This window comes from Pteronotus mesoamericanus, unplaced genomic scaffold, assembly GCF_021234165.1.
Source record: "Pteronotus mesoamericanus isolate MK-2021 breed Mesoamerican mustached bat unplaced genomic scaffold, CSHL_Meso_final contig_20, whole genome shotgun sequence".
NCBI lineage: Eukaryota > Metazoa > Chordata > Mammalia > Chiroptera > Mormoopidae > Pteronotus > Pteronotus mesoamericanus.
Window position 1 is genome coordinate 40,294,634 of NW_026555085.1, and position 116,245 is coordinate 40,410,878.

At 37.8% G+C, this 116,245-nt stretch overlaps 2 protein-coding genes, 1 non-coding gene and 2 pseudogenes across 3 annotated transcripts; 3 read left to right on the forward strand and 2 right to left on the reverse strand.

Annotated features, from left to right (window-relative positions):
* Positions 1-8,120: 8,120 nt before the first annotated feature.
* LOC129066880 (mitochondrial import inner membrane translocase subunit Tim17-A-like) lies at positions 8,121-8,636 on the forward strand (annotated as a pseudogene).
* Positions 8,637-26,246: 17,610 nt separating this feature from the next.
* ELOVL4 (ELOVL fatty acid elongase 4) lies at positions 26,247-58,805 on the reverse strand. Its single transcript, XM_054568845.1, has 6 exons — positions 58,557-58,805; positions 35,385-35,572; positions 33,945-34,025; positions 30,934-31,105; positions 29,698-29,825; positions 26,247-27,278 (listed from the first exon to the last, which is right to left on the reverse strand). The coding sequence occupies exons 1-6, from the start codon at positions 58,654-58,656 to the stop codon at positions 27,006-27,008; spliced, it is 942 nt and encodes a 313-aa protein (XP_054424820.1). The 5' UTR covers positions 58,657-58,805; the 3' UTR covers positions 26,247-27,005.
* Positions 58,806-79,927: 21,122 nt separating this feature from the next.
* On the forward strand, positions 79,928-82,256 carry LOC129066881 (deoxyribonuclease-2-alpha-like; annotated as a pseudogene).
* A 3,754-nt stretch (positions 82,257-86,010) lies between these two features.
* LOC129066882 (S-formylglutathione hydrolase-like) lies at positions 86,011-86,601 on the reverse strand. The gene has a single exon (XM_054568632.1). It carries the CDS (start codon positions 86,599-86,601, stop codon positions 86,014-86,016), a length of 588 nt encoding a protein of 195 aa, XP_054424607.1. The 3' UTR covers positions 86,011-86,013.
* An 11,556-nt stretch (positions 86,602-98,157) lies between these two features.
* On the forward strand, positions 98,158-98,319 carry LOC129068073 (U1 spliceosomal RNA). Its single transcript, XR_008528885.1, has one exon. It is a non-coding gene; the product is annotated as a U1 spliceosomal RNA (small nuclear RNA).
* The last annotated feature ends 17,926 nt before the right edge of the window (positions 98,320-116,245 follow it).

The window sequence follows — 116,245 nt, forward strand, 5'->3', positions numbered from 1 at the left end:
TGAAAATATTCAAACCCAGAAGCTATAAAGTAAATATTGACAATATGACTATATTAAACATTTAAGACAATATAGTAATATACACATAAAAAAAGTTAAAGGACAAGGAATAGAATAGGAAAGTATTTGTAACACATCTAAAGCATGGTTAATAGATTTCTTTTCTTTTTCTTTTTAGGGAAAAAAGTTCTACAAACCTTTAATCAATACATGGATAAAGAATACCAAAAAGTCATTTACAGCTTTTTAAAAATAATAGAAATAGGCAAGAAATGTACAAAAACAGGTTTCATTTCAACAAATAGTAAAGGAACAATTAAAATAACATCATTGTCACAATGAGATTAATGAGTATTAAAAATATCTGTAATATCAAGTACTGGCAACTCTGAAAGGAACTGGGTATTCATAGACCCTTTTTATTTATCTTAAATCATTCTGCTGGTGTGGTGGAGGTGTATTCTTTTAGTTTTCTTTTCTCTGGCAAAGTCCTAATTACACCTTCCATTTTAATTGAGAACCTTGCTGAGTAGAGCAGTCTTGGCTGCAGACATTTGCTTTTCATTACTTGGAATATTTCTTGCCATTCCCTTCTGGCTTGCAGTGTTTCTGTTGAGAAGTCAGCTGCCAGCCATACTGGGGTTCCCTTATATGTTACTACCTCTTTCTCCCTTGCTTCCTTTAGGATTCTCTGTCTTTGATATTTGCCATTTTAATGATGATGTGTCTTGGAGTGGGCCTCATTGGGTTCCTCTTGAATGGGACCACCTGTGCTTCCTGGACTTGTGTGACTTTTCTTGTCCTCCAATTAGGGAAGTTTTCCATCATTACTTTTTTAAACAGGTTTTCTATCCCTTCCTTATCCTCTTCTCCTTCTGGTATCCTTATTATACAGGTATTATTACGTTTCAGGTTGTCCTGCATTTCCCTAAATGCTTCTTCATTCTTTTTTAATCTTTTTTCATTTTCTTGCTCTTTCTGGGGGCTTTTTTCTACCTTGTCCTCCAGCTCGCGGATTCAGTCCTCAGTTTCATCTAGCCTGTTTTTGATTCTTTCTACTGTGTTCTTCAATTCAGAAATTGTATCCTTCATTTCCTCTTGTCTCTTATTGATAGTTTCTATGTCCTTTTTCACGCTGATATAGTTTGCAGTAAGTTCCTCCTAGTTTCCCTGTAGTTTTTGGTAATTCCCTCTGAGCTCTCTGAGATTCATTGAGCTTCTTTAGAACCCTTGTATTGAACTCAATATCTGATAGTTTACTTGCTTCTATTTGATTTAGTTCTCTTTCTCGGGATTTCTCCTTTCCCTTCGAGTTGGGTGAATTTCTTTGTCTTCCCATTATTTCTGAGACTCTTCTCTTTTGCTTCTGTTTCTTAAATTGATGTGTCTTGATTTCCTGCATTTGTGGTGTGAACTTCTATGGTTGGAGATCACTGTTTTTACTTTTTGGATCTGCCTCTGATGATGACAGATGTTGACCCTGTCTTACCTTAGGCAGTCTGTTCAAGACTTCCAGGAATCTACTGTTGTGGCTCTCTCTTTCTGCTGTTAACCTAGTCACTCTGCACTCAGCAGGCCACCTTAGACAGCTCAGGGCAGGGCGGAGTCCCTCCTGGGGGAGAGGATTTTGGGTTCTCTCACGCTGCTCTCATATGGAGGAGGAGTCCACATTGGAATCCCGCTGGCTACTCTCGCAGTTCTCTCCCCAAAGCTTCCATGCCCAGTCTCTCTTCAAGTGTCCAGACCTCTCTGCACCCTCTTTAGCCAGGGATCTACGTTCTGTGGCTGCTACTCTGCACTCAGCAGGTTGCTTAGACAGCACAGGGTGGAGTGGAATCCCACCTGAGGGCAGGGCTATTAGGTCCTCTGTTGCTGGTGCCGCTCAGGGGAAGTGGTCTCTGCCGAGCAAGATGGCTGCTGCCACATGGGGGATGAGTCAGTACTGAGTACTGAGACCAGCTAGTCTCTCAGTTCTCTCCCCCAAAGACTCCTTCCCCAGTCTCTCCTCAGGTGTCTCTAGCCCACTCTGCCTCCGCCTTTGCCAGAGACCAGGGTAAGTGGTTGCAAATAAAAATTTATGCATTGGCCCTTTAAACAGTTCTTTGCGTCTCCAGCCACCTGTCTCTGGCAGAGAGCAGCCCTGCCACTTTTCGCAGCTGGCTGTTTTCTGTGTACTTTTTGGGCTCTGGTGCTATGGGCTATAGATCCCTGCTTTTGGTTTAGACCCTGCTCTTCTCAGGAGAATCCAACTGGTCAGTTCAATATCCTTCCGGTGCGTGGGCGCCCCGCCTGCCTTCTGGAGTCTGTACCACACTCCTTACCAGTTAGGTTGTGCTAAAGCCGATTCTTCTGTCTCCGAGGTTACAAGGTTCCTCTCTTGCTATTGTTCAGTTATTTGTTCCAGGTGATTTGTCCACAATTTAGTTGTAATTCCAGGTTGATCCTTGGGGGAGATCAGTATGACTTTCACTCCTCCTCCACCTTAATTTTCCTCTGTACCACATTTTCTTTATCCAAACCTCGTTTGAAGGGCACTTTCGTAGTTTCCATGTCTTGGCCACTGTGAATAGTGCTGTAATGAATGAACATAAGGGTGCATATATCTTTGCAAATAAATATTTTCAAGTTTATCAGGTAGATACCCAGAAAAGGTATTGCTGGATCATATGGTAACTTTTTCCTTAATTTTTTGAGGATTACTCCATACTGTTTTCCATAATGGCTGTGCCAGTTTAATTTCCCACTAACAGTGAATGAGAGGTCCTTTTTCTCCCCAACCTCTCAAACACTTGTGATTACTTGTCTTGATGATATTAGCTATTCTAACAGGTGTGAGGTAGTATCTCATTATAGTTTTGATTTGCATTTCCTCAATACATAGTGAAATTGAGCATCTTTTCATATATCTGTTGGCCATTTGTTTGTCTTCTTAGGAGAAGTGTCTGTCCAGGTCCTCTGCCCACTTTATAATTGAATTGTTTGATCTGTATTCAGTTGTATGACTCCTTTCTACGTATTGGATATTAACCCCTTGTCAGAGCTATCATGTGCAAATATCATCTCTCATTCAGTTGGTTGCCTTTTTGTTTTGTTGGCAATTTCTTTTGCTGTGCACAAGCTTTTTAGCTTGATCTAGTCCCATTCATTTATTTTTGCCTTTACTCCCCTTGCCTTTGGGGCCAGATTCAGAAAATTTTCTCTAAGACCAAAGTCCATGATTTAGTCCTTATGTTTTCTTCTATGTAATTTATTGTTTCAGCAATTTTAACCTTTATAACAACCTTAAAACCTTTATAAGTTGTTACAAGTTTAATCATCACTGAAGATATTTAAAATTAAGTCCTTTCAGGTGGTAGTGCAATTCTATAGCCACATCTAGGTATCTTAAGAACCACTTACACTGTAATTTTATATAGAACTGCCCCTCGAATAAAGTGGGGGTTAAGGGCACTGAGCCCCTTCCCAGTCAAAAATCTGTACATAACTTTTCACTTCCCCAAAACTTAACTACTAATAGTTTACTGTTGACAAGAAGTCTTACCAGTAACATAAACAGTTGATTAATATATATTTTTATGTTATATGTATTATACAATATATACTGTATTCTTACAATAGAGTAAGCTAGAGAAAATAAAATGTTAAGATAATCATAAGTAAGAGAAAATACATTTACAGTATTTATTGAAAAAACTCCTCTTATAAGTGAACCCACACAGTCCACACTCATGTTGCTCAAGGGTCAACTGTATATAAATAAATTAAACTTTCAGATCAAGATTTAATTTACACTTAAATATAACTTCCAGAACAAAATCAAACTAATATATTAAGGTATACTAAATATTTACTAAGTCTATGAGAAAAATATTAAATGGCCTGCATCCCTGCCTTAGTATTTCACCTTTCCGCATGTCGCTCCTGTCCCTTTCCCGCACTAGATTGTCGCCATTGCGCGCCGCAGCCGTAGAAGTCCTATTAGGTCCCATTAATTCCATGAATAGGAAACACACACCTTTCTCCGAGTTGCATATGATACCATTATTAATGGTCCCTGAGGCTACTCCCTAAAATAAGCTCCCAGTCCAGTGACTAATTAAGGCAAATCTCTGTCCTGAACCGAGGTGGCCATGTGACACTGCAAATTCCATAACAGGTGAGCATTGCTCCCAAGATTGTTGACCACTCAATTAGGAGAGAGGAGTGGGAAAACTAACATGAATTTTAAAGGCAGAAATAAAATATGGATGAAATAAGCGACCTCAGTTTCTCCCTGAAAAAAAAATTCCTCCTTCACCTTTTCCTGTTCGGTCTACAGCACACTAATGGTATTAAACAGTGATAATTCATTCAACAGCATCTAAATGAAACGAATTGTATATGTTAGAAATGTAAGCAATTAACTTTAAATGCCTGTGACTGATTATTCTGAGAAGCAAATGGTATTGTCTTAATAGTCTATGACTATTTCTTTCTTTCTTTCTTTAACCTCACCCAGTGGCATGCTTATTGATTTTAGAAAGAGGGAGAGGGAGGGAGAAAGAAAGGGAGAGAGACATCAGTGTGAGAGAGAAACATTGATTGGTTGCCTTTCATATGCGCCCTGACCAGGACTAAACCCGCAACCTAGGCACGTGCCCTGACCTGGCATGGAACCTGAGACCTTTCAGTTTGTGGGACGATGTCCAACCCACTGAGCCACGCTGGCCAGGGCTATAACAATATGTTTATAAAATCACAGTTTATCTCTACTTAGATTGCATACCCTAAAGTATAATAAATTACCTAATCCAAAAATATGATTTATCAAGACAGAAAACAAGACTCTATCAAGACTGAAAATATTAGCAAAAAACATATCTGCTATGCAAAATACACAAAATACTTAAAACTCAACAATAAAGAAATAAACACCCAATTTTAAAAATGGGAAAAAGAACTGAACAGATATTTCACCAAAGAAAATATACAGATGGCAGATAAGGATATGAAAAGATGTTTCACCTAACTGCAAATTAAAGCAAAAATAAAATACCACTACACCTGCTATAATGTCCCGAATTCTAAATCAACACCAAATGCTGGCAAGGATATGGAGCAAAGGAACACTCAGTCATTGCTCAGAGGAATAAGAAATGGTGGGGAGGAGTTTGGTGGTTTCATACAAAAGCATATTCCTACCACACAATCCAGCAATTTGCTCCTAGGTATTTACCCAAAAGAGTTGGAAATGTATGTCCACACAACAATCTGCACATGGATGTTTACACTTATGGAATTACATGGAATGTAATTACACTTACATTCAAACTGTAATATATTTATAGATGTATACAGAATTGTAATGGTATTAGTAATGTTCTTTAATCCAGGGATATATAGCAGGCTCCTCTGGATTTAAGGTCATTAATTTCTATTATTGTCACAGTGCCTGATCATGAGCCCCTAATCTGATTATCCCTCCTGCTATTCTAAGCAGAGAATTCTAACCCTGTCTTATAACAAGTGTGAAATATTCCAACATAATTCAATAACATAAATATTCTAACAGAAAACAATGAGCTAATATAGAAAGTTTTTAAAATTTATTGTGCTATTAAATAAACTTTGAAGTCCTTCAGTACCTGATTAAGAAATCATGCTATTTTCTTTGCCTGATATTATAGTAATATAATCTACAATCAACAATAGCAGGATAGCATAGGTACAATTACTATGCCAATAACACTTCAATTGGAAAGTTTCCCTCTGCACTGGAGATTTTATTATTTGCACCTCATTATAAATATTTTACAAGGGGCCCCTAAATTCAGAGCATCACTGCAATTGGTTTGTGATAAATCATAATATGCTAGCTTTGTTATATGAGTAACAATGCACTAGATCCTTTACTAAGCAATTAATATACACAGTGTATTTTGGTATTTTAATAACATTTAATGCAATCAGATCATAAGAAAAACTCTGCAATTTTCTAAATAAATTGAATAAAAAAACATTTTAGAAATAAGCTTTAAGCTGTGAATACAAAACAAGAAGAAAGCCATGAATTGTCTTAAATAAGTAATGAATAGTTTGTTACTTAAAGGGAGGATAACTTTTTTTGAAGATGAACATAAGAACTGATCGTCGATCACTTACAATTAAAAAAAAGCCAAAGGCATTAACACTGTTTTTATGACTGTTGAAAGAATAACAACCCTGCAAACTACCTGACCCTCCTTGTTACTACCACAAAATAAGAATAAAAATAAAACAATTTTACCAGACCTGAGGAATAATGAATTTTTAAGGATATGCCAAGGAAACATGCAAAGAATCCACATTAAGCCATATCTAGGAGGTAGGCATGGAAACAAATACTTTGTACAGGTATAACTCAGAGATATTGTGTTTTGGTTCTAGACTATCACACTAAAGAGAGTTGTGATCTTTCTGCCGGTGGAGGGTCTTGCATTCAAGTTGTGAAAAAACACATCTGTGAAGGACGATAAAGCAAAGCACTATAAAACAAGGTATGCCCATATACATTTTTCTACTTAATTCTCATATATTTACTATTTGAGTTAGACCATTTTACAGATAAAAAATAGACCCAGGAAGATTGAGTAACTTGTTCAAGATTCTATCAGTGACAGAGTGGAGAATGCTGTCACTGGGTCACATGCAGCGGTGACTTTGTGGAGGAGGGGGCCAGCTCTCCCTCTATAACCCCCAGAAAATCATACTGGTGAAAGCTGGACACAAGAAGTTGAGTTGAAAAAAATGGTTTTGGAAAGCCTGTCTATGAAACAGTAAAAAACCCCATCACCTTCTATGACACTCATGCGCAAGATTCATAGCATTACAAGACTACCATTCACCTCTTACTCCTTCACTGAAAAAAAAGGAAAGTTCTCTTGAAAAAAATATATGGTGCGAACTCAGGCAGATAGTATAGGGGTTCATGCCGCAAATTATAGTCCTTCTCATTCTCATTCTGGCATTGAGAGGATCCCAGCTACTTGCCTGCTCACAGTGAAGTACAGCTTAACAGACAACACTCTGCCATAAGCACACAGCTCCAGTCAACCTCTGTCTTGTGTCATGTTCAAATATGAATGGCGAGCATGAATTGCGCAGCTCTGAGAATGAAAGACCAAGATAGATACACTAAAAAGATTTGACCCTAAAGCAAACAAAGGTAATTCAAAGAACAAAAATAATTTTGAAAAATTCTCTAAGAAAGTTAGAATTATTTGAGAGTATGTTATACTCATAAAGCAAAACTAAGATGCTATGGGAAAAATAAACAATCAGAGAATATAACATTCTTAGAAATTTAAAATGTTGGCTGATTACAGAAGATAGAAGGGGAAAGAATTGTAGGAAAAATAGAATTTTCCTTCTCTGAAATAAAAGACATTTTTTAAAATAACAGAGATTTTCAGGTGTCTAGAAAACACATGAAAAAATAACTATACCTAGACAAGTCATTGTGAAATTTCAGAAACTTAAGAATAAAGAAATGCTTTTGGATAAGGGAAAATAGATCACTAACTCAGAAATAAAATTCAGTTTTATTTCAGTTGAAATTCAGTTTTTCTCAAACAACTATTAGTCACGTAAAGACAATGGATATTTTCTCCCAAAATCTCTAAGAAAAAAATATTGGTATTCAATCTAGAATTCTGCTCTCAGACAAATTATTAAGCATGTAGATAGACAACCTGAGTGAGGTGAGGACTCAGAAAATATATCAACAATGTAACTTGTCTTATGAAAGGATATAATCCAGAAAAATGAATGAACCAAGGAAGAGGAATATGTTGACCCAAGGAGCAGCAGTTTCAGTCCCTATGAGCAATGAAGGCAATTACTAGAATGATAGCTGTACAAAAGATCTAGAGAGTGACACAGTTTTGTACCCCAAAATGTGAGATATGTAAGGACAAAGGAGATCAATAGATTTCATAGTATACTTGAGATATTGAACAACAGACAGAAAATTAAAAACAAAACAAAACAAAAGGCAATCCAAAAGTATAAGAACAATAAAGAGCTTTCCAAAAAAATAAAAAGGAAATGTGATCAAGACACAATACTTGGAGCTTGCCAGGCCTCACTTGCCCTCTGCAGTCATGAGGGAAGGGCACCCATGCAAGCCCTGCCCCTGGCAGTTTGCAGATGACTGTGGTGGGGCCTATACGATGGACATTATAGGTGGTGGTATCTTTTAAATAATCCAAGGTTTTCACACTTCAGTGGGAGTAAACCACTGACTACGAGGGAGTTTGGCAGCTATGAAAACCACGGCTCTGCAGTTGGGAGGTAGCTTTGCAGCCTGGGCAGGTCTGATTTCCATGATCGGCCGCAGTGTGGTTCAAGTCAGAGGGAAGGAGGACCCCTGGAACTTCATCACTAGTAGAGCCATAACAGCAGCTGTCCTGGCTGCAAAAAACAGACCAGTGGCCAGGGTTGGGGTGGCCCCAATGGGTGACATTCTTCTAGCTTTAATTGAAGGCGCCGGCATCTTATTGACAAGATTTGCCTCTGTACGATTTCCCAGGGGTCCTCAGTTTGCTGAAAATCCCACCAAGCTGCCTTCACCCCAATTACCATTGTCACCTTTTGGAGACTATCAACAGTGTCAGTAGGACTTCAACAGAGAGAACTGGGATTCAAGAAAGGCTCTCAGGACATCAAGTCACAGACTGTCAATAAAACCATAGGTGGGACAATTATGACCAATTACACTACAGTCATTTAGCATGTTTTTCTATTTAAAGGAACAGGGGCGTGGGGTGTTAAAAGATAATCTATTTATTCACTGTGGATTGCATTTGTGATCTAAGTAAATGTCTAATATCTCTAAAATAAAACACATTAAGTGCTGAGAAGGTAAAGGAGTGCAGGACAAAGAGCAGTGAGACTTGGCCATCATCTCCTTGGGGACTTCTGTCAGTTTTGTGTTCTGTTAGTCAAAAATAAAAACTCCAGCAACTTGCCCTTCTTTAAAAAAGAGAAAAAAGAAAACAAAGTACTTGGTTGTGAAGATCACAGAATTTATATACTCTAAATAATGTAAATGTCTTTTATTGATTTTTCAACTTTCAGAATAATCCTCAAGACAAAACATTAGAAGACAATTCTGATAACATAATAAAATGTAAATATTATCACTACTGACAGCATAAAGTTAAAAATATAGACACAGAATACAAATTGAAAGGAGAAATGGAGAGAAAGGAAAATATAAGGGCATTTATATTTACATCATACAAAGGATGAGATCAAAAGACACTTTCTACAAGTCATGGAAAAAGAAGGAGAGGTGCAAGTATATCATTTAGACAAACAAGGTGGGTATGTAATTGAGCGGTATCCTCATCTATGACAGCAGAAACAATGCCTCCAGCTGGCAAAGCTAAAAACAATAGGAAACACATATCTGCTATTTAGAAATATAACTAAGAGACTACTATAAGATAGAAAATATTTAGAACCACACATGAAAGACTACCAGAAGAAATCAAACTGGAAACAGTTAAAATGGTTGCTTCTGGGGAACAGAAATGATGCCGGAGAGGAATGGAATGAGGGGCTGTTGATTTCCATTATAAGATGTTGTATACTTTTTAAATTTTTATATGTGTACATCTATATCCTAGAAATTTTTAAGCGTTCAGTCCTATCAGAACACCTCTCTGGATAAGCAATGAATTAGAGCAGCGATTTTCAACTGGTGTGCCGCAAGAATTTTTAAAACATGCAATACCCGATTATTTAGTCAGGAACACTGACCTCTTTTTCCTTAGACTGCCCAATAAAAAATGATAACAACCAACATAACAATAGCCACCCAGTGTGAATGAATCAAAATTACACACGTATTTCATGTATTTTTTTTGTCAGATTGGCAAAAAATATATTTTTTGGTGTGCTACAGAATTTTAGTAATTAGTTTAGGTGTGCCCTGAGATGAAAAAGGTTGAAAATCACTGAACTAGAGTTATAAAAATTCTCTAAGCAACCAGGTAATCATAACACCACCTGTATGATGCTTTTAAAAAATACTGTGGACTATACAGTGCATTTTGTGCCTAGAGAATATTTTAAACAGGTATACATACTAGAGATTATACTATTAACAGAGAGTGAGAATGCTGGTTTTTTTTAGAAAAAAAAAAAGGAAGGTTCTTAAGAGTCAAGTCACGTGGAGAAGGGTTTGCTGCCCAGAATCCCTTTCCCTGAGCTCAGCTCTCATTTCAGTGCTTTAATGCGCAGTTTCACAAAAACTGGCAGTGTCCCATTCCAAACTCATTTTTGCTGCTTCTCTTTGCCTTCTGTCTCCAAGCTGCTTAGCCTGGGAACAGGTACATCCCAGACGTCAGGGGGAAGGTGCAGATGCAATTAATATTCCCCAGGATAACTAACGAGAGAGAGAAATCTGGATGCTTCAGTCTCCTATCCTCCAGATAAAATTCTAAGATTTCCTTATGATTTGTCAGAGCATTCCCAACAAAATTGTACAGGGCAGGGGTGGGGGCTGGGGGGAGCAAAAAGTAGTTTTACAGTTGTGAGTATGCAAAACACAGAGTTTATTCTTGTGTTATTATTTGTTAATCATTGTATTATTTTCCATATCAACAACTGTAAACCTACTTTTGCCCCACCCTGTTTTCAGCTGCTCCCAGTGTTAACTAACCGACCTAAAAATTCCTTTTATTGGTTTTCTCTCTTTCCCTTTCTTACTCACCTCAGACTTTTATTCCACCTTCCTGGAATCAACTCTCAAACTATCTCCATCCAAGACCTTGTCTTTGGGTCCTAAAGAAACCCCCAAAATAAGGCACCAAAGGGTCTATAATCAGGGTTGTGTTGAGACATGGGGGTGCCCAAGTTGGGCCAATTATTTGGTACCCCTTCAAATATAGAAAGACATCTGTTATATTTCGTTAGAAAAATGATTCGGAACAGGAAGGGAAAAGGACATATCAAAGATAAGAATGACCATTTTAAAATGCTAGAGCCATATAAAATTTTATTGCTGTTGCATTCTTAGAATACCGTATTTTATATTATATTGTACTTAATTTAGGCACGTGTGAATTTTCTTAATATTCATCTGCACTATTTCATCTGCACTATTCAGGGTTCCATTCAAGAGACAGAAATTAGTGTTTTCAAAGAGAAAACGTTTTCTTAAAATTACACGATGTTGTAAACCTGGAGGAACAGAAGTCAAGGGGTCACCACTATATTTTGTCATCCAAGAAACCACGACTGTGGCTGGGATTCAGGGGTCAGAAACCGCTGCAGCCATTGCTACCACCATCAGTGCCATCGCAGCAGCTCCACACTAATGAAGCTGATGATAAGTGATAGAACATGGGACCCAGTGGCTATCAATGTTAAGTCCATCAGAGCTGTTTTGGCTGCCTTCTTCTCCAAAAAACTCAGTCACTCCACTATATTTCATTGGCACAGTGTAAACCAGATACAGGACTCTAGCCTCAAGGAGATATAGAAATGTGGCTTTTAGCCCTCTAAGCCATGCAATACCTGATATGGGAGAAGGGATAAAAAAGGGGTGGGAATGGATACCACATGCCAACAGGTAACATCAGGCACAATCTGCTGTGTACCCACCCAGCATCCATAATCTTCTGCCTATGTTTAACTTCCAAACAAAAACCAGAGCAAAAACAGCATGCTCTGAATATTGCATAATGCAACTTGTCCCTCATGTAAGTGAGGGACATGCTCACTCGCCCCTAAATGAGAAGATCCAAAGTCTGTTCACTGCCTCTAGTGATATTGTTCATTTATCTTCTAGTTCAGTTATAACTGCACCTTGATAGCCTTTAAATTAAAGAATAAATTATAAATTTCACCACCATTAATATGCTTTATATCAAGTAGGAATGGGAAGAGAGGGGGAAATTTTTTGCTGTTACACAAATATAAACATAAAGCAAGAAATATATGCAAAGCTATATCAGATCTTGTTCCTGCAACCAGTTATAAAACTATAAATAGTATGGTTAACTTTTTTTAATCCTCGCCCAGAGAGAGAAAGGAAGGGAAAAGGAGAGAGAGCAACACTGGTGTGAGAGAGAATAAGCTCTTATATCTTTGTGGCCACCATTCAGCCCACTACATTCCATCTTACTCATTTTGTTTATGAACCCATTGAGTAAACATGGAGTGGCTAGGGAAAGAGGCTAATTAACATCCATAAAATGGGTCACCTTGTCCCTCTGTTTATTTAGAGCCTCTTCCACAGTGGGTGTCTTTGTAAAGCATTTACATGGAACACAAATAATGTCACATCCAGAGATTCCCAGAACCTCTTGTCACCAGCTCTCAATTTTACTCCTTCCAAGTCCTTGAACTGGCCAATTATCAAGTCCCAAGAAAAGTGGGCAACTGGAACTACTGCCCAAAGTAGGAGGGTTTTCCTCCCATGGAGCTTTCAGGGCTACTGCTAAGGGAAGCTATGATGCTGCCACAGTCCATTTCTAGCTTGTGTTTGCATATTATGTGAAATAGTTTGTAAACCAGGCTCAATTATTTTCTCTCAGTTTCTCAATCAGAGTTCCAGCATAAATTAAAAATGTATCCCAGATTGTTTGAATGAAGAGCCTTTAATAAAGAGATTGCTTACAAAGGAACAGAGGATGGTGAGGAATCCAGAGAGCAGTAAGAGAGTGTGATGCTATTATTATCCCTAGAAGGGAAGATACAAGAGAAGAAAACAGTGTTCCTGGAGCTCAATAAGAATTAAAACTATGGATAAGAGGCTTCCCAGCTGGGGCTGTGGTTATGGAGGGAGGCAGCCAGGTTCAGAGATGAATCACCAAAGTAGGGAGAGAGCATGGAAGAGATGTCCCACCCACTGCATCCATTCACCTGCTGACCTGCTATTGATTAAATCCAACTGGAAGTCAGCTGGCAGGGAAGCCAAGGTGATGCAGTGCCCAAATGGGTCCATATCCTAGGACATGAAACATGGCAAAATTGACCAGAGCTGCACAGACATAACCAGTCAACAATTCATAGGAACTTTCAGGAGGTCAACCATGTGGGTTGAGGGAGAAGCGGCAATACAGCAGGAGCAAGGAAATGGTAATCTGAGGCACTGCTTGCGCCTCTGGCCTGTGCCTTCATAATCTCCCACTTGATGAAAGAGTGCTGCTAGGTACACCCTAGTTTATGACATGGAAGATCAGATAACACCCAGCCCATGACATGCAGCTCAGCTGCCAATCATGGGATACTCCATGGTCAGAACACAAATTTCTACCATGGTCCAGAGCAATCCAGAATCTTAAAAGAATAGTTATTTGGAGAATAGGCCGTGGATTTTCTCTAAAATCCTAGAGGACTGCTCTGTCATTCTAAATCAAGGCTTGCCAGAGGACCCTACAGAATTGCTTTCTGCCAGACACTTCAAGCGCCCTTTGATCTGTTGGATCTTAAGGCTCAAGTAACAGAGTAATTTGCACAGCAGCCCACAGTAGTAACAAAGCCTTCTCTTACTCTGGCCCCATTCAGACATGGCAGCCTTACGGGTTTACTTGATACGTCGGTCAGGGAAACACTCTCAAATGTATACGTTATTTCAAAAGTTCAATGAGACTTACCATTCACCTTTTTAACAGTGATAGGTGACGAAGTGTAGCAATTGTCTTTCAAAAAAGAGAAAAAAAATCTCAACCTGCTACAGACCACTGGGGCTGCCAAAAACTTTATTCATGTCACAGCTCTGAAACTTAAACCATTTTATCCCCTCCCACTCTTGGCACACATTATTCCTTACCAAGGGATCTATGGTCCTTGTCACGACCTCTACTCACCACATCCACTCAGTATTGTGGACCAAACCAATGTTTTATGGCATGAGGAGACAAGTAAGGTTCCTAGATTATTACAGAATGCTGGATAATTGGCACTGTTCCGAAGTAAGATGATGAAGGCATACAGGTACTTCCGCAATCTCTTTATTGTAAAGGAGGAAAAACGTTTAAAGGTTGATAGCTGAGTATCAGACACCAAAATTATGTTGACTTGCTTTAGTTAACTGACAACATTTGGAAGAGCTCTTAAACTTGGAGTTACATGATTAAGTAAATGATAATCCACTGTCATCTTCCAAGACTCTCCAATTTCTGCTCAGGTCAAACAGTAGTTAAATGGGTATACGATGAAAAATCATCACCCCTGAATCTTTCATGCCATTCATGCTGGCATGAGCCTCTGACATTCACCCAAAAATGAGACATTCCTTCTGGTTCACTATTTGAAGAAGGAGGGGATATTTTAGGAGCTTTGACTTGGACCTTCACACTGCACTAGCCCTCATTTCAGGAGATAAGGAATCCATGTGGAGGCTGAGTATGTCTAATTCAACTCTTCATTCAAAAATCAGAAAGGGTTTTTGGGCCTGCTGTGTGATGGACTCAGGCCAAAACTGCATTTACCATCTGGCCTTCATAAGCACCCATTCTGAAGGTGACCGCAAGAGAAATTTGGGTGCCTAATGGTCAGCATCCGATCAGCGGCCCACTAACCCCTCCTGAGGTTTGCTTATTTCCCTTCCCTTTTGGTAAAAACAGGAAGAGAATTCATAGTATATCCTTATGACATCACCACAGGGAATTTCCTCAAAGGAACCCAACAGTCCCTTATTTAAGAAGCTCTGGTCTATAAACTGATTCAGGTATAGAAATTGGTGAGGGATGGTGTCTCCCTACTGGGTGATTCAAACCAGGCCTGTGCTCATTTACTTTAGAGTCAGATATACAGATCAAGTAGGACTTTAATAGGTAGCACATCTATTTCAGTCCTAGAGACATCATAATAAACTAGGCACCACCAAGAATCCTTGTGGACTGAACTGTTCTAATAAGCACTCTGACTCATTACAGCAACCACGCCCACTTTGTCTCTGGCATTTAAGCACTGCCATTTGGCCTCTGGCAAGCTGTCATGCCATTGCTCCTACTGAAGTCAGGGAACCCATTTCAGAGACAGCACCCTTCCTCCGTCACCATTATGAAGGGCATCAGAATAGGGCACCCGGAAATATGCCACTTTGACATAGCAATTATTTTTAGTTGAAAGCAATTGAGAAAAAGGAGACACGGGAAGAGCCCTCTGCCCTCCCTCTACCTGCCTAAGAGCAGGGCCTAAGTTTCCATTGTGAAGCTCTTCCCCTCTCCTGTTTCAAGAAAAGGGGAATCACTGGAAATGGAGAGGGCACTGAAATGAGTCTGTGTGAACAAACCTTGTGAAAAAGCCCTTATCTAACACTAGTTTCTCCCATAGGCTTCACGGTTTATCAGCCTTAGAAGTCCGGATGTTTCCCTTTGTCTGCTTACTCCTCCATAATTTATTGCCTTTTGTTAAAATGGTGTATAAGCCCCTGAGTCTAACCACTTCTTTGGGTTTTTCATGTTATTTTCCATGAAGCCCCCATAGATGTTAAAGTTTAAATATTATCGCCGATAAGGGTTTAATCTTTTTTCCTGTTAACCTGTCTTTTGTCAGTTTAATGTACAGGTCTCAGTTAAAACCTAAAAGAGTAGAGAAAAAACAGTCAGGACTCTCCAGTCTACAGAAAATATCCCCTACAGAGTTTTTCGAGGAAAAATTACCAATATATTTCTCAAATGTAGGGGGAGGGTGGGGTGGGCAAGTGAGTTGCACATGATTAATCATCTCCAACATTGCTAATTTCCTAAGCCTTTGGATTCCCCCTTCCACATTATTGCAATGAATTTCTGTCATATATCTCAATTTAATATAGGTAGGTTATCAATGATTTCAGGTTTTACTTAAGCAACTGACAAATCATTAAATCTTCTCCTCACTGTTGAGATATGTTCTCAAATTAAGAATTTCTGTAAGTGCACCAATATTAATTTTAGTCCAATATAAAGATAGGTTTCTTTCTGCTTTGTTGAACACTGTTAGGCTCTATTCCTACACATTTCTATAGGTGAAAATTAGCCAAATTCTATAAATCTAAGTTATCTCCTCCCAGGGTAGATTTTGTCTTGTCCCTCCTGGGCATGCTGTGGTTGCTCTAATCCTCCTTGCAGATCTGATGACATTGTAAAGGTAGAAAGCAGGCATAAGGAAGGTCAACATTACTTTGGAAGGTAGTTTTCTTGATTGAAGTCATTTACAGGACCTCAAGCAGCAAAGAACTAATGTCATCTGACAAGGGAGGAGGGCTGCTTTTCCTGACCAGGGATATTCAATGGTATTTAGAGAGGCAGGTTCTCAGATTCATCCAAGCCTGACCAAATGTCCCCATTTCAATTCGTTGGGTCCCATCCTTTCCCAATGAATGCCACAGCTTTCACTTAGGAACTTATTGAGGCTGTGAACTTCATTGTAAGTTTCCAGCCCACTTTGGATCAAACTTTGGATCTTGTTTTAAAACATTTCAGATCTGTAGCTACGAGGTATAAAAGGGCCTCTGAGGGTAGCCAAGGATTTCAAGCATGAGCTAACTTTGTTTCTGTAAGCTCTGCAGGGCAATCAGTAGCGGCTATCTCACTCACGTCTTTACATTCCTTCATTTCCAAGGCATTACAATGCAGCGGCTACTTTTTCTGCCACAGGCTTTAGTTTCAATAGCTATAGTGGTCCCCTTATACACGCTTTCCCTTTCAGTGGCTTGTTACCCACTGTCAACCATGATCCAAAAATATTAAATAAAAATATCAGAAATAAACAGTTCATAAATTTTAAATTGTTCACCATTATGAGTAGAATGATAAAATCTTTCACTGTCTCACTCCTTCCCTCCCTGGACACGAATCATCCCTTTGTCCAGTGTCTCCACACTGTACACTCCCTGCCCTTTAATCTCTTAGTAGCACTTCCCCGTTATCAGATGGACTGCCGCCATATCTCAGTGCTTGTGTTCAAGTGACCTTTATTTTACTTAATAACGAAGGCGGCCTCTGGCTTCTGAAAAAGACAGGAAAACAGATTCAACCCCTAGAGTTTCCAGAAAAAAATGCAGCCCTAGGGTCCCACCCATTTTAGACTTTGGACATACAAAACTGTAAGATAATAAACTGTTGGTGCTGTTTTGTTTTGTTTTTAAATAATGACCCCAAAGTGCAAGAGTAGTGATGTTGGCAATTCAAATATGATACAGAGAAGCCATATAGTGCTTCCGTTAAGTAAAAGGGTGAAAGTTCTTGACTTAAAAAAAATCATGCTGAGGTTGCAAAAATTTACAGTAAGAATGAATCTTCTATTGGTGAAATTGTGAAGGAAAAAGAAATCTGTGCTAATTTTACTGTTGCACCTCAAACTGCAAAAGTTACAGCCATATAGTACATGGTGTTTAGTTAAGATGGAAAAAGCATGAACAGAAAATGTGTATTGATGACAAAATGATGAGCAAGAATGCATTGAGCCTAGAGAAAATTTCAGCAAGGAATCCCTTGAAACAAGTGATACCAAGCCATTTACTGCCAGATTGATAGTAAGGAATGTTTACAGAGATTCAGGAATAAGATTGGACTGCAAAATATAAAAATTACTGGGGGCCGGAGGAGAAACATTCACACAACTTAAATTTTACTACAGTACATTGTTATAATTGTTCTATTTTATTATTGTTAATATCTTATTGTGCCTAATTTATAAATTAAACTTTATCATAGGTCTGTCTGTATAGAAAAAACACAGTAATATATAAGGTTCAGTTCTATCCTCAGTTTCAGGCATTTACTGGGGATCTTGGACCATGTCTCCCACGAGTAAGAGGGGACTACTGTATCTCATTCTAGGTAAGGGTAGGTGAAAATTCAACTATTTGCTTCATTGAAAAGTTTCCTATTTCCCACTGGTCATGAAATTATCACTCAACTATGTCAGAGAGCCAATTCTATATTATTATCTTTGGAAGTCTATTTTCTCATCAAATTTTGGTGCTGAATACTTAATTACGCTAGGTTCACTGCACAAAATAGATGGCACTCAAGGTGTTTCAAGTAGAAAGAGCTTTGATGCAAAGAATTAGATGCTTATAAGATTATGGTAACTCAGAGAAATGAAAGTCAAAAGCCACCCCTCGTCTTTGACTTCAAATTCATATGACCACGACGGCCATGATTGCTATCACCATTACCACTGCCTGCATTCACAGAATTGGCACCAAGACAGTGGAACATGTAATTCAGCCGTGGCCAACACACATCTTGTAAGAATCCCATTTATATAATTACATTACTGTAAAAGAATGGCATCTACTTCCCTTCTGCCTTCCAGTAACTTCCTAAGTGCCTCACACCGACTGAACCTAAATTTGTGAAGGAATCCAAGAAATGAAATTTTTAGTCCTCTAGATGCTGTTATACCAGGAAAGGAAGGAGAGAGAATGTATCAAGGGGATAGGAATGGATTTGTAGAGCCAATAGTTATCTAGCACACTAACCTAGATGGTTTTCTGAAGTGGTTAATATGTACGGTAGACTTTAGGATGTGAACTCCAAATCTCAACTCTAATGAAAAGTTAGAAATTTGTTCCCCAAATTCATCTGGCCGCTCTTTTGCCTCACAAACTTTCATTCTCCTTTTCTTTCTAAAAAGAAGACCAGACACCACTATTAGAAGTATGTAATAATGACAGTAATAATTTGAGCATAATGAGAACACTTATATGTTGTTGAATAAATGCAGCTTTGTCGAGCAGTTATTTGTTCTCTTGTGACCATATAACATCTTTATTAAATTTTCACTATAACTGAACTCAAAAAATATTTGAAATCCAACTATATATGTACAGCTTATAAACATTAACATGCTTATTAAATGTAAACGTTGTGAGGCTTCTAGTCAAGATGGCAACATAGGTAAACATGGCTTGCCTCCTTGCACAACCACATCAAAATTACAACTAAACTAAGAATGACCATCATTCAGAACCATCAAAAATTGAGCTGAACAGATATATTACAAATACAGAATTAAAGAAGAAACCACATTGAGACTGGTAGGAGGGGCGGAGACACAGAATGGGCTGGTCATACACTCATGTGGGGCAGACGAAAATTAGGGAGGATATTGCAGGAGCGAGGAGTCCCAGCTCCACACCAAGCCCCCCCAGCCCAGGGTTCCAGTGTCTGGAAGATAAGTCTCCATAACGTCTGGCTATAAAAATTAGTGGGGATTGAGGCTGTGGAAGACAAACTGCTAGAGTCTCGGGCAGTTCCTCTTAGAGAGCACACACAGACACTCTTGGATTTGCTCCCTCTGAGCTCCACCACTGGGGCAGCAGATTGAAAGATATCAGAGACATACAGGAGGAACTGAATTGTCTGGCATCCAGGCGAGAACTGGGGTGGGGCAGGCAGCTTTCTTCCAGACAGAAGTGCTGGCAGAGGCCAGTGTTCCTTTCTGAGCCTTCCCCACTCAAGAGCCACAGAGCCAGCAGGCAGGCACCATATCTGAGACTCCATCAACCTGGCTTATACTGTTCAGCCCACCCTGGTGATTCCCTGAGGCCCTGCCCCACCCAACCCTCAGGGTCACCCAAGCTGTTTCCCGTGGCTTTTCCATATGAATGTCTTGTCTTGGCTTATGCTGCAGATTTTCCTAAATTCTCTCAAACAAGTAGCATCTGGCTTCAGTGAGCCCCATACTCTCATTAAGTTGCCCAGGCCTGGCACTAGCAGCAGCCAGTCTTGATTCACAGCTTGGCCTCTCAGGGGCACCTGCAAGGCCATCACAAGTAGTAGCCATCTACAGATCACTTTGTAGCTAGTGCTGTGTGACCTCAGACAGAACACAGGTGGTGGCTGACCTTGGACATGCCAACAGCAATCAAGGCTCAACTATAACTATGTGAGGGTGTCCACAGCTCACACAGTGGGTATACCTCGAATACCCAGCTTGGGTAATAGGGGAGGCTGTGTCACTGGACCCTACAAGACACCTACTACATTAAGCCACTCTATCAAGCCTAGATGATGTAGTAGCTCTACCTAGTACATAGAAATAAATACAGGAGGCTGCCAAAATGAGGAAACAAGGAAATATGGCCCAAATGAAAGAACAGAATAAAACACCAGAAAAAGAACTAAACAAAATGGAGAAAAACAATCTATCAGATGCAGAGTTCGAAACACTGATTATAAGGATACTCAAAGAACTTAGTGAGGACCTCAACAGCATAAAAAGATCCAGTCAGAAATGGATACACTAATTGAAAGAAAGTTTACAGGGAATCAACAGTAGAGTGGAAAAAGTTCAGAATCAAATCAGCAATTTAGAATATAAGGAAGCAAAAACCAACCATTCAAAACAGCAAGAAGAAAAAAAAAATTTTTTAAATGAGGATAGCAAAGGAGCCTCTGGGACAACTTCAGGTGTACCAACAACATTCACCTCATAGGGATGCCGGAAGAGAAGAGAAAGAGCAAGAAACGTATTTGAAAAACTAATGACAGAAAACATCCCTAACTTGGTGAAGGTAATGGACACACAAGTCCAGGAAACACAGAGTCCCAAACAAGATGGACCTAAAGAGGTCCACTCCAAGGCAAATCATAATTAAAATTCCAAAGATTAAAGACAAAGAGAGAACCTTAAACGCAGCAAGAGAAAAGCAGTTAGTTACCTACAAGGGAGCCCCCATAAGACTTTAAGCTGATTTCTCAAAAGAAACTTTGCAGGCTAGAAGGGAATGGCAAGAAATATTCAAAGTAGTGAAAAGCAAGGACCTATAACCAAGATTATTCTACCCAGCAAAGCTATCATTTACAATCAAAGGGCAGATAAAGAACTTCCCAGACAAGAAAAAGCTAAAGGAGTTCATCATCACCAAACCAATATTATAGGAAATGTTAAAGAATCTTCTAGAAGGAGGATGAGGAAGAGAAATATGAACAAGGGCAATAAATACATATCTATTAACAATTGAATCTAAAAAAAAAACTAAATGAACAAGCAGAGCACAGATAGACAGACTCATAGATAGAACTTTCTGACGATTGCCAGATGGGAGGAAGGTCAGGAGACTGGGTGAAAAAGGCAAAGGGATTAAGAAGTACAAATTGGTAGCTGCAGAATAGCCATGGGGATGTAAAGTGCAGCATAAGAAATATAGTAGCCAAAGAATATACATGCATGACCCATGGACATGGATGTCGGTGTGGGGATTGCCTGAGGGAGCGGGAGGGCAAGGCTGGTTGCAGGGGACCCAAAGGGGAAAAAATCTGGGACAACAGTAATGCCATAAACAATAAAATATAATTTAAAAAATAATATAATACAATTAAAAAATGTAAATTTTGTATGATTCCAGATTTATATTAGAACGCAAACCACATTCAAAGGTGAGGTGTGACTGTCACTAACATAATGCTACCTACCATGTAAGACTCATAAGCTACCCACCCTCTCATTACCAAATAGCTAGGTAATCACTATTCTTGAAAGACTGGTTCTTCACGTAGCTTCCTCACAGGGAAGAGAAACTCATTTTAAATACAATGCATCAGGGATGACAAAGATGAGATTTCAAATGGATGTTTTCCTTTTTCCCCATGCCAAATTCAAAGAAAAAATTTAAAAGTGAGAAAAAGAGCAACCTAACTGGCCTCTCTAATATTGCAAAAAAAAAGGATCCAGGGATACCTGGGGACTGTCAGAGGATACACGCTATGCATACGGCCTGACAAAATAGTCTTTTAATTCAGTCTTGTATTTAGATTGAGAAATACCCAGTAATTTCAAGACCTCATTTTTTTTTTATTGTCCAAATACATTTGTCTCCCTTTTCCTGACACCATTTTCCCCTGCTCCACCCACCCCCACCTCCCACCCTCAACCCTTTCCCACTTTGGCTTTGTCCATGGGTGCTTTATACATATTCCTTGATTTGACCCTTCCCCTTCTTTTCTCTGTCACCCGCCTCCCACCTTCCCTCTTGTTACTGTTGGGTTTCTTTTTTCTTTCAATGTAGCTGGTTATATTTTCCTTGCTTGTTTGTTTTGATTAGGTTCCACTTATAGGTGAAATCTATGGTATTTGTCTTTCACCCCCCAGTTTATTTCTCTTAGCATAATGTTCTCCAGTTCATCTTTTTAAAAATGGCTCTACGACTTAAACCTTTCCAGATTTTTAGTTTTAGAATGGCTTTTAATTTGGATATTCTCTGTATATATGTTCAATTACAATGTGACCTTCTGACAGCTACATGAGATTATGATAATTAGGTAGATAGATATCAAGTGATGTGTTTTAGCATGCATTTATTCTCAAAGGAGATACTTTAAGGACACATTCCCTGGGAAAACCTCACCTATAAGAATGAGAAAAATAAAATTCTAGTTAAATTTCTATTTAAGACCAGATGGATCACAAGCAATGATGGTATGAAGGAAAATGTTTTCACATGTGAGGATGTAAACATGACTTAATATAGTAAAATGAAAAAGACAAAGAAGATCTAAGATCTGGGCTTTTCTTAAAACCAGTAAAAAAAAAGTTTAATATCTCAAAGAACATAGCAACACATAGACCTGTAGGTCTAAAAGGGGTAGTTCAGATTATCCCTTGCCTACCACAGATTCCTACTAACCAATCATCTAATGATAGCTTTGACCGCCCTCTTCATAAGTCACAATGCTTTTAGTGATATATTCTAGAATCTGTCTTTATCTGGTTGTGGTTCTACAGGTCAATTATAATTTTTAGTTTAGATCTCTGAATCCCCTTCAGGAATGTAGAGTTATGTTCCGTCTTACCTTAAAAAAATAATAATTAAGTTAAAAGCTGAGCCTTTTAGTTCACAGCTGTGCCTTCCCTCCATACTTTATATTAGGAAAACCAATTTCTAATACTTTCATGACTTGTATAAGTTTTGAAACAAGGAATGTTTTTACTTCTCTTCCTTTTTACAACTATACTTCTGGTTCAGATGTTATCTACCTAAAATACCTAAGGTTAAACATGAATTACAAAATACACTATTAAGGACTTATTCTCCAAGGGTACTTTGTCAAAACTGCTTGCGTGCAGAGTGGCGTGTGACCAATTTCATTACACTGGTTTTATTGTTACTGCTCAGATGCCGGGCTCCTGTGTATGTAGCTCAGCATCATGGTGCTTCTCCACTCTGCAGACTTATTTACCATCCAGGAGGATCCTAAATCTAAGTGCCCCGTGTCTGTACTGAGAACCCACTTTACATTCCATACATCTGCATCTCAATAAGGACAGCCAAGAATCAGCTGGCTCGCATGAAGGCTATGAGGAGGAAAGAGCTGAGAGAGTATGAACAGCTCAGCTTGATGTCACATTTTAACGAAGGAGAGATTCAGAAGTTAAGCGACAACAGTCAATACTTAACGCCTAAATTATATTATCAAATGGATAAGACAGCAAAAACCACTTCCACTTCTAGATTCTTTCTTATTTATAAGGTAACTAAGTTGTAGATATAAAACAAACATGTAAATTAAAATATTCCAAATAAACTACAAAACATGACAAGATTCTAAAATTTGAATAATTCATATGAAAATATTTTTGAAAGCTTAGTGTATGGAAAGGGAGAAAAAGAGAATGACTAAATTAATTATGCTAACACTAAAATGAGTCATCAGCCAGTGGTCATCAGCAAAACAGAGTAAAAAGTAACACAGAAAAGAGCAAAATAAAGAGCTACAGTCATCCACACTACTGGAAAATGCACTGTTACATGCCTCAGGTATTTCTACTCATTGCAAATATTTAATCAAACCCCTGCTTTGTATGTAAGAAAGCATTTCTGTAGTTAGTGACAAAGTTTTACTAAAAAGCAGATGCAATCCTCCACTAATTTTTAGGAATGAGGCATGCAACTTAGAGTGACAGAGATATTCTGAAACCTACTAGAAAAAGTCACAGTTATCACATCCTAAAATTATCTATGATAAAGACCCTTAAGATATAGTCAGAACTGAATGACTTAAACATAAGAACACAATAGATCCCTCACTTTATTTTTGGCACAGAAAAAAAAAAGCACAGATTTAAAAAGCGTTAACGCCTACATTTAAAATGACAAATGTACAAACAATTTAGAAGAAAGTATGTTTTGTGTCTGGATCCAAAAAGCTCTTCCAAAGGCAACAAATTTTTAAGTTAAAACTATGCTAATGGGAAAAATTATTTGCTGATACATCTGAAAAGTGGTTAACATCCAAAATTTATAAAGTACTTACAAAACTCAACACCAAAAAAACAAACAACCCAATTAAGGGGCAAAGGACCTGAATAGACACTTCTCCAAAAAGGATATACAGATGGCAAATAGACATAGGAAAAGTTGCTCAACATCTCTAGCCATCAGAGGTGCAAATTAAAACCGCAATGAGATACCATCTCACACCTGTCAGAGTGGCTATCATCAATAAATCAAAAAACAACAAGTTCTGTTGAGGATGTGAAGAAAAGAGGACCCTTTTGCACTGTTGGTGGGAATGCAGACTGGTGCAGCCACTGTGGAAAGCAGTGTGGAATTTCCTCAAAAAGCTGAAAATGGAACTGCCTTTTGATCCAGCAATCCCACTTCTGGGAATATATCCAAAAGAACCCGAAACACTAATTCAAAAGAACATAAGCACCATGTTCATTGTCATGTTATTTGCAATCGTTAAGATATGGAAGCAGCCCAAGTGTCCATCAATAGACGAATGGATAAAACAACTATGGGGCATTTACAAAATGGCACTCTACTCAGCCATAAAAAAGAAAACAATTTTACCCTTTGCAATAGCATTGATGGACCTGGAGAACATTATGCTAAGCGAAATAAGCCAGTCAGAGAAAGACAAATACCATATGCTTTCACTCATATGTGGACTCTAACAAACAAACTGAACTAACAAGCAAAACAGAGGCATATACCTCATAGATGGAGAATAGATGACAGTAGTTGGGGGGGTGGAAGTTAGGGAGTGGAGGGATCAAGCCAAAAGGAAAAAGGTCTCATGGGCATGGACAACAGTGTGGTGATTGCTGGGGGGGCGGGTATAAGGGAACTAAATGGTAATGAAAAAAAATATAATGAAGATTATATATTTTAAAAAACCAAAAACTATGCTACCATAAAAAATGAATTTTATCAGAAATTACAAACACCCACGTTTTAGCTTCATTTATTTTCTGCGTTAGAAATGTGCAGTAGAATTAGAGTAATACTGAATCGAATAAATATGCATCTGGTAGATAATTTACATTATAATAAACTGATGGACAAAAATATCATTTTCCCCACAGTAGTAGTATATTTATTTTGCTGAAATCAGGTAGTAGGGAATGAATAGCTTTGGGGAACCAGTACAGAATGTTCACAAAGATTTACAAATCTCTAGTCATTACACACTGAGCAGCAAACACATAGGTGTTGAATCCTTTTAGGCCAAACTATTGTGTGTTGCAAATTTTCTGTAATTCTCATGACTGCATGCCTTTGGGGGAAAAGTGTGTAACTTTAATGTACAATAAATATTTTATAGTTTACAAATATTCTGAAATATTGGTCTGCAGAAACAGCATACATCCTGCACATGCAGTTTTGACATCTTGAGATATATAGAAATATTCATGCTTTTTTATTGGTCGTATTTTCTCTTCCCATAATGATGCCTGTGCCACACCCCTAACATTTTAACCTCTGTAATAAGACACTGTACAGTTGTTCACATATATTACATGAAATACTTCATTTGTAAATAGCAAATTTAACTTCCTGGTTCTGACTACTCTTACTGTTATAACAATCAAGCACTGAATTTAATGATCTTTAGCACCAAGGAGTCAAGAATATTGCACCAAAATGGGTTTATACTTCATCTATTTAATAAATAAGACCTTGCAACTCTGTCACAAAGGAAAGTATCACTCCAAAATTAAACATATTGAAAGAGAATAGTTTCACAGAAGAGTACGGTGTATGCCATTTGTAATAAAGAAAAAAAAACACTAGTGTATTCTAAAGTTAATAAAGTTAATATTAAAATCTTCATTAGAGGACTCCTTGATTTTTTAATTAAAATTTATTTAATTTTAAATGTTCTTTCCAACAGAAGAGGTAGGTATATTTCCACATATGAAAAATTGGTAACAGCCACAAATCAAAACATTAAAAGTCTGATAAAAATCAGCATACTGTTTTCTAACAGCATATTTATATAACTATTTTATGATGTTACTAATAAAGACATGAGTTGTTTCATGTTCCAATCAGACATTAATCTTAATTTGCATAATATATATTTCTGATAGTAACAAAAGTATTGAAAGGCTGCCTTTTCATCGCAAAAGCTCTTCCCCACAGTGATTTGTGCCACAAGGCATGGTGACCTTTGGGTCGCTACACAGGATTTTACTATAATTCATTTTTTTCACCAACACCATCATCATCAAGCCTCTAAAAAGTCTACAGAGATCATCAGATTTTTAAAATCAAATTACAACCAAAAGGGTATTTCAGACTAGTGGTGGAGAGAGTCGACCATTTCAGTCAGCAAATGAATTCAAATGTGCAAATTGTAAAGCATCTGCATTTCCAGCTTTGGACCAGAAAAATGTAAGGTAATTGATTTTAACTAGTAAATAATTGATAATTTAGCAAAAAAACTCATAAAGACTGTGTTTCTGTGATCATCAGACTGAAGAATGACAGCATATGATACATGAAAAATCTCATGCATTAGACAAACAGATGTGAACAGAGGGAGAGCCTCCAAAGTCACATTAATAATTGCTTTGGTCTGGACAACATCAAAGCTAATAAAAAAAATCTTTAAAATAAAAACTTCATAAATAAAACATTGGGGTATGGTCTTTAACACTTTGCTCAGTCTAAAGGTTACTAATACATAGCACATTTGCCTTTTTCTCCCCACCCCCAAACCCTCATTTGCTTCTGTTTTCCCTGAAATTTTATATGAAATGGGAAATTCCTTACTGTCAACTTAACAGTTAAGGCCCAGTTCAATTTACTCTCCTTTTGCTTTTCCATTTTTCTGCTTTTTCCCATTTTCCATCACCAGTTTTTCTGATTTGTTCACACCATTGGCTGAAACACCATTCACGGCTGTTTTTCCAGTTTTTGATTTCTTGGGCTCATTGTATGTCCGAATGTAGAAGTTGAGAAAGAGGAATATGAAGCTGATTGCGTAGGCGATCAGAGCCCAGTGCATCCACTTTGGGAAGGGGCAATCAGTGTAGAGAGACAGTGCCGTGTGCCCAATGGTCACAAAGAACTGAACCTGAAAAACAGAAACAATGCATGGTAATTAGTAAACAACTCCCAAATCTTCTCTATAGCTAACCTAGGCCCAAATGTTGCCACATTGTCCGAAGTTTAATAGTTCTCTGGCTCCCATGCCTGGCTCCCTCTCATTCAGGTAGGTGCTCAAATGCCATCTCCTCAAAAAGGCTTTTGATGACTAGAACTAAAGTGTCTCCACCCAACTGGCATTGCAATTCCACTAACCAAAGGGTTTTTGCTTTGTGTGGTGTGGTGTTTGTTTGTTTGTTTTTTAACTTCTAAGAATTATAGCTATCTGAAATTGTCTTTTCAATTTGGTGACTTCTGGACCACCTATCCCCTAATATGTGGATCCACTCATATGTGACTCCAAAAGCAGGACCCAGTGTTGCTCTGATGATTCCCGAGTCTCTGGCACTGTGTCTGCACTCAGTGAGTATCTGTTGGATAATTTGAGTATTATCTTCTAATGGGAGGAAATATCAGTGGCTCCCACATTTCAGACTGATTTTTTTTTAAGATTTTATTTATTAATTTTTAGAAAGAAGGGTAGGGAAGGAAAAAGAAAGGGAGAGAAAGATTGATGTGGGAGAGACAAACATCAATGTTGCCTCTCGCATGTGCCCCAGCTGGGACCAGCCCGCAACCCAGGCATGTGCCCTGACTGGAATACAACTGGTGACCTTTTGCTTTGCAAGACGATACTCAACCAACTGAGCCACGCCAGTCAGGGTGGGACAGATTTCTTTCCACGAAATTGTCAGCAAGCTGGTATACATAATTTTAAAAAGGAACTTCTTACAAAATAGCAGATAGGTAATAGGAATCTGAATGAACGCTATCCTTTAAAAACTAAGATCTTGGATAAAACTTAGTAGGTAGTTGAGAATAAGTGCAAAAAGACAGAATCACTTTCAACTTGAAGAGTGTCTAAAAGGAGAAAAGCCAAAATTAATATGCTTTTTATTAAGATGAAGGAAATTAGTTTAAATTCTAATTTATCAATGAGTGAAAGGTTCTCAAAATAAAAAGTTATAACTTTCATGGGAGTTAACGAGTGCTAAGTTCTCACAAGATTGACCTAAAGAAGCAAGAACTTCTGGCTTGGAAATATACTAGCCTTCATAAAATTAACATCCTATTTGGAACGGACAATTGTGGTTTCTCTTTTAAGGACAGTATTAACAGTATTATTATAGTAAATACTATTAAAGTAATTTATTTCAGGTAAGATTCAAATTTATTAAAAGTTTTTAAAATTTTCCATGGCAAAATCCAGATTTTAAGAAGTTTTGATTTCACAATCGTTCTTAGAATCTGCAGCACCGAAAAAGGGTGTGTGTACGTGGGTGTGACGGAGCAGGGCATCGCTCAAGGAGAGTCAGGTGCGGGTTCCTACAATACAACTCTCAACGGTTCATGCAATTTTTGTCATGTCTTTATTTTGGGGGGACCATTTACTAATTACTAATAGAAGTGAATTACACAAACTGTATACACAGCTTACACAAAAACTGAAGGAAACCTCCTGTAGCATTTTAGTTACAAATTAATCCTTCACACCCAGCATTTCCGAAAAGTTGTGCTTCCTGTTTGGTTAGTCAGCTGTTTAGCAACGTAAAGCAGAGATGAATAATATTTCCAAATGTGATTCCACTGATAAAACTGTGCACATACTATGATTAAAGCAAATTATAATAAATTCCAAGGCTATTGAAGAATAGCTACCAGGTTGGTTTTGGATTTCCAGTTTGATTACTGGGCTAGTGCCTAGCTCTGAAAGTTACACTGAAGCACCCAAATACTACATGCAGTCCCACTGGGGTATGTGCTGAAGGCTGCCTGTTCTAAAAACTAGCAATTTAAAATGCCCAGCTCTGCTCTCCAAGGACTTCATGTTGGAGAATTACGAGTTCTCTGGTCTTTGCTCCCTTCCTTTACCCCTACCCTTCCTTGACTCTATGCCTTTTCTGCAACTTCTATATTATAAATGTATGAGATGTGTTATTAAGGACTGAAAAATGGAAGAGCAAACAGAATAAATAGAGATAATAATAACATTGTAAGAAAATTTTTAAAAAAATCACCTGAGAAAGAAGTCATTATTTTTCTAGTCATATATGAGTCTATGTACTTTGTGGTGGGTTTAGATCTTCATCTGCCCACTTCACAGATACATTTAAAGAATAGTTCTCTTAGACAAGAGCTAGTCTAGTCTTTTAAAGGCATTTAAAAAGCAAGTGGCCATAACCAGTAGGTCTATGAACAGGCCAAGCAGCCTCAAACCCACAGATGGAGCATAGAGAGAGTTGAATTTGCAATAGAAAACTGACAAAAATGACTTAACACTTTATAATTAATAAACTCAAACATTCTCAGAGCTGCACTAGAAGAAACCTGAGAAGCATTTTACTCACCAGCTGCAACATGGTCAGGTATCGTTTCCACCAAAGGTATTTCTGAATCCACGGGCCAAATGCAGTCAACCCGTAGTATGAGTACATAATCACGTGGATGAAGGAATTCATTTGGGCTCCAAAGAATGCTTTAGAAAAACAGAGGTAATTACAAGACACAGGAAATTTTATTAGGCAATAAACCATTTGGCCATGAAATAAATGAGTCCACATTATTTTCTAATACTTAATCTTGAGTAAAGATTAGGAATAAAAGTTGTAACACTACTGGAAAAGCCTTCTCCTCAGATCATGCTAGATATTTTCAAAGTGTAGATTCAGGCTTTAAACATATATTTAAAAAAAGGATGTTCTTCAAATGCACAGGACTTTCAAAATAGTGACCTTTCAAATGGGGTACTCCAGTAGTTTAAGCAGTCCCTAATAGAGAACTACTGGCTATATTACTTCCCATTCTATTATTCTTGGGGGACACAGTCATGGTACATATAATGGTTTAAGTAAATTTGTAAATGTCTCATTATTGCCTTTACATATGCAAATACACATACCTACAAAAAGGACACTTACTTCTTAGGCTTCTAAATAATTTTAAATGAAAAGTAGCGAACTGAACTGTAGTATACTTAGTTGTATCATGGGTCCCTGTCAGAGGAATGATCTATTTCCAGCTCAATAATGCAAATCATCTTCAATCTACAGGTATCTAAAAAGCTGGAGGCAGACCTTAGCCTCCAGATCTGGAGGCTGGAGGCAGATCTGAACTATGAATTCAGATGATCTATATACATCAATACATCTATATACAATTTTCTTTGAGTAAGAACCAACAGGCTGATTTAAGGCCTATTTGAGAGCCGGAGTGGGCTCTGGGCTTGGACTGAAGATGAGGCCTTCGGAGTGAGCAGCTGTATCATGGTATCCTTTGGTGCAGAACCACAAGAATTGCTCCCCATCAAAATATTATTGCCTACATTTAGAATTATTTTATGCTCATCTCTGGGGCATTTAGAATTATTTTTATGCTCATCTCTGGGGCAAATCTTTAGGGGTTAAAGTAGTCACACATAAAAAGCTAATGTTTTACTTCAAATTTCTTTCAAATGAAATCAACACAGAAATAACCATAAAACAAGTTAAATTACAAACCAACTCAAATTCCTAGGTTCTCATTACCTTCCACCCAACATATTTACATAGGTTAATACCTACAGATATGTTCCTGAAAATGCTCACCTTGCCCCCCTGCAACCCATTTAATTCCAATCCACCACAATGTAAACATTGTACAGTGATGATACACATGAAGGAAAGAGACTTGGTTGTTTTTCTTCCTTAGGATAAAAAACACCGTGTCCAAATACTCAATTCCTTTAGATACAAAGTACCACCACAGAGCAGCAGCTATCTGTAAAAAGAAAGAGAAAGGATGTTACAAACACCAGAATGATACCATCACATGTTCTTCTATTAATTGCATTTAAGTCCTAAATAATTTTCACTACACAAAATGTATGAGGCATGAAATCATTTTTGCCTAAGTAGGTGTGAATCTAGTCATCTATCCTTGGGGGAAAATTGGGAAAGAGGAGAGTCCAAATATATATCCACTCTGTAGCAACAATAGAGAAAAAATTTCATGTTACAAAGCTGGTTCCCTGCAGCACCAAAGTGCTGAACAGAGAGCTGCAAAGACATTCACATTGCTATGTTTTCCAATTTGGTAGAGAAACTGAGGTATTTATTTTGTAAATGTACTTCAATTGTTCATGCTTAGCCTGTATTATACACCTCAGATATTCCTACAAGGATGTTTATGGGTAGCAACTGGTCCCTGTTAGTGTCTGTCTCTCTCACTTTAACACATTCAACAAAGCACTTAACCACAGTAGTTTGCTTTAGACAGAAAACCCTTTAAAATGATAGACTGAAATAAACAAGAAGAAACAACAAATATTTCCTAGGTTGTATATATAATCCTGCTTACATGAATAAGTCTTTTCTTTTCCTGGGCTCTAATTAAGACACCAGATGGCACAGAAAGATTACTATACATGCTGAGATTAAGGATCCAAAGATCCAGTGAGAGGTGACCTCTGTATATATGTTTTAAAATATTTTACAAGAATTCTACTAGAGCAACCTAAACTCAACTTTTTTTACGTCAAATATTTTCTATGATATGTGTCCTATGTGTACATAACAAAGAAGGCAGTAGGTAATCAATAACCCTTTGTGCATCAGGGGTTTGACAGACTTGGTCGCAAACAGGCCCTGATGTTTTAGAGTTCCTAGCTCCCTTTCTCATTTTATCCTTCTACCCGTTGGATAGCATAAGTTCTTATTTGTTTGTTTGTTTTCTTTTGAAAAACAAAATTATATAAAGTGTGGGCCAAAGAGAAAATAAAGCTGTGTGTTTACAGTTTGAGAATTTTTACTGAATATGCTTAAGTAATAATATTGTTGAAAATTCTAAAATTGGTTGAAAATAGGCTTGAAATAGTTAACTGCTCACAGCAACACAGTATTTAATAGTCATTATGATGTTAGTACTTTAAAATAAGGTAACCGTTTTGGCATAGTAAACTTTATCTAGAAGGTAAGAGATAAAGTCTTCATGCCCTCCCCAACCTGGGCTTCTAAGTTAGCCACAATTTATAAATAGCAATAAATAATTCCTATCTTTCATTTGTAAACTGCATTAGGTATCTCTGATGAGCTACATCAAAGGGAAAAGTGATATTTCCTGGTTACATAAGAAAAAATACAAAAACAAGTGTCTGAGTAAAGTATTTATTCTACAACATCTAATATTAAAGGGAGAGGGAGAAAAAATTCAAATGCAATCTGTTAGGAATCTCTGGTTCTTCCTCCTCCTGGATTTCAGTTCTCACAATACCTAATTTTCTTTTTCAAAGTACTGACTTTTATGCATACCAGGAGGGTAGGTTCACAATCACCAGAATGGTATTTTTAAAACTTTATCCTAAAAATGTTAATATGTTGTTTCACCCAAGGGGTTTTTCTAAGTGCACTCCTAAATGAAAACAAGTTAAACACTTTTTCCTTTTCCTCTCCCCCAAACCAGGCAAGACCACAGAAGTCAGATCTCTACTGAGGAGGTTCTCTAACAGTATGGTTATCTGAAAAAAACTGTTTTTTCCCCTAGCCCACAAAACTAAATAAAGCACTCCCCTCATGCTCTCTCAGTCCCAGCCCAGGCTGTATTTTCTTGTTAATCATCTGTTTACATCACTGTTTGCCTCTCCCACCCTTCACTAGAATGTCACCTCCACAAGCGCCCAGTTCTCTGTCCTCCCACCTGTGTCCCCGGTGTCTCTCACACTACCTGCATGTGACTGGTGTTCAGTACACATATGGGTGAATGACTAAAACAAACATGACAACCAAAGGGGTGATTTTTTTCATCAGCATGAAAAGTCTGATAGGAAAATGAAGACATAGACATATCATGGGAAGTACATTAAAGCAATCTGATCTTGGGTCTTGATGAATACTGCCCTTTATGTTATCCAACCCCAATGGCAAAAAGCTATTTTTCTCAAGGGAAGCTACTATATAGTATATTATTACTACATATATTACATGTAACATTAAATATAGCATGTTCATTTGTGTTATGTATACATAATTTTAATATAAACCGCAGTTCACAATAGTCATTCAATAAATACTTAATAAAATGAGATAACTTATTGTTTCTTCAACGAGTAAAATGTTAACTTTACTAATATAGGTGACTGGAAAGTAAATTATGATAACATTCTATTGCTATTGGTTTATTTTTTTTGCAAATATAATAAAAACTGAGTCCATACCTATACAAATTGTGCTACACTCAACTTACTATAAACATTACATAGTTTATAAAACATTTGTTTTTTTTCTTAGACTTTCTTAACAAAGAATTAGGGTCTCTTCAGGCACTTCTATTTTTAACCAAAAACAACCAAAATCTAAAATATCTTTACACTAAACATGGAACTTTTTTAAAAAAGTACTTCATTCTAGTAATCCAATACATATTCACTCTCACACCACCAAATGAAAGACACTGGATGTATGAAAACAGATTTTTAATTATGTACTTAAAAAAAAGCAGAGCTTTACTGACTCAAATCAATCCAGTATATTTTTACCACTATATAAAAGTATGTTTTTCACAGGCTGGGGACTATAAAATTAGACCCACTTTGACTGATTTAGAGTATTTTTAATGTACTTACTCTGACTTCATGAACATTATCAGAATAATCCACACTCTGGCAAATATAGCTATATCCTGCATTATATGATCCCAGGAATAACTGGAAAAAAAAGAATATTTGGAGTAAAGTTTTAATAGATATAGCATTTAAAAACACAAAATACAATATGCAATCTTTGAAATTATTTTAAAAAGGAGTCTTTAAAATTTGAATGCATTAAACATTTAATGTGTTGTAATTTTTAAAGTTTACTGTGTGGATTTATTCTAAAATTGAAATCTAAAATAAAAATTGCATATAAATTTTGAACTAAAACATCAATTCTATCCACTTCATAATATTAAGAGAAATTTTGATTGACCATAACTCAGATCTAAGAGTTGCACTGATTTCTAGTCTTGATCCAGAGTTATTTATATCTAACAAATTAGGTAAAAGTACCAAATAAATAAATATTTTTTTTTACCAAGTTGAGATTCTGTAACCTATGTTGTCAATTAAAAAACAAAAAATTTTTAATACTATTTATTTTCCTAGCATCACTCAGCCAGTTCTCTGCATTCATACAGAATTTTAATGAAAAGTCTTCTGGGAAACAAATTCCTTTCACTCTTACCTTAAAAAATAGCTGTATAAATCTAGCTTTTAGGATTTCCCATCATGGAGAATTTGCTGGTGCCCAGAAAAGTATACAACGATTAGTAGCAATCATTGTATAACAATTAACTCATTTTACCTCCTATCCAAAATACAATGACAATATGAAATAAGACTTAATTTTAAATTGGTATTTTACACCTGCATAATTTGACCATTTACAAACCTGAAAACTGCTGAGGAAGAATTATAAATAAATATATGCAACTATTTACTGAGTGTTTAATATGTGGTAAACACCACACAAAAATTATCTCACTTTCATTTCTGATACCCTAGAAGGTAGCTGTTTTCCCCATTTTATGGGGAAATGAGTCTCAGAAAAATTAAATAGCTTACAATGTCAGAACAGCTCATAAGAGTGATCTTAGAATCTAGTCTGCTTCAAAATCCCATTTTACACACCTGTCTTACACCTATGTATGTTTTATATTTTTGTCATCCCAAAATGAAAAATGTCAATAATAGAAGATTTATTTAGTTATTTATTTATTTATTTTAAAGATTTTATTTATTTTTAGAGAGGGGGGAGGGGGGAAGAGAAGGAGAGAAACCTCAATGTGTGGTTGCCTCTTGCATGACCCCCACCAGGGACCTGGCCAGCAACCCAGGCCTATGCCCTGACTGGGAATCGATTCCCAGGCTGGCCCTCGATCCTCTGAGCCACACCGGCCAGGGTAAAATTGACTTTTAGGGTAACAGTTACACTGGGATACAATGTCACAATAATGGTTTTTCATATTCTCATTTTTTAATTTCCAATAACCCTGGGGAATTATAAACTAAGTTTAGTAAACCTACCTCTCTGAAGATAAAAAGATTAAGCAAAACCATCCCAAAATTATAGATAATGAGCACTAAGCGCATCTGAAAAGGTTCTCGGGACTTCATCCATTTTGGACCCAGCCACACGAACAGGAGATAAAGAGTACTTATACAAAGCGTTGGCAATGGAGAATGCATGAGAGGCCAATTTTCCACACGTTTATCTACAGAGAACACAAAATAACATAAAATTCATTATACAATAAATGTCTTATAAAATGAACTTATTAGGAATTATGTTTCAAATTAATTTCCTAATTTGATCAAATACGTATATCACTGTCCTTTCAATCACAACAAAAACACATGGCATAAAACCCAAAGAAATTCGACCAATTCCTGTGAGCAGCTTTTGAAAATGAAGTTTCATTACATGTGGCACTCATTATGTTTTACAGAGAACCTACAGAACAAAGACAAGAATTAATGCTCACTAAAAATGTGGAACAAATTTGGGATAAGTAATGAAAGACTTCACAGACAGAAAAATAGTAAATAATTTAAGGAGAAACTTGTCTTCCATATTAAACATGTGAAATTCATCAGTGCACTTTGGAAGCTGCTCCCTCCTATGTCTAAGACAGGAAAGAATTAGCAAACTGAAGAAGTGTGGGGCAATGAGAGCCATTTCCTGGGATATTTCTGGATACAGAAGACAAGGGTACAGTTATATTTGGATGATTTCCTTCCGTAGATATCCTTACGGTTCTGTCATTTATTTAAATGGTAATCATAACATTCAAGTCATTTTTCTAACTTTTTCCTTGAGAACTCGTCTATTTTTTTTACCCATGAATGTAACTAATTTATGTGCTTCTCTCTAAAGCTATAAATCATTTACCTTATATATGTATAAATATATACATACAAAATGCAAAACTATTTCATTTAAAATGAATAAAATGTCCTTAATATTTAAATAAGCAACCAGGAATCAACTTTACAATATTTCTGCCACAAGTAAAACATTTCTAAGAGAAGCATGAAAATGAAATATGGGATTAACAAAAATTAATTTTCTAATACAATTATAAAAAGATATTGAAATTAAATTATATTTCTAAAAGCTAAACAGCCTTTAAAAGGTTGTGAAACTAATGTCTAGTTTATACTTAGTAAGGCAGAACATTTCTAGGTTCTATTATCAGGAATATTATATATATTTAAAATAGTAAAAAAAAAAAAATTTCTACCTTTCAGCCAGTTCCTAAACCTAACTGAAATAAATTTGATTTACTTCCTCATTACAATGTCCTCTATTTAAACTGTCCATTTTACTAAAACCATGTATGTAAAATAGCTCTAGATCGGACAATTACATCTCAAAACACTTTAAAATAATCTGTTCCTACATACTATCAAGAGAAAATAGACCCAAGACGTCAAACACAAGTAGAACAAGATCTAATCGCATGGTCTCCCAAGTCAGGAAGTGACATAGTAACTACGGTTTCTACGAAGTCAGAGTCGCTACGATGGTGGAGTAGCGATCTGAGAAAAAAAATACGTATGAGAACAAGAGACTGTTATTTTGTTTCATAGTTTATAGGAGACCAATTATCTGTATATTCACTGATGGTCCTACCCCTTAAATCAAAACATATTTCAGAGTTAAACTAAAATACATAAAAAGACAGGGGAGAGTAAATCTCTCACAAGAAGGAAGGGAGTGGCTTTTTGGTTGAAGGCATTGTGCCACTATGGTCCTATCATTGGTTGTTTACTTTTCTTCAATGTTGTCATGTTATCCTTCTATGACCATATCGTTCTATGCCAATGGCCCCCAGAGAACATGGGAGTCCTTATCTCTTTAGATCTTTTTCTACATCATAGAAAAAAAGTGTAATACAGACCCCCTAACCCTTAAAGCCCTGCTCTACTTCAGATCACTAAAGGAGTTGCTGTGGTGTGCTATTCCTGTCCATAAACTCAAACGCAGGTACTGTGTCTTCCATGAGATTGATACAAAGAGCAAAGGACTCCTTTAAGAGATAATCTATGTAACAAAGAAAGGAAGATAAATTCATCTGTAAAAAGATTCTAATTTCTACCATCATTGGTTATTTCTCACTCTTACCACACACAGAATTCCTACTGACTTCAAAGAGGTTCTAAGATGGAGGCATAGGCAGACATGCTTCGCCTCCTCGCACAACCACAAAAAGAATTACAACTGAATCTCAAAACAGATAACACCCAGAAGTGCCAGAAAACTCAACTGTATGTAAGTCCAACACCAAGGATTTAAAGAAGCCACACTCGTCCGGCTGGGTAGGAGGGGCAGAGACGTGGAGATGCACAGAGAGATGTGGAGAGTGATGTGGTGTGCAAGGAAAGGTGACAGCAGGGGCAGAAGGGGCACAGGTGGTCCCACATTCACATGAGGTAGATAAAATTCAGGAGGGACACCTTGGGAACCAGTGATCTCAGCCCCAAGCCAGACCACACAGCCCAGGGTCCCAGTGCCAGGAAGGTAAATCCCTATAACTTCTGGCCTGTAAAAAACCAGTGGGTGTTGGGGTGGTGGAAGAAACTGCCAGATTTTCAGATAATTCTGCTCAAGAGGCACTCACGATCTTAAAACGTTTGCAAACCCACCCACTCTGGATTTCAACACCAAGGCCAAGAGGTGGAGGGGTGCCGGTCGCATATGGGGAGTAGGCAAAGTGACTAGAAACTGAGAGAGTGATGGAAAAACCCCCAAAAGCTAGGCAGTGGCACAATTCTCTCTCAGAGCCCTCCGCCAACACAGAGCCACAAACCAGTGAAGCAGGTTGCCCCACCGTGGCAATTACCTAAGACTCCGCCCCACACAGTTCACAGGTGCCTTTTACAGGGAGTCAAAGCAGCTCTACCTAATATACCAAAACAAACACAGGGAGGCTGCAAAATTGAGGAGACAAATATATATGGCCCAAATGAACTAACAGAACACAACTGCAGAAAAAGAACTAAATGAAATGGAGATAACCAACCTATCACACGCAGAGTCCAAAACACTGTTGATCAAGATGCTCAAAGCACTCAATGAGTACAGCAACACCATAAAGGAAGAAATGAAGGCTACACTAAGTGAAATGCAGAAAAATCTACAGGGAACCAAGAAAGAAGAGAAGGAAGCCAGGATTCAAATCAATGATTTCAAACATAAGGAAGAAGTAAACATTCAACCAGAACAGAAAGAAGAAACAAGAATTTTTAAAAATGAGGGTAGTGTAGGAAGACTCTGGGACATCTCCAAAAATGCCAACATCCAAATTATAGGGGTGCCAGAAGGAGAAAAGGAAGAGCAAGAAATTGAAAATTTATTTGAAAAAATAATGAAAAATCATGGGTCCTTTATACAGGTTCCTTGACTTCTTCAGAAAAAAATAATAATGCAAGAAAACTTCCCTAATTTGGTGGAGGAAATAGACATACAAGTCCAGGAAGCACAGGGTCCCAAGCAAGGTAGACCCAAAGAGGACCACAATAAGACACATCATAATTAAAATGTCAAAGGTAAAAGATAAAGAATCTTAAAAGCATCAAAAGAAGATAGTTACCTACAAAGGAGTATCCATATGACTATCAGCTTATTTCTCAAAAGAAACTTTGCAGGCCAGAAGGGACCGGCAAAAGGTATTCAAAGTGATGAAAAGCAAGGACCTACAACCTAGATTACTCTGCTCTGTCCAGCAAAGCTATCATTCAGAATGAAACGACAGGTAAAGTGCTTCCCAGACAAGGTAAAACTGAAGGAGTTCATCACCACCAAGCCATTATTACATGAAATGTTAAAGGGACTTATTTAAGTAAAGGAAGATGATCAAAACTGTGACCATTAAAAAGGCAACAAATTCACGCCTATCAACTGAATCTAAAAGCAAAATAAAACAAAACTAAGCAAACAACCAGCACAGGAACAGAATCATAGATGTGGAGATACCTGGAGGGTTATCAGCTGAGAGGGAGAAGGGGGAGGATGGGGAACAAGGCGCAGGGATTAAAAAGCATAATTGGTAGGTACAAAATAGACAAGGGGATGTTAAGAACAGTAGAGGAAATGGAGAAGCCAAGCAACTTATATGCATGACCCATGGACATGAACCTCCTTAGGGGAGGGGCGTTGCTGGAGGGAAGGGGGGTACTGGATGGAGTGGGGGGAAAGGAGTAAAAATTGGGACAACTATAAAAACATAATCAATAGAATATATTTTAAAAAAAGAAAGTCCTGAGCAGCAAGTAAAAGAATTTAGAGAAATAGGTCCAAAATTCCCTGAAAACAAGGTTACACAATGGAATTCTACATAGGAGAAAGAAGGAAGGAACTCCTACCCTTTGTGACAGCATGGATGGAACTGAAAGTATTCTAAGTGAAATAAGCCAGGCGGTGAAAAACAAATACCATGTGATCTCACCTGTAAGTGGAACCTAATCAACAAAACAAGCAAGTGAGCAAAATAGAACCAGGGACATGGAAATAAAGAACGAACTGACAGTGACCAGAGGGGAGGGGAGGGGGATAAGGGGGGAAAAAAGGGGAAGAGGCGAGCCAAGGAACACAACAGTGGGCTCACGGGCACAGACAATGGGGGGGAGCGCGGGACAACTGTAACTGAACAATTTTTTTTTAAAAATAAATAAAAATCTGCTGTCTTTGATGTATTGTGGATAACCTCTACTATTCTCTCATTCAACAGAAAAAAAAAATTAAAGAGAAAGCTAAAAGAGAGAGAGAGTGAGAAGCCAAAAATATGACAATATGAAACACTAAGAGAGGCCAACAGAAGAGTAAAAAGGTGAAGCAGAGTAGATAGAACAGGTATCAGAGAAATCATGCAAGACTATCAGTAAACAGAGCTTTAATGTCAGCTCCGCATGAACACAATGTCTTCATCTCATCTATAAAACCTGATAGACAAGTGAACTAGGTTAGTGCTTCTCCAACTTTAATGGGAAGAATAATCACCTGGGGGTGGGGGGAAGAAAAGTGTTAAAATGCAGGTTCAGACTCGGGTCTGGGGTGCAGCCCATTTTTAGGAAGACCCTGCATTTTCTAGAAAGCACTAACTAATGCTATGCTAATTATTCCATGGACCACATTTTGAGTACCAAGAAACTAGGTGATCCCTTAAGCTTTTATTTAACTTCTGAAAATTGTTACTTTTTAAAATAATAGTTGGGAGAAAGAATGGAATTGAAGGGGAGGAAAACTGCATTAAGAAAACAGGCAATTTACACTTTAGGGGACCCATTTTGCAATGCCAGAGTATCTGCACAAGTTCGCCCCGTCCAGTGACTTTCCTTTAAAATGTAATCTCCCTGGAGGCAGGGGCTGGGTCTTTCATTCTTACATTGTAAGGCCTACCAAAATGCCTAACCATTTATTTGATGAATAAATGAGGAGTGGATTTTTTTTTCATATTGGTCCTTTATTCTCTATCCCTTTGGTAAATCCAAATACACATTTACTAGTATTCAAAGTTTCTTCAGTGCACAGCAATCCTTTCCTACAGCTCTCTCCAGATCCTCCTTTTTATTGGCATACAATGGTCACTTCAAATCAACAGCACTTCAACCCAGTATTTAGGGTGTACATGCGTGCTCTATAAGGCTCAATGTCTTTAATGCACGGCTTTCTCCAGAGAAAAAAGGTGCTCTTCCTTGCCCAACCATGTGTCACACATTCAGGCAGCAATCACTGAACAAACCCTGTTTTCAGCCTATAAAAGGCCACATTTCACACCAGATCCTTTTCAAATTAGCTGTTCCAGCTCTCAAAAATATCATCTCCAGTGATTATTATGGAACTTGTAGTGACTGTCAGCGACCAAAATATAGCATAACAATTCCTGTCCTGTGATATTTCCATGAAATTTCTCCATGTCTTTGCGGCTTTGTCTTTCTGAATTTACTTGCATTAATATTTCCTTTAGTAAGTCTGACAACATTACATTCAAATATCATATGTTTCTTTTATATGTTCCCTTTTCCACTAAAAAGAAGGACTGAGTGCATCACAATATCACAATGATGTGAAAATTTACCATTACTCTATAGGTACCTTCCTCAAGTTCTGAACCAAACAAACAAACAAACAAGGGATTAAAATAGTCAAGGAAAATCATGAGTACTAAAGCTTTATATAATTTATGTTACCTTAAGATAATGAATGATCCAGTTTTTCATTAACTTAAATTTTAAAGAACTTTTTTATGTTGCCGTTCTTCTAAGAAAGATGTGTGCATTTGCTTGCCTTTTTTTGCTTTTCCCTCCAAGTTTTATTGAGAAATAAATGACATATATCACTGTATAAGGAATACAGCATGATGGTTTGATTTACATATGTTGTGAAATGATTAATAATACAATACGTAGAGCTAACATCTAACTCCTCATACAGATTCAATAAAAATAAGAAAAGAAAAAAGGAAAAAAATTCCTTCTTGTGATGAGAACTCTTAGGATTTACTCTCTTAACTTTCCTACACATCATGCGACAGTGTTGGCCACAGTCATCATGTTGTACATTGGTTACATCCCTATAATTTATGTATCTTATAACTGGAAGTTTATACATTTTGACCACCTCCCTCCACTTCTCCCTTCTCTCACTCTCCAACTCTGGTAACCACAAATCTAATCTCTTTTTCTGAGGGTTTTATTTTTGGAGTAACATATTTTAAAGATAAATTATAAATTAAGTGCCCTATTCAGTTAAGTTACAATGAATCCAAATGTACAACAGATTATGCATATTAGAGTATAAGAAATATATTTCTAGTAGGTTGGCAGTATCCTAATCCTCCACAGTTAGAGGTGGGATTCAATACCATGAATTTATTAGGGGGAAAAAAGAGGAAAAAATTGTATTAAAAAACCTTGTTCTTCCTGCCACCACCAAATTCTGTTATCAAGGAGATTCAAATGGCTTTTACGTAACACTCTTAGGAATGTGCCATTTAAAAAGTTTTTTTAGAGGGGATCAATATGGCATAAATACAACTGACTCTAGTCGATTTGTTTGTCATATTGTTTGTCTGTTTTTTTTATTATCACCTGAGGACATGCTTATTGATTTGAGAGACAGGGGTGAAGGGAGGAAGAGAGAGAGGGAGAGGAACACTGATGTGAGAGAGAAACATCAATCAGTTGTCTCTCACACGTGCCCTGAATGGGGATGGAATCTGCAACCCAGGCATGTGCCCTGACTGGGAATCAAACCCATGACCTTTTGGTCCATGGAACAATGCTCCAACCCAACCAAGCCACACCATCCAGGGCTGTTTGTCTTATTTTTATATTTTATACTATAAATAGGTTTATTAATATGTTTATGCCTTCATGTCTTAGTGATTTTGCTCTAATACTGAACCATTTATTAATAATTTCAAGCCTTTCTTGTTGCACAAAAACCTTTATCTAAACTAGAGGTATAGAATTTTAGATTTAAAAAATGATCCCTTTATCTTACATATGATATTCAGAGAGGTCAAGAGACTTGCCCAAGAATTTAGAGCAAGAGCCTCATGTTTCCTGGCAGCTATTTCAGTATGACTCAGTCAACATGTCCATTAATTTTAAGAGAAAAAATTTCCCAATTTCTTCCTAATTATAGGTAAAAATGATATTTTAAGATAGAATTCAAAGGAAAGAAAGTGAGAGACCTATAAATGTTCCCTTAGCAGAAAAATAAAAAAATAAAATAAAAAAAAACGCACAAGAGATACTCAAACAAACCAAGTTTCACACTTTCTTAGGGGCTGCATCTGACAGATCTGGCCTAAGATCATGAAAGCTTTGGAAGCCATGACAGAGTGTGGGAAAGGATGAAGGAGGTCTAGTCCAGAAAAAAGAAAAAGACCTCAGCATATACTAAAGCACCTAAAGAAAGATTAGATTTACTCTCTATTTTCAGCGTGCAGAATTAGAACCAATGAGAAGTTTTAGGGAGCTAAGTTACACCTAAATTCAGAAAATTCTAACTACTGGGGCTTTTTTTTCTGTAAGTAGAAAGAACTGGGGGTTTTTTTTGTTTGTTTGTATGTTTGTTTTTGGTTTTTTGTGTGTTTTGTTTTGTTTTTTAGTAGTGAGTTCCCTATCATAGTTTTAAAGTAAATTTAAGCAGGCCTAAAGCTAAATATTAAATAAAGCAAATCATGTTCAGGAGCAAGAGACTTTAACAATAAGAATTACCAAGGAACATTACTTTAACCCTTCTACACCCTTTAGGGTTAACTTTTTCTTGGGAAATAGTTTCCATTTAGAACATTCTGTTTCATAAAGCTCATGATAAGTGGGACTGACTTGTCTAGAAACATTAGTATGATCAGCAATCATAGAATTTTATCTGTATTAAAGGCCATGTAATGTTTATACAACTGAATGTGTGTCAAAATTCACAAATAATTCACTAAAAATCAGAGTTAATTTTATTACATGTAAATTATATCTTATTAAATAAAAGTGGGAAGGAAAATCATCCATCTCAAGCGGGGCTTCCCTTGAACATCCTCCACCCATAGATTTTTCTTAATTGAAATTACTGAGATTACATTCAATAAAAGTATGTAGGTTTCAAGTGCACCATTTTACAACCCATCATCTGCACACTGCATTGTGCACTCACCATCCAAAGTCTAGTCTCCTTCCACCACCGTTTATCTCCCATTTACACTCTTCCACCTTCCCCCACCCGCCTCCCCTCTGGTACTCCCCATACTGTTGTCTATGTCCAGGATCCACCAACAGGCTTTTATTCCTAACCAGATTTGTTTCTTAAAATCCCATATCCTGTTAGATAGAATAGATTTTCAAGTCAGACTCTCTGCCTCTTCTGATCTAAGTAATTTGGGGGAGGTTTTTTGGTCCCTGACCTCACAAAACTCATTCTGTGTTAGAGGAGAAGACAGACATGAAAACTCAATTGCTTTGCAGGTTAATGAGCGCAATATCAGAGGCTAGTCTTAAAAATAATGTTAGGACACAAGAGAGGAGACAAGGTGAACTTTAAGGGCAAACATTTGAATTGTTTCTTGAAGAATATAACAGGAATTTGACAAGCAGACAGGGAGAAAGATCTTCTTACGGATAAAACCATGTGTATAAATAGCCCAAAAGCAAAAAATAAAACGCTTATTTTTAGCAACTAAGCAGGCCTGAAGTCGAGGATATAAACAAGGAAAGATATAAGGAAATTACTGAAGATTTATAGGTCAGATCAGACCTGGGAAAGTCTTATAAACTACGCTGAAGAGGCTGGAATTTATCCTATAGGGAATGGGGAGATATTTAACTGGTTAAAAATAGGGGATCACATTTGGCTTTTATAAGATCATGGTGGAGGCAGTGAGAGACAGACTAAAGGGGTTATGTCGAGAGGCAGAGAAACCAGTTAGATCAGTTGTTCTCAAACATCTGTCTGTTGCTGGACTGCCTACATAAGAATCATCGTCTTGTTAAAAAATAGATCCCTAGACCCCATCCCAGATCTACTGAATCAAAATCTCTATGGGTGGGACCCAACACTACGATCTCAAAGCGCCCCTGGTGATTCTGATGGGCAGCCAGACTTGGGGACCACTATATTGCAAGAAATGATGGAAACTGGATTCAGGGAGCTGCACTGGTGATGGACAATATGGGCAGATATGAAAGTTACAGGAATAAAATCTATAAACTTGGCGACTGATACGGATGTAAGAGTTGAGAGTGAAAGAAAAGTTCAGGATTACTCCCAGATTTCTGGCTTGGCTGCTGGCACAGGTGGTGAAGTCATGATCTGGGACAGAGCATAAAGGAAGAAGAGCAGATCTGGAAGATGATCAGGCGAGCTTTTAAACGTCTTGTGTTTAAAGTAATTGTGGGACACCTACATGGGGTACCCAGTAGGCTCTCAGCTGCAGAGAACTGCCAGGGCTGCAGGCACAGAGGAGTCTTTGGCAATGAAAATCATATCAGAGTTTGAAGTGACAAGAGGAAGAACACATAGAATGAGAAAATAAAATGAGCAAGAACTGAACCCTGCAGAACACTGACAGGAAGACTCGGGGGAAAAGAAATGGCAGCAAAGAAGATGAAGAGGAAGGAAAATATAAAATGACATCATGGAAACCAAGTGAGTAAGATTTTTCCAAAATGATGGGGTAGGCAACACACTCTACAGATGAAGAATCAACTGTTCTTTTCTTTTCAGTGAGGAACTAACTAATATGTCATAGAGTTCATGGGAGCTGATTAAATGTGAAAACTCCCAGTATATATGGATGCCACAAAGTCATTCCTTCTGCTGTACGCTATTTCCTCTCCACTCCAAATCTTCACACAAATGTATCTTATGTCAGGAAAAATCTGAGTCCTTCCCATTAAAAGTCAAGCCCTTTGATGTCTTCTAGGCCTTTTCTTCCTGATCTAGAGGAGTTCTCTAGGTTCTGAATATGGACTCTCGAGTCATACCACCAGCATTAGAATCCTGCCTTCCTCATTTACCAGCTGAATACACCTGAGCAAGTTACTTAGTCTCTCTGGCCTTATGGATGATAAACGGGGTTGTTTGGAGGAATAAAATATGTACAGTGTCTGACACAGAATAAGAGCTCATAAATGTTGATAATAATCATTATTATTGACAATAATCCAACCACTAAATCCTTTTCTCTTCCAAGCCAAAGAGTTAAACCCAATTTTAAAAAATTACCATCAATAATAAATCTTAGGGGAAGAGTTTAAATTGAGAAGATAGAACATTTTATATTTATTCAGGAGAGAAAATACATACCAAACCTAATTCTGAATTTTGAATTATTTAGAGAGGCTATTTTTTTAAACACCTCGTTTTAAAGAAAGTGAAAACCAGATGTAGTAAATAATAAAATACTTGTAATCCATCCAATAGTTTTGAAGTAACCCACATCCTTTAGAAACCTCTATCATATACAAATAACTATAACTAATTTTCACAAATTATCATTATGTATATTAAAGCAACCTCCTTAAATAGCTCTAATAGACTTCTTTCTTTAAGGCTGATATTTCTTAATGCTTTTTAGAACTCAAGATTTCTACCAGTCAGCATGAGCTTTCTTCCCAAATTAGTCTAAGCTGGTTGTCATCCCCTATCTAAAAAATATTAAAAAAAACATTTAATTTTTAGAACATCCAAATTCCTAGGCATAACAAGAAAGAGCACAAGATTATAGCAGGAAATACTCTTTATTGGGAAGGATTTGGGAAGTCACATTGGAGCAGAGGGAGTGTGGCGCAGGGAAGGGAGCCTGATATAAGAACACTGGGTTCCAGTTCGGTCCATCATTTTCTAGCCCAATGACTGTAAACCTGAAAGCCTCTGAGCCCCAACTGTCTCCTGCGTAAATTGGGGGCAATCATAAGATTACCCAAATCACAGAGTTGCCTTGAGGCTCAAACAGAAAACCCTCTGTAGGAAACTCCTCCCAACATTAACTCTTTTTGTATTTGAAAACATTAAATACGGATTTTTTCAAACTTCTAAAGCACACTGTGATTTATCTCTGTCATATCATGCAACTGACCTGTCACTGTCTGTCTGTGTCCCACACCAGACGGGGCAGGGGCTGTCTGTTACCTCCACAGCCACAAAGGCTTGCACAGCGGACACACCAAGCAAATGGCTAAGGCCTAGCAGGCTGAAAGAACGTCACAAGGTATCTAGAAAATAAATTATTACTATTTTGGCTACTGCTCCTGTGAGAACAGACATTCTGGACATTTCTAATCTGCCCCTTTGATTCAGCCAAAATGAACAACAGCTATTGATCAATATGGTTCTAAAAAATATATACTTCCTGTTGGGGTTAAAAAAACAAAAACAAAACCAACAACAAACAACTAAATGTTCTATAAAAATCCATGCCATTGTTTGGTTTTCTTAAGTATACTTTAAAATCAATAGCTGAAGAACATTTTTAAATTCTTCCTTTTCCATAATAGTACAGAATAGCAGATTATCAAAATCATTAGGAATACTCCATTCCCTTGCTATTCAGTGTGGTCCACGTACCAGCAGAAAAACATCTCCTGGAAGCTTACTAGCAGAAAATCACAGGCCTCACTCCAGACCTACTAGGCCAGAATCTGTATTTTAATATGATTCCTAAGGGATTTACACATTAAAGTCTAAGAAGAACTGTTCTAGTCTGCTCAGAAATGTGGGCCTACTTTATATAATATATAATCAAGTCATAAAAATTTGATTAATTTTGCCTAGAATCTACCTGAGTAAATCAGCTACTTCTTTCTCTTCTAACAGCTATGTCTATTTAACCTACCATAAACAAAAGCAAAGCACAAGTATGACAGCCAGTTAGAGACACTGAGTAGGTTTGGGAATACATTCAAGACATCAAGAAGTATATCAGACACATTATTCTCTAAAACTATTTATTCTTTAGCAAGTTAGAACCAACAGTGGCAAATCAACTCTACTTTTTCACACCTGGCTACTAATCACAAATATGCAAGTGATACTGTTAAAAATCTATTTGCCACCCTGGTCCTGGGTGGCTTAGTTGGTTGGAGCATCATCTCGTACACCAAAAGACTGTAGGTTCAATTCCTGATCAGGGCACATACCTGGGTTGTGAATTTGATCCCCAACTGATGGTGTGTTTCTTTTCTCTCTCTCTCTCTCTCTCTCTCTCTCTCCCCCCCCTCCCTCCCTCCCTCCTTCCCTCCCTCTCTCAAATCAATGAACATACCTTTGGGTGAAGATTTAAAAATAGTCCATTTGCCTTTACTAACTACATAAAAATAATGGTTACTTAATATCACATTGTGCACTAAAGTACCTGAAAGGCAAACTGCAGTCTTTTTCTTAAGAAGGTAGTCATGCCTTCCTCCCTTTATTTTAAGTATCATGAGGGCCCTTATCGAGATGTATCTCTGTAATGATGTCTACTCAAACCTTTGTCAAAGGAAATTGTTAATAAAAAATGTAGATAACTGTTGTCAAGAAGAGTCTGAGAAAGATCTTATCTCTATGACAGGAATAAACTAAATAGGACCATAAGGCCTCTTGTAGGTTCTAATCTAAAATATGCTTAATATATTCTGCAAGCCAAGAAAGAGTTTGGGTATCAGTGAGGTGAAAAGGGCAGAAAGAGAGGCAAAAGGGTATTCCATAAGTCAGCACAATGGGACAGGAGATGACCTGAGATATACTCTAGAAATAAGTACAGATTTGAAAATCAGTAAATGAATGAGAGTCAGACCAGTTTCCTATTTAGTCAGGGAGATGAGCATGGAAATTTCTGCTTTAACCTCTTGAGAACACAGGAAAGAGGATGATGGGTGAGCTTATAAGAGCACCTAGATGAATGTAAGGAAAGGGCAGCTCTGGCAGAATGCAGAGGTGGACCAGGCAGAAACTGAGTTACAAATGACAAAGACGTCCGAGTGCGATGGGCAGACAGGCCGGAATGGAGACCTTCACCAGCAAGGCAAGAGTAAGCTTGGTACCTGAAGGCAGGAGGCAACTAATGGCTGAGGGCAGTCTCCTGCAGGGTTGGAACCAGTTTTGTGGGACCCACTTGTAATAGTCACCAAAGAACCTAAAACAAGGAAGGGAGGAGTTACAAAGCAGAGGAAAAAAAGAATTTGGGTTCCAAGTTTCCCTGAACAGAGATTGTAATAATGGTGGAAAGTGAGAGAAATTATAATTCCCCTAAAAAGCAGGTAAATAATGATGGGTTCAGAGTCTGCAAAGGAAAAAAAACAAGATAGATGAGGTGAGTGAATTGATATGTGATTCAAGCTGAAGAATGATTACTCCAAAGTTTAATTTGGGTTAGTACTAGATGGATAATCCAGGGAAAATCAGTTTACTCCCTTGGAAAACGTGAATAATAGTAACTAGGTCAAAAGAAAGTAAGAATTAAATGTGATAATAAATATAAGCATCAGACACAGTGCCTGGAACTCAGTAAGCATCCAATAAATGTTCACTATTATCACTGAGCAATAAAACAGGATTTGTTGGATGAATAGGGAGGTTGCATTCCTGCGTGGGTCATTCACACAGGAAGGAGAAGATTCAATCCCAGCTCTGTTACTTTCCAGGTGTGCAGTTTTAAGTCTATTTCTTCATCACAGAATGGTTAAATACTACCTACCTTACAGGGATTCTATGAACATTAGATAAGATGTATAAAATGCATACTACAGCACTCTATAAACCACACGGTCCTATACTAGAAGCTCAATAAATAGCAGTGAGTTCTGCCATTTGCGGATGATATCTCTAAATTCATGGTTTAAAAAGAATGACAAGATGGTAAGGGAGGAGGAAGATGAAAATTAGACTTTTCGTGGTGAGCACAGAATGCAATCTACGGATGATGAATTACAAAGTGCACACTTGAAACTTACATGCTATTAACCAATGCTACCCCAACAGATTTAATTTTTTAATAACATATTCATAAAAGCAAGTTCATAGGGAAAGGGAAAGCAATGCCAAGGCGGAGGAAGATGTGGTACAAGAGGTCCTGGGGGAAATATATATATTTATATGGTACAGACTACATATGTGTATGTGTGGGAGGGGGGTACAGGAGAACGCTTCACAAAGAACACATATGCATGACCCATGGACCCAGACGATGGTGTGGGGATTGCCTGAGGGAGTGGAGGGCAGTAAAGGGGGGAAACTGGGACAATTTTTACAAATTAACAATAGTTTCTAGTTCTTGTATCATGGAATTTGGCAAACACTTTCATAATTCACTTTGATAAACTCTTTTTAAGGTAATAGTTACTCCATCACATGGAGGTCAACTTCATCTTCTCAGGCAAACACCACTTTTTATATTGTATATGGCAATTATACTATATATTCTATATGGCATAAATTTATTTAAATAAATATCACTTTTTAATATAATCTTGTATAACAGCCTTTACAGTCCCTTTGAGCATTTCAGATGTCTTTCTTTAGATTATCTGTAGTGGTACTATGACTTTGTTCAGGTTTAGTATTCTAAATAGTGATACTATATAGATGATATTGTAGGTAGGATCAGGTAAAATAAGAGATGATACATAGATTAGAGAGGACTGATTATTGCTTTCCTGTCTGGCTGGTATGATGGGGAGACAAAATGGCCTGTTGAGACCCATTTCCAATACAATGTTCATCTTCAAGTTATTGAGCCTCTGTGACACTCAGGGACTTCTCCACATATGGAAAGAACAATGCCTGCCAGACCTAACTCCCAGGGTTGTTGTGAAATTCTTGGTACAATTGGAAAGCAAAACATAAAGGCAAAGTTGTTTTCCTTCTTGTCTGCTACTTTTTAGCCCCTTCAGACTTATGTTAAGGCAAAAGGTATGCTTGCTCTGTATAAAGCCATTTTACTATAAGCCTAAAAAGAAAAGAATCAACTGATTTACCACTGAACACTGAAGAAAGATCATTTCTACAGGTGCTATCATATTAATTACATAACATATTAAATTCATTTTTATTGTAATAAAAAACACATACATGTACCACCTTAGCCATTTTAAGTGGATAGTTCAATAGTGTTAAGTTCATTCACATCGTTGTGCAACCAACCTCCAGAACTCTTTCTTCTTGTAAAACTGAAACTCTATACCCATTAATCAGCAACTCCCCATCTCCTCCTCCCCACCCCCAGCCCTTTGCAACCCCATCTACTTTCTGTTTCTATGATTTTTTTAACTACTTTAGAGACCTCATGTAAGTAAAATTAATCAGTATTTGTCTTTTTGTGACTGGCTTATGTCACTTAGCATAAGGTCCTCAAGGTTCATTTATGTTGTAGCATGTGTCAGAATTTCTTTTCTTTTAAGGCTGAATAATATTCCATTATATGAATGTACCATATCCTGTTTATTCATTCACTGGACATTTGGGTTGCTTTCACCTCCTGGCTATCATGAATAATGCTGCTATGAACATGAGTATATAAAAATATAGGAAATTCTTTAATACATATCTTGTGCCTAAGTTTTCATTTGATAAACAAATAAAAATGAAAGCAGAGAAGCTTACTCTTGATTATTCCAGTTCAAAATCACAAATGCATTTATGTGATTACATCTAAAAATGAGTAACTGATTTCCTTCGATGACTTAATGCATTTGCATTTCAAATTCCAATACTTATATTTTAATTAAAATGTAAAGTGTAAAACAAATTACATTTTGTGTAATAAAATGTAAAATGTAATTACAAATAAAATGCCACATTGAAGTATTTGTTTAAGAATGGCAATATTTTATGAAGAAAAATATAGGGCAAAAGATTTTTTTAAATTAACCTTTTAATTAAGGAACATACTCATGTTAAAGCCATTTAGTTTCTTCTGTTTTCTCCATATTCAAAGATCTATATATTTTTAGGAATTTTACAAAAATTTTAAACCACACTTCCAAATTTAAATTAAAAATGCCAAAGATAAAGTGCTTATAATTGAAAATCTTTTGTAATGATGTATGATAAAATTTTACATTTTTATAGAAAAAAAGGTTAAGTTTAAACTATAGAAGATATTGCTTCAGGAAATGTTATGAAGATTCAATAAAGTGGCCTTAAAAGATCATTTAGTTTCAACTCTCTCATGTACAGGTACAAATATGAGGTCCAAAGAATCATAAATGACTTGTCCATGACTATGTAACAAGCCATCCTCAGCAGTTGCATATTATATAATAAATGTAATGTACAACTGTATACATTGTATGTATAATGTACAATGAACTTATTCTTTAATGTTATTGTTACAGCTTTTGACAAAACAGTTAACTCTTGGTTATTCTAGAAGGCTATCTAGATAATTAAATAGAAACAGTATTTACAGCAGAATCGTGTGCTATAACAATGGTATGTCACAGCAGGAGCTTAAGTGTCTATATCCTTCTGTTTTTCTATTCCTTTACCTATTTCTTATAGAGCATATAAGAGAAAGTAAAAAAGTCTAAATATGAATCTGTTACTTTTACTATTCGGACAGCACTGATAATTGTTTTGTTGGAAAGATTGTAATTACTGCATAGAATGAGGTTTTTGAACTATTGCTCAATGTATGTTTATCTGAAATCGCCTTACATATTTAAGAATTTTAAGAAGTTACACCTATAACCAGAGTTTTAAAACTGGGTGAGACCTCAGAGATTACTTAATTCAACTCTCTCTATTTACAGATGAATAAAGTTGAGGTTGGAAAAGCAAATGGACTTGCCCAAACTCCCAAAGTTAATTAGCAGGAGATCCCGGACTAAAGTTTAGGTTATCGAAATCCCATCGAGTGTACCTTCCATCGTCTATTCCGTGCTGCCCTCCCCACTTCCGCACACTACACAACACTGCATAGGCAAGGAAGAGGAAAGGAGAATCATGTCTGATTATAACTGTTTTATGCTAATCAATGATTTAGCGGTTTGATTCCTTCATTAAATTTAGTCAGCATTAATTGAATTTATGACTAACTTATGATGAAAATCATTTTTAAATGTTTTCTGTGATTTAGTGTAATCCAAAACCTTATCAGTGTTTAGCAACCAGGGTATCTCACTATTTGAAATCATGATAGCTTAAGTAGGCCATCTTCTCAATCCATAGGAAATTAACATGTGTCCCTCCCTAGCACCAGGGAGAAAAATACAAAGTGAAAAGGTAAATAATAACGGTTCAAACAGTTCAAGACAATAAAGTCACAGAAAGAATGGTATGAGGAGGGACAGGAGTAATTGCTGAAGGCAATGGGATCACATGAAGCAATCAAGGTCCTAGGGTACCATGGCCAAGAAAGGCTTTATAAAGGAGGGGAACTGTGCTGGGTTCTGGTGAAAAGCCATCTGCAGAGGCAGACTTGGAAAGGGCAGCGGGACACGCACACAGTTCACTCAATGGGGAGCTATCCAAGTTGGCTAGAGCTGCAGGTCTGTGGGCAGGAAAATACTGACTAACCAGGTTAGAAAGAAAATTTGGAAACTGGTTTTGAAAGGCTATGTATTTCCTCCCTTCTTTTTTCTAAAAGTCCAATGTGATGTTTAAAATTTTTCCTCTTTTATTTAAGTCATTTTTATTGTTACTCTATTATGACAGTTGTCCCATTTTTTCCCCCTTTGCCCTCCTCCACCCATCCCACCCCCAGCTGGTGAGAGACAAATACCATGTGATCTCACCTATAAGAGGAACCTAGTGAACAAAATAAACTAATGAACAAAATAGAACCATATGATTTTTTTAAAATATATTCTAATACATTCTCCTTCCAAGGGAAAATAAAACAATAGCACCTTGATTTGTTAAGGAGAAATGCGCTGATAATGAAAAGGAAAATAAAAGAGCCATCCAAAATGAGAAAAGATGAATTGTTATGCAACTCTTCTCTGTTTGCTAATATATGTTTAATTTAAAATAAGTGACTCAAAATAGTAAATGATTCAAACCCAAAATAATATGTCAATAACATATCATTCACTAATGACAATCTCATATGACTTGAGAAAAAAGTAAAACAAATTGAAATTTAAGAGGATGACCAACTTCTTTGCGGCCCTTAAGATCACAAAAGCATTGTCTAATAATGATCTGTGTAAGTGTTAAAACCTCTTCTCTCTAAGCCAAACAAACTGTAAAACTGTGTCCTGAGACCAGTTTTCGAATCAGCATTGTTTTTACCCTCTTACAATTCTACCTGTGATAAGATTTCTACTATATGCTGTTGGGGAAATGGACAAAAACTTCAGCCACTGAAGTCCAGGACTCTACCACCTAAAACCAGGCTCTGGTGAAGGGAAAAAAACAAGAACAACCAACCAACTAACCTAACAACAACAACAAAAAAAAAACCCCAGAAAATCCTTAAATGGCATGGACCTCTTAAAATCTTCAGGTTAGTTATCAGAGAAGGATAATTCTAAAGCCTCATGGAAAACACCGACCAAGGGAGCTCCCATGTTAGGAACTGGTAATATTATACTTATTTGTCTTCAATTAGCTGCCTAGAACTTGGAATACCTTTTCTCAGAGAAAAACTGAAAATGGTGACTGGGTTCCCAGACTAATCCAAACCAACAAACAAAACCTACTTTTGACAGTAACAAAGGTGTGTACATTAACTGTGATAAATAATAATCAAATGAATGTAAAGATACCATACAATGTTTAAAACACATGCTTCTTCGGGGCCTAGCAATCTCTGGAACAGACCTGCTTTTAGCCCAGCTTATTCACGCTGATTAAAGGTCCCCTCCCACAAGCCCCCAGCTTTGGCAAACCAGGTGACTCTCTGACCCTTGAGCACACCACCAGTTTCCAAGTAGTCTCCAACAGCATCCACAGCGGCTTCACATGATTACACACATTCTAAAACAGAGCTTGAATATTCTTGTCACAACTCAAGACTGTAGTACCGGTAGAAGGAGAGATGAGAAGAGTAGAGAAGGACTTTTCTAACCTTCCCTGGGCCCCCGCTAGGCCTGGCTGATTGGTCACGCTAATCTCAGACCATGGCCTTGACCCTTTAGACTTGGAAGCTGCATGAAGGCAATTAATGATCCAGTGTTCTCATTCTCTTCCCAGAGCCCAGTACTGTGCCTGCATATGGCAAGTCATGTGGAAAGAATTTCTTTTTAAGCCTAGTCTCCAAACTTCACCATCATTCTTCCTCCTTCTCTACCATTCATCTCCTTCTCCCTTATGCCCCCTCCAAAGTAAATTTAAGGATCCAGCAAGGCTGGCCTTTTATGCTCTAACTTAAACTCCCAAGTAGACACAAATTTTTCCTCAAAATGTTGGACACTATATCTGCAAACAGAGAGCAATGCCAGCCCCCCCCACATACATACACATACACATGCATGTGCATACACGCTCCATGAACAATGGCTGTTTAAAAACATTAATTAAAAAAGAAACACAGTAATTCAGGAGAGAGTTGGTCTTACTGTGGGAAGGCTATTAACTATTATTGCAGCTATTAACTCTTTAGATGTTTTTATGCTAAATGTCAGTTACACAAAAGGTTACTAATAAGCATTTATTAAAATAATGAATGAACACAATGGATGATGTAGATAATTTGGGTTGTTACAGATTTGGGGAATATTTAGGTTTGTCAGTTTACATCTCTTGATTAGATATTCACTTTGAGTCTAGGATACTGGTCCTAAAAATTTTAATATACTCGTAAGTAAAAGAATAGAAAAAACAAACACATTGCCATCAGAGTACCTGCCTACTCTCATACCACAAATTGGTGCAAAGTCCCACATCACTCTATACTCTCTTACATAATATAAGCCAAGATTACTTGTTTAAAATATTTAAAAAGATAATAGTAGATGGAAGTAAAAAAGTTTTTGTTATTTTTCTAAAAGTACGACTCTTTCAAAATTTCAATTCAATGTACAAAGTGTCAACAATATAGTAAAAGTAACATTTTATGTGTTAACACACTATGGACCATACGCTGTTATTTGCTAGATATGTGCTGTTGAAAAACCCGGTTTTTATATATTGCTTTGGACATGTTTTATTAAATAGCATTATTTGATAAAATAGCTCAAAATAATACTTTTGCAGATACTGTCTGCCCTAAGACAAAAATCTCTTGGATCATCAAATATATTCTACAGATCTGTATTGTTCCTATTATAACAGTCCAACGTAGATACAGGTTATTTACACTTAGAAATCTTGGGGGGAGGGGAATATTTAATGAACTAATAAAACTGAAAGATAGAAGCACAGCCAGTTCTGGGGATGAAAGCACTCAAGGACACAGAGCTCCACTCATTTCTTGCTCTCCCTGAATAATCTGTAGCCTTTCACAACAGTCACCACTATTTCTCAAGACCATCTTTCTCTCCACCCATTTTTATTTCCCCCCTTTCCAAATATCTGACTCATCAACTTTTTCTTCAGCCTCATCTAACAGGCTTGTTTTGTACTTTGAAACTCCTTCACCCAGGTTTTCATAAAATTACAGTGAGAAGTGATCCTCTTGGAATTGGATCATTGTTGATGAGTCAAAGAAAAGGTACCTGGAGAGCATGAAAGGGAGGGGATGAGGCAATAAAAGGAAATGGGACACCATAGGCTTCATGTCTGTCCTGCCTGAATCTGAAAAATGCGCCTCCTTACACATCAGCAAGGCAGAACAGGCTGTATCCCACTAAGCCTCTAAGTTAGTTAAGAAATACCATCTACCTACACTAGGTAGCTGATTACAGAAAGCAAGGAAGCAGTCTCAGGTTTCGTAAGTGGATAGCGAGGGAATGGGTGAATACCTTCCCTCTGACCTGCTAGTGGGAGGTCATTTGGTCCCAGTGGCTACTCTCACTCCTCAGTCTTAGCCCAGAATATTATTTTATGTCTTCCCATGCAAGTAGCAAGCTTTCACATAAGGCAACTGCAAAAATTCCCCATTTCATTTGTGATGTTTTTTATACAAACATCATTAGGAAGGAATTAACCATCATACAAAGGTATATTCTATCTTTGCTCTCAAGTCACTCTGAGACTCAGGAGGTGGGAAGGGAATGACAGACAGGAATGAGAACTCCTGGGCGTGGCTCTGGCTATATGGAGATTGGAGGACCATGACAATGTTTGAACTCTAAAGTATTCAAAGTGCAATTACGTGCCACAGAGCTTGTCTGATGTTTGGCTCTGCACAATTGTGTAATGGGAAACCCTGATGCAATGTTTAAATAATCAAAATCACTTCAGAGATGAAGGGAAGCATATATATATATATATATATATATATATATATATATGTATCTTTCCCAGGTTTTGTAGGTACAGCATAACTTTAGTGTAACAGTACGCAAAAGAAAGACTTGAAAAGGAAAAGCTTCATTAAAAACTTTTTCAACCATTTCCAACTGCAATGGCTAATTAAATAGCTTCTCTGTATCAAACTTGAGAACTTATGAAAAAGAATACACTCTTCAAAAGAAGTTAAAGCCACATCAATGTCAAAGAATCATTTGTCTCACCCAGAAATAATTATAGCAACACATTTATATTATATATCTCATGCATTGTAATGTATTCATGCTGTAACTACTACTATTCCATTTACTCTAACAGATACAAAAACTACAGGAATATATTATAATTTCTAGGAAGGCAGAGTCACAATGTGCAAAATTAATTGCGTCCCCTGCTGCAACGCAGTGCAATACTGCAAAAGGACTAAAAAATTGAAGTAAGATCATTTCTAAAATCCTGTTAATTTTCATTTCAAAACTTTTAAATGCCTTAAAACCACACCAACTGAAACAACTGGACAAAATACGTGGGGAAATGTAAAAATAACATCACAATAGCTTCTGCTAGAAGGGCTGCATAAATCAACCAACGGACAATACTGTCAAATACACTGTAGCAACCATAGGGAAAAGTTGGCTGATTTAAGAAAACTGTATATGTAGGCTTCTAGGACAACCTCTAGGTGCTGCTGTAGAGACCCCCTTCCTAAACACATTGCTTTCCTAGTGTTTTAGTCCCCCCTCCCCCAGACAGCACTGCACTGCGCAAAGCCATTATAAACAATCACTTTCAACATATTTACTGTTGAAAAGCCTCACAAACTAACGTTCTTCGAGGCTCAGGGAACCAAACAATGCTTTTTGCTTTTCCTTCCAAATTATACTATATGAGCTAGACAAAACATTAGCAGGTTAGCAGGTTGTGTCAAAGCAACCCGGAGGCCAAAGAAGCAAAAACACAGCTACCTCTGGAGTTCACGACCCCCGCCCCCGCCCGAGTTCTCCATATGGAATATTACTAAATGTTAAAAATCAACCCTGTGCATAATTTAGGGCTGTCATATGAGATCTGGAGAGGTGGCAATATAGGATAGGGAGGTTCCTGAGATGAGCTCCACGCAGCACAGGCTCCATCTGATATGTCAGCTACTGCATCTGAGAAACTGATGAGAGATGGTGGAAGCTCAGAGGAAAATCGTGCGAGCGTGGGGGGTGGAGGCGCAGAGGGGTGGTGAGGCCTTAACGTTCGGAGCAGACTAACCAGTGCCCCACCGCGGTCCCCGCGCCCGGGACCTCCTCTGACCGACAGCATCCCAACAGCCGCAGGGGGCTTGTGTCTCCCAAAGGGCCGGGCGAGGACGGGGAAGCCAGAGGCTTTACCTGTGATCGACCAGGTCCAGCGGTAGAACTCCACCGTGTCGTTCAGCGCCGTGGACACCGCATTCAGGACACTGCCCTGCTCAGAGTCCAGGATCCCCATCGCGGCGATAAGCGGGAGCTGGCGACAGCGGGAAGAGAAGGCGGAGACCCCGCGGCAGGGTAGACTTCGAAGGCAACAGCCGAGGGAGGGAGCGAGCGTCGGCTGGGATTCCCTCTAACGGCGGCGGCCCAGGTGCGTCTTCTCCTCCTGCTCGGGGCGCCGCGGCAGCGGGGACGCGGCGGCGGCAGCAGCAGCAGCGGCAGCTACCGGCCGGGCGATGGAGCAGGCACCGTCAAGGGTCTCAGGAGGAGGAAGAGGAGAAGCTCCTGCCGTGAGCGCCGAGCGCTGCACCCGTCTGCCTCCTCCTGCTGTCGCCGCTCCAATCTCCTCGGCTGGCGTCACGTGGACGCGCGCGGGGCGGAGGGGCCTGCGCGCCCCTCCTCCCGCCCGCGCGCGAGGATTCTTGCGAAGGGATGCTGCGGCGGGGGGCGGTGGCAGCCCAGTCGGCGCAGGCGCGCGCCGCCCCGCCCCGGCCTCCTGGTCCGGGCCCCTTCCCAGGTCGCCACCTTTCCCCGCAGGTCTCCCTGGGCTTTTTCTCCGCCTCCCGCCCCGGCATCGAGCCCGGCGGAGGAGTACGCAGCCGTCCCACGAGTGACCTTGCATCCGCCCCGGATACATCTTAGGAAACACGACGGGGGATAATGGGCGTTTTGTGCTGAAGGGTGAAGTTGGCGAGGTGCGTTCGTCCTTACCTGTCATTCACTTTGCCTTTTCTTGGGTTCTCTTTCCTTCACCCCTGTCAGTGCATGCTTGCCACCAGGACAAGGGAAATGCACAAGTTATGCCTCTAAACTCGTGCAGCTACAGTGATGGAGAATGGACCTAGGGGTCTTCCTATTAACAAATTAATAAATACAGTGCAGAATCCGCGTGTGCGAAAGGACTACTTGAGTTAATAAGCGAATATTCTGCTGCGGGACGACAACTCTAACCCCCACCCCCGCCGACTTTTCAGGGGTCAACTTTAATTTGAATGAATGTTTGCACTTGTTCTGTAGAGCCTTTTAATATACATGGAATAATCAAAGAGACATAATTGTGCTAAATTAGGCCATTAGGAGATCAGAGAAGAGGGAGGACCAAAAAGGTGCCTTATATAGTTAAGAGAGGTCAGCTTGGACCTGAAGAAAATAAGGTCAATCTAAAAGGACAATCTAGGCAAACAAGGAAAAAGTAACTTTTTAAAAAAATTTGTTTAGATAATAAGGTGGGAGGCAACAGGACAATCTACCCCTGAAAACTAGCAAAAATACACTACATAAAATTAATAATTTGATAGTTTCTGCCGTTAAGGCCTTTGAGAACAGTCCAATAATCTTTTCACCTACTTATTTAAACATGTCACCTACTTTCTGTTTAACCTTTTCTCTAATTCTTAGTTTAGGATGCTCCATTTAAAGGCCACTGAGTCACGTGTGTGATTGTTTTTGTTTTTCTGACATTGTTAAGATAATGTGAATATTTTCTTTCATGTTTATTTGATTTATTTTCCAGTTGACCTGGTTATATATTATTTGACTTTATTTTGTATTGGAAGCATCTTAGAAGATAAGAATAATTTTTTGTTCCACATTGAGGACTTAACTCAGTGCTATAAATAATAATATTTATGATGGTGTCAAAATTATAACACGCTTTTTTCAGAACATAACAAGGACTGTTACAGGTGGCAAAAGCTTTAGGGAGAGAAGAGGTAATTAAAGGTAACTGATTTATTGTATCATTTAAGCAATCACAGTTTTCATTAAATATCCTAATCTTGAAATTAACCAAATAGAATGTAATTTATCAAATATATTTACCAAATTAAAATTTTTTGGATTGAAATTATGGTTTCTCAAGTCTCAACCCCCAAGTTATATGTATCAGATTCCAGTAGCTATATAAGAAATCCAGCGAAGTCTACACATTTGGAGACACAGTAAAGATTAATGACCTATTCATGTACTTTGATGATCTAGCAAAGTTCAGGTTAGTTTGAACTTTATGTAGTAGATTGATTACTACTTCTATTTTGTGAAATCCTGAATGTTTTTAATGAAGAACAGATCCTACGCTCACCCTCATTCACATACACCAAACTTCAGCATCTTTAATAAATACAAAATTTTAAAAACAGTTCCTTCTGTAGTGGAAGCCAATTTAAGTCCCACTATTCACTAGGGGGCGCCTGTCACATATGAGAAAATCCAAGACAAGTGAAAATAGTGTCAAGAGTGGCACACACACGTCTTCACATTCTCTACCTGAAAGGGTGGTATGTTTATTAGCATTTATGACATATCCAAACGTAACCTAAGAACTAGAGCCGTAAAACTTACCCACTCTGGAGCCCTATTACCCAGCCTGGGGACTAACAGTGAAGTATTCAATTCACACGTGGTTTAGAAATACTGAAGCCTACCTAGTCTGTTTGTGCAAATGGAAGGAGACCTACATGTCTACTCACCTGGAGTGACAGCCATCTCACTAAGACATGACAGAGCAAAATCAAATAAAAGCATCCATAGTATCTGCAAAACTTTTGAGAATGGAGTTCTTTGTTATGGATTGACTATAAATAACACACAGTTGTCTACAAAAACCAAGGAAGAAGATATGATCATAATAAAAAATGACTTCATGTAAAACAGCAAAAAAAATTGAATGCTTTACAGCCCATACAGAATTAACAACATAAATCAAAGTACCCATGTTCTCCAAATGTTTTCAACTTTCTGTGTTTTCAATATTTTCAGCAACCTGTGCTTTTAAAGACAGATGAACCTAGTTAGCCATTGAATTAGGAGTGAAAGGAAGTAGTCTGGTATAAAAGAACTGAGGAAAGACCCTAAATCTTACAGAAGTGAAATTTGCTAAGTGAGTAGTATTACAGAAAATGCAGAAAATCACTAATAATACTAACTGCTGTTTACTAGTTCCCGTCTTTTTATTCCCCTCACCACTCTTTGCCCACTCCGCAAAGGTAAAAGAAATATGTAGAAACCATGACATAATTTAAGTTCTTAACTAATTTGGAATTACAATCTTTGTCTTAGACAGTCTTTCATTTAAATTTTTAAAAGATATTTGCTATTCATTACCTTGTATACAATTATTTTTATTACATCAAATGGCTATAGATTCTTCTGATAATTCCTGAGTATTGAAAAAGTAACAGAAAATACAATGAAATTAAAATCCCCATATTCTCATCTTTTATTCTTTTTAAAAAATTTTTATTGTTATTCTATATTGGTACGGTTGTACCAATTTTTCCCCCTTTGCCCTCCATCACCCAGCCCACTCTCCCGCTTCCACAGTCAATCCCCACCCTGTTGTCCATGTCCAAGGGTCATTCATACATATTCTTCGACTAATCCCTTCCCTTTCTTTCTACAATTATCTCCCTCACCCCTCCCCTCTGGCCACTGTCAGTCTGTTTCATGTTTCCATGCCTCTTGTTTCATTTTGCTCATTAGTTTATTTTGTTCACTAGATTCCTCTTATAAGTGAGATCATATGTTATTTGTCTTTCACCTCTCGGCTTATTTTACTTAGCATAATATTCTCCAGTTCAATCCATGCTGTTGAAAAACAGGAGCTCCTTCTTTCTTTCTGCTGCATAGTATTCCATTGCGTAAATGTACTACAGTTTTTTGAACCCCTCATCTACTGATGGACACTTAGGTTGCTTCCTGCACTTGGCTATTGTAAATAGCGATTCTGTGAATATAGGAATGCATAGGTTCTTTTGAATGTGTGTTTTGCGATACTGAGTGTATATTCCCAGCAGTGGAATCACTGGGTCAAAAGGCACATCCATTTTTAGTTTTTTGAGTAAATTCCATACTGTTTTCCAGTGGCTGCACCAGTCTGCACTCCCACCAGCAGTGCGCTAGGCTTCCCTTTTCTCCACAGCCTCACAAGCACTAGTTCACTGATTTATTAATCAGGTGTGAGGTAGTATCTCATTGTGGTTTTAATTTGCATCTTTCTGATGGCTAGTGATGTTGAACATCTTTTCATATGTCTATGGGTCATCTGTATGTCCTAATTGGAGAAGTGTCTATTCAGGTCCTTTGCCCATTTTTTAATTGAATTGTTTATCTTCCTGGTGTTGAGTCATATGAGTTCTTTATTTTTTTTGAAGATTAAACCCTTGTCCCATATGTCATTGACCTATATATTCTCCCATACAGTTGGTTCCCTGTTCATTTTGATGATGGTTTCTTTAGCAGTGCAGAAGCTTTTTAATTTGATGTAGTCCCATTTGTTTATATTTTCCTTTATTTCCCTTCCCTAGGAGATATATTAGCAAAAATATAGCTACATGGGATATCTGAAATTTTACTGCCTATGTTTTCTGCTAGTACTTTTATGGTATCATGACTTATATATAAATCTATCTATTTTGGGTTTATTCTGGTGTAGGTGGTGGTTTTTATTATTAATAGAGTTATTTTTCCAGATTTTTACATGCTTATATAAACTTTTTTCTTCATATAAATGATTATTTATTATAATGTTATTCTGTAGTCTGCTTTTTAAAAACTTAACAATAGATAGGGAGCACTTTTTGATGTAAGAATATCAACCACTTAATATTCCATTACATGGATATACCATAATTTATTTAGCCACTAGAATATATATGGGCATTTAGATTATTTCTAACTTGTGCTGTTATGTTGATTTGGCTACTCATATCCCTGTATACACAATTTGTGAACTTGTCTATTTGCTTGGCATAAATTTCCACAAGGGAAATTTCTGGATCAGGAAGTTTTAATTGAAAATTTTAATATATGATGCTTGATTACCTTCCAGAAATGTACCAATTTACAATTCCACAAAGTCTGTGACAGTTTGCTTATTTTCCCACTCCCCATTCTCCTTACTGAATTTAATCATGCTATGTAATCATTACCAATCTCATAGGAAAATATTGATATTTTGTTGTTGTTTAGCAGTTTATCATGTTTTTGGCATCTTTGTGTTTTTCTTTTGAAAATTGTCTATTTGTATTTTTTACTAGTTGTATTTATTAATAGTTGCACACTATTAGTTGTATTTATTTTTCTTAGTAATTTCTAAGATTTTATGTAATAAAGTTATTAACAGTATCTGCTATATGTTATATGTATTCCCAGTTTGTCTTTTATTGGATTTAGTATGATAATTTTTAATTTGGGCATATTGGAGGCTAATAGGTTAAGTTAGTTAAGTCAGTAAGTTAGACTCACCCACCACCTCCACCAGAATTATGCCTCAGAATGTGTTGTGGTCTTTTTCAAATTGTATAACCTCTGGCCGTTTGGATCCACACTTCTAGGAACATAGTCTATTCCCTTCCCAAGAATCTCAACTACAAATGCCTTGCATTGGATGTTCTTATTTTGGGGTCACCCAATATGTACAACTAGTCTATAGTTTTTCTCTGTTACAGGTCAACACCATTGATCTAATCTCTTCACATAGCCATACTTCAAAGGCATGTAACCACACTTCAGATCATGCATTCAAGTGCCTAGTGATAAGAGTGGCAAACTGGTATCTCTGCTAATGATCCTGGTTTGGTTACACCAAGAAAAGTTCTGTCACTCTCAATCAAATATTGCCTGGGTTTCCAGTACCTTCATTTACTATATTCTATAACATCTCAGTGTTCACCTGTTACGTAAACCTTAACCAGGAAATCTGATAATAAATGGAAAGTATTAAGGAGATTGCCTCTTCATCCTGCTCTTCCCATTACTAACGGTCGGCCTGGTTTTGTTGTAAGAGAAGATAAAAGAGGCCTGCAAGAAAATTAATTCACCATGATAAAGGAGAAAAACTGGCTGAATTTCAAAGACTTAGTATAAAAACCCAACTCTAAGTCCCAAGCTAGCATTTAGCAGATTCCAGAAGCCGTCTTTCACCAGCCATTCTGATATTCTGGGAATGTCATAAGAAAAATGGCTGAATGTGAATGAATTTAAAGTAAAGTACTAGTGATGACTGCAATGTTTTGGGCCCAGCAGCTATGCAGTGGGACACTCCCATGAAATGAATGACTACATAAAAATGAATGACCTCCCTCAGAACTAGGAGAAACAGTCTTGACCCTGAAGAATCCATAAACCAAACTAAAAGGCAAAAACTGAGAGAAAGTACTGGCTTCTATTGCATCACTTATATATCTGGTCCCTCTTTCTCATTCTTTTTCACCAGCTTGTCTTCCTTCTAACCATTGATATTAAAATTCTTTCTGGTTGTTTTAGATAGTCTTTTCTTTTTCTTATACTTCGTGCCTAAATTATTTGATCCATTCTTATGGCCTTGGTTGCCATCTGTTTGTAATTCCCAAATGTATATCTCCAGGTTAGATACTTCTTTCAAGCTCATATGTGTCACGATTTATATGATACTTTCTATTTGATGTAGCCGAATTTCAGGCATCTGATCTCAGCCTGCTAGAACCTATTCCCCCCATATCTGTTCTTCCTTCATATTTCTCTATTTCCATACATGCCAAAGTCATTACCGACACTTTATTTTTCCTTTACCACCCACATCTAATCCATGACCAACTCCTATCAATTCTACATGAAAAATATATGTTGACTTCTTTCACTTCTCTCAGCTCTATTGCATACAGATGAGTATAGCTTTCATTATCTCCTCCTCACCTTAATCACCTCAGTCACCTCTTAACTGGTCTCTCTGCATCCACTCCTTGTCTTCTACAGCTTATATTCACACAACAGTTTAAGTGCTCTCTTAAAATTGCTTATCATACTCCTTGACTTAAAACCCCTTAATGGTTCCACTGCTCTTAGAAAGCTCAAACCCTTTCCCATTTGCCCCTGTCCACCTCTCCTCTGCCACTTGTGCCTTCACTCTACAGCGAAGCTATTCTGGACTCCTTTGAGCATCTCCAAAGAGCCAAATTACTCCTTGCCTCAAGGCTTTAGCACATAACTTTTACCTTTTTTTGCAATGCTCATTCATAATCTCCTATTAGAGCTAACTCCCACCTTACCATTAATATATCACTTCTCCGGAGAAGTTCTTCCTCATTTCCATAACTAGGTCAGGTCCATGTATCTTGTAAATGTATCTTGAACTTTCATATTACTTGTATCAATGTATTAGCTGCATATATATTACAGAAAAACTCCAAATAGGAGTGCCTAAAACAGAATCTTTTTGCGTGTTACTTGCTTGAAGACAGGAGATAGGCAGACCACAGGAGAGAGGCTTTAGTAGAGAGAAAGGGTCAATAAAAGGTAAGTACCTTATAGCAGCTTCACAATACATAAAGCAATTGTTATGGACTAAGGGAAAAACTAGACAAATTTAAAACTGTTATTAGGGAATTTAATACCGCTCTCTTACAATTGATAGGATTAATGGACAAAATTATGCAAAAATGTAGAGTTATGTCACAATGTAAATCATTTGACTTGGTTCAGGTTTATGGGATACTATATCCAGTTACTGCACAGTACACATTTTGTTTTAGGAAAAGAAAGGAGCAGGGGAAGCTGGGAGAGAGAGTGAGAAACATCAGTGTGAGAGATCAACCAGCTGGTTGCCTCCCATAGGCATCCCAACTGGGGATCGAACCTGCAACCTAGGTTTGTGTCCTGACTAGGAATGGAACCAGCAACCCTTCAGTACATGGAATGATGTTTCAACCAACTGAGCCATGTGACCAGTGCGTAATACACATTCTTTTTAATGCACATGGAATATTCACAAAGATCTGCAATTTTCTGGACCATCAAATTATCCCCAATAAATTTCAAAGAATTGAAATAATATACATTTTTCTCTGAGCACAAAGGAATTAACGAAGACATCAGTAACAATAAAATATCCATAAAATTGCTAAGTACTTTTATATTAAGCAACATGATATTAAATAACACATACAGCAAAAAAGAGTTCAAGTCACAATTAGAAAATATCCTAAACTGAATAATAATTAAAACACAACATACTAAAATGTGTTAGATGCAGCTGAAGCAGCTTTTCAAGAAAAGTAAATAACTTGAAGTACTTTTATTAGACAAGAAGAAAGATTTACCACCAATGTTCTAAGCTTCCAACTTAAAGAGTTGGGGGAAAAGTAAATAAAATTAAATGGAATAAACTAATAAAGTTGAGAGCAGAAATGAAATAGAAATCATAATTGAGAAATCAGTATTTCCAACAGTACCTTCTCTGAAAAAATGAAGAAAATTGATAAACCCTGAGCTAGGCAAAAAAAAAAAAAAAAATTGAGAATGAAAGAAGGATACTGCCACAGGACCTATAGGCATTAAAATATAATAAGATAGCCTTGGCCAAGTGGATCAGTTGGTTGGAGTGTCATCCCATACACCAAAATGGTGCAGGTTTGATTCCCAGTCAAGGCACATGTCTAAGTTGCAGGGACAATCCCGCATTGGGGCACATACTGATGCCCCAGTAGTGGGGAGACAACTGATCAATGTTTTTCTCTCTCTCCCCCACCACTTCCATTTTCTCTAAAATCAATAAAACACAGGAAGATGGTGGCTGAGTAGGTGGAAGCCAAGCCCACTTTCTTGTGCCCTTAGCATGGACTTTCAGCTGATCTTCCAACAAGTAACCTGAACAATCGATGGAATCTCAGCTGATAGGAATTTTTGAAGCCAAGGAGTACAGAGGATGCTTTATACTGTCCAGTAAGAGATTTTTATAAGGTGAGGGAGAAATTCCCTGTTCAAGGTGCCTGCAGCAGAGGAGAGATCAGACAGAAAATGCAGCTTAGTGGCTCCCTTCCATCCTAGAGTGGGGTCTCTGTTACCGCACAAGGAAATCCCCAACCTTAATCAGGAGAGACTTGCGAGGATATGCAAAACCTGGGAGACTCAGGCTCCACACACACAATGAGCAGCACATTCATAGCTGCAACACCAACCAGGAGAGTTCCAGAGAGGAACTCTATCTCCTAACTCTGTTGGAGGCACTGGCAGGTTGAGGACAGCCATGACCCAAAAGAGACTTTTTGCTTTGTGGGGAGGTTGAGCGCCGAGAGAGCCAGCCCGTGGCTCAACACTGCAGAATGGGTGCTACATAGAGACTTTTTAAAAGGGAAGCTGAGATGTGGCTGGGCAGGGACTCCATATTCGTGAGTGCAGAAGCTCCGCCAACAAAGAAACCAGAGTGGAAGCGCAGTTTGTTCCTACTGAGTCCAGCTGAGCAGGAAGAACAGAAAGTGGCACAGCAAATGGATTGTGGGACCTAACCAAGTGCAGCTGGTGAGCAGGGGGGTGCACAGAGCCCAGAGTTCATGCCTGAGTCTCCTGCAAGAACGGTGGGCTAGGAACCGAACAGCAAGGAACTGAGCAGCTGAGACTCATTGTAGCGAAGCAGGTGCCTAACCCCCACCTGCAAGGTTGCAAGCTCTGCAAATCAGTGAGACCAGACTCAGGAGCCCTCTGCAAGGTGCATGTACACAGGAAAGGAGAAGCTTTCTGAACTTCTATCATACACTCTGAATTACGCTCGTTCCTCAGGCTCTGATTCACTGAAACAAGCAGAGCAGAGACATGAGAGACAGGCCCAGCAATGGGTATTAAGGGCCTCACCCAGCCTCTGCTCTCACACAGATGTGTCATCAGTGCCAGGCAGGAAAAAGTTGGCCCTTTTACACAGATTGGCCCCTCACAGGAAATGGACAGCTGATTTATCAGAAACTATACATTATTGGAAATAATTTGGGACAGACCAAGACATGTGGTGGGGAAGAATGGGGAAACACTCCCACCATCTTTCCTGACGACTGAACAGCACCTCCTGGGAGTGACCCAGGGATTCCACCCTCCAGATCGCACCAGAGGATCCCTCTGGAGGCAGGCGAAGGTGGCACTGACGGTGCTCTCAGATACTAGATGAACCATTACTGGGCCTTGTGCTAATGGAAAGCTGGCAGGACAGAAGAGCAAAGATGAGCCAGGCCTGAAGGAGAGAGCTATAGACTCTGGATTGCTTGTAGCCTTGAACAGCCCGTCTAGGGCTAGACTAAGACACCACTTGACATTATCAGGGGTGGATCCAGGAAGAGAAGTCAGTGGCAAACTGGGATGACTTCCACCTCAGTCTTCTTCATTATTGGTGATATGTTTTTTTCCTACATAGCTTTTTGACATTTTTTCTTTTTATTCAAGTTTGTTCCTGTTATTTCACTATTGTTTTATTTTAAATCTCATATTTTACTCCTCCCTCCTCTTACTCCATTTTGCCTTCTTTCTTTCTCTTCTTATTTTTTGTTTTACATTTTATTTTTACACTTTACACGTCTTGTTTCTATGCCACACTCTTACTAAATTTCCTCCCTCCAGCCTCTCAAAATTGTTTTTCTTGCCATTTGCCATTTTACATTCTTTCCCTTTCTTAGAGTATCTTTATTCTCTCTCCAACTTTGTTAATTTTGCTTGTTTGTTATTGAGATGGTTATTGTTGCATTTCTTCAATTTTATTCCTAGATATCCACTATTTTTGTATTTCATATCTCAAATTTTACTGTTGCCCGTCTCCTGCCCCTTATTCTTATTGTTTTAAATTTTATTTCCCCCTCTCTTAGCCTGCTTTTTATTCCTTACTCTTATTTTTTTAGGTCTATCATTATTTTTTAAATTTATTTGTTTATTTTTTAAATCATGTTTATTCTGTTAGAGTTGTCTCAGTTTTTCCCCCTTTGCCCCCCTCCACCCATCCCACCCACCCCCACCTGCTCCCACAGTCAATTCCCACTCTGTTGCCCATGTCCATGGGTCATTCATTCATGTTTTTTGTCCAGTACCATCCCTTTCTTTCCATCTTTGTCCTCCTTCCCCATCCCCTCTAGTCTCTTTCAGACTGTTCCGTGTTTCCATGCATGTGGTTTATTTTGCTTGGTAGTTTATTTTGTTGAATAGATTCCACTTACAGATCAGATCATATGGTATTTGTCTTTCACTGGCTGGCTTATTTGACTTAGCATAATATTCTCCAGTTCCATCCATGGTGTCACAAAAGGTAGGAGTTCCTTCTTTCTTTTATTTTTTAATGCAGATTGATGGTATTTATTTATTTTTTAAATGTCAAAACCCATTATAAAATATTTAAAAATTTAAATCCATTATAAAGTCTCAGCATTTAAAACAACATGACAGCAGCACAGAAATAATCAAGTAGATCAATGAAATAAAATGAGCATTCTAGAAACAAACATATATATCTAAGAATGTAACATATGATTAAATTGATATTTCAAATCAATGGGGACAATAAGGCTTATTCAACAAATACTTGACCACTATTTCTTGAAATAAAACAAATATAGAGCCCTATTTCTCACATAACAAAAAGTATTCAGGTGAGTTAAATATGTAAAATCTAAGAAGTTTAAGGAGAAAATACAAAATAATATTTTTCTTACCATGAAGTAAAATATTCAAACCCAGAAGTTATAAAGTCAAATATTGACAATATAACTATATTAAACATTTCAGACTATACAGTAATATACATATTAAAAAAGTTAAAGGACAGGTAATAGAATAGGAAAGTATTTGCAACTCATCTAAAAAAGGGTTAATAGGTTTTTTTTAGGGAAAAAATTCTACAAACGTTTAGTCAAAAAATGGATAAAGAATACCAAAAAGTCATTTACAGCTTTTTAAAAATAATAGAAATAGGCAAGAAATATACAAAAACAGGTTTAGTTTCAAGAAATAATAAAGTAACAATTAAAATAACACATCATTGTCACAATCAGATTAATAAGTATTAAAAATATTGGTAATATCAAGTATTGGTGACTGTGAAAGAAACTGGGCATTCATAGACTCTTTATTCTTCCTAAAGCAGACCCTTTAGCATATCTTGTAATGCTGGTTTGTTGGACGTTTATTCTTTTAGCATTCTTTTGTCTGGAAACTCCTTATTTCGTCTTCTATTTTAATTGAGAGCCTTGCTGGGTAGAGCAGTCTTGGTTGCAGGCCTTTGCTTTTCATTAGTTGGAATATTTCTTGCCATTCCCTTCTGGCTTGTAGTGTTTCTGCTGAGAAGTCAGCTGCTAGGCATATCACAGGTCCCTTACATGTTACCACCTGTTTCTCACTTGCTGCCTTTAGGATTCCCTGTTTGTCTTTGATATTTGCCATTTTAATGATGGTGTGTCTTGGAGTGGGCCTCATTGGGTTCCTCTTAAATGGGATTCTCTGTGCTTCCTGGACTTGTGTCATTTTTTCTTTTCTTCATTTAGGGAAGTTTTCCATGATTACTTTTTCAAATGGGTTCTCTATCCCTTCCTCCTCTTCTTCTACTCCTAGTATCACTAATATGTGGATATTATTAAATTTCAGGTTGTCCTGCGTTTTCCTAAATGCCTCTTCATCTTTTTGAGTCTTTTTTCACTTCCTTGCACTTTTCTGGGAGCTCTTTTCTACTTTATCCTCCAGCTCACTGATTCAATCTTCTGTTTCATCTAGCCTGCTTTTGATTCTTTCTATTCTGTTCTTCAATTAAGAAATTGTATTTTTCATTTCCTCTTGTCTTTTATTGGTAGTTTCTATGCCCTCTTTCATTCTGACATAGTTTGCAGTAAGTTCCTTGTAGTTTCCCTGTAGTTTTTTGCAATTCTCTCTGAGCTCACTGAGCTTCCTTAGAACCATTGTTTTGAACTCAATATCTGATAGCTTACTTTCCTCTATTTTTTTAGTTCTCTTTCTGGGAATTCCTCATTTCCCTTTGATTGGGGAGTGTTTCTTTGTCTTCCCATTATTTGTCAGACTCTTCTCTTTTGCTTCTGTTTCTTAAATTGATGTGTCTTGATTTCCTGCATTTGTGGTGTGAACTTCTATGGTTGGAGATCACTGTTTTTACTTTTTGGATCTGCCCCTGATGATGTCAGATGTTGACCCTCTCTGATCTTAGGCAGTCTGTTCAAGACTCCCAGGAATCTACTGTTTGTGGCTGTCTCCTTCAGCTGTTAATCTAGTCACTCTACACTCAGCAGTCAGGCTTAGACACCACAGGGCTGGGCTGAGTCCCTCATCGTGGGATTATCCGGTCCTCTCAGGCTGCTGCTGCTCAGTGGAGTGGTCTGCCTGAGCCAGATGGCTGCTGTTGTATGGGGGAGGATTCAGCAATGTAATCCCACCAACTACTCTCTCAGTTCTCTCCCCAAAGCCTCCATCCCCAATCTCTCCTCAAGTGTCTCTAGACCACTCTGCGCCCGCTTTAGCCAGGGACCCACTATCTGTGGCTGCCACTCTGTACTCAGCAGTCAGACTTTAGCACTACCAGGCCAGGGCCGAGTCCCTCCTGGGGGCAGGGCTATTGTGTCCTCTCACTCTGTTGCTGCCCAGGGGAGTGGTCTGCCTGAGCAAGATGGCTGTTGCCGCATGGGGGATGAGTCAGCACCAGTATCCTGTCAGCTACTCTCTCAGTTCTCTCCAAAGCCTCCTTTCCCCAGTCTCTCCTCAGGAATCTCTAGCCCCCTCTGCCCCCGCATTTGCTGGAGACCAGAAGTGGCTACAAATAAAAATTTATGCACTGGCCCTTTAAGTGGCTCTTTGCATCTCCAGATGCCTGTCTCTGGCAGAGAGCAACTCTGCCACTTTTCACAGCTGGCTGTTATCTGTGTACCTTTTGGGCTCTGGTGCTGTAGGCTAGAAATCCCCACTTATGGTTTAGACCCTCCTCATCTCAGGGGGATCCAACTGGCCATTTCCATATCCTTCTAGTGCTGCTGCCCATGGTCACCCCGCCCACCTCCTCGATTTTCTGCTGTACTCCTTACCAGTTAGGTTGTGCTAAAGCTGATTCTTCTGTCTGTCCAAGGTTATACAGCTCCTCTCTCACTATTGTTCAGTTGTTTGTTCCAGGTGATTTCTCCACAATTTAGTTGTAATTCCAGATTGGTCTAGGGCAGAGGTCAGTGTGACTTCCATTCACTCCTCTGCCATCTTGATTCTCCTTATTCCTTACTCTTAATATTTCTTCCTCCTCTATCCTCTCAAAATCACCTTTCCTTTAAACATATCATAAACCATTGTTTTTCTTTTTTCCTTCTTATTCTCTTTTTACCTTCATTCATTTTTGCTCATCTGTCATTGATATTGCTGTGATAGTGGTTTTTCTTCAATTTTGTTCCTATTTTTTAATTTTTATTTTTTACACCTCATATTATACTCTTTTCTTATTCCATTCTGCCCTAATCCCTCCCATTTTTATTTATGTGGTAAAATTTATTTTTTTTATTTGCCTTGTTTCTATTCCCTACATTTATTATTTCTCTTCCCTTGATCCTCTCAAAACCATTCTTCTTTCTGTTAGTCATTTCATATTTCTTTTTCCTTTCTTATAATAGCCTTAGTATCTTTTTACCTTCATTAATATTTGTTCATTTGTTGATAGTGTGGTTGTGGTTGGGGGATATATTTGTGTTATGGATTTTGTTTATTGGATTGTTTTGTTTAATTATAGCAGCACCTGTATGACAGCATACAAGACATGCTACATGGTGTGACTCTCAGTAAGCCAGCTGGAGGGAACGACCCACCAAAGAACAACCCAACTTAAACCAAAGCCCAATTACAACTAGAGAGAACACATAGAGAGAACACATAAATGGCATAAAGGGCATCGCAAGAGCATCCAGCTCAGGAGATCAAGGAGACTGCACAATTGAGTCCCACAGGTCTCCTACCATACAAGGTCACACCACAAAGACAGGAAGTCAAAGCAGATCAATCCAATATGCAGAAACACATAAGAAAAGTCACCTAAATGGGTAGACCAAGAAACAACCACCAACTGAAAGGAAAGGAGGAATCCTCAGAAACAGTGCTAAGTAAAATTGAGGCAAGCAAACTATCAGACATTGAGTTCAAAATAATGGCAATAAGGATGCTCATGGAGCTCAGTGAGAACTACAAGGAACTCCATCAATGCTACAAGGAACATACTGGGACTACACCAGCATGAAAAAGGACATAGAAACTATGAATAAGACCCAAGAGTAGTGAAGTATACAACATCTGAAATGAGGAATACATTAGAAGGAATTAAAAGCCAGTTGGATGAAGCAGAGGATCAAATCAACAAGCTGGAGGACAAGTAGAAAAAAAACTCCCTGACAGCAACAAAATGAAAAAAGACTCAAAAAGAATGAAGAGGGTTTAAGAGGGCTGCAGGACAATATGAAATGAAATAATATTCATATAATATGGACACTAGAAAGAGAAGATAACCAAGATATAGGAAACCTGATTGAAAAACGAATGACAGAAAAATTCCTCATCTTGTTGAAGGAAAAACTCACACAAGTCCAGGAAGTACAAGAGAGTTGCAAACAAGATGAGCCCAAAGATGCCAACTCTAAGATGCATCATAATGAAAGTGGCAAAATTTAAAGACAAAACGAGGATCTTAAAGGCAGCAATGGAGAAACAGCTAGTAACATACAAGGGTGCTCTGGTAAGGTTATCAGCTGATTTCTCAACAGGAACACCACAAGCAAGATGGGAATGGCAAGCAATACTCCAAGTAATGAAAAGCAAAGGCCTGAAACCAAGCGTACTCTATCCAGCAAGGTTCTCATTAAAAATAGAATGTGAAATAAAGAGTTTCCTAGACAAAAAAAAAAACAAAAAAAAAAGGCTAAAAGTATACATCTCTACCAAACCAGCGATGCAAGAGATAATAAAGGGACTGCTTTAAGAAGGTGAAGAAAAAGAGAGACAGGTACAAATGGGGAAAAATGGCAAGGAATCAGTACCTATCAATAACAACCTTAAATGTAAATGGATTAAATGCTCCATTAAAAAGACATCGGGTAGCTGAATGGATATGAAAACATGACCCTCATATATGTTGTGTACAGGAGACCTGCCTCACAACAAAAGATATACACAGACTGAAAGTGAAGGAATAGAAAAAATATATCCCAAGCAAACAGATTAAAACAAAACTGGAATAGCAATACTTATATCAGACAAAATAGAGTTCAAAACAAAGGCCATTAAAAGAGACAAAGAAGGACACTACATAATACTTAAGGGAGTAATCCATCAAGAAGACATAAACATTGTAAACACATATGCACCCAGCATAGGAGCACCAAATACATAAGGAAAATCTTGGAGGACTTCAAGAAAGACATCAACAGCAACGCTGTAGGGGATTTTAACACTTCATTGTCAACAACTGATAGGCCTGCCAAGCAAAGGATCAAAATGGATGGTGGCATTGAACAACATTCTAAATCAAATGACTTAATTTGTATATACAGGAACTTTTACCCCAAAGAAGCAAAATATACATTCTTTTCAAATGCACATGGAACATTATCAAAAATAGACCACATGGTAGTACACAAAACAAGCCTCAAAAAATTCAAGAAAATTTTAATATATCAAGTATCTCCTCAGATCACAATGGCTTGAAACTAGAAACCAACCTCAAGGGAAAAAACTCAAAAACATTCAAATACATGGAGACTGAATAGCATGCTATTAAATAATGAATAGGTTAACAATGAGATCAAGAAAGAAATAAAAAAGTTTCTGGAAACAAATGAAAATGAGCACACAACAGCCCCAAAACTATGGGACACAGTGAAGGCATTCTGGAGAAGTAAGTTCATAGCAATACAGGCCTATTTTAAAAAGACAGAAAAATCTCAAATGAACAACCTAATCCTACATCCACAAGATCTAGAGGAACAACAACAAACAACAAATAAGAGTGAGTAGAAGGAAGGACATAATCAAGATCAGAGCTGAATTAAATGACATAGAGACTGAAAAAAAAATTCAAAGGATCAATAAATCCAGGAGCTGGTTCTTTGAAAAGATAAACAAAAGTTATACATCTTTCGCCACACACATCAAGAAAAAAAGAGAAGAGAGGACCCAAATAAGTGAAATCAGAAAGGAAAGAGAAGTTATAACTGATAACACAGAAACACAAAAGATTGTAAGAAATTACTATGAATGACTATATGCCAAGAAATTGGACAACCTGGGTGAAATAGAAATATTTCTAGAAACACTCAAGCTTCCAAAACTAAGTCAAGAAGAAGTTGAAAGCCTGACTAGACTGATAACAACTAGTGAAATTGAAGAAATAATCAAAAAAACTCCTGGCACACAAAAGCCCTGGACCAGGCAGTTTCACTGGGGATTTACCAAACATTTAAAGAAGAACTAACTTCTATCCTTCTCAAAAATATTCCAAAAAATTCAAGAAAAGAGAAGACTCTCAAACTCTTTATACAAAGCAAGCATCATCCTAATTCCAGGTAAAGACATAAGAAAGAAAGAAAACTACAGGCCAATATCTCTGCTGAGCATACATGCTAAAATCCTCAACAAAATATTGGCAACCCAGTCCCAGCAATACATTAAAGAAGATCATATGCCATGATCAAGTGGGATTCATCCCAGGGATGCAAGGATTGTGTAATATTCTCAAAACAATAAATGTAAGACACCACATAAACATAATGAAAGGTGAAAATCACATGATCATATCAATAGATGCTGAAAAAGCATTTGATAAAGTACAGCACCCATTTATGACAGACACACTCAGCAAAGTGGGAATAGAGGGAGCACACCTCAACATAATAAAGGCCATGTATGAGAAACCTACAGCCACTATCATACTCAACAAGCAAAAGCTGAAAGCTTTCCCCTTCAGATCAGGAACAAGACAAAGGTGTTTGCTTTCACCATGCTTATTAAACATAGCACTGGAAGTTCTATCTGCAGTGATGAGACAAGAAAAAGACATAAAAGGCATCCAAAGCAGAGAGGAGAAAGTAAAACTGTCATTATTTGCATATGGCATGATAGTATACACAGAACACCCTATAGTCTCCACCAAAAAACTACTTCACCTGTAAGTTAATTTGGCAAAATAACAGGATGAAAGTCAATATTCAGAAATTGGTGGCATTTTTGTACATCAGCAATGAGCTATCAGAAAGGGAAACTAGGAAACTAAAAATCCCATTTACTACAGCAACAAGAAAAATAAAGTACCTAGGAATAAATTTCACCAAACAGGTAAAAGACCAGTACTCAGAAAACGACAGAACACTGAAGAAAGAAATTGAGGAAGATACAGATAAACAGAAGCATATATCGTGTTTATGGATTGGAAGAATTAACATTATTAAAATGTCCATACTACCCAAAGTGATCTATAGATTCAATGCAATTCCTGTTAAAATACCAATGACATCTTTCACAGATCTAGAATGAATATTTCAAAAATTTCTATGGAGCCAAAAAGACCCTAGATAGTAGGGGGATCACAATAACGGATATCAAACTTCACTACAAGGCCACTATATTCAAAACAGGCTGGTACTGGCATAAGAACAGACACATAGGTCAATGGAACCAAATAGAGAGCCCAGAAATAAACCCATGTCTCTATGGTCAATTAACATTTGACAAAGAGGACATGAATACAATGGAGTAAAAATAGCCTATTCAATAAATGATGTTGAGAGAACTGGACTGGTATATGGGAAAAAAAATGAAATTAGAACACCAACCTACACCATACCTAAAATATATTCAAAATGGATCAAAGACTTAAATATAAGTCATAATACGATGAAAGTACTAGCAGAAAACATAGGCAGTAAAATTTCAGATATCCCATGTAGCAATATTTTTGCCAATATAACTCCTAGAGCAAGGGAAATAAAGGAAAATATAAACAAATAAGACTACATAAAATTAAAAAACTTTCTGCAATGCTAAAGAAATCATCATCAAAATGAAAAGGGAACTGATCGTATGTGAGAACCAGGGACATGGATATAGAGAACAAGCTGACAGTAACCAGAAAGGAAAGGGGAGGGCAATAATTGGGGAAAGAAGGGGAAAGAGCATCAAGGAACATCTATAAAGGACCCACGGACAAAGACAGCAGGGGCAGGGAGGGGACTGAAGGTGGGCAGTGGGGGTGGGTAGGGCAGGGGAGAGTAATTGGGGAAAAATGGGGACAAATGTAATTGAACAACAATAAAAAAAAAACCCCTCTTAACAAACAAGGAATAGAGGGAATTTCCTCAACTTGATAAAGTATCTCTACAAACAACCTATAGCTAACATCATATATTAAGATGAGAAATGGGACACTTTTTCCCTAAAATGATAAGCAAGACAAGTATCTCCTCTCTTACTACTACTGTTACACATTGTACTGGAAATACAAGCCAGTGCAATAAAACAAAATAGGTGAATTAGTGTATGATTAGAAAAGAAAAAATAAGACTGTCTTTATTAATGATTTCCTATGTGAAAAATCAGCCAAAAAAACCCTTGAAACTAATAGCGAATATAGTAAGTTCATAGGATAAAAGGGTAATATACAACACTCAATTGCTTTACCAGTAATGAACAATTGGAATTTGAAATTTCAAAACAATACCATTTACAATGGCATCTAGGAAAATTAAATACTTAGATATAAATCTAAGTTATATAATCTAAATCATAAACAAGATCTATATATGAAAACTATAATGGATACATCAAAAAAAGACATAAATAATCAGACAGAAATGATATTCCATGTTCATTGAATGGAAGATTAAATATTGTTAAGAGGTCAGTTCTTCCCAACCTAATCTATACATTCAATGCAATATCAATCAAAATCCTGACAAGCTGTTTAGCAAAGATTAACAAACTAAATCTAAAGTTTTTATGGAATTCAAAAGACCTAAAATAGTTAACATAATACTGAAGAAGAACAATATTAGAGAACTAATTGATTTCAAGATTTGCTCGAAAGCTACAGTAATCAGGACAGTATGGTACTGGGTAAGGAATAGATATACAGAACAATGGGAAAAAGTAGAGCCCAGAAATAGACTCATACATATACTGTCAACTAATCTTTGACCAAAGACAATTCAATAAAAAATGGGTAATCTTTTCAACAAACGGTTCTGTGAAAATTGTGTGTCCATATGTAAAACAAAAAGAAAAACATAGACAGAGACCATACATCTTTCACCAAAATAAACTCAAATTGGCTCATGAACCTAAATGTAAAACGCAAAATAATAAAAGCTCTGGTTGAGTTTTTCTGGTTGAAAACATGATAAAATCTAGGTGACCTTGGTTTTGGTGATGAGTTTTTAGATACAACACCAAAGGCACAATCCATGGAGCGGAAAAAAATTGGTACATCATTAAAATTAAAAACTTTTCTGTGAGAGACTATGCAAAAAATGAAAAGAACAAGCCACAGGCTTGGAGAAAATATTTGCAAAATACATATGAAGGACTTGCATAAAAAATATGCAAACTCTTAAAACTCAGCAATAATTTAAAAACAACTCAATTTAAATATAATCAAGAGATCTAGACACCTTACTAAAGAAAATATACAAATAGCAAATAAACATATGAGCTGCTCCATGTCATTTGTCATTAAAGAACTGCAAATTTAAACAACAGTGAAATACCACTGCCTATTAGAATGGCAAAAAAAAAAAAGCCCATAAAAACAAACAAACGAAAAAACAACCCTGACAATACCATGCTGGTGAGGTTATGGAGCAATAGGAACTCTCAATCACCTGTATCAGCAATGCAAATTGGTACAGCCACTTTAGAAGACAATTTAGCAGTTTCTTAACAATGCTAAAAATAGTCTTTCTGAACAATCCAGGAATTATGCTCCTAAGTACTAACCCAACCAATTTGAAAACTTATGTCCACAAAAAAGCTGCACATGGATGTGTGTAGCAGCTTTATTCATAATCACCAAAAACTGAAATTAACCAAATTGCTATCAGTAGATGAATAAATACACAAATTGTGGTAAATCCATACAATTGAATATTATTCAGCAATAAATAGAAATAAGCTATAAAGCCATGAAAGACATGGATAAACGCATATTGCTAAGTAAAAGAAACTAGGATGGTTCCATTTGACATTTCTGAAAAGGCAAAACTATAGAGACACTTAAAAGATCAAAGGTTTCCAGGGACTCTGGTAAGGAAGGGGTTGGCTAGTCTAGTTCAGGAGATTTTGTGGGGCAGTGAAACTGTTCTGTATGACACTGTAATGGTGGAAAAATAACACTATGCATTTCTCACAACCTATAAAACTTTGCAGCAAAAGTGAGGCTTAACAAATGAAAAACTTTTAAAATCATTTAGAAGGTTAGAGAATCCCAGGATGGAATATAGACTGTGACAAAAAGAATCTAATTGTGATATAAAATGTATGGAACAACCTCACTGAAGATGGCCAGGGTAAAACTCGCTGGCATAGTAAATTTGGAAATGAGTAGAGTCTGCAAGACTAAAGGCAAAAGGAACTATACATAGGTAATGTATTCTAGTTGATAAAGTTGCTTTCCGTGGCTGTACAAGACAACAATTCCCACATTGCTATAGGTATATACTGGAATTGAACAAGTAAGGAAATGGGTAGTAAATGGTGTGAGTCAGGTTTCTCACTGTTGGAGTGGAAGTTCATGGTAACAGGTTAGAGTTAGAGACACCATTATAAACTGATGTTTATTTTAATGTAGATAGAGCTGGTTACATATAGATATATTTATAAATATGTGTACATACACAGATTAGTATATGCACATACATGTCCTTGCTCCATCAGCTGAGAGGGCTTAGAATCATTGACATCCTACTAGCAATGTGCACACTTTAGTATCCAGGATTTGGTTTCTAACACTATTTTCCAAAGTAACTAGGGATCCTTGGAAAAATTACTGGTTTTGGGACTGGGGCAGGAAGTACATAAGATGATCCCAGAACATTGTTTAGTATCCAAAAGTAAAGGGAAAAAAAATTGGTTGTGAGTATGGCAAGGGGACAAAGGAGACAACTGGAATTAGCTCCCAATGTTCAGAGCTAAAATACTTCGTGCAAGAAAATAAAGTAGTTTTATATTTTAACCCAAAGTATAAAATAAATATCATGAGTCCATACTATATAAATAAATGGTTGTATAAAGTAATAAATGGGGGAGAAAGAATAAATATCCCTTGACGAAGAAATCCAAATAAGTATGTAGCGCCCCACTGCTTAAGTAAAGGCCACATGTAAACTTCTTTCCAAAGAGCATACTCTGGAAAGGGAGGAGGGAAGAGTAACTTTCCAGGGGATCAATCTGACAAACACTACCTCAGGCAGGTGATCAAGGTCAATGTCAACAAAGATAAGAAATGTTGATAGTATATACCCTTGCTCTGCTATGATGAAAATGGCACTTTACCACTGTGGTCTTTCTCCTCCAAGCCCATAACCCCTGTATGATCATGTGAAAAGCATCAGATAAATGCCAAATGAGGGACATTTTATAAAATACCTAATTTGTACTCCTCAAAATTATCAAGGCCATCAAAAGCTGAGGAAGTTTGAGAAACTGTCATAGCCAAGAGAGACCTAAGAAGACATGAAAGCGGGGTGAGGGAGGGCAGGGAGGTAAGGTTCCATCCTGTGGGATCCCGCCCCCAGGTTTCCAGGAGGGTTTAGGGAAAGCAAAGTGACCAGAGACTGGGCCTGGCCCAACTCGTAATCTAGAGATCCAGTGCCACAGCCACGCTGCTCCTGGCCACACTGCTATACATTCCTGCAAGAACCCTGACCTGTTTCACTGACTCAGGGCAGCCTGTGGATTGTTTTGCAGTCCACAAGCTGCCGGCCTCCAGGAGGCAGAGGGCTGGGGCTCAGAGAGGGCTGCAGTACAAGTATTTGGATGAGGGCTCAGAGTTTTGGCACGACAGTACGGGGTCCGTTGACAGCTTGGAGGGAGCCATAGACCGCAGCTTGCTGCCACTGTACAGGAACACCAGTCAGTTCGCCTATCTACTTTACAACGACCAAACACTTCATGACTTCAGGACTCAGAACTCTTCTAGCCAGGGGCACATGAAGAATGTGCTGCTTCTGGATGAAGAAGGGAGCTTCTTGCTGCTCCACAGTGTTCCAGGTTTCCTACATGTGCTACATACAGACGGCCTCCTTAGGCCCCAAAATGTGGACAGGCCCTGCTCTGCACATCCTTTCCCTTGACCAGTTCTCAGAGACTGGCAGACAGCTGAATTATACCTACCCTCAGGTGTAAGACTACAAGCTGGAAGGGGTCTTCATCAAGAAATTACCCAATGTAGAGGACATGGTCAAGGGCCACCACGCTCACCATGGACTCTGGAACAACAGCGTAACACTCACATCAAAGGCAGGGTCACCTTCCAGAGCTTTGCCAAATTTTGAAAGTTTGGAGATGACCTATACTCTGGCTGGTTGGTGGAAGCCCTTGCCCCAATCTGCAGGTCCTGTACTGGCAACACCCGAGTAGCATCCTGTGCTCCAACTGCTCTGGGGCCCAGCAAGCGCTTGACTGACCCAGGTATCCTTCTCTGGGCCAGCTGGGCCCACCTTCAATACCACAGAAGACTACTCCAAGTGGTGTGTAGCCCCAGAAGGACCCTGGGCCTGTGTGGGTGACATGAATTGAAACTATGGAGAGAAGCACAAAGTGGGTAGCACAGTGTGTACCCAGCTGCCTGCCCTCTGGACGGCCTTGCAGCTTCTGGTGGAGGCCTGAGAGTCCTGTAGAGAGCAGTACCTTGTCCCCAGGAAGCCCAGCAGAGCATATAAGAGCTAAGGCTTAGGAGCCAATTTGGACTTCAATTTAAATCCAAGTGTAGTCTCTACCTAATTGTGTGACCTTAACTATGTGCCTTAACCTGTAATTCAGTCTATTTATCTGCAGAGCAGGAACCATAACACCTGACTCAGGATTTGTAAGGAATAAGAGGAAACTGCTAGATGGAAGAAAAAAAAAAGGGAAGACATGAAAACTAAAAGTAATATAGTATCCACGATGGGATCCTGGAACAGAGAAAGAACACTAGGTTAAAAACTAAGAAAATATGAATAAAGTACTGACTCAATATTAGTTCAGTAATTGTGACAAAGGCATCATACTAATGTAAGGTGTTAGCATAAGGGAAACTGAGTGTGGGGTATGTGGGAACTCTGTATTCTCTCTGTAATTTTTATTTAAATTAAAACTGTTCTAAAAAATAAAGGTTATTTTTAGCCCCAGCTGATGTGGCTCAGTGGGTTAAGAACTGGCCTGTGAATCGAAAGGTCAGGGCACATGCCTGGGTTGTGGGCCAGGTCCCCAGTTGGGGGCCTGCAACAGGCAACTGATTGATGTTTCTCTCCCTCTCTCTCTCCCTCCCATCCCCTCTCTCTATAAAAATAAAATAAAATAAAATCTTTAAAAAAATAAAAGGTTATTTTAAAAATCACAAGTAAATAAATGTGAAAAAATTATTACCATATGTGGTAATTTCAATTCTAGAAATAAATCTTAAAGAAAAAACTGCTATGTACCTGACAGTAAAATAGGTTTATAATAGTATCTACAACATAAACATGTGAAACTCAAATGAAGTTAATCATATAAAGTAGAATGAATACTAAATAAAAAATGATTGCTGCTATTCTTATTACTATTCAAAGCTGTTACTCAAAGGTAATACTCAAAGAATTGACAGCATAGTAGAGAGATAAGTGAAAAGATGAGTATAATAAATTATGGTGATTGATGATAAATGACTCTTTCCTTACTAAGTAACTTTGAAAGAGGAGTTCCTTTCATTGCCTCAGCCTCTGGCACCCAATAAATATAGTAATAATGATGATATGAACATCAACAACAGCATTGATGACAAATTAAGACAGGAGTATAACAGAGTGCAATGGAGTGCAGAAGTATAATGAGGATCTCCTTACTTAGGCTGGAGGTGTCAGTGGCTCACTAGAAAAGGCAATAAGTAAGATACATAAATATATATTAACTAACCTGTGTTCATACAACATTCATTAAGTTTCTACTGTACATGTCAGGCACTACCCTATCATTATTTGAAAATCAAATCATTAGTGATTTCTTCACCACACAGCTCCCTCCTATAACTTTTATTTTTTATTTTAAAATAATTGACATCAGTCAATTTTATATCTGGGGCCAACGGGCATTCTTTCGGGGAAAATTTTTTGTAAATTGGAAATGGTTGTCCTGGTCAGAGTGTGTATAGAATTAAATTGCAGGGATATGGCAATGTCTAGAACTTATATGATCATAAAATTCTCCCTGGCTATAAAGTCAAAGTAGAAAGTGAAAGAAATATTATGCCCTCCTGCCCAGCTGAGATCATTTTACTGAAAAACTAAATCAAGTTTATAAGTAATAATGTCTATCTGATAGAACTAACTAATCAGCGAACTCCCAATGTTTAATTGCCAACAACAAATTAGATTCAGCAACATTTCTTATATTACTAGTAATATTTTGGTCCAGAAAAATACAAAAGATTTTCAAATAAAGGATGACATGAATTAATGCTGGGCACAAAATCCACAAAATTGTAAAATAATTTGAGTCGTGGTAAATTTCTGATGGTATGTATGTATGTATGTATGTTGTATGAATAACTGAATGACCTAGGATAAATAAGATAAGATTAAGGGAGAGCAAGATATTTAGAGCACATTTTATTAGATCCTAGATAGCAGGTTGCTTATTTTACTGAAAGAATTTTCCTATGGCATTTTGTCTGCAACAGACCATAGATTTTAAGAAAGACAGCATATTATAATGGAAAACATCCCAGATCAGAAATCAGAAGACCTCCATTCTGTTTTTATCTCTGGCCATAACGTGTGTGGGCAGGAGCAAGTCACTAGTGTCTTTATGGTTCGTTTTATCTAATAAATGAAGATAATCATTCCTTATCTACTTCAAATAATTGTTATAGAGGTCAAATTTTTATTTATCCCCTCATGAAAAATATTGTACTTTGCCCTCTTCTCCCTGTGTCATATTTGTCTATTCGGTGATTTCATAGCAGTTGAGAGAAATATACAGTTCCTCTAACAAGTGGGCTTAAAAGGAGACCCTAAGAGGTGTTGCACAGAGGTTGTCAGCTTCCCAGAAGCAGCAGATGTGGATAACAGTCCTCAAAAGGAGCTTTGATCTGCACCAGCATTAAGGAGAAAAATGCAAGCAGATGATCACATCTGGGAAGAAAAAAGTGAGAAAGAAAAGAAAGATGGTCTTGAAGAAGGATTTGTTCCTAGATAGTAATGAGTTATTTAAAGATAGGGATTTTGTCTTATTCATCTTTGTATATATGGTACCAAAAACAATGCCGGGAAATGAGTAGATGTGCAATATAAATGGCAAATGTTGGATGGATGGACAGATGGATGGATGGATGGTTGGTTGGATGGATAAATGGATGGATGGATCGATGGATGGATGGATGGATGGATGGATGGATGGATGGATGGATGGATAAGTAGATATAATAGGGTTATCTAGAAAATATAGATGAAAACATGTCACAATCTCTTTCAGGCCTGTTAACTTGGCAAAATTAAGTTGTGGAGGTGAGAATAACTTCCAGGCATCTGCCTACACATAGGCACATCAGGCATTCTATCTCTTGTCCAATAACCAATTACCACTTTCCTGATAATCAGTTGGCAAAAATAAATAAACCAAACCACCATGAAGGTTGTTATTTACAATGCACTAAACTTTACTCATTTATTAGCTAAGAAATAGTAGATTATATTGTGTGATGAATATTGATAAAAACCTCTATTCACTAAAATTGAAATGTAAGAATTTTACTTAAAATTTTATAGCATTACAGATGTAAATGAGCACACATTTCCTCTACGTAGTGAAGTGGGAGCTAAAAAGTAAAGTGGAATAAAAACAAAGTCAAAAAGAATAAGTAGACAAAAAAATAAAACATTTTAACTACAAAACACTAGAACCAGTCAACGATTGCTTGAAATGTATAGATTCTGAAATACCTTTTATATGCCCTGACAGAGTATGAATGTTAAAGCCTCTGTTCTCCTGATCTCATGCAGCGGAACTGGCATATATCCCATAAAACCACAAGTGAGTAGTAAGAAAGAAGAAGCTAATGCCACCATACCCAGTATTTAATATTTCCATCATAGTGCTTTCTATACCACAGAATTTAAGTGATTATGTAATGAAAAGATTTCAATGAAAGCAGCTTACATCAGAGGTGGCAAAACAAAATTTTCATGGTTTTATGTAACCATGGCTTCATGGTTACATAAAAATAATGTAAATGAATGACATCTTTTTTTTTCTTACGTTTCATGTATTTATTCAGAAGGTGATTTAACTATAGAATGAAGCGTTTTTACCATTATGCAATACAATGTTTTGAAATCTTTTTTTCCCCTGCAATTCTGTTTATTACAATTTTTAAAATCCTGAAGAGTTTCTTACCCGCCGTTTTTCAAGCATTCAGGTATTTTGCATGATGTCTGATGTGATCAGTAATAAAGGTTGCAATGAAGTAGTAGCTGTGATCATAATCCTCTTGTAATCTAAACACGACAGGGATTTTCTTTTCTGTGCAGGCAGCTATGAAGTTGTCAGGCAACAGCTGTCCATCTGAGAGGAACTGGTCATCCTTTCCTTGGTCGATCAGTATGTCCAGCTGAGGCCCTGGGTAGGCCTTCACGAGGTAGGTAGCATCATACGCCTTCCATTTACTTTGATCTGTTCCCAGATATCCACCAAAGGCTTTTTTACCCCAGGGACAAAGCACTGGATTGCAAATTGAAGCAAATGCTGACACAGATTTGTATTTTCCAGGGTTCTTCAAAGCACAAATCAGGGCCCTGTGGCCTCCCGTGGAGTGGCCAAAAACAGACATGCGCTGGGGGTCCACCGGAAAATTGGCATTGATGAGTTGGGGAAGCTCCTCCGTTACATAGGAGTACATCCTGTAGTTCGTTTTCCAAGGCCCTTTGGTGGCATTCACATAAAACCCAGTGCCAGTGCCGAAGTCCCAGCTCTCATCCTCTCCTTGAATGTTCATCTTTGTATCTTTTGATACAAATGCTCATTCATAAACATACAAGGAATGATAAGAGTAAAAGAATCAATCTTTCTCTCACCATAGCAATTGATTCTGGCTAGAATTATCAATGAAAACTAAAATTATTGCCTAAAATTAACAAGATACTCAGATAATCTGAAACATCACTCCACAGATCACATTAATTACAAAGGGAAAGGGAAGTTTTATAATGGCAATTTGGTAGATAGTATCTTAACCAAATGATTAAGATAACATGGCCAATAATGGGACAAACTGATGTCATATACCTCCAGAAGGGATGTGAGCAGAAAGGCTTTCAGGGAAACTATTAGGCTGAGTCAAAAAAAAAAAAAAAAAAAAAATTGAAGTGCTGGTGAAAGTTTTAGGAGTCAGTTTCAGCAAAAGTATATCTGGGAGATTCTGTGTCCTCTCAGAAAAATGACATTTATATGAAAATTGTTCTCAGCTGCTTGAGGAGCTGTAACATAACATTTGCATGGGGTCCATAACAAAAGTTCACATGGGAGTCTACAGCCAATTCAAACATCTCTGTTCTCATGAAGGCCAGAGTCAATGCCCTGCTTCAAGTGCTCATTCTTCACATCTACCATTAGGACCTCACTGATGATGTCCTTCAAGTGCCTTGAAAAAGACACCTTTTGACCTAGAAACATATCCTAGGTCAAAGCTTCTTAAGCTTTATTGTGGACAGAAGGCCCTGGGGATCTTGTTAAATTGCAGATTCCAATTTTATATGTCCGTCATGGTCCCTAAGATTTTGTATTTCTAAAAAGTTCCTAGGTAATGCTGATGTTACTGGTCTCCAGACTATATTATGAATAGCAGGGTCCTATACATCCCATTTCTGCCGGAACAGACAAAGTGATTACACTAATCATAAATCACGCCTGATTTAGCCAACTATTATCAATTGGCATCAATTAAAATCATTCTGGGTTAAAAGACTTGTATGCATGTTTTCTTAACTAGCATTTTAACTGTAAAACTAAATTAAACTGATTTTATGCTTATCATTAAGGAATAGGTATATAATTCTGTAACAGTCTGCTGTATGGCTTATGTTTTTTTCCAAATTAGATTGAGGATTTCATTTTGGAAATGACAGATGGTGGAAAACATTAACATTCTAGCTGTCTTAAGGCCTATCTGGACCACTTAGAATGAAGCAAAAACTTGACTTGTTATATTAAAATATTAATTTTACCATTTACTTTTATTTTGAGCCAGAGTTTGCAAGCTGTTAGCTCTTGAGCTCAATTTAGTACATTCATGTGTTCTGTGTGGCATATGCAGTTGGAGTTTTGTTGTTTTTGTTTTAGAATATAGGATTTTAAAATTAGGACTTCATCCATAAAAGTAATTTTACTATATTAACCTCCTTTTGATCCTTTGACATGCTTAACTTTACTAAAGAAAAAAAAACTTTAAAGTATTAAAACATTTGACTCACTATATAATTATGATTATTTGTAAAATTAATTGATAATATTTAATGAAATCCAGAAGCAGAGTAATTTAAGAAAAAGAAGCAATACTATTTTTAAAAATCTATGAATTCAATGAAACACAAAATAATATTGATAATAAATGGAAATAATATATTTAATGCAAATACTAAATATGTAAAATAAGATCTATACATTGAATTGATATCCTTAATTGACAAAATATGCCCTCATTTTAATAATTATTTAAGATAGTTATGTATTATAATTTTGAATGATCTTATGGCAGATTGTCGCATTAATGCCTCATGAATCATTTCTCTTAGTATGCATGCCCTTGTAGCTCCCCTTTCAGACTGACTCTGGATTTGGCCATGTGTCCACTTTGGCCACTAAGACATCAGCCAACACGATACAAACAGATGTTTGATAAGGGTTTGTATATTAGGGACTTAGACCACCAAATAGCCTAATTTACTGAACTACCACAAATATCTGTAACCACCAAGTCAGAATAATAACAATCATTAAAAGAATATGCATCTTTGTATCTAGATATTTGGCTGCCCTGTTGAAAAAAGAAATTGAAGATTAGCAACACTTAATGGGCATTTGTATTCCAAATCATCACAATGTGCCTACCATATCCATGCACTCATTCTCCTAGACCTGGCCTTGCCACACATCAAATTCTTAGTTTCATAGACTACTGCTATGATTCCATGAAGAAGGTCAGCTGGCTTCCTTGGAGATGAAAAACCTCATGGAAAGAGAGACAGTCTTCTCGGCCTCTCAGCTGAACCCAGCCCCAAGCCTGTGGACTCATGAAATGAAGATATGTACGTGAACCCAGAGACCAGGTGATTACATCCACCTCCTTATTCTCCTTCTCATTTGTAGGTTAACTGAGTTACTTACATGGAACAACTAGTCAGGTAAAGTATTCATAACAAACTTATATGGAACAAGCCTATATATTAAAATATTCTTTTTAAAAAATTATTTTTGTTAAGTTTATTTGTTTCTGTTTCTTTCCAACCTTGAAGTAAAAAAAAAAGAAAAATCCTTATTGATTTGACTTGGGCCATTTAATTATGGTATGTCTTGGGGTGGGCCTTGTAAGGTTCATCGTGTTTTGGACTCTCTATGCTCCCTAGACTTGGATGTCTGTTTTTTTCACCAGGTTGGGGGTGTTTTCAGCCATTGTTTCTTTAAGTAGGTTTCTATCTGTTTCTCTCATCCTTCTGGAAACTCTATGATTCAAATGCTGTTACTCTTGATGTTGTCCAGAGTTCCCTTAAACTGTCCTCATTTTTTTATTCCTTTTTTTTCTGTTATAATTGGGTGTCTTCTCCTACCTTGTCTTCCAAATCACTGATTGGATCCTCTGCTTTATCTAATCTGCTGTTGATTCCCTCTAATAAATTCTTCATTTCAATTGTATTCTTTATTTTTGACTGGTTCTTGTCTGTGTTTCCTATCTCTTTTTTGAAGTTCTCACTGGGATCATTGAGCATTCTTATCACCAGCATTTTGAGCTCTTTGTCCTATGGATTGCTTGTCACTGTTTCATTTAGTTCTTTTTTTAGAGGTTTTGTCCTGGTCTTTCGTTTGTAACATATATTTCTGTCTGCTCATTTTGGCTGTCTCTCTGTGTTTGTTTCTATGAATTAGGCAACCTCTCCCAGTCTTGAAGAAGTGACCTTGCGTAGAAGCTACCCTCTTGTAGACTACCTGTGCCAGGTGTCTTTGGCAGGCCAGCTGGAGTATACATAAGCCACAGGAAGTTCAGAGACGGGGGAAGCCAAGGCTTACTAGGGCTATAGCTGGAGTGTGCTCAGGCCTCAGGTAGTCCCAGGGGCAAGCCACAGAGGGACCTGGAGCTAAAGCTGGAGTGGTGCAAGTTGTAGAAATTCCCAGAGGTAAGCTGCTGGGGCTATAGCTGAAGCAGGTTTAGCCTACAGGCAGTTCCCTGTAATATTCTTAATGAACTAAAAAAACAGTACTGGATTTCATATTCTAAAATAATGAACATAATGATATGTATTAAAAGTATTTGAATGGCTAGAATGTGCGGAGAGAATGATTAGATAAATAATACTAAAGCAAAAATGTAGTCTATTACATCCAAGATTTTTAGAAAAGGGAGTTGAAAAACTGATGACTTACAATAAAAGCAGTTTTTAAACTGGAGGGTATTTTAACATTTTAAAAACTCAGCCCTGGCTGGCATGTATCAGTGGATTGAGCGTCAACCTGCAAACTGAAAGATCACCAGTTCAATTACCAATCAGAGCACATGCCTGGGTGTGGCCCCAGGTTCCTAGTTGGGGGTGTGTGAGAGGCAACCAATATCTCACACAACAATGTCTCTGTCTCCCTCCCTTTCTCTCTAAAAATAGATAATAAAGTCTTTTTTAAAATAAAAATAAATAAATGAATAAATAAAAAAATAAAAACTCATAGCAGTGAAAGTCAAAATTTCAAAAGAGATATACAAAGATGGTTATACATGTTTCTCTTTAACTTAAAAATAATTTATTTCATATTCTCAAGGCTTCCAGCCAAGATGGAGGCATAAGTAGATACACTTTGCTTCCTTGCACAACCAAAAGAAGGATAACAACCAATTGAAAAACAAAAAAAAAACCAGAAGTGTTGGAAAATAGAACTGTCTGGAAGTCCAACAACCAAAGGGTTAAAGAAGAAACACTCATCCAGACTGGTAGGAAGGGCGGAGACCAGCAGCCCAGGCAGAGAATATGTGTGGCAAGGTGGCAGCTAGCAGAACAGGTGGGTGAGGCGGTGGCTGGCAGACCAGCTGGTCTCACTTTCCCATGCAGATAAACTGGGAAAAACAACTGAGGAGTGAGACAGACCACGCAACCCAGGGTTCCAGTGACAGGAAAAGAAAACTTCAAAACCTTTAGCTGTAAAAACCTGTGAGGGTTGTGGCAGCAGGAGAAACTGCCAGTCTCACAGGAGAGTCTGTTGGAGGGGTCACAGGGTCCTAGAATGCACACAATCCCACCCACTCAGGAATCAGCACCAGAAGGGTGCAATTCACTTGTGGGTAGTAGGGGGAAGTAACTGAAGTGGGGCAGGAGCAAAGCAAGTGACATTGTTCTCTTTCTGACCCCTCCCCTACATATAGCACCACAACCCAGCAAAGTGGGTCACCCTGCCCTGGCAAATACCAAAGGCTCCGCCCCTTACAATGTAACACATGCACCGAGATAAAGAAATATGGCCCAAATGAAAGAACAGATCAAAACTCCAGAAAAAGAGCTAAACAGTGAGAAGATAGCCAACCTATCAGATGCAGATTCAAAATATTGTTAATCAGGATGTTCACAGAAATGATTGAATACAGCCGCAAAATAAAAGAAGAAGTATAGACTATACAAAGTGAAATACAGAAAAATATACAGGGAACCAACAATGAAGGGAAGGAAACTGGGACTCAAATAAACAATTTGGAATAGGAGGAAGAAACAAACATTCAACCAGAACAGAATTAAGGAATAAGAATTCAAAAAAAATATGAGGATAGGTTTACGAACCTCTGGGACAACTTTAAACATTCCAACATCTGAATCATATGGGTGCCAGAAGGAGAACAGGAAGAGCAAGAAATTGAAAACATTTGAAAAAATAATGAAAGAAAACTTACCTAATCTGGCAAAGGAAATAGACTTCCAGGAAGCCCAGGAAGTTCAGAGAGTCCTGAATAAATTTGACCCAAAGAACAACACACCAAGACACATTATAATTACATTACCCAAGATTAAAGATAAGGAAAGAATCTTAAAAGCAGTGAGAAAAAAGGAGACAGTTACCTACAAAGGAGTTCCCATATGACTATCAACTTATTTTCCTAAAGAAACCTTGCAGGCAAGAAGGGGCTGGCAAGAAGTTTTCAAAGTCATGAGAGCAAGGACCTACATCCAAGATTACTCTATCCAGCCAAGCTATCATTTAGAATGGAAAGGCAGATAAAATGCTTCCCAGATAAGGAAAAGTTAAAGGAGTTCATCATCACCAAACCCTTATTATATGAAATGTTTAAGGGACTTATCTAAGAAAAAGATCAAAACTATGGACAGTAAAATGACAACAAGCTCACAACTATCAACAACTGAACCTGAAAAAACAAACAAACAAACAAAAAAAACCTAAGCAAACAACTAGAACAGGAACAGAATCATAGAAATAGAGATTAGAGGGGAAGGGGAGGAGAAAGAGTTGGGGAAAAGGTACAGGAAATAAGCAGCATAAATAGTAGGTACAAAATAGGCAGGGGGAGGTTAAGAATAGTATAGGAAATGGAGGAGCCAAGGAACTTATATGTATGACTCATGGACATGAAATAAGTGGGGAGGAATGCTGTAGGGAAGGGGGTACAGAGCAGAGGGGTATAAAGGGGAGAAAAAATGGGACAACCGTAGTAGCATACTTAATAAAATATACTTTAGAAACTTTATTCTAAATAAAGAATAAGAAAAGAAAAGAAATAACTTATTTCAGATTTAAAGTTTTGATCACTTTTACAAAAGTTAAACAGGATTTATAACCAATATATTTATTACATAAAACACTTTGCATGCAAGCGATTCCACCATTGAAACTATAGATATCTTTCTGTCAGTTTGAAACATGACAACTTTGCAAAATAATAGATGTTTGCTTTTGGTTTTTGTTTTTCTTAAAATATATAATCTTTATGCATGGAACTAGAACAAAGCCAAAGGTATTACACTCCCTGACTTCAAACTACACTACAGAACTGCAATAATCAAAACAGTATGGTATTGGCAGACAGGAAAAACAGGCACACAGACCAATGGTACAGAACTGAGAGCCCAGAAATAAATCTACGCATATATGGACAACTAATTTTTGACAAAGGAGCCAAAAACATTAAGTGGAGAAAGGAAAATTTCCTCAAGTGTTGAGAACATTAGAAAGCCACATGCAAAAGAATGAAACTAAACTGTCGTCTGACACCATACACAAGATTAACTCAAAATGGATTAAAAACTTGAAAATAAGACCTGAAACAATAAAATACATATTAGGAAGCATAGGTACTCAATTTATGGACCTTGGTCTCCAAGGGGATTTTGTGAAGTTGACCCCAGTGTCAAGAGAAGTAAAAGCAAAAATAAGTGAATGGGACTACATCAAAATAAATTTTCTACAAAACAAAAGAAACCAACAACAAAACAAAAGGGCAGCCAACCAAATGGGAGAAGATATTTGCAAATAATACCCCTGATAAGGAGCTAATATTCAAAATATATAAAGAACTCCTACAACTCAATGAAAAACAAACAATCTGATTAAAAAAATGGACAGAAGACCTGAATAGACACTTTTCCAAGGAAGACATACAGATGGCCAACAGATATATGAAAACATGCTCAACATCATTAGCATGTAAGGGAAATGCAAATAAAAGCCACAATGAGATGCCACCTCACACCTGTTAGAATGGCTATTATCAGTAATACAAGAAATGACAGGCAATGGAGATGACGAAGAGAAAAGGAAACCCTCACAAAAGAAAACAGTATGAAGGTGCCTCAAAAATTAAGAAGAGAGCTACCAAATTACCCAGCAATCCCTCTTCTGGTTATCCACCTGAAATATTTGAAAACACTTATTCATAAAGACATATGCACTCCTATGTTTATTGCAATATTATTTACAATAGCCAAAACATGAAAACAACTTAAGTGTCCTTTGACAGATGATTGGATAAAGATGTGGTACATCTATGCAATGGAGTACTAATCAGCCACAAAAAGATGAAATATTGTCATTTGTGACAACATGGGTGTATCTTGAGAGTATCACGTTAAGTGAAGTAAGTCAAACAGAAAAGGACAAGAACCATATGATTTCACTCATGTAGGATATAAAACAAAATCAACAGATAAAAAACAAAACAAGAAAACAAAGTCATAGATACAAATATCAAAATAATTTTACCAGAGAGAAAGAAGGGTGGAGGGAGGACAAATAGGGTAAAGGGGGTCAAATATATGGTAATGGAGGGAAATGAGACTTTGGGTGGTGAGCACACAGTGGAGTATACGATAGAGTTGTATACTTAAAATTTATATAATTGTAGTCTATATAAATATAAATTTTTATTATTAACCAATCTCACCCAATACGTTTTTAAAAAGATACAGAAGTGGTGGAGGTTAAAATATTAGAGAAGTAAATTGACTTTGCTCCAAATCAGTTTGGTAGTGATTTAGATGTGATGAAAATGATTTCCAACTACAAGGCCAATATATTCTTTCCATTCTTTCCATTCTCTCCACTGCCTTATTTTATCATGTTCCTGACTATTTTACAGGTTTTTGCTATTTTCACAAGTAGTTTCGTGTTTCAGTTTTAGTTGGCAAAGGTAAAGTATGATTGCTGCCTAGTGCCATGACAATATACCCCATTGATTCATTCATTCAATAAATATTCATTCAGTAGCTTCTGTTACATTAGACCCTGTTTTAGGGTCCAAGGATATAGCAGTGAACAGACTGCGCAATAATTCTCCTTGTTGTGGAGGATTTTAGTAGAGAACATGAAAAACTATAAAAGTAAAGTCTGCACTAATTAAGGTGTTGAAAAATGTTGTGGAGAAAAATGAAGCAGGCCAGGCAAATAGGAAGTGCAGGAGTTAGGGTGTAGGTGGAGTACCTGGTGATTCAATTTTTTTAAATATTTTTTATAATAATATTTTTATTGTATATTTGCCGTTACCATATATCCCCCTTATATTGTCCTCCCCCTCCACACACTGTTGTCCATATCCAAGAATCCCTTTTCTTTTTTGCTCAATCCCTCCATCACCTAAACATCCTCCCTCCCCAGAGCTGTCAGCCTGCTCTCTATGAATGAGTTTGTCTCTATTTTGCTTGTTAGTTTAGTCTGTTCATTGGATTCCACATGTAAGTGAAATCATGTGCTATTTGTCTTTCTCTGACTTGCTTATTTCACGCAGCATAATGTTCTCCATGTCTCTCCATGCTGTTGCAAGAGGTAAAATTTTCTTCTTTTTTTATGGCTGAGTGGTATTCCATTGCATAAATGTAATTTGTTGGATTAAATAAAATATATTATTAAAATTATTTTAACAATTTTTAAGTATTTACTTTTTAATTTTTAATGTAGAAGAACTTCTAATGTAAAAAATTAAATTAAAAATTATAAGTATGTGTCTTACACTTTCTGTTAGGCAGTGCTGATCTGTATATAATATATATGAAGTGTGATACTTACTCATTATATTAGCACAATTCAATGCTAAAGTTGTGAATAGTTTTGTTTTTATGAAACTGTCTAATAAGATTTAATTATTTTTAAAAAGTGAATTTAAAAATTCAATTTTATTTAAATAATTTTTATTAAAATTTCTATATGTATTAATGTAGAATTTGTATTTAACTTAATTTTAAAATGTAGTTTTGAATATTTTAGAAGAAAATAACTTTTTGTAAAGTTATATGTAAAATAATTTTAATTTTTATATTTATATTAATTTTTATGAAAATATATTCAAATATTTGCTCTTTTAATAGTTACAATTAATTTTTAGTTCCTTAGCTCTTTACTGCCAGTAGAGCACAAAGTATGTAAAAATCTTAACTAGAACAATGTAATAAGTGATCTTTTTAAATAAATTCATGAAATGAATCAACTTACAAGTAATATAAATTATATACTTTATATTATTACTCTTCTAAACATTGCTGGCCCATCAAAAAGATGCTTAAAATGTACAGTAATAATTAAATTCAAATGTCTTCTATATTTGCCAACTCACAGTAGCAAACAGCCTTAGCTTTAAACATGTATTTCGACTTTGTTATCATGGACATGCTATTGCTGCAGTAGGAGAGGAGGGCATACTGCATTTTACAGCTTGTTAACCTGACCTGTAACTTTTAAGTATTTAGTCATAAGGTATGTAGGCCTCTATTTATACTCTTGCCCCAGAGCTAACAAATGTTAGGGGTGGACCTTTTCTGTCCATGAAGGGACCCAGAGTAACCAGAAAAGTCCTGAGTGAAGCAGGGTATTCTCTGTGGAACGGTGTCACATGGAGCTTTCATAATGACTGGGGATCCTTCAGAGCTGACAACATTCACATGTCCCTCTCAAGGTCTATGTGACCCAAAAGAGTCTCCAGCCTAACGCACCTGCATGTTTACTCCTGAGTCTGGATTGAAAGGGATGGAGATAGGAATTGAGTTGGGAACAGAATGAACCTGACAATGTCCTTGCATGTCTGTCTTAGTACATCTGCCCTTTTCAGAGCGAGTTAAATAGCCTAGTTGAAAATTGCTGAGACAGGTTTAAGCAAACTCAAAGCTTCTGCAACATATGTAATATAATAGCTGTGGTGCCAACTCTTGGTAGAAACTGGGTCAAAGGGTGGAGTAGGTGGAAGTGACGATTTCAAATGGTACACTCAGTCACCTGCCAACTAAACTAGCACTGAGGACTACAGCAATTAGAGAACTGAAGGGCAAGTTGTGAGCTGAGTTTTTTCTTAAGCTTGATTCACATATTATTCTAACAGTACATGAAAAAGGGACAAAAACAAAACATATCAATCCAATATGGATAAATACTGTGAATTATACCTATCCATGGACAAGTTTTACTCAAGTCTGGAAGTTAATGGCTCTTTCTGGTGACAGAAACTGTAGCACTATATAAATGATCATTCTCTCAGAAGTAAAAATGAATTCAGAAACAAAAGTCCAGAGTTCTGGTCTTAGTGTTGCTGTTTTCCAGACACATAACCCAGGGCAAGTCACCTAAGTGTTCTAAACTACAATCTCCTGCCTGAAAAATGATGAAAAAAAATTGTGCTGCCTATCTCATAAACTGATATGAGGATCAAATGAGACCATTTAAGTGAAAGCACTTTAAAAATTGTAAAGTTACTGACAAATATAAAACTACCATTTTTTGTTTTACTGTTGATATTCCATCAGGAAGTTAGGGCTGATTACTATTATTACTATAACCATATCGATATGGGTTTACTTGATGCAATTATATAAGAAGATATACAGGAATGATCAAAAGTAGGTTTACAGTTATAATACAAATAAGTAACATAATGATTAATAAACAATAATATAAGAATAAACTGTTTCATGTACTCACCACTGTAAATCTACTTTTAACCACCCCTGTGCTTTCCCAAATGACTACAGTTCAGATTTCTAAATAACCAACTATTAAATATTAAAGTACTATTCAAGAGAGAAAATCTTAACCTAATTAATTTCCCTCACTAGTATGAGTGCTGTATATTCCCCACCTTGAATTCCTATTTCTCTTTCCCTCTTCTTCTATTTTAAAAAATCCGATGACTTATTTTCTATAGGACACCTATATTGTCAAAATAATCATTGCCATTTTACCAGTGCTTGCTTTTCTCCCATCTGTCTCTGCTTCCTGCACTCATCTACAGAGTTAATAAGGATGGAGCTTCTTATTTTTTTTCATGTTGACTGTTTTTAGAGGAAAGGGATATTGCAGCTCTTCTTCACCTCTGAAGCATCTGTGGGTTCCATTCCGACAGAACTAGCCTGGCTGCTGGACACTCCCTGTGCAACCTTGTTCTACCAGACAAAGCAGGGAGTGAGGCTCTGACAGATGCCGCAGTCACTATCCTGGGTGTCCATGGTGCGAGCGGAACTCTAATCAGACCTGTGTGCACACATGGTTGTGCAAGAGGCTGTGGGTGGGTGACTTCATCCCCAGAGGAACACCTCACCACATCTGCGTGCTCTGAGTGACTGAAAATCTTAAGAAGCTTAAAAGTATTTTTTAAAAACAATATTAAAATGTTAGAACATTGCTCCTATCGCTAAAAAGTGCACATTTAATAATATAAGTAGGAAGTTTCCAGACCTAAAATATTACAATAAAATGTTTAAATTTTTTTTCTTAACTGAAGAAAGGCCTTGAGCTACTTTACATATTCACATAACAAGTTAATTCAGGCCCCTCAAGGGAGACACAAGTAAAAGAGAGTTTTACATAGGGTAATATAATACTTACCTGGCAGGGAAGATGCCATGACCATGAAGGTGGTTTGCCCAGGGCGAGGCTCACCCATTGCCCTCCAGATGTGCTTCCCTGTGATTTCCCCAAATTTCAGAAACTTGACTGCATAATTTGTGGTAGCGAAAGACAGTTTTTGTACTTTCCTGAGGGGAGGAGACAAAATAAGATAATAGAAAAAGACCTTAACCATTCAATGTCTTATATTTAATCTGCAGAAATTATTTTAGAATTTCAGAATACTGCTTATTATGTTTATTATCATAGCTCTTTGTTTTAATTGTTATACATGTTCTCTACGCTTTTTAAAAAATTATTTATTCCACATAAGTGGCTAGTCCCTTAGCATTTCCTTGCCTCAGAGGCAAAATGTGGCAAAATCCCTAAAGGAGCTGACTTCTTTCAGGGGGCAGTCAGAAAGCTGAACCCTCAAAACAGATACTATCAGCCTTACTGATGATTCCAGGAACCTAGATGTGGACCAAAGCAGGAAATCTACTGGAAATGTAACCAGTTGAGCACATGATTGATGACTGAAGCCCCCTCAAAGTCTTAGTGATACACAAGACACATGGTAGAGCCTTGGGTAGGTGGAACCCCAATTATTACTGAAGTTCCCACCAGCCTATAAGAATGGGGCATAGTCATGGATTTCAAGTGATTCATAGATTATAAGCAAATACGATAAATTTGTGAACTGAGCTTCTGTTGTGGATTTTACCATATACATTCACAAACTGCACAAGGAATTAGAATTCATGATTAATTCTTAGTTTGAACAAGAGTTGTTGCTGTGCTGATGATCTTAGAATAGTTAGGCTCACAGATATGTAACATCCACCTTCACTTTTTCTTCCTTCTCTTTTAATTGTGAAAATCAATAAAGGAATTATAAAGGCTAAACTTTATTTAGAAAAAGCCCTACAATTCCATCATGTAAAATAACAACTATTTTTTAAATATTTTATTGCTGTTCTATTACAGTTGTCTCAGTTTTTCCCCCTTTGCCCTCCTCCACCCAGTCCATCCCCGGTTCCCACAGTCAGTCCCCGCACTCTTGCCCATGTCCATGGGTCATTCATACATGCTCTTTGACTAGTCCTGTCACCTTCTTTCCACCATTAACCCCTCCACTCTCCCTTCTGGTTGCTGTCAGTCCGTTCCATGTTTCCATGCCTCTAGTTCTATTGTGCACAGTTGTTTTTGTTCATTAGGTTCCTCTTATAGGTGAGATCATATGGTATTTCTCTTTCATCAGCAAGCTTATTTCCCTTAGCATAATATTCTCCAGTTCTATACATTCTGTCACAAAAGGCAGGAGTTCCTTCTCTCTGCTGCATAGTATTCCATTGTGTAAATGTACCACAGCTTTTTCATCTATTCCTTTATTGATGGGCACTAGGGTTACTTCCAGCATTTGGCTATTGTAAATAACACTGCTATGAACATTGGGATACATAGGTTCTTTTGAATTGGTGTTTTGGGATTCTTAGAGTATAATCGCAGCCGTGGAATTGCAGAGTCAAAAGGCAGTTCTATTTTTAGTTTTTTGAGGAAAACTCCATACTGTTTTCCTCAGTGGCTACATCAGTCTGCATTCCCACCAACAGTGTACTAGGGTTCCTTTTTCTCCACAACCTCGCCAGCACTTGTTGTTTGTTGATTTGTTAATGATGGCCATTCTGACCTGTGTAAGGTGGTATCTTGCTGCAGTTTTACTTTGTATCTCTTTGATGACTAGTGATGTTGACCATCCTTGCATATGTCTCTGGGCCCTCTGTATGCCCTCCTTGGAGAAGTGTCTGTTCAGGTCCTTTGCCCATTTTTTAATTGGATTGTTTGTCTTCCTGGTGTTGAGTCGTATGAGTTTTTTCTTTATTTTGGAGATCAAACTCTTGTTCAAGGTATCATTGAAAATATCTTTAAACATATGGCCAGTTCCCTTCTCATTCTGATGACGTTTTCTTTAGCCATGCCGAAGTTTTTAATTTGATGCTGTCCAATTTGTTTGTTCTTTCTTTATTTCCCTTGCCTTGGAGGCTATATCAGAGAAAATATTGCTGCATGGGACATCTGAAATTTTACCTGCTATGTTTTCCGCTAGGACTTTTATGGTATAACAGCTTGTGTTTAAATCGTTTATCCATTTTGAGTTTATTCTGGTGTATGGTGTAAGTTGGTGTTCTAGTTTCTTATTTTTTCTTTCTTTCTTTTTTTTTTTTTTTTTTTTTGCCTGTAACAGTCCAGTTCTCCCAAAACTGTTTATTAAATAGGCTATTTTAACTCCATTGTATTCATGTCCTCTTTGTCAAATGTTAATTGACCATAGAGACATGGGTTTATTTCTGGGCTCTCTATTTGGTTCCATTGACCTATGTGTCTGTTCTTATGCCAGTACCAGCCTGTTTTGAATATAGTGGCCTTGTAGTAAAGTTTGATATCAGTTATTGTGATCCCCCTACTATCTGGGGTCTTTTTGGCTCCATAGAAATTTTTGAAATATTCATTCTAGATCTGTGAAAGATGTCATTGGTATTTTAACAGGAATTGCATTGAATCTATAGATCACTTTGGGTAGTATGGACATTTTAATAATGTTAATTCTTCCAATCCATAAACACGATATATGCTTCTGTTTATCTGTATCTTCCTCAATTTCTTTCTTCAGTGTTCTGTCGTTTTCTGAGTACTGGTCTTTTACCTGTTTGGTGAAATTTATTCCTAGGTACTTTATTTTTCTTGTTGCTGTAGTAAATGGGATTTTTAGTTTCCTAGTTTCCCTTTCTGATAGCTCATTGCTGATGTACAAAAATGCCACCAATTTCTGAATATTGACTTTCATCCTGTTATTTTGCCAAATTAACTTACAGGTGAAGTAGTTTTTTGGTGGAGACTATAGGGTGTTCTGTGTATACTATCATGCCATATGCAAATAATGACAGTTTTACTTTCTCCTCTCTGCTTTGGATGCCTTTTATGTCTTTTTCTTGTCTCATCACTGCAGATAGAACTTCCAGTGCTATGTTTAATAGGCATGGTGAAAGCAAACACCTTTGTCTTGTTCCTGATCTGAAGGGGAAAGCTTTCAGCTTTTGCTTGTTGAGTATGATAGTGGCTGTAGGTTTCTCATACATGGCCTTTATTATGTTGAGGTGTGCTCCCTCTATTCCCACTTTGCTGAGTGTGTCTGTCATAAATGGGTGCTGTACTTTATCAAATGCTTTTTCAGCATCTATTGATATGATCATGTGATTTTCATCTTTCATTATGTTTATGTGGTGTCTTACATTTATTGTTTTGAGAATATTACACAATCCTTGCATCCCTGGGATGAATCCCACTTGATCATGGCATATGATCTTCTTTAATGTATTGCTGGGACTGGGTTGCCAATATTTTGTTGAGGATTTTAGCATGTATGTTCATTACAGATATTCACCTTCAATTTTCTTTGTTTTGTCTTTACCTGGTTTATGGATTAGGATAATACTAGCCTCAAAATAAAGATTTTGAGAGTCTTCCCTTTTCTTGAATTTTTTGGAATATTTTGAGAAGGATAGGAGTTAGTTCTTTAAATGTTGGTTAAATTTGCCTTTGAAGCCATCTGGTTCAGGCCTATTGGGTGCTGGGAGTTTTTGGTTACTGCTTCAATTTCACTAGTTGTTATCAGTCTATTCAGGCTTCCTGCTTCTTCTTGATTTAGTTTTGGAAGGTAATTATTTTCCAGAAATTTGTCCAATTCACCCAGGTTGTCCAATTTCTTGGAATCTAGTTGTTTGCAGTAATTTCTTAACAATCTTTTGTGTTTCTGTGGCATCGTTATAACTTCTCTTTCCTTTCTGCTTTCATTTATTTGAGCCCTCTCTTTTTTTCTTGCTGAGTCTGGTGAAAGATGTATAATTTTTGTTTATCTTTTCAAAGATCAGCACGTATATTTATTGATCCTTTTCATTTTTTTTTTCTTTTTTAGTCTCTAGGTCATTTAAATCTGCTCACATCTTGATTATGTCCTTCTACTCGCTCTGGGCTTTATTTGTTGCTGTTCCTCTAGCTCTTGTACGGTTAGGTCGTTCATTTGAGATTTTTCTGTCTTTTGTATGTAGGCCTTCATTACTATGACCTTCCCTCTCTGGACTGCCTTCACTATGTCCCAAAGGTTTTGGACTGTTCTGGGTTCATTTTCTTTTGTTTACAGAAACTTTCTTATTTATTCCTTGATCTCATTGTTAACCTACTCGTTATTTAATAGCATGCTATTCAGTCTCCATGTATTTGAATGTTTTTGAGTTTTTTCCCTTGAGGTTGGTTTCTAGTTTCAAGCCATTGTGATCTGAGGAGATACTTGATATATTAAAATTTTCTTGAATTTTTTGAGGCTTGTTTTGTGTACTACCATGTGGTCTATTTTTGATAATGTTCCATGTGCATTTGAAAAGAATGTATATTTTGCTTCTTTGGGGTAAAAGTTCCTGTATATACAAATTAAGTCATTTGATTTAGAATGTTGTTCAATGCCACCATCCATTTTGATCCTTTGCTTGGCAGGCCTATCAGTTGTTGACAATGAAGTGTTAAAATCCCCTACAGCGTTGCTGTTGATGTCTTTCTTGAAGTCCTCCAAGATTTTCCTTATGTATTTGGTGCCCCCAGGCTGGGTGCATATGTGTTTACAATGTTTATGTCTTCTTGATGGATTACTCCCTTAAGTATTATGTAGTGTCCTTCTTTGTCTCTTTTAATGGCCTTTGTTTTGAACTCTATTTTGTCTGATATAAGTATTGCTATTCCAGTTTTGTTTTAATCTGTTTGCTTGGGATATATTTTTTCTATTCCTTCACTTTCAGTCTGTGTATATCTTTTGTTGTGAGGCAGGTCTCCTGTACACAACATATATGAGGGTCATGTTTTCATATCCATTCAGCTACCCGATGATTTTTAATGGAGCATTTAATCCATTTACATTTAAGGTTGTTATTGATAGGTACTGATTCCTTGCCATTTTTCCCCATTTGTACCTGTCTCTCTTTTTCTTCACCTTCTTAAAGCAGTCCCTTTATTATCTCTTGCATCGTGGTTTGGTAGAGATGTATACTTTTAGCCTTTTTTTTTTTTTTTTTTTGTCTAGGAAACTATTTCACATTCTATTTTTAATGAGAACCTTGCTGGATAGAGTACGCTTGGTTTCAGGCCTTTGCTTTTCATTACTTGGAGTATTGCTTGCCATTCCCATCTTGCTTGTGGTGTTCCTGTTGAGAAATCAGCTGATAGCCTTACCAGAGCACCCTTGTATGTTACTGTTTCTCCATTGCTACCTCTAAGATCCTCTCTTTGTCTTTAAATTTTGCCATTTTAATTATGATGCATCTTAGAGTTGGCATCTTTGGGTTCATCTTGTTTGGAACCCTCTTGTGCTTCCTGGATGTGTGACTTTTTCCCTCAAGTTAGGATGAGGGAGAAGTAATGTTTTTTGTCATTACTTTTTCAAACAGGTTTTCTACCCTTTGCTCCTCTTCTTCTCCTTCTAGTATCCCTATGATACAAATATTATTATGTTTCATGTTGTCCGGCAGCCCTCTTAAACATCTCTTCATTCTTTTTGAGTCTTTTTTCATTTTGTTGCTCTGTCTGGGAGTTTTTTTCTACAATTGTCCTCTAGCTCACTGATTAGATCCTCTGCTTCATCAGCCTGCTTTTAATTCCTTCTAATGTATTCCTCATTTCAGATGTTGTATTCTTCACTTCCTTCTGGTTCTTATTCATAGTTCTGTTTTATTTCATCTTGGTATAGTTCCCAGTAAGTTCCTTGTAGCATTCATGGAGTTCCTTGTGGTTCTCACTGAGCTCCTTGAGCATCCTTATTGCCATTATTTTGAACTCAATGTCTGATAGTTTGCTTGCCTCAATTTTACTTAGCACTGTTTCTGAGGATTCCTCCTTTCCTTTCAGTTGGGGGTTGTTTGTTGGTCTCCCCATTTAGGTGCCTCTTCTTGTTTGTTTCTGCATATTAGGTTGATCTGCTTTCACTTCCTGTCTTCATGGTATGACCATCTGTTGGAGGAGACCTATGGGACTCAGTGTGCAGTCTCATTTCTCTCCTGAGCTGGAAGTACTTGGGATGCCCTTTATGCTGTTTATGTGAGCGCTCTGGTTGTTACTGCATTTTGGTTTTTGTTGGGTTGTTCTTTGGCAGGTCCTTCCTTCCAGCTGACTAACTGAGAGTTACACGGCCCACCATGTCTTGTATGCTGTTGTACAGGTTGTGCCAGAACAAAACCAAGTACTCAGGAAACAAACCTATACCCACAAAAATAATGCTCACCCACGACCATACTATCAACAGCAAATGAGCAAATATTAATAAGTATGTAAAGAGATGAAACTATTATAAGAAAGTGAAAATGAATATGAGATGACTAACTGAAAGAAAATTATTTTGACAGGGTTAAGGGATGAGAAATAATAGCAGGGAATAGAAACAAGGTGAAGAAAGAGGAAAAATAAAATTTACATCATAAATAAAAGAGATGGAAGAAGGCAGAATGGAGTAAGAAATGGGTGGAGTATAGTATTAGGTTTAAACAAAAATTTTAAAAAATATAGTGAAAATAATAGGGAAAAATTGGAGGAAAAACCCACCACAGAAATATTAACAAGTGAGCAAAGATTAATATAGGTGGAATGTGAATAAGAAGGAAAAGAAAGGAAAGAAAGAAAGAAAGAAAGAAAGAAAGAAAGAAAGAAAGAAAGAAAGAAAGGCTTATGATATGTCTAAAGGAAAGGAAAGTGATTTTGAGAGGATAGAGGGAGAAGGAATACTAACGATGGGGGATGAAAACCAGATTAAGGCAGGGTAAAATTAAAATTTAAAATGAAAAAAAGAAAGGGCCAGAAGAAAGCAAAGTGGAGTAGGTGAGGCAAACAATAAAATTTGAGATTTGAAATAAAAAAATAGTGAAAATCTACAAATAAAATTTAAGAAATGCAACCACCACCACCATATCAACAACGAACAGGTAAAGACTGATAAAGGTGGAGAGAGAATAAGGTTATTTTTATAATGGGAAAAAGAATGTGATATGACTAATTACATGAGAAATGGTTTTGAGAGGCTCCAGGGGAAGAAATAATAAGAATTGGGGATAGAAACTAGTCATAGCAAGAGAAAAAATAAAATTTAAAACAAAAATATGAAGAGGAAAAAAGAAGATAGACTGGAGTAAGAGAAGGGAGGGGCAAAATATGAGATTTGAAATAAACTAAAATATGAAAACTAGTGACCTAATAGCACAAGCTTGAAGGACATGAAATAAAAGTTTAAAAGCTATGCAGGAGAGAAAGTAACATAAATCATGAACAAGAATGTGGTGGATTTTGTCTCACTAGAATCCATGTTTGCCACTATCTTCTCTTTCTGGATTTATCTGCCCCTGGTGATGTCAGATGGTGTCCTAGTCTGGCCCTAGGCAGCCTGTTGGAGACTACAAGCATTCCACTGTCTGTGGCTGTCTCCTCAGATTTGGCTGGTGCCACTGTTCGGCCCTGCTGGTTTCCCATCAGCCCATGGCCCAGGAGTGGTTCATTTAATGACCCAAGAGGATTGCCAGTACCTTCTCCCACTGTCTCCAGAAGGGGCCTCTGGTGTGATTGGGAGGGTGAGTACCGTGTGTCACCTCAGGGTGGGGGGCACTGTTCAGTCTTCTAGTAAGATGGTGGGACTGTTTCCCTGCCCCCTCATCACACATCTAGGCCTGTCCCATATTCTTTCCAATAATGTATGGGTTCTGGTGAATTAGCTGTCCTTTTACTGTGAGGGACCAATTTATGTAAACAGAGCAGCTCTTTCCTGCTAGGTGCAGGCAGAAGCTCTGTCTAAGCACTGAGGTTGGCTGGGACCCTGAACACCTGTTGAACACCTTTTGTTACCCCTGTCTCTAATCTCTCTGCTCTACTGGTTTCAGAGGACCTGGACCCAAGGAAAAGTGTAGCTCATAGTGTCCGGTAAAAGGCTCTTTCAGAGCTTTTCTTCCTTCCTCTGTGGAAATGTATCCAGCTGGGACTCCTGAGCCTGGTCTCGCTGATCTACAGAGTCTATAATCCAGCAAGTGGGGGGCTGGGCTCGCCTGTATGTAAAGGTCCTGCATGGCTGCAGCAAATCTCAGGCATCAGCTTCTGGCCATCCAGTACCACGCCTACTGCTTTCTCACTGGAGTCTTGGGCCTGAACTCTCCACTCTGTACAGTCCCCTGCTCACCAGCTGTGCTGCGTTAGGTCTCACAATCCATTCAGTATGACTCTATCCCTCTGAGCTCTTTGTTTGCAGAGCTGCTGCACATGCACACACATGCACACATGTTCACAAGTAACAGGTCCCTTCCCAGTCTCGAGTCTCGTTTCAGCTCCTCTTTTAAAAGAGTTTCTGTGTCTCCCCGATGCTGCAGCACCGAGCCCTGGGTGGCCTGTTCGCTACGCACTCCTCCTCCTCCAAAATCATTGTCTCTCTCAGTCAGAGCTTGCCACAGCCTGTCAGAGCCTTTGACAGTTTTAGATAAATTTTCTCTCTGGACCTCTCCCAGATGGCAGTGGGAAGAGTCCTGCGGCAATACTATAACATGGGGTGGTGGTGGGGTGCTCTCACCACTCCCTCCAGTGATTCTCAGCCTCAGGCTGGCCGGCTACTGCAGCCAGTACCTCCCCAGCTGTCTCTCTCTGCCCCTAGGGCTTGAGGCCCCGATCCTATCCACAGCCATCTCAGATCTACGCTGCCAGAAGTGCCAGGTTGGGGAGTGGTGGTGGCAGTTCCTCCACTAGGAGAGCCTGGGCTGCCCACACCCAAGTGTCCGGAGGTGGGCAGGCTCTTTCCCACTCATGCACACTCCCTGGACTCTCATCCGCATACACACTCATTTACCCAGGCTCTCACTCACATTCTGATGGATTTTTAAGTTGGTTGCTCTGTGGTTTAGCTGCAAAACCTATTCGGATCTGAGAGCAACTGGATGGAGCTTCCAGCTACTCTACAGCCATCGTGGATCTGAAAATAGCAAATATTTTCATGTGATTTACATCCTTCCAGTCTATATATTTATATATTAACAAATAATGTGTGTCCCCAATTTGAGGAGTATCATGAAGGAATTTCAGCAGAATCATTGAAAACCCAAATCCTTTCCTGCCCTTAGCAGAATATCCTGTGTGGTGATTGGCTTCTGTGTGTCCTCTGGTGGCCTTTCCATGGTTTTTCCCGCCACCTCATTGCCTCTTTCACTGCTGACTGCCTTTATTGCTAAGGGTGTGGAGAGGCTTTATGCAATTTGAAGATCTGTCACTGCTGAGTTAATTTAAAGATTTTCTTGTGCATCAGGATAGAAAAGTTTCAGTTTGAAGCCACTGCATTTCCTGCATGTTCAGGCCCATCTAAGCATGTCTGGGAATTGGTGAAGCCAACCTAATTTCCTGGGGCCTGAAGAACCTTTGAAAAAGAACTTGAGGTTTGCCTTCTGCTTGGGTTACTAGGCAATTGGAGTAAATTATGACATACTCTGACAGAAGTCTCATTGAAAGGGGGCTATAGTCTCCTGGGAGAGAACTCTTTCTAAGGGTCGAAGGAGGGAGGTGCAATGAGCTCTCCAGTGACAAACCCTTAGTCATCAGAAGAGAAAAGAGATTCTGAGTATAGCTTTGTTCACAGTCTGGTACCACACACTCATGCCTGGGTCCTAAGCTAAGTGAGGGCTATAGGCAAAAAAGTGAAAGAACATTTACTAAACGCTCCATAAAACATTAAGGTACAAACACATACAGCATTGTTTCTGACTTCTCAGATTGAGAGTTATAAAGGAGAGAGAGGTAAACCCAATTTACCACAGATAGCCAAGGTTAACAACTGAAAATTTTTAAGAACCATGCAAAGTATGGTAAAGTCCCTTGTGCTCAGTGGAGTAAAAACAGGGTCTGCGGAAGAATGAGATGCTTGGAGGAACAGGGTCTTGAGAGAACAGAGGTGATGCTTGGAGGAAAATGCGGTATCCACTGAAGCTAGTTCTGCTTCTGATCACAAGTAAGAAGCCCCCAGAGACTCCCAAAAAGACAAAAAGGAACAAGTCAGGGGCTGAGGACCAGCGTTAGGCAGATAAGGGGTAAAGGTCCTGAAATCTTATTAGTCTTCAGGTGACACTGAATGCACCTACAGGCTGGTAAGGTCTTGGGAAACCTTGCATACCACTACCATTTTCGTGGGCCCTTCAGAACTAGGTGGAGATTTCCATACCCAGGGATGAAGGATGCTGCTATAGTTAACTACAGTAGCCCCATGTTATCCATGGTTTCACTTTCCACTGTTTCAGTTACCTGCAGTAAAACAATGTCAGAAAATATTAAATTTCCTCAATCACTGACCATTGACAAGTTCAACCATGGACATCATCTGCTCCTGACATTCAACCATTGATGTTGTCATGGTTCAATGATCCAGGATCACCCCAAGCAGATGATCCTCCTTCTAACATATTACCAGGTCATAGAAGCATAACGCTAAGTCACAGTGCCTACGTCATCACCTCACTTCTTATTACATAGGCATTTTATCATCTGAAATCATCACAGGAAGAAGAAGAAGGATGAGTACAATATAATATTTTGAGAGAGAGATCGCATTCACATAATTTTTGTTACAATATACTGTTATATTTTTATTAGTTATTGTTGTTAATCTCTTACTATGCCTAATTTGTAAATTAAACTTTATCATAAGTATGTATATATAGGAAAAAACATTGTATATACAAGGTTCAATATTATCCATGGTTTTATGCATCCATTGGGGGTCTTGGAACAATCTAAGCCTGTTTCAATAGATTTTATCTTTTTTCCATTGCTATGTAATATATCAAAAACTCTTGATCATCAGAGAGAAACCATGTCTATTTTCACAGCTGTCTAAATACTTGCAATTTAGAATCTGGGACTGGGCTTTAAAGCATTTGATCTAGATTTTCAGCAGATGCACTTACTTCTGACAAGTTTTCAATCTGGATTCATGTCCAATATTAAAAAAAAATCCTAGATCAGAGATGAAAGATGATCAAAAACTCTTAAGTCTGTTTTCATAGACCTCTGCCAAGTTAAGCCTTTCTCATTCTGTGTTTAGTAGTGTTAACATGCATATCTTTTTATGTTCTTTTACTTTTACCCTACTTGTCTTTATATTTAGAGTGCATTTATTATGGGCAGCAGATACTTGTATTTTTATTCAATATTTAAAAATCTGTCCTTTTCAGGAGGCATTTTGATCATGTACAGTTAATGTAATTATTGATATAGTTGAATTTAAATAATTTTCTATTTTTTTCTGTTTTCTTCATTTGTTCTTTGTTTCCTCATGTTATTTTCTTCTTCATTTTGGATTAATTGACTATTTAATTATTCCTCTTTTCAATAATTAGCTATAGCCTTTGGTTTTATGTTTTCTTTTTTGTTTTTGCTTTTTAATGGTTGCTTTACAGTTTCTAACAACATTATCCAAGATATAAAGTGTGAGCCACATATTTAATTTATAATTTTTCTACCAGCTGCATTAAAAAGAAGTTAAAAGGATCAGGTGAAATGAATTTTGGTATAATTTTTTATCAAAATTTATTTATATCAAAATGAATTTTGATATAATTTTTATTTAATCCTATATACCTGAATTATTATTTTAACCTAAAAGAGTATTAATATATTAATGATAAATTTAATGTAATTGTCACACTACGTCTTTGCAATCTGTTGTGTATTTTACACTTATGGCACATTTCTTTTTTGAACAGTAATATTTCCAGTGCCCAGGACGTACTTATAAATATTGGTTAAAACAGTGCGGGTTTGTAGAACACATTTTTAACTTAACACAAGTAACATATCACTTTGCTTACACTCGGAAAATCTTAAACAATAAACTTGCAGTTCCTTCTTCCTGGTCTTAGTGTTAATTGTCATATGTTTTACTTCTGTATGTGTTATAAATTTGATAATACATTGTTATTATTGTTTTTACTTTAATCAGTTATGTTTTAAAGAGATTTTTAAAATTAGAAATGTCTTTTCTAAGTACCCACATATTTACCATTTTCAGTGTTTTTTACTCTTTCATGTAAATGCAGGATTTTTCTGCCTGAAGGACTTCCTTTAATTTTCTTTCAGTGTAAGTCTATTAGTAATGAATTCTTTCAGTTTTTGTATGCCTGAAAACATCCTTATTTTCACTTCATAGTAAAAGATAATTTTTCACAGGGTATACAAATTTAGGTTGATAATTGTTTTCTTTCAGTATTTTAAAGATATTTCGCCATGGTTTCCAGGATTACATTGTTTCTGCTGTCATCCTTGTATTGGCTCCTTTTTTTCTCTGAGTGTTTTCTAAGATTTTCTTTTTATTACTCATTTTGAGCAATTTAATTATGCACATAGGTGTAAGTTTTATTAAGTTTCTTGTGTTTGGGATTTGCTATTTTTCTTCAATATATTCACTTATACTTTTCACCAAAATGGACAATATTTGTCCATTTTTTTCCTACAAATATATTCTTCAGGTCTCCCTCCTTTCCTTGGAAAACTCCAATTACATTTCAATAGTCTACTTTAATTGTCCTATAGTTAATAGACATTTTGTTTACTTTCTATGTGTGTTTTAAGATTTTTATTTATTTGCTTATTTTAGAAGGGGCGTAGGGAAGGAGAAAGAGAGGGAGAGAAACATCGATGCAAGAGAAACATCAATTGGTTGCCTCTCTACATGCTCCTCCAGGGGGCTGAATCCACAACCCAGTCATGTGCCCTCTCCAGGAATCAAACCAGCAACCTTTCGCTTCCTGGAAAAGAACGCCCAACCAACTGAGCCACACCAGTCAGGGCTTGTGTTTCTTTTTATTTTAATTTTGCAGGCTTTATTGCTATGTTTTCAAGTTTTTGAACTTCTGGTCTCCATTGTCTCATCTGCTGTTAATCTTATCCAATGTCTTTTTTATTGCTGACATTGAATTTTTTTCTCTAGATGTTCATTTTGGGTTTTCTTATGTTCTTTAGCATGTTCACATTTTCCTCACTTCTAGAACATATGGGATACAGTTATAATTACTGTTTAGTGTCCATATTTACTCATTCTGTCTTCTGTGCCATTTTTGAATGTCTTAATTGACTTTTTTTTTTCATTTTTCTGAGTTACATTTTCCTGCTTCTTAGAATACCTGGTAATGTTTTCAATTAGATGCCAGACATTGTGAATTTGACCTGGTTGAATTTTCTTGTATTTCTATAAAAATTCTTGAGCTTTGTTCTGGGATGCAGATAAATTATGTGGAAACAGTCTGATTCTTTTAAGGCTTGCTCTTAAGCCTTATCAGGCTGGACTAGTGTATTTAGTTTAGGTCTAAGTTTGCCCCAACACTGAGGCAATATCATGTGTCCTTTGTTTTTCTACTGAGAAACACTAAATATTTTTTTCCCCTTTATGACCTTTAGGGATTATTCCTTTCCATCCTTTCAGCTATTATTTTCCTCCAGTGGTGGGGTAGTTTCCTGAGGCACATATGTTCATCATTCTTCAGTTGGAGCTTCAAGGGGTTTCTCTGTAGATTTCCAGTTCTCTCTGTGCTATCTTTTCCCTGGTACTCTGCACAGGGAATCCTAGCTGTGTTGGCCATTCCAAACTCCAACCTCTACCTCCTTAACTTAGGGAGAATACCATGCAATGCTTGGGTTCCCCCTTCCTCCACTGCAGCCTGGAAACTCTAGGAAATAGTCTAGGGCCAATCTCAGGGCTCACTTGTTTCTCTACTCTCAGAGATCACTGCCTGTATGTCTAATGTTTGAAAACGCTTGTTTTCTTTTGTACAGTTTTTATTGTTGCCTCTAGGGTATAAATCTTGGCTGCTTTTCCAATTGGACTCTAATTAAATATCTGAGAATTTTTATAAACCTGTGTGCTTTTACACTCATTTGTCCTTATAAATTTTGTATTATTAATTTGGGGCTTAATTCTCTTCTAACATTTTGTTTTTTGCTTTAACTAGTATGTGCAAAATTAACAAGCATTATTGTAACGGGGCATAGCCAGGACCCCCCTGCCAAAGGGTATTTGTAATGGGGTCCAGAAATTGGGGTGTCCAAGAAAAATACATTCTCCCCACCCCAAGATGGGCTGCCATGGGGGATGGGAGCCTTGAGCAGGGCCATTGAGAGTTACTTTGTCTATCAGTAACAAGCCAGCTTCCTACCTGAAGTGGAGAAGGGCCATTGAGAGTCATTTTGCATGTCAATAACAGGATAGCTTCATTCCTTGTAAGCAAAGAGCGTTATTTTGCATATCACCAAGGCTAATCAGGAAGGTTTGAAAGACCTAATACAGAATGTAACTGGGAGAGAAAGGAGGAGAGACTGGGGCCTGTGGGAGAGACAAAGGGACACAGACTTTGGGGAACAATGTGAAAACCGTGCAGGAAGAAAGAGGGGAGAAAGGACTCTTGCTAGTGGGCCAGGAGAAGGTGCCACATGGTTATGGGTTAAGAGCTGGAGATCGCGCAGACAGAGCAGATGGTGCTGAGAACCACAAGAGGCCTGCGTAGCCGAGCCCCAGACTTCCGTTCTTTTTCTTCTGAAGGGCGGTATCCCTGACTGTCCTGACTGGCCTAACTGGGCAAAGCGGGGAAGGCAGGACTGTGTGTGTTGGTGGGTGTTTTAAAGGGATTTTGAGATTTAAGGGCAACATTTAGCCATTAATCAAACCTATATAACTTTTGAATAGTTCCTTTCCTTTTCACCAAACTCTGCCATGCAGAGCCATAATTCCAAGGCGGCAGGCAAAGGACCTCAACCGAGGGACCCGGGGGAAGGGGAAGGGGCGGGGGAGCGGGGGCGCATCGTTTCGGTAACAGCAACTGGCCAACCCCACCCCTCCCCACCCCGCCACAGGTCCATTTGTTTGGTAACATTGTTTCCATATGTTTGTTACACAGATAAAATATGTACTTTAAAATAAGAGCAAGGACAGAGTTCTGAGGCCTTCCTCTAGGGGTTAACATGAAGTTTCCCTAAGAAAACTAAACAATGTTCTTTGACAATAATGCTCTGTTGAGTTGCAGATCATTTCACATCAACAGTACAGAGCGTACATGCCCCTCTCTTCCACAAAAACAGTAAAAGTCTTTATCACTCTCTTTGCTAAAGATATTCTACATGTATGGTTTTAATTTTAGAAAAACATCAAAGTGAAATTTAGTATATTCTATATGGGTTGTTCTTAATGAATGGCGTAGGTATCTGGAGATCTCTGCTTTCAAACAAGTCTATGTTCTATTCCAGAAATGGGATAATTTTTAATTTACAGAAAAGTTGCCAAAGTAGTACAGACAGTTGGCATATACTCTTCAATTTCTCAACTGTTAAGATCTTACATTACTGTGGTATATTTGTCAAAAGTTAAAAAACCCACACCGGTGCACTCTTCAATAATTTAGTTGGTAGCATCAAAGAAACCTACACATGCACATTACTGTTAATGAAATCTCATTTATTATTTAAATTTCATCAGTTTTTTCATTAATGCCCTCTTTCTCTTCCAGTATCCAATCCATGATAGCACATTGCATTTAGTTGTCATGTCTCCTTAGTTTCTGGTCTGTGACAGGAGATACTAATTTCAATAATATATTTTAATACAATATATCAAAATATAATTTTTAACTGTAATCAATATTTTTAAAATTACCAATAATGTATTTTACCTTATTTTTCATACTAAATATTCAAAATCCAGTTTGCATTTATATTCACATTAGGTATCAAACTCAGGCATTTTCACATAAGTACTTAATCTGCATTTACAAAATTTACGTTTGAAAAAAGTAGGTTCATATATCTGGGTTTTTCCAAATATACTTAAAAGTCTTCCAATAATTGCACTGAGTATTAGTTTTTAATTTTAATTAAAATTAAGTCAGTTCCTTGGGTGCACTAGCCACATTTCAAGTGTTCAATAGCTAGCTTGTTGAACATTGCAGCTGTAGACCATTGTAAGGAAATTGGGCTTTTATTATGAACGAGACAGGCAGCTCTGAAGGGTTTTGAGGGAAGGAGTGGTATGGTGACTTAAGGTTACTCTGCTGTGCTGCAGAATAAATTGAGGTGAGGCAACTGCAGAAGCAAGACCAATCAGGAGGCTATGGCAGGAATCCAGGTGAGTGATGAAGGTGCCTAGGACTAGGGTGGTATCAGTGAAGGTGGCAGAATTTTAGGAATATCTCTTTAGACCTGACTCGATGTGCTTATGGGTTAGATGTGGGGTCAGGAATGTCACCAAGGCTTTTGACTTAAAAATGGAACAATGAAGATTGTTCCAGAGATTTTGTAAGAAGGGTTTAAGATACGAATGATACATTAAAGTGGAGAAGTTAAGTAGGCAATGGGTATGCAAGTCTGTAATTCAGGAGAAAGAACTCAGCTGGAGAAATAAATTTGGGAATCATTAACTGGTGGAGATCACCAAAGGAGTGAATGTACATTTAAAAAAAAATTTACGGTGAAGTTATTCTGTGACAGTATTTTCAGGAAGATGCAAGCTTTGAGACAGGCCCCAAAGAGACCAACAAGAATTTATGGAATAATAAATTCCTTCCAACTAAAGGCAGTGTTTGACACAAATGTGCAAAGGTGGTGATTAACCAATCCTATTGCTCGGATGCAGCAAAAACACATAGCCAGCAGGTACAGACAGGTAACATTAGGTAACAAAAGGCTTTCGTGGTTGCCGGCTTGCAGGACGGATTGGCTAGCCAGAGCTGGGAATGCGAGGGTTCTAGCAGCTTTAGAGTTACCAAGGGAGAGCTACAGGTAGTTTCCTGCACATATCCAAAACCAAACAGTCCTACCATAGCGTGTGTGTTGATGCAGCTACTACTGACCTCTCGTTGCCTTATCACAAAACCAATTAGCAGAGCCCCGCACCTGGGTACACTAAGCACATTTCAGCACCTAGGTAGATTACTCAGAAAGTGACCTTTCTCTGAGGATACTTGAGTCCTGAAGTGGGACAGGCTCGGAGGGAAGGTGGCTGATAAGCAATCGTGACGGAGAGGTGAGTTCTGCGCAGAATTCTGACAAAGGAGAGGGCCTCGGCTTGAAGACCAGCATGGAATCCCTATGGGTAGTAGAAGGGCACAAGTAAAAGCTCAGGGACAAAAAGCACTGAGATTGTTGAGCTGGCAGCAGAGCTGAAGGTAGGGCAGTGAACCCTCCTTTCTAGCCGCATCCTCCTAAGCCCTGCAGTGACAAGCGTAGAGGACTAAGCCTCCAGGTGGCGGTCGGGGGGCGGGAGAAAAGCACCTACTCTCAAAACACTTTTTCAGTTCAGATCCTGCGAGCAGCGTCTCCGCCCCTCTTTTCTTCTCACCGGGTTACTCCTCCCGAGAGTGGCTCTCCGACAAAAATTTGGCCTGGTTTAACTGGCAGGTGCCAAAAAGCCGTTCTCCTGGAGCCTGGGAAACACATTCGCCAAGCCCCAGCCACCAAAGACCTAGGCGTTGCAAGGGTGAGGTCCAGAGGAGGACCCTCTTTAGCGGAACTGCCGGGTCCCAGAGGAAGGGGCGGTGCTGACGCAAGCGAACCAATCACGGCAGACACTTCCACGTGATGCGCTTTGGCCAATAGGAGGAGGGGCAATAGCGGCGGGGAATTTCAAACGTGTTTGCGGAGTGGGGCTTGGATTCCATCTTTTCTTCTCATTTCGGCTTTCTGGCGGTGAGTTCGGCCTCGGTAGAGCTCGCGGAACTGCGGCGGCGGCCTGTGTACAGGCTCTTTAGCCGCGCTGGTCGGTAAGTGGTGAGGGCAAGGCGGCTCAGCCGAGGAGACGACGTAGGGCGCGGCTAAACCAGCTGGAGGGGGAGAGGAGGCCTTGCTGCCTCTGCTAGGCCACAGTGTGTTGCCTGCGGTTTTGTTGAGGATCGCGGAAGCAAGAGATGGGTGTGGATCCCTCTGGGTAGAGGGCCTGGCGGGGCACTTGGGGAGAGTTTGGGGACCTAAGATCCTCTCCCAAAAGACACTTCCCC

Excerpts from the sequence above, each read along its gene's own strand:
- ELOVL4 (XM_054568845.1), bottom strand. The coding sequence starts at position 58,656 with ATGGGGATCCTGGACTCTGAGCAGGGCAGTGTCCTGAATGCGGTGTCC. Across the intron at positions 35,573-58,556 it reads CTGGACCTGGTCGATCACAG|ATAAACGTGTGGAAAATTGG; the intron begins GTAAAGCCTCTG and ends TGTTCTCTGTAG. Across the intron at positions 29,826-30,933 it reads ATGGGTTGCAGGGGGGCAAG|CATTCTTTGGAGCCCAAATG; the intron begins GTGAGCATTTTC and ends GTTTTTCTAAAG.
- LOC129066882 (XM_054568632.1), bottom strand. The coding sequence starts at position 86,601 with ATGAACATTCAAGGAGAGGATGAGAGCTGGGACTTCGGCACTGGCACT.